Below are 144,179 nucleotides of genomic sequence, written 5' to 3'. Positions count from 1 at the left end.
ACATAAAGCGAATATCACGTTTTCCCAGCGTTGTGGTTATGTCGTGACAATACAGAGATACAGCTTCAGTTTCATCCACATCCATGACACGTATCTATGCCATTTAACCCCCAAAGTTCCGGGGCTTATGGGAAATGGAGTTTGTTAAAGGCCACTTAAAAAAACTCATGTATTTGATAAACAACGATATTAGATCTACCCTCCTTATCTAAACATAAGAAGCGTGCCACACGACATACTGTTGAGAATAATTGATAATGCTGATATTATTCCTATTAACTTAAATCATTTTTAAAAAGGCGCTGGTCACACAATTTTTACGCCAATGATCCTTGCCTTTTACAAAAACACTTCTCCAGTTTGTCAGTGCTGTCTATAGCGATGAGTTCGGATCCCATTAATGGATTTAAGTTTAGTTTGAATTTAATTTAATTTCTCTTCACTTTTCAGGGAAGAATAGAGTTTAAATTCACTAGTTATTTAGCCATTTTAATTAGTTAGTCATTAGCTATATTATATCTACTGAAGGAAGAAAATACATTTATAAATGGGTCTGGGTAGAATTTTCATATGTAAAGATACATATGTTATATGGGGGAATGTAACTAGGCATCATTAGCTCAAGTACTGTTCTTCAGTACATTTCTGAGAGTATTTCAAGTTTATGCTACTTTATACTTCTACCCCACTACTTTTATTCATACAACTTTCAGATTATTATTACAAAATATAACAAATATATTATGATACACATAGATGGATCCCTGATTCAAATCCAGTAATATATACTGTATGCATCTGAAATCGGCCATTCTGCATTACAGGTACTTTTACTTGAAGTACATTCTGATGCAAATACTTTTGTACTTTAAGTAAGTAAGATTTTAAATGCAGGACTTGTACTTGTAACAGGGTATCTAAAGACATCCTGAAGGTGTACTTATTCAAATAAATCTTTACCGATGATCATGCCGATCTCGCAGCTCTGGTCTTTGTAGCCGCAGCTCATCATCGTGCCCACTGTGTCATTCACCATGGCAACTGAGCCTATATCATAGTCCTGCAGAGAGAGAGAGAGACAGAGAGAGAGAGAGACAGAGAGAGACAGGTATGTTTATGTTCTTTCTTATAATCTGTATACCAAATAACCTGCCTACACACACATTGTGCTCCATCTGTCTCTCACAGAGTGTCACAATGCTTTTAATCAGAAACAAGATGGTGTGGATGGTCTGGCAAGGCGAGTCTACTCTGGGTTAAACCACCTCAGTAGCTAACAGTAACTATACTGAGAAGTAAAAAGTAGAATATTTCCCTCTGAAGTGTAGTGGAAGTACAGTACTTGAGTAAATGTACTTTCTTACATTCCACCACTGGTTTACAATGATAGAAAACATTTGAGAAGCTGGAACCAGACGACGTTTAGTGTGAAAAATGACGATTAATCGATTATCAAAATAGCTGCCAATTCATTTTCTAATTTACTGACTTATCATTGCAGCTCTTAACATGACTTCACATTTCACTCTTGTGTCCATCATATTGCTTTAGGTCTTATTTCTTTTTTCTATCACCATATGAGCCTCAGTATTTCAGACTGACCCCTCTCCTGTGAATGGCCTCTCTCAGTAACGTCACCACATCTTTGCCCTCCACTCCGGAGCAGTTGAAGCCTTTGGTCCAACGGATCAGGATGCTCTGTGTAGAGAGAACATTTAATATACAATACAAAACAACATTTTCTTATTCTTAACCTAAATCGTACTTTTTTTTCTGTAAAGTTTGGTTGACCCTAACCAAGATTAAAATGTGTAGTCTGTGTGTGTGTGTGTGTGTGTGTGTGTGTGTGTGTGTGTGCGAGAGACACCTTGTCTATTTCTATTTGTTCGCAGGGGAAGGAGAAGGTGAAGCCCAGAGGAAGAGTTTGTCCCTTCAGATTCTGAGAGACGAGGAAATCACTGAGACAGGCGGCGATGTGGTCGAACAACTGGACAGACAGACAGACACATTTTCATAAACTTGAACACTCAAGCAATGCAAGATAACTAAGTTATACTGAAGAATGGGAATCACTTAAATTCACCTTACTCTATCAGGTAATCTAAACAAAACACCCCGATTGTACAGCGGCGTTAGAAAACGGAGTTTCTTCCATCACAAATGATCTTTGTTCAGACACACAAACTCAGCAACAGCCAAGTTAACATTTCGGAATAGTGACAGCTGATTTGACTTTTTTGTCTGTATGACTCGCCTGTTCTCCAGTTCCCAGCATAATTTCCTTCGGGATGGCACAGATCTGGCTGTCCATCTTCAGCACTTTCTGCTCCTCCTCCACCACACGGACGTGAAGCACTCGGAAGTTTGTTCCACCGAGATCCAACGCCAGGAAGTCGCCTTTCTCTGCCGGGAGGAAGGAAGTGGATTGGCTGATCAAGGGGTGTAGGTGCACATTAGTCTCGCATTGCCCTCCTCCACAGCGCTGCGAAGGAAGGTCAGGCTATATCCGGGAAGGGAGGAAAACGTGCTCTGGTTTGTTGGCATTTCTTTAAACCAATCACAATTGTCTTGGGTGGTGCTAAGCGCCGGGCGGAGCCACGGTGCCTCTGCAAAGGAAAGCCTTTGCTAAGGAACTTGTTTTGGTGGAACATGTGTACGTTCAAAAGTTGTTTTAGTCGTGCGACAGAAAACTCAGATTGGACAGATAGTCTAGCTAGCTGTCTGGATTTACCCTGCAGAGATCTGCGGAGCAGTTAACCATAGTCCTCACAAATCCACCACAGTTTAAAGTTACAACACAAAGGAGGCGGAAGGTAACGGATATCCGGCCGAAAAGAGGGACATCCGGCGGAATTTCGGTCATCACCGGAAGAATCCTGCAAGTGGAAGATCGTGGATATAGACTAGATGCACATGTGCTTTTTTTCTGCATTAATGCATTTAAATTAATCTAGCAAAGAGCAAATAATGATACTGGTACTGGTTATTTTGGTGGTTAAAACAAATTGATATTGTTATTTGTGTGTCTTTCCTACAAAGAGCTTTTGTGCGCTATTGTCTTATCTTTGACTGATGTCTTTTTTGGAGAATATTACTGTAAATAAAAATAAGAGTATTCCTTTAAGGAGGAGGGGAAACCCAGGGCAGAATAAGTTACTCTATTTTATTCAAACCTTGCTAATGTTAAAATGAAAAATTACAAATGTCTTTATTAAAGACTGAAGATAAAGTTGTATTTCCCCAGTAACACCTGAACACTACGTTATGCTCTTTTTGTGGCTTTCTTGGATTTTTTATTCCACTTCCAGCTGATTTTGTTTTTTGTCAGCCTCTTATTGTGGAAGAAAAGGAGTTAACCCTAAAATTAGGAGCCAGTTTGATTTTAGACTTTGGTGGCCCCAGATGTGAGTTCTGCAGTTGGACCCTCTGGAATAAACAATCATGTCTTAGCTTGATTTATATTAAAGATGTTTGCATCGTGTATGTATGTTTTAACCCCCCAAAAATATAGTAATAGTAAATAGTAAACAAAAACTAGACATTTGAAGTTGTTGTATTATAAATATATATATTTAAAGCAGAATCTGAAATCACTTAAACAAACAAGGAACGTGCCTTGATATTTTGGTGCATAGCGGTCACAATAAACATACTAAGAGGAAAGAAAAATAAAGAAGTACGGCAAAAATCAAGAATCACGGAACATACATTTTAGATTTTACATTACAAATTTGTAAAACCTATCTGTTTTTTTTAAATAAAAAGAGCTGCACAGTGTTTTAAAACAAAGAAGATGGAATGTGCAAAATATTAACTAAAGATTGTACAAATGTTCGCAGTATGAAGAATATGTGCAACTGATTAACTTATATGAAGTTAATAATCAAATATTAATATGAACCTACCCGTCCCGTCTGGTGTGGCCCTGACGAAGGTGGGCAGCATCTTGACGGCTGCCTTGTGGTGAGTGGTTTTCCCCAAACCTAGAACCATATCCTGGTTCAGCCGGGCAGAAACCTCCAGCAGCTTCGCCTGAGATAGCTGGAATGGCTTCAGGTACTGCTGCACCTGCAGACACACAAAAAATATCATGGACAAAATGGACTTTTCTGACATAAATGCAAGGGGAGTAGGTTTGGTTTCAACATTTTGGGGGGGGAGGGGGAAGGAGACATTATAACAGAGGGGTCTGGGGGTCCTCCCTCATCAATCTTGAGCGTCAAACACTTCATTTCATGGTACATTTTCATGCATACATTCATGGTTCAAATGTCTTTATTTATGTATTTATTATTCTCCTCTATTGTTCAAAACTTTCTCCATATTCAAAACATCACGTGTTTCAGGATGTATTTTTTTATTTTTAAGAACCATGTACATCTCAACAACAAATCTGTTTGGAAAATCATAGATTTCTGTTGAATAACAGAGACCGGTTACTCATTATCTGTACTTGGACCAATCATGCTTACTGCCGTGCGTCATCCCCTCCCCCCAAAGACCCATTCTGAGCCAGGAAAAATCCTAAATTAAAAATAATACAAAAAGAAGTAGTGACCGAGACAAAACAGATTTGACATCATTCATCCACAAGATGGCAGCGTTTCTGCAAAAACCTCCAGCATCAAACCAACACCTGCAGACAGCCGCTGGGGTTTATTGAAGTGTGCTTCTTTCCTGTGTGTAACCTTTACCTTTCATTGTTAGCGTCAGGTCTAGGGTTGGATTAAGGTATCATTATTAACATTATCAATATTATTAAGTTATGCTGCACCAGTGCATGTATCTTTGAGACAAAGCACACATGCATAAAACATCACCATGGTGTGTGTACAGACATAAAAGTGGCAGCAACCAGCCTCTTTCGAGATTCGAACGAAAGGCAGGATTTGATTCTGAAATTAAAACCTAAGTTTTAATCTTTTCGCTAGATGCTAAATATAATGTGTAAAATATTACCTGGTCGACAGATTGTTCGTCGGTCTGGAAAACAGACAAAATGTAAGGAGTTTGATTCACAAATCCTACAAATGATGTGTCCCTCTTTTGAGAGTTTAGATATTTTATACCCTGTACTTCAGTTTTAAGCTCCCCTGGTGGTCTGTTGAAGGTGGCAACCGCTCAAAACATTTATGACCTGGAGTTACATTCAACGTATGCATAAGCCAGTATAAGGTTTAGGTGTGGCACTCGAGCCATGTTGGGCAGCACCTAAACCGAATTAATGTCACTAAAAGACTTTTCTCAGATCTAATGACTGTGGATGGACTTCTTTAGCAAGTTTTGTCTTTAAGCATTTTGAGTGTTATTTATTTATTATCAGCTCTGGCTTTTCCAATGTTCCAACACACAGAACACACACAGGGTGATAAGAACACACACAGGGTGATAAGAACACACACAGGGTGATAAGAACACACACAGGGTGATAAGAACACACACAGGGTGATAAGAACACACACAGGGTGATAAGAACGGTCACAAATGATGTGAAAAAGAGACGCAAAACTACCACAAAGAGACGCAAAACTACCACAAAGAGACGCAAAACTACCACAAAGAGACGCAAAACAACCCCACACAAAACAAAAATGACCAAAAAGAGACACACTGGACAAAATATGCCAAATCCCACAAACAGACTCAAAATGTATGGGGGAAATTGCAAATAAGCACACCTAACTCTTGCACAAAGCCAGGGAAAACACTGATGTACGCTATATGCACAATAGAAATATATAAAAAAGAAATAAAAAGACATGTTTGTGTTTGGTCGCTCCTACATTTCCGTTAAATGAAGTGTTACAGAGGAATGTTCTGCAGGAAGAGGCCTGGCTGATACGGCATGTTACGATACTCTGGAGTGCCAGCAACAATTCACATTCATCTTCCTGTTTTTTTCCACTTCCTTCAAAGTCAGAGCAACACCGTTTTTACACACAGTAACATACCAAACTGCATTCATATTTCTACATAAAAACATAGTGCTCTGCAGCATGGCGTACAGGTGTGATCGCACCTACATAGTACCTTACTTTAATATAAAATATATCTGTAAAGTTTTATTGTTATAATTTTTTTCACTGTTAATACCAATAGTGAGTTAAACCTGTTTCCAAGACCAGGATCAGTTTTGGAGCCTGTCTCTGCCGACACTAACAAAACGCGTGGATACAAACATACACCTTTCCTCTCTTATTCTCTCTCATGAGTTACAGCCAGGGGCGAGTTTTCTTAGGCTTTTTTTGTTTTTTAGTTTTTTTTTTAAAACACTTTATCTCTGCAGCATTAAACTCTTTCTTCACCTCCTTTTCTCATATACTTATCTCTCCTCCCTGTTTCATGTCCTTACATGCTTGCTTTTACGCCATCGAAGGCGTGACTGACTTCATTCCTCCATCATGACTCTGAGAGGATCCCAACCTGTTTGGTCTCAAACCTGTTTTTTTTTTTTATTTCTACCATTTATTCATTACTTTTAGATTTTTTTTTTATTTCTAACATTTATTCATTACTTTTAACCATACCTGTTTAAACTTCTAGTCTACTCTTGCTAAATTACAACAAAATAACAACAATGTAGTGTTCAGGTGTTACAGTTGACTCAATGTTAATATGTGGATAAATTATGGGCTACTCTACAAGCTTATGTTTCCCATGGCAACTACAGAAGTACCCCCTAGGGTTAGCGATATGGAGAAAATCAGATATCACGATATTCTTGACCAAATACCTTGATATCGCAGCGATATTCTAGGGTTGATAATTGGTGCTTTAACAAAACATCTTCACACTTAGATTTTAGATAAATAATCATCAGTAATGTGGACATAATGTCTAAGTGGGGAAAAGGAAAATAATAGAAGAGCTAGAACAGTCTTAGTTCAGAAAAGTACATCACTTTACTGTAATGCAGCCTTTAAAACCAGGAAAAGACACCACTTATGTCATATCACGATATTACGATATCTAAAATCTAAGACGATATCTAGTCTCATATCACGATATCGATATAATATCGATATATTGTCCAGCCCTACCTGGGGTACAACTACCCCTGGTTGGGGATCACTGCTGTATATTCACCTTGCACGGCAGATGGATTCTCGCGATATTGCTGTAACAATAAACCAGCGGTGAAAGCAGCACACAAATATTTGACTTGAAGCTAGCGTCCGGACTTTTTACAGATATTTGAATGTCCGTTACATTCAAGCCTTTGACAAGCAAGTTCACACATTGCTGATTGAGCCGCTTAGCGCAGGTGCTAATGAATCCAAGAGTGTATCTTACATTACCCCACTAATAATGCCCGAAATCAGCTGGTTTTATGAGTACATAACCTATTTGTACTAGTGTAGAAGTTTGGTATCATTTCGGGCATTATAAGTGGGGCAATGTAAGATACACTCTTGGATCCATTAGCCCCTGCGCTAAGCTATTCAACTGATAACGCTAACTCGCCCAATGTTCGACCCGGGTGAAAAAAGCTTCTGGGGGGGTGTTTGGCTCGAGGTCATGTTGCAAAGGACCCTAGGGTGAAATTACTCCAAACCATCACTTTAACATATAAAGACAAAAAAACAGAAAGGACAGTAAGAAATGTAAAAAAAATACTGTTAACTATGCAGTATAACACTACAATAGAATTTACAAAAAATATACAATAACAATTGAAGAGGGAAGGAATAGTGCAATATGAGTGTAGTCTGAGATTTAAGATTTAAATATAACTATAGTAAAAGGCAGTTCAGTGCAGTGGTAATATATTAATAACAATATTGTAATTGTAAGATTGAAATATACATGAGGTAGATGAGCAGAACAGTGTTGATTTACTTTGTTCAGTGTAAGGGTGGGGGCTATTTTTGAGCGTTCATCTGAGTTCACTCACTTACAGTTGTTATTCTGACATATACTGTATATCATAATTTAGTAGTTGTTATAGTTACATTTTGTATTAGTAGCCTGAATCTGAAAAGTAACAAACTGGCAGATTAATGTAACAAAGTAAGAAGTCCAATATATCCATGTAAAATGTGGTGGCTTGTTAAGTATCTTAAAATAAAATTACTCCAGTGAAGTACATAGTACTTGAGCAAATGCAGTAACACGGCTGACTAAGACTAAAATATGCAGGAGGCTTTCAAGTAATAAAGAGGAGTGTTGGGTGGGACTTCTGATGCACTTGTGATCATAAAGCAGGACTGGATTATGCTATTGTAATATTGTCATGTTATTAGTGTTCATCTGTCACTGAATGATCCTGTGACTGACCCTCCTTATTGATGAGTCAGACTAATATAAACTCTGCCCCTTCCTAATCTGGGAATCCTCGCAGCAACAGCACTGACTTCCCAAAACAGTTTTTTCTCACTTTGAGTAACAAGACTTCAATCACAGGGACGGAAAGTGATGAATGACGCTAAAATAAAGGTTTTACACAATCAAACTGACAGCCAGCTTTTAATGTGAATTAAGAAACACTGCTGAAAGTTGTACTTTTTGTTTTAACCCAGTTGGCGTGAAATAATGTCTCCATGTGTGGTTGTGTATAAGGGGATATACTGCCTGTCAATAGCTGTTGTGTCTGTATTAGTGCTGTCAAACAATTAAAATATTTAATTGCGATTAATTGCATTAATGTCATAGTTAACTCGCAATTAATTGCACATTTTTATCTATTCTAAATGTCCCTTGATTTCTTTTTGTCCCATTATTTTTTCTCATTTTAATGCTCTTATCAACATGGAAAAGTGGATCGGCTTGCTTTGTGCTTTTGTCGCCTGGCTTTGACGAGGGGGCGGAGAATTCGCATCAGCTGTGTGCTCGGCCATCAGCTGTGTGCTCGGCCATCAGCTGTGTGCTCAGCCATCAGCTGTGTGCTCGGCCATCAAGTGGTATTTCAGACTGGATGTGCTGCGATGATAGCTCAGTTTACAACCACAAAACACACAGATCAGTTTGGTCTTGTCAATGGAACCATTTGGCAACTTTTTAAAAGTAAACGTTTACCATTCAGAATCTTATTGGCATCCATTTTGGCATCTCGCGCTCACGCTCGCCATCCACTCAAAGCATAACGTTAGCCTGCTACTCTTTGGCCGGCTCACAAGCCCAAACAAGTGTGTGCGGCGTGTCTGTTGTTTAGTTTCCGGTCTAGCTAGATCCGGTGTGGTGTTGTAGTTTTTCTAATGTTACTAGTTGTTGCAACAGCATGTGAAAAAAACTACAAAGTTTGCTGGGCCAAAAAGGACGTTAATCTCGCGATTAAAAAATTGACACCGTTAAAATGGGTTTGCGTTAACGCAGTTAATAATGCATTTAACTGACAGCACTAGTCTGAATTCTAACTATAGTTGTTTGTATCCATTGGTCAGTGATAGAAGTATTCAAATTTTTCACTTGAGTAAAACTAGCAATATCTCAGGATAAAAGTACTCCACTTCAAGCTCAAAATCTACAAAAAGTACAAAAGTATTTGCAACAAAAAGTTTAAAAAAAAGTATCAAAATTAAAAGTACTCATTAGGCAGCAGAATAACTCCTGTCAGTGGGACATTATGTTGTTGAATTATTATTACATATGCAGCATGTTGAAGCTGGTAAAAATGAAGCTTATTTTAACTACTTTTTTATACTGTTGGGTAGTTCAATCTTCATACACATACACATTTTTTGTATGTAAAACCTTGATCTCCAAAGTAACTGAAGCTGTCAGATGAAGGACTAAAAAGTACAATATTTGTCTCGGAATTGTAGCAAAGTGAAATATTAATACACTTTGTATAATAAATACAATAAAGTAGCATACAATGGAAAAACTTAAGTAAAGTACAAGTACCTCATAATTATACTTAAGTACAGAACTTGAGTAAATGTACTTAGTTAATTTGGTTGTAATATAAGTCTCTTAAGTTTTCACTTAAAAAAAAAAAAAAAAAAAAAAAAAAAAAAAAAAAGCCTGAATATGTTTTTTGTAAAAGTACTTTGTCTTTTTTGGAGCATTTTGCCCAATTTAAAAACTCACACATCATATCAGACATCTTTTTAAACTGCTGTTCAATTATAGTTGCAAAATTTGTGAGTTTCATGCTGTGGGGTCTGATTTAATACGGACTGTGGCTCGTCTACACTTGGGGTTGGCAGAATTTAAACAAACAACAACAACAACAACAGCAGCAGCTCCTCAGGTGACACGTACCTTACGTAGCGTGTCTGGAGGGATGGCATCCAGGTGCTGGGCTGGGTTATCTCCGCTCATTTTGGTCTTTTGGAAATCTGTGTGCTGTTCCTGGTGTTTGCCTCTGTGCTGCTTATCTGGACAGAAGATATTAAAGGGTCAGTTCACCCAAACCACCAAAAATCTAGTCTAATTCCATAAAGCCATGCAGATAGTCTCAGATTTCCACTACTGAGGCTTCTGCCACCAACCTAACATGCTCCTAATGAGGATACCATGCTGATGTTAAGTATAATGTTTTCCGTGTTCAACACGTTAGGATAGCGTGTTAGCATGCTAACATTTACTAATTTGTACTTAACACAAAGTACATTCCAGGCTGATGGGAATTAGTTTTTGCATGCATTTGGTCATAAACTGAAGGACAAATAAAGACTTTGACCTGATGGTGGCGCTAGAGGAAAAGTCAGAGGATCACCAAAGTCAATAAGATTCTTCATCTGGCGACCATGGATGCCTGTACGAAATATCATGGCGATCCAACCAATCGTTGAGATATTTCAGTCTGGATCAAAGTGGTTTACCTACAGACCAACTGGTGTTGCATACTGCTAGCTTAGCTTAAAAACTCAACACGATGTATCTGTAAAGACACAGAGTCCCTGTTAAGTAAAATTCTTAAAACTGTCCACAGAAATGTATCAAACACTCCTTCTGTCCTTCTTTATGCGCAAACAGCCATAGCTTGGAAAAAACATGGCAAAGTTGAGTCGAATATACAGTACTGCTTAGCTTGTAGCTTGTGTGGTTAGCTGCTAACGTTGAGCACATAATAAATAGCTATATGGAACATGGTGTTGTTTTCAGTTTATGTTTAAGATAAACTGTTACCCACTTCTGTGCGTAACTGCTGGCAAAAGTTGTCATTTTAATAAATATACTTTGTTAGCGTTCAACAGTTAGCTAACAGTCAACAGTCAAACCTCATGGGAGGTGTAACCTAGCTGCTAAATGCTAGCCAACTGACCTGAGAGAAAGCAGGAACTGGGATTCAATGAAAGAAATAGCTAAATAGCCTGCTAATTAAGAGGCATTCAGTAGGTTAATAGTAGCTAACTAGTGCAGATAGGTGTAAGCTAGCATGGCTAATTTGAACTTTGAAGCTAGCTAGGCTCATTTTCTACCTTTGATTTTAATTTAACCTTAAATTTCAAACGAAAGGTCTATCTTTTGGGAGCACACACATATCATAGAAAGATACAAAAATAACCACCGGAATAAATAAATAAATATTAATAACAATATATAAATATTCTTCATCTAAAGATGGATTATATTACAACATGCTGTTGTTTGATCCTGATAAACTTACAGGTTCCTCTGACTTTCTTCCTGATAATGTCCTTCTGGCAATCTAACACACACACTACAACAACTAACAATAGGCTACTTTCAATAAACCTATAAAACTGTATAATGATGTTTCACAGTAATAAAGAGGTCAAGTCCTGAGAAAGTCCAGTCTGTTGGCATGTTTTATAGATGCTTTCATTCAGTAATTGTGGTCTAAAATGATGCTCAAATATTTGTTATGCCTCGCCAGCTGTGTGTGGTATCACCTTTAATCAATATTGGCTTTGGAGCCAGAAGCCGTCCGATTTCGATTTCTTTTTCGGGTGTTGTAAATAAAGCCTCTATTCTTTGTCATTGTCCTTAACAAGCATCATGTCAACTGTATTTCTATTAGCCTAGCAGATAGCCATGTTGATTGGTTTGGTCCAGACTGAAATACCTCAAGACATATTAGATGGATTGCCATGAAATTTGGTCCAGTCGTTCATGGTTCCTAGAGGATGAATCATAGTAACTTTGGTGATATTCTCACTTTTCCTCTAGCGCCACCAGCAGGTCAAACTTTAAACTATCGAGTGAAACATCTCAGCGTACAGTAGCCTAAATAGATTGCCATGTAATTTGGTACAAAAATTTATGGTTTCAAGACAATGTATCCTACTTACTTTGGTGATCAGTTTACTTTACATAGCGCACAGGCTACATTTTGTTTGGTTCGAAATAGAATGATCTCGACAACTACTAGATTTTTGCCATTAAAATTTGGTTCAGGCATTCATGGTCTACCCAATTTCTGATCGCATTCCTGCTGGAACATGTCTGATTGTGTAGGCTTAGCAGGTTTTATTGGTGATTTTTCACGGTAGACAGCGCTGCTATACACTGTTATAGTCAGGCCCTGGCTGCAATGATGGAGAGTAGGCTACAGAGACGGTCAGAGCATGCAGAGATACGGAAACTCTGACCAATCAGTGCAGATTGGATTTTTTTTCGAGTGGGGGGGGGCTTAAAGAGAGTGGAGCGTTGCATGCAGAGGGTGAATACAACTGCAGAGCAATCAAGTGTTTTTTTTAAACATTAAAGTATGTAAACATAATCTAGTAAAAATACAATTATGAACCTAAAACTGAGCAGGAAAGGTGCCTTTTAAAAGATGTGAGTGCATGGTTATAACGGAAGGTGACTCAGATGACCATTTTAAAGGCCGTTTTACACTTCTGCGTCGAATCGACGGCGTACCCCCGCAGACCCCGTAGCCTGACGTGCACCTCTCGAAAAATGTAACTACACCTTGCAGCGTCACACACTGCCCACTGGTATAAACATCAGGCTATTTATGTAGGCTACGGCGAAAGCTCTGCGTGGAGCCTCCGCAGAACCATAAAACGGCCTTAACTCTGAGCTTTACTCATCTGGATTTTGGCAATTCAACAGTAAGAGGCCACTCCGTCTTTTCAAGAATGAGTCAAAGTGACACTAAAAGTTACACCCTTGAGAGTCGAAACCACCTGAATATATGTCTTTGTATTTGTAAATGTTAGTCTTGTTTTTAGATGCATGGGAATTCAGTTTGAAATGTAGATTGTTTCACGAGTCAGCTGAGATGGTGTAATCATGTGCAATCACATTTCTTAATCAATTCCTAATCAGAGGTTGCACCAGTATTATTGAGGTAATTGCCAATGGGAGATTTAAGAGTTTAAACCAATGCAAACTAATTATTATCCTGGAGTGCAATAACAGTAACTATTGCACTATTCTTTTGTCAAGATCACGTGGCTTTACTCTTGGCTACTAAGTCATCAAACAGGAAGGTCAAGTGACAGACAAAAGGGGAATTAGTCCTTTTTCACTGTCACCTGCTCTTCATTGTCAGACCTGTCCAAACACACTGTCATAAATCTAACAAATGCAAACCAAAGTAAACTTTACACATAAGTAAATCTAACCAGTGTGCCGACACAGTAGGGCATGAAAAGAGAAAACATCAGTATACTTTAGCTGCTGTCTAATCTTTTCTTTCACATTTAAATCAGTTGAAATGTCATCTTTAAATAAATTGAATTGACAGGATTATCAAATGTAAAGTGTATCCCAAATCTAATCTGTAACCTGAAAACTTTTCACTGTGCACCTACAGGATCAAAAATGTGACCCACTTAAAAAAAAAAAAAAAACATTTCCAGTTTCAACAGGAAATACATCAGACCAGTATAAAAACTAAGACCAGGATAAAAAAACTAAGTTTTCTTTAATACTAAAACAAGTTTTGTGGTTTTATGAGCTTTGGCTTTTATTTTCATAAAAATTGTTGGGAACCGACCTGATCAACAACTTATTCTTATCTAAACAGCGCATCCAACCTGTAACGCACAAAGTAGATGAAGTCAAGTAACTCACCGGTCTTCTGCTCTACTCAGACTGACAGGAGTAACCGCCTTTATGAATGAGAAAAGAGTGAGACGTCAGTTTGCGTTTACACACACACACACACTTCATCTGCAGCAATTATGTGGCAACATGAAGAGGCGAGCTGTGCGTTTGTTTTCGGAGCCGACAGGCTCGGAGGATGTTGGGTGCGGCGGTACGGATCCGAAACGGACCAATTCCATGCCGTGGTCATGGTTAAGTCCAGAGGAAGCCGAAGGAGAGCTCGTTTAGTGTGCAGCGGCAGTAGTCTGTCTGCGCGTAAAGGCGCACGATGAGCGCAGTCTGTCGGCTTCTGTTCCGGGATCAGACCCCAAATTACATCCATCTGAAATTAGGAGTCATTGTCGCGGCTTCGAAATTCAGTTAGAGCTGCGAGTTACCGAATTTTCTTTTAAAACCTAGTAGCTTAAGAGAGAGTAAGAGTAAATGGCAGTGGTGGAAGTACATTTACTCAAATAGTGTACTTAACTACAAGGGTATTTTCTTTTTATAACACTTTATACTTTTCCACACATTTCTGATGGAAATATTTATTCTAAAGTGGGCCATTCTTCAAAATGAATTCTTTTACTTCTGGTACTTTAAGTATATTTTGATGTTTATTATTTATTTTTTATTTATTCATTCATTCACAATACCACTTCAAGCATTACAATACAGCTGGAGTACAAGATCAATTGGGTAGAGTGAATGGGTCCCCCAAAGCAGCTAGAAAATCTTATAGATGGGGGCCCATGATTCAAGAAAGGGTAGTTTAAGTGCAGAACTTTTATAGGCTACATGTAATAGAGTAGTTCTACTTTCACTTGAGTAAAAGGTCTGAGTACTTCTGCTGATTGGAACAATAAACTACAAACACGTTTGTAATTTTAAAAGTGGTGCAAACTAAAAGGTTTCAAGCACACTGCACTAAACATACCCTTTTTATTGGTTTGTCTGTTTCAACAGCCTGGAACAAACCGGTTGTGGTAGTTTTTCCAGTCGAGGAAGGATTTCCTGTCAGGAGTGATGTCATATCGGTTTACTTCTGATATGGATACTGTTAAAGTATCTTTCATAGTAAAACGTGGAAAAGTTTTTCCTTCTAAACTTCGGCCCGGTTGGTGCAACCGAACATTGTGACAAAGTCTTACAAAATAAGAGTTTCGGCAACGTTGTTGCATTGCGTCAAGGTCTCCCAAGAAAATGCAAGTAAAATGTAACAGCCGCAGCAGACAAACCCTGGGTCTGTGTGAAAGGGGAAGGACACAATTAGAAACAAACGCATAGTTCACCTGAACCAACGTGTGTTTAGTGAGTCACAGTGACTTTACTTCGTCAAGTCGGACAACTAGGAAATGTAACTCTAAAGTGCTAATACAGTAATCATGGCCGATACTCTGAGCATTGAGCAGTCAAATACAAAAAAGAAAAACAAGCAAATGATATTTCTATCAACTTTGCAGAAAATATTTTGATTGATAAAAATGGTCCACAGTTAAGAAAAAAAAACACTCAACTGAACTATTCTAAATGAAAAAAATATATTTTACAGTACAGTGACAACATTTTGGGGTTGCTTGGGTGCAAATGTGATCATTACACAAACCGGTTATGTCCTCTTTCAAAGCTCTGACCCTCACCAGGCGGTTTATGATCTTAAAGGGAAATTCTGAGGCTTCAGTATTGCTTCATTGCACTTGCTTCAGCATCCTGCATGCTGGAGTCGTAGTGAGAACAGGTGACGTGAGATCTCACAGCAGGTGGGTTTGATTCCCATTTAATATGCTAACAAATGCTAACAGTCGAATGCATCAAATCTGGAGATTTTTTATTTTCTCTGATCCAATTGGAGACGTGCATTGAACAAAAGACATTTCTCCTCATTTATAAGTGTCTCCTAGCAGACCAGAACTTGTCACTGTTGGATAAATGGAAAGTGGAGAGACAACTTTATTCTTAGCTCTAAAAAAAAAAAAGTCATGTTTGTCCTGAGGGTGGTGCCAGAAGAAAGGCCATATTGTAATGTAAATAAAAAAAGGATTTATCCTCTGTACGGTGGCCAATTAAGGACAGGACATCTCAGCTGTGCTTTGACCTGAACACTAATGCTGGTTTGTTAAGGTGCCTTAAGATCTGATGTGTGCATGTTAGAAAGCCACATTTGAGCTAAATTAGGAATCAGATTGTATTGCCATTCTGTGTTCACTTAATTATTCCGTCCGAAGTTGACTGAAGGAATCATTTCAAGCTGCACAGCTGCATCCATCTCAAACATAAAGAGCAGAAACAATACGTCAACTAATACATCAGTTGGAAAATGATTTGGCAACTACTTAGATAATCAATTAATCCCAAAAATGTGACACTTTCCCAGGTCCCAGCTTCTGAAATGTGAGATTCTTCTGCTCTTCTTTGTCATGATATGATTGTTAAATTAATATCTTTGGACTCTTGGCAGGAAATTACAATGTTTACTATTTCTTTTTGACATTTTAAACACAAAAACTGATTAATCGAGAAGATAATCTGTAGATGAATTGATAATGAAAATACTCGTTAGTTGAAGCTTGAAATTATTGCCATTTTTGTTTCCATTTTTCTGGCTCTGACACAAGATGACATACAGCGCTCTGATTGGCTGGTTGTTTGTCCACCAATCAATCAGATGTGATTCAGAGGTCCCGAATCAGGGTAGAATCACATAGCTTGTAATATTTGCATTAGCTAAACATTAGCTAAAATGCTAAAATCAGTGCAGACAAGCTAGCATGTGAACATGTGTACAGTTAGCATCGCACACTTCCAATATTATGAGGTTTGTAACACATTTTAGTGTAGCATGCTGATGTTTAACATTAGCATGATGACAATTTGATTTAATTTAAATGCTAATATTAGCATGGTTCATACAGAGCCTGGCTAACACTTCAGGTCAGCAAGCTAATATTTGGCATGTTGTGTTGGCATTTAAGTACACACAAGGCTGGATTCAGTCATTAGCTTTAGGTCATAAACTGTAAAATGTTTTGACCTGCAGGTGGGGCTAGAGAAGAGATCAGAGGATCACCAAAGTCAGTTGGATTTATCTGATGGAAAACATGAAAACATGAATGTTATTGAAAGTTTAATGGCAGTCCATCCAGTAGTTGTTGAGATATTTCAGACCCCAGTTGTGGACCAGCGGATCGGTTCTGTAGCCTCTCAGGTAGCACGGCTACAAACAACTTCACTTTTCACACTTCAAGTGAGCCCGTGAAATGTTTGTATGGATTTGATTTACACTTGAGACAGGGTTGAGACATTAGACGGACATTAAACTAAAGTTACAAAAAAGAAAATGTTCAATACATAAAGAGGTAGTCTGAAACACCTTCAACAGAAACAAACGTAATATTTAGTGGCACAAAAGAGTCAGAATGTGGTTTCCTTTGAACATTCAAGTGCTCAGTTGGTCATTGTTTACCTGCATAAATATGTGACATCAGGAAGGTGTTTCAGAACAAGTCTTTTCTAACGGTAATGTCACATCCAACCTGACGGGGTCTTTAGTTAAGGCTCTGGTTCCAGGATTTCAGTCTGCAGGACGTTGTCCTCATCTTCGTCTTTGGCGCAGGGTCTTGGCTCGATGCTGTTTCTTGAAGTCGATAAGGCAGCCGCTGGCCTCTGAGATCGGAGTGAAGGACCTGATGGGAGAGTTACTGATCCTTAGTGTTGAAGCGCCGCCTTCCTCTTCATCTTCATCATCATCATCATCCCGCAGAACAATGACCTCTCTAAAAGTGAACAAACACACAAGAAGACAAATACATAAAAGGCTCGTTAAATTAGAAAACATTTGTCCAAACTGGACCTAAATCATTTTCATTTGTCAATAAAAATATCCTCTGCCTGGTGTTTTCATCTAATAATGTACTAAACGTGTTTGACTCCCTCCTGTTTGTGTTGAATTAGTCTATATCCACGACGTTTCATTTCTGGGTTCCTCCGGATGTCTCATATCGGCCGGACGTCCGTTACCTTCCGCTTTCTTTGTGTTGGCGTTCTAACCTCTGGTGGAGGACTATGGTTAACTGCTCCTCAGATCTCTGCAGGGTAAATCCAGACAGCTAGCTAGACTATCTGTCCAATTGGAGTTTTCTGTTGCACGACTAAAACTACTTTTGAACGTACACGTGTTCCACCAAAACAAGTTTCTTCCAGAGGCTATTTAGCAGAGGCACCGTTGCTAAAAAGCGACCCTAAAACTACTTTTGTTGTTCCATCAAAACTAGTTCCTTCCAGGCTATTTATACCGCTTAGAGCCCAAGACGATTGTGATTGGTTTAAAGAAATGCCAATAAACTAGAGCTCGTTTTTCTACCATCCCAGAATGCTGTGTGGACTAGCCAGACCCTCCTCTGCAGCACTGTGGAGGAGGGTCTGACAATGCGAGACTAGTGTTGAATCAGATCAGTCAGACGTCACTAATGCACATTAAATAAGTTTTTCTTCCGCTCTGTGTTCATTTGCAGTGATAAGCTAATTGTGCATAAAGCTACAGCTGATACTTCTCAAATTCCAGCATGTATTTTACTAGACTTAAACATTCAGTAGTTGACAGGAAGTCACATTTAAACTTTGCATTGACAAAGTGCATTTTATTACATGTTTAATAAAAGAACACATCAGAAAACGAGAGTCAAATTAACCAAGCTGCATCTTATTAGCAGCAAATGGATTTAAAACACCAGCTGAATGGTTTAAGATCCCAAAATCTTTTGATCGTTAAGCACAAAAATGTCAAAAATAAATAAAATGCTCATCCAAGCTCCAAGAGCCCAAACTGATGTCTTCAAACTTTGATCTGGTCAAAAACCAAAATTATTGAATTTAAAATGACATAAAACTTCTTTACACCAGTTTAAAATGTTAACAATGTGTGTTGCTTTTGTGTTTTTTCCCTACATACATTATAAACTACATTTATAAGTTAAAGTCTACGTAACTTGATTCCCACGACAGCTTAAAGGAACACGCTGACTTATTGAGAATTTAGCTTATTCACTGTAACCCCCAGAGTAAGACAAGTCGATACATACCCTTCTCATCTCCATGCGTGCTGTAACGTTGTCTGACGGCTCCAGCATTAGCTTAGCCTAGCACAGATCCTGCAGGTAACTGGTTCCAACTAGCCTACTGCTCCCAACTGTGACAAAAGTGAAAAATAACGCCAATATGTTCCTATTTACATGTTGTGATTTGTAGAGTCACAGCGTGTACAAAAAAACAACGTAACATGAGACACAGCCGTCTTCTGACAGTAAACAAACCGGGAACTATATTTTCAGACAGGCTTGCTGCGAGCATATCACTCCGCCCAAGTACTATATTCTTCCGCCTGAGAATATAGTACATAGTTAGAAGACGGCTGTGTCTCATGTTACATTGTTTTTTGTACACGCTGTGACTCTATAAATCACAACATGTAAATAGGAACATGTTGGTGTTATTTGGTCACTTATTCGGAGCAGTAGGATTGCTGGAACCATTCAGCTGCAGGTTCTGTGCTGGCCTGATGCCGCTGGAGCCGTCAGACAGCCTTACAGCACGCATGGAGATGAGAAGGATATGTATCAACTTGTCTAACTCTGGGGGTTACAGTGAAGAAGCTAAATTCCCAATAAGTCGGCGTGTTCCTTTAAATGTGACGGTTGAGTTACGAGACCGACCAACGTCACTGTGAGAGATTCTGGATCAAAATGTCCACAGAGACAAACAAGTATTGTAGCATCAAATCCTAATGCCACAGTGTTTCTAAGATGTCTTTACCCTGGCTGGAGTTTGGATCCAGACGGCCCGGCCTCTGTGAACACACAACAACAAGTCAGGAAAAATATGAACCAATGAAAGTGACTGAACTAAGTCTACTACTACTACTACTACTATATTTTTGTTCTGAGGCAGCATAAACAAGTCTGGGTGTTGATCTGGTGATCTCATGGTGTCTGAGGAACTTTTACCTGAAAACCAGAATCAGAACTTTTATTAACTACTTGAGAAAAGTATTTAATAAAAACAGAATCTCTAGTGTTTTTGCTTAACAAGTAACTGAAATGATTAATCAATGATCAAGACTCAAGTTGCAGATTCATTTTCTATTGATCGATTGGTTGACTAACAGTTCAGCTGTAGCATAAACACCGTTCCATACAATTAATCGAACATGATGGTTCAAAAGTCTGCTCAGCGTTACGTCTGAGCTCTGTCTAAGATTTGGGCTTTAGGCGAGTTCAGTTGTCCACATCTGCTTCTTTCATGTAACACATAACCCTTTTAGTATTGAACCAGAGGAACTAAAGTAAAAATCCCTTTTGCTAGCACGCTAACACGCTAAACTAATATACATGCTAAACATCAGCATGTTAATATTTTGCTCAAAGCGCCACCGTGTCCAAGTACAGATTCACAGAGCAGCTAGGATCACTGCAGACTTTGTTACACCAAAAAAAAAAAAACTTTTAGACTCACCTGGACCTCTGCTCTCGGTTTGCTCCAGAGCGGACAGCAGATTTCCCTTCTGGTACATCAGAAATATAAATCAATTATTCTATATCAACAAAACAGATCACAGCCAAAAAGTGAGAACATAAACGTGAAAAGGGTTGAGTCGCATGTTTTTGTATCACCAAGAGTCAATTCAATTTACTTGTTTTTAACCTTGCGTCTGTAGATTTAAATCCGACTCACAGCGGACTCGTGCACTTTTATTGGTGTATATTATTGAGTGTGTGACGAGGCTTACTGCTGCAGTCTTTGACTTCTGCCGTTGGAGGCCGAACTCGGTGTGTTGGCTGTAGTCTTTCATTGGAACAGCTTTTTGACAGATGAAACATTTCTCGTAACTGTTGTGGAAAATAAAACCATATTAAAAAAAAAAAACTGTCCAAAAACACTGAGCTGTTCCTGTTGAATACGACCGGTTGTACCTACTTAATGCAAGTGTTGGAGGGTCCGTTGGTCTCTTCAGCAGTCGCCTCTGCTCTCCTTGTTCTCTTCCTGAGAGACTTCAATGACACTACACAGTGGAAAAGAAGGAGTCATTTTAAACCAGCAACACAAAAACACTGACATTATTTAAACTAATTTTCCCTTTTCGTCCAAAATAGAATTTATTGGCTTTAGAAATGTTTCTCAACATCACAGAGACAGGTCACCCTACGCACTGGAAAAAGCTTAATACATCAAGACAGACTAGGTTGAAAAAGAGGAGCAAGTTGTTGTCATGATATTGTTATGAATGTTTGTTCTGGATATCTTGCAAAACTTTATGATAAAGATTGGGCAAACGAAAAACCTTCCTGCGTTACGTTTTTTACACAAACCAGTGCACCAGAGATTCGTTGACCTCCAGAATAACTTGTTTTCCTACAGCTTCTGACATAAATATGAATGAAAAACTGCTGTAATTAACACAAGTTGAAGTTCTACTTCATGCACGGACATACTTTCCCAATGTTGGGAAAAAAAGAAAACATCTAAGATTTAGTGCTTTACCACCGCAAATTTCACAAGGGATGTGAGAGATATTTTTATTACTGAAAGTGACTACATGTAACTTTTTAATGTTTCTGAAACTGTGTCAATTTTCATACAATGATCTTCAATGACCTGTAACAGCAAACAAGACTAACAGTAAAAAGAACACTATTTTTATATAGTTTTTAGTAAGGCCTCTGCCCGGGTCTGATTTTTCCCGCCTGGTCACAGAATGATTTGCGGCAGGTAGACGGAGCTACAGTAACACATTCTGCCTGGTCACAGATTTCTTTCTAACACTGGAAAGCCTGCGTTAGCGTATCCAGCCAGCGGTGCCAGGTAAAAAGAAGCAGGAGATTTCTTTTATTTATGTATTACTTATGTTTTTCTATTTCTTTTGGACTAATTGTATTTTAATGTTATTTTATCTGCTGTAGTTATGGCTAATACTGGGGCAGGGCCATCACAGAAAGAAGGACATTAAACGAAGAACTAAAAGCTAAAAGGGAAAGTGAAAGACAAAAGCCGAGAGCGCAAGTCACACTTGATCGAGCTATCAACAGAGACAACTACGGGATTGTAAATGATTGATGAACAAACATTCATAACAATATCACAACAACAGCTTGCTAGTCTTTTACATGGTGGTGATGGCCCAGTGGATATGACACGTGCCTTTGGTGTGGGAGATCTGGGTTCAATTCCCACGGCGATACATCAACCAATGTGTCCCTGAGCAAGACACTTATCCCCTAGTTGCTCCAGAGGAGTGCGACCTCTGATAAATAGCAATTGTAAGTCGCTTTGGATAAAAGCGTCAGCTAAATGACATGTAATGTAATAACAAACCATCCCTGAATTGGCCCTCAGGTATGTAGTATGTCTATTTCAGTCATTGCGTGATGTGGTTGTACATCAGTAGCCAACATTAAATTACGTCCCCCTTCCATTTAGTGCGGCTGTTTTATTCCTTTTAATCCGTGTTTGTGTTAGCTTACTATTTTCTTTTCCCTTGTCTCCCTGTAACATTACTTGTGTAAGTTTCATGAAGCACTATATTAATCTAAGTTATTATTATGTTGGTTGCTACAACAATCTAATGCTGTGGGCTTGTGACACAGTGACAGTGATACGCGGCTTTTACTTATAAGACCAGCTCATAGAACTCATTTCCTTTGTGATCTACTGTATTGGAGCACTGACTGCAGATATAAACATGTATTTAGTATTACAGTCTTTAAACTCACCTCTGCTCCAGCGTCAGACACCATCATCAGATCTTGCGTCCTGTCGCCATCACTCAGTTGGGTTTCTGTTGTAACAACAACAACAACAACAACAACTCAGTGTGAGCAGTTTTGTTTTTCATGAAAAAGGCTTATTGTGAAGGGAAAACTGGATCCTAAAAGAAGGCAGTTTCTTTGCCTAGTGAGAATTTAATACAGCAATCATCTGCTGATCTGCTCTTGGTTGCTTAGGAAATACCAAACTCTCTTTGCTTTCTAATATTTTAAGCTAAATAACCAGATTCAGAAAACTCAAGTTGATGTGGACAAGGCGCGTTGAGAAAAAATAAATACATTTCACAACAATGACCTCAATAACTATAATAATAGTAAGTCCAAAAAAACGTGCAGCTTCAGTACCTGGACAAACCTCACAGTCATCGGTATCCTGTCCTTCTTCTTCCCTCTCCTCATTCTTCTCTTCTTTTTTGCTCTCTCGTTCCTCCTCTTCCTCCTCTGTGTCTTCTTCATCATCATCCTTTGCCTCAGCTGGAGGAGAATCAGCTGCTTCAGACAGCCGTTTGCCTCTCAGTCTGAGGCCGCGCCTGAAAATGTATTTAAATAAATAAACAGCACGTACCAAGAAAGAACATATGTCTGAATGGAACAAAAATAAAAATCTGAGAAATCTCATTTGTGTGCAGACTTCAGGATGCAGAACATAAGCTAAATTGGCAACTATTTTGATAATTGATTAATCTTTTTATTCCTTTTTTTAGGCAAATGTGCCAAATATCCAGCTTCTTAATTGTGGGAATTTTAAGCTTTTCTTTGTCTTATATATTTTTTTATTTTTGAAAAATAAACCGCTGCTTCAAATCTATCAATAACTCCATAGTCAAGCGTGTAGTATAGTCCTATCTACTGATTGTAATTAACTACTGACATCTAGTGGCAAAAAGACCTTATTACTGTTAATATAACTGTTACTGCAGACAAGCCTGTGCTGTACAAAAAATAGTTTTGGACCCTGAAGTGTGTTAAAACTGGAAAATGGCGGGATTAAGAGGGCTTAAAATGCTAGCATGCAAAATAAAACCATTCGATTTGTGGTTTCTGTTGGTCAGTATTTACCCAGAATGCAACAGAAGAAATACTGCTGTAGCTAGGCCTGTCACGATAACAAATTTTGCTGGACGATAAATTGTCCCAGAAATTATTGCAATAAGCAATAATATTGTCATTTTGAGACCATTTGCATCTAATATAATGATAATGGCATAATAATGCAGGTACACCTTTTCAAAGATCAATACACTTTTATTTCTAAACAATATTTAACACTGGAACTGGAAGACATTTTAAATATCCACAATATGTCTTTGAACCCTTAATATATTATGACGTATCACAAAACTGTAAGCAAGGAGATAACGGAGAAGCATGTCATAGTATAAAGAACACAACACAATGTGCATAAAAAAAAAAAAAAAAAAAAGAGTTAAAGTTTTATTTTTTAAACAATAATAACAACAGCTAGATCTACAATCTTTTGGATTCCTAAGTTATGGAGGAGAGAGAGTCAAAGCTCGCTGACACTGCTAAGTAGTGGCTCACTGTGACTGACCTGATGTCATGTTCAGCTTACTGGTTACAGCGAAGGCAGAGGGAGATGCTTCCAGGAGACCCGGCTGCTGCACACAAAGAGCTGCATCTAAACAAAACAAGGCACCAGATTCAGAAAACAAGTGTGGGAAAATAAGCTGAAGAGGGGACATTAGTAGGGGAAGGGATAGGGATGAATATTGATGGCTGTGGTAAGAGTTAGAGAAAAAGATCTATATAGATGAGCACAATATACTTTAACAGTTTTGAGTGTAAAAAATGAAGCACGCTGGACTTTGTGGTTTGCTATACTCACAGAGCTGCTGAGGTGAAGATAGTGTCCTTAGTGTCCCGGCTAAAGCCCAACCACAGGAGCAAACTGCTGCCTGGAATCACATGCTACTTGGAACTATAGACAGGAACAAGAACATCAGGAGGAAATTAGATTAATAAAGTGTTACATGTGAGCATGGCAACATGCAACATTTGATGGCACAGCTAGGAAGGGACTCCATGTGACTAACCATTTTTCCCAATATCTTAAACACTGAAATATATTGACTTTTTTAATGATAATATGCTTTAACTTAAAACATCCTACCTCACTCTAAACATAACCGACTACAGGTACATTTGAAACTTGACACTGGCATACAAAAGCATACAGTTGATGCAAGATAAAAGTTACTGTAACAGTAGGATAACATTAATCCAGACATATCGTCATAAACTACTGAAAGGTAGTTGTTGACATGTCATAGTAGGAAAAGCTCAGGTGTATTCAAACCCATTAATGATGGCTGTATTCCACTTAGGAGAGACCCTGGTATTAAACCATTACTGATGGCTGCATTCCACTTAGGAGAGACCCTGGTATTAAACCATTACTGATGGCTGCATTCCACTTAGGAGAGGTCCTGGTATTAAACCATTACTGATGGCTGCATTCCACTTAGGAGAGACCCTGGTATTAAACCATTACTGATGGCTGCATTCCACTTAGGAGAGACCCTGGTATTAAACCATTACTGATGGCATGCGTTCCACTTAGGAGAGACCCTGGTATTAAACCATTACTGATGGCTGCATTCCACTTAGGAGAGGTCCTGGTATTAAACCATTACTGATGGCTGCATTCCACTTAGGAGAGACCCTGGTATTAAACCATTACATGTGGCTGCATTCCACTTAGGAGAGACCCTGGTATTGTGCATGCTGACTCACTGAGGCCTAGTCCACACGGACACGGGTATTTTTATAACCGTGACTTTTTTTTACGCGGTTCGGCCTTCCGTCCACACGAAAACGCAGTTTCAGGGCACTGTAACCGAACATTTTTGAAAACTCCGGCCAGGGTGAGCATTTTCAGAAACGCCGGTTACAGTGTTGACGTGTGGACAGTATAACCGGGTTTTTTGCCTTGCGACGTCAGAGTGTGCGCCGTTATCCGCTGTGTTTGATGTCATATTGTGCGCCGCTAACTGCTTTGTTGATGTTTGTTGACGATTCTTTGCAATGGCTTGACAGCGTGTTTTTGCGTTTTCATGTGGACGGAGATTTATTTTAAACCAAGCATGTGTGGACGGGTTTTTTTTTTTTTAAAACGGAGGAGAAAAAACTCTGGTTATAAAAATACCCGTGTCCGTGTGGACTAGGCCTGAAATATCTTACTGGGACACTTGATGGATCTGAGCCATCGTTAAGGTTATCAATTTCAGCTGTGCTTTTCCTACTATGACCAGTCAAAATGTCTGCTGTGAAAAAGGTCCCTTGTGGCCGCTGCAGCTCGTGCAGTTAACGCGAAAATGTCACTACTTCCTAGTTAGCTGCCGTTGCCGCAACTTTAGCTTGCCTGCTGGCTGTTTTCATCCTGGACGAGACTCGTTAACTAGTGGCTCCGGGCTAGAGGCTACTATAACAAACCAAATGTGCATGGATGCATGCATTCTCATTCACTTCAAAAGCCCACTAACCGGGCACTTCAACTTCCAACCTTCTCTCGCTCGTTGCTGCCCGCCAACCGCCGCCGACGGGTGTTGGTACACGATATGGACAGTATATAAACTGGACCAACAGATCCCGTTGCTCTGGACGGAGAGACGGAGACCAGTGAAGGATATTAGAAGTGTAACCGAGCGTTTCTTATATTGTCTAGACTCACCGTTTGACTCTAAAATGAAGAAACGGGCTTACAATGCTGGAACCAAGACGGCACTGCACGTCTCACTTTATTTTTCAACCCCACACACAGTCAAAAACGTCACAAAGTTCAACGCTTTCTCCACTTCCGTTTTCCCCTTCAAAATAAAAGCTCGTTTACTACAACTTCCTCCTAAGCTTCAACTGAGAAGTTACACAATAAAATACCCATAGACAGTATATAAACTGGACCAACATGTTGCTTTGGACGGAGACCTACATCCATGACGGAGACCAGTGAAGGATATTAGAAGCACTTTTCTGGTGAGCGCTGAGCATTACTGCGCAGCCTCCAACTGAGAGAGACAACTTAGATGTGAAGTGAGCAATCTGAAAGTTGTAAGTCTTCTGGTAGCTGTGCCAAGAGAAATCTCAATCATTCCCAATCTTACAGAGAGAGCGTAGGTATACAGTATGTAAGGAGATAACATGGGCACAGGCCATTATTACAGGCCATTGTAGGCCACTACAATTATTTCTAACTAAAATGCTAGTTAACATTAGTAATTAAACCTAAACGGCTAATGTAAGTCGAAACTGTCTGGGAGCTTCTCCTGTACTATACGGTAATCGTTTTTTACAAAAACATCTGCTATGGAGCCAAAACGTGAGGTTCAAGGTAATGGAGCCTTTTATACATTGTCATGTTTCTTTAGAAATAAAAAATGGACAAATAGAGTCTTAAAACGCTTCAGATGTAAAGTTATTCGCTGTCAAAGTGACGTCAAAATGAATGGCAGTCAGTGGAATGCTAACAGGAGGTGATCGTTTTGTAGCATCAAAATGGCGCCATAGGAGGTTTGAGCTATGAAGCGAAGCTTACCCCCCTTGAAAATACCTTACAGAAGCCTGAAGACGTAGATGTGACGTGAGCAACCTGTCTGAAAGTTGTAAGTCATCTGGTAGTGATGAGCGATGTGACAGTTATCGAGGCTTCGCATCCCTTTTTCTTTAAAGCCAACTCCCTTTATGCCTTCCCCCTTGATATCCCTCGCGTCTACCGTATTATGCCCTCTTCTGCCGTACAGCAACACCAGTTACTATCAGCGGAGTGGATAGTTAGGCCTACATTAAAAGTTATTTCAGATGCTTCCCTGATTTTTGGTTCATTAGAGAGACACACGCCCGTATTAAAGGGCCCTCGCCCGGGTCAGGAACCCCGGAGGCGAGGCAAGAGGCTTTGATTAACATCCTAGATGTCCCCAACTCACAGGCTTTTAACCCCCTGTGTATGTAAAAATACTGCCCTGAGGGGATCTTTACAACCAAATAATCTTAATTAATTACTTCCAGTTGAAGGCTGCTTCTCTGTTGGTCACAGAAGGTTCCACTCCGCTGGAAATGCACCCCTCTGAGAGTTTACAGGAGGTCTGCTTGTCAAGGTTGATCCCTGCCGGGTTGCAACTCACCACGGGCGGTTAAAGAGGAGTCCAAGATGCCCCCGTAGGTGGAGGAAAGAGAGAAAAAGGAAAAAGTCTTCCAGGCACCAAAGATTTACGGGGTTTTTTGGTTCCCTAGTTCAACACGAACTCAGGTATTTTTATTTTATTTGAAGCAAAAAGTAAAAAAAAAAAAGAAGCAAATAAGCTAAATAGAAAGAAAATGAAAAATGTCCCTGACAGAATAGGCTCAATGTAAAAAATTCCTTAAAATGCTCCTCAGCACAAAATGCTAATACAATCTTAATGCAGATACAAGTGGAAAGACACGTAAAGGAAATTTAACATGTGACCATCAATCTATGCATTACTCAATCTAACAGCTCAGTTCAGGACCAGGTCAATGTGAACACGGCCCTATGCATTGCGCAAGCGATGATACATTTAGACTGTGACTGCCCAACTCCCCTCTCCAGACAAATGCAGGTACAAGACAGGATGATCTACGAGTGCATATGCTTCACATACATGAACTCTCCTCTTTGCAGCAATAGCCTCATACTCTAGCAGACAGTCATAAAACAATTCACACTAACATTTCTCTAAAGCATGTTTATAGCAATATCAGTAACATAACTTTTAGCATGATTACATTTTTAAGCAAAAATATAGTTTCAGCTGTTTTTGGGTAAATACATTTCTAAAGCAGTGATATAGTTTTAGCTGTTTTTGGGTTAATACATTTCTAAAGCAGTGATATAGTTTTAGCTGTTTTTGGGTTAATACACTTCTAAAGCAGTGATATAGTTTTAGCTGTTTTTGGGTTAATACATTTCTAAAGCAGTGATATAGTTTTAGCTGTTTTTGGGTTAATACACTTCTAAAGCAGTGATATAGTTTTAGCTGTTTTTGGGTTAATACACTTCTAAAGCAGTGATATAGTTTTAGCTGTTTTTGGGTTAATACACTTCTAAAGCAGTGATATAGTTTTAGCTGTTTTTGGGTTAATACATTTCTAAAGCAGTGATATAGTTTTAGCTGTTTTTGGGTTTTCAACTGAACCTCCGTTCAACAGTAGCTGTGCCAAGAGAAATCTCAATCATTCCCAATCTTACAGAGACGGAGAGTGTAAGGAGATAACATGGGCACAGGCTAATTATTGCTAACTAAAATGCTAGTTAACATTGGTAATTAAACTTAAACTGCTAATGTAAGTCGAAACGGCCTGAGAGCTTCTCCTGTACTATACGGTAATTCCTCTACTATGTGACAGTAAGTCTCGTGGTTATGACACAATCGTTAGCCTATTTTTAAAGAAACGTCTGCTACGGAGCCATAACGTGAGAAACAAGGTAATGGAGCCTTACATTCATTCATTTTTACCTTTATACATTGTTGTGTTTCTTTAGAAATAAACAATGGATAAATATAGTATTTAAACACTTCAGATGTAAAGTTATTCGCTATCAAAGTGACATCAAAATGAATTGCAGTCAATGGAATGCTAACCGTTGAGTGCTTGTTAGCATCAAAATGGCGCCATAGGTTGTTCGAGTAAGGGTTAGAAGAGGGAGAGAATACCATGGCAGTATTGAATAATTGGAGCCCAGATGCAATTTTGTAATTTTCTAAATTTCTCATCCTCTGAATAAAAACAGAAAATTGGAAAAACAGGTTAAAGATCCAATTTTTTAATTTGTCAAGGCGGGAAAAAAATGAAAAATTTGATATGTGAACCCATTTTTCTGTTTTTCTAAATGTCCGTTTGTGCTTAGAAAATTGAACTGATAAGCGTTACACGGACCATACTGCGCCACCTTTCGCGTTTTCTCTGTCACATGATAAACTCACAGGTGCTGCTAACACTGCTAATGGGTACCGTAGCTTCCCTGCCTCGGCAAGTTTGAAGAAGGAAACGTGGAGGACCACACGTATTCAAAATCCAAATTTCAGGAACAGGAGTCTTCTTCTTCTTCGCCCAGAAAAAGAAAAAGGAGATTGAAAAAGAGCAAGAGACCGACTTTTTGAAGCGTGAAGGCTAAGAAATCAAAGTACTTCATTACATTTATGCAAAAATAATTGTAAATGTAAAAATCCAAGTATAGTTTAGATTTGTTCAGTATAGTTTAGGTATGAAGGCTATGTGAAAATGACCAATGACACTTTCAACCAATGAGCGTTGCCCAAATGTTGACTTTTTGAAAAACCGCACCGTAGAGGTCTAAAACTCCACAGGGAACCTTTAATGTTTAAATGCCAATCAAGTTGAGTTTGTAACAGTACATTTTTTTTATTTTATTTATGAGTAGGAGGTAGTCTTGGTGGTATATCTTTTAGCTCTAGCTTATTATTTATTCATGTTTTAAACGTAACTTTTATTCTATGACTTAACTTATTATGCTATTAGTTATGTTGGAGTGGAGTCAGGAATTCACTGGCGAGCCAGCCGCTGAACCACGGCCGCCGCCATGGCAGCGCCCTTCCCGCTGGCGTCGTCCGTGTCGAAGAAGGTGATGTCACACATCGGGGCGAGCTCGACCACCTTCTCCTGGAGCCTACTGCTGAGCCTACGGGAGGAGGGAGGAGAAGAGAAGAGGGAGTCAACGGGAAGACGAGAGAAAAATATTGAGTGCAGAAAGAGAAATAAAGTATATTGCGCAGGTCAATATCATGAGAACATGTTTTAAATACAACATCTACTGCAGAAATGTGTCCTCAAACTCATGAAAGGAAATAAAACTGAAGGAAAGAAGTTTAAACAATGCTTCATGGTTTGGACATTTTTTGTAACTGAGTGGAGAGTGAAGGTTGTATGCAGACACATTTGGCTGAAAGCCTTTTTTTTGATCTATATTTTTTAATTGAAAGGTAGGCCTAATTTCCTAAAAAGATGCAAACTAAAAAATGTAATGAAAATGTAAATGTAGGGTTACATCACGTCGCCTGGAATTTCTCGCTGAACCTCCGGGAGGAGGGAGGAGAAGAGGGAGGGCAGGTGAGAGAGTGAACGGGAAAGACGAAAATATTCAGCACAGAAAGAGAAGGAAACGAAATGTAGTGACAGACCATAATCAACATAACCAGACGTCATTTCTCGCTAAATATCAGATCATTTTCTCTACTTCAAGATTGCACACCACTCGGATTTGCCACTTTGCGCTGCGCTCAAAGTTCAAATTATTTCAACTTTGACATAATTGCTGCTGATCTTTCGAAAGCGCAACCAATGAGATAACAGCATGTCGTTACCTAGCAACGGGTAATAGCTTCCTCGCCACCCTTGATGACGTTTACCTCATGCTGCGCTCTGCTCTGTGCCCTACCTAGCGGTGCGCAGAGAGCAAATTGCTAATCGTGTGTAGGCGGCTTAAAGCACTTTATAACTTTCTTTTGAAAAGTGCTGTATCAATAAAGATTATTATTATTATTACCAATTTTAATGAATGATAAATAGGGGGGTTTAAGTAAAGTGTTACCCATAAAGTGCAACCAAATAAATTTCAACTCTTAACTTTTTAAAGATGCACTTTTACATACAGACTTTAAAGAAAAATCTTGACAAAATGTCGTTCTCACTGCATCTGTATTTTCCTCAGTGCTTACTTGGGGTGTCTTCTGTAGACTGTCCCGTCCACCCCCACGGTGGTGTTCAGATGGCTCAGCCCGCGGTTGGTACGGATACGGTTAACGATGGTTGCCAGGGCAGCGGCACAGAGATCGGCGGCGCGAGAGGAGATGGTTTCGCAGACCAGACGTACGACGGCGCAGTCGACCAGTTCCCTTTCCAATCCCAACTCGGTCAGAATCCTCCGGGTGTTTACCAGACCGTCGTCCTGCCTGAACCAGACACACAGACAGGAAGTAAAGACATACAGGGGGTTGGTGTTCAGGCTTGATCTCTGTTGTAGATATAATCATCTGAAATAAAGGCCTCCAGGGCAGATAAAGGGATCTCAAGAATCTGTGCCTAAAAATCTTATTAGAATCAATATCGGACAGTGTCTCTTCTTTGATTAAGGGCAGATAAAGGGATCTATAGCCAGCCATGCTAGAGAGGCTCTACATTGTGTTAAAACATGTTGGATTCTGTTTTTGCCTACACATGAAAAATCTTATTAGAATGGGGAGGGCGATAAAGGGATCTCAAGAATGCCTAAAAACTAGTAAACTAGTACAGTGTCTGTGCAAAATGTGCCTGTTTGGAAAGGGCCGACTGCTTGGCCTGTGGTAATGCTGCTTCAAGCTTTCTCCAGTGCCCTTGTACCCCAAAATTACTTAGAGAAGGACCCCAAAGCTCTTAATATGCAACCCCACTGTAAAGCCTACTCCTGACTTACTGTATAATATATACTATCCAATGCTGTCCAAACTGCAGCAAATTACACACACACACACACACACACACACACACACACACACACACACACACACACACACACACCCCTATTTATTACAGACAAAAGTTGAAAACAAATGAGTTTCCCTTTAACGATCATTTCTCAGTGCCAGATCAGAAAGTTTACAACTCAAGACCACCGTTTGGAACCAAAAGACAAGGTGAACGATTGATTTCTAAAGCGTCATCGGACACTCACTCCTCAATCTCAGAGATGAACTTGGTCTCAAATGTAAACGGGGTCCGCAGCGCCTGCCATGTCCGTCCCCTAAACAGCAGGTTGTCCTCCGCCAGCCTCACCAGCAGCAGCCGAACGATTTCTCCCAAATACATGCCGCTGATCATCTTCTCAAAGCTACAGGAGAAAATAAAATAAATACATTTAATAAAATAAAAGTAAGAACTGTGTTTCTGTGTTGTTTATTTGTCATCCGTAACCCTTGCATTGTCTTCCATTCAACCATGCACTTGTCGTCGTGGAAATCAACACTTTTTCTCACGTTTGTCTCTTTTGGCGCTTTTTTTTTTTTTTTTTTTTCGCTTTTTTTGACATTTAGCTTAATCTTTTCACCACCATGTATAAACACCACTAACACTAACTTATAACTAGTTTTCTACTTATTTTTGGAAGTCATATTCAATTATACCTATTTTTTTGTTAAAAAAAAACAGAAATTATGAATTATTTAGACAAATATTAAAGGAAGGAAGGGAATATGTTACCGTTCAGTCGGGAATACTGTTTCGAAACAAATTTTTGTTTCAAATGCTAAGAAATTGAATAAAACACCCACAATTCAATGAAAGTAGAGATCCAATCATTTTTTGTCCTTGCAAAGCGCATTGTATGGAATCAGCTGTGTTATTTTTGGGTAATTAAAATTAGGTAGTTAACAGGAAACTCTGATTTCTGATATAGAAATTTTGATAACGGGTCAAATTTTACCCGAAGACAACACAAGGGTTAAAAAAAGAAGAACCTTGGGTTAGGGTCCCAAATACATGCCGCTGATCATCTTCTCAAAGCTACAGGAGAAAATAAATACATTTTATTTATTTATTGTGGGTGTGCAAAGGCCGTCTGTTAAAAAAAGAAGAACCTTATCTTTTCCAAGAAATCTGTAAAAATTGAAATTGATAAGCATTAGTGACACTATTTTTAAAGTCAGTGTGTGAAGAATAACCACTATGGGTATTCAGGTGTTGGTGTACCAGGGCTGTAGTACTCGAGATGCTTTTCTGTTGTCTTGGACTCGTTGGTATTTGGACTCGGACTTGCCAAATATTCTAGTTGTTCGACCATTGGACTTGCCAAATATTTTAGTTGTCTTGTCGAGTCTAGCACTATATGCTTTTTTTGGAAAGTAACTTCCTCCTTCAAAACAAAACCATTAATGACGCAAGCTTGTTCAGAAAACAGGTATTAGTTGAATTTAAAACTCCATCTAGAACGGGCATTGTTGTTCTCCTGGTATACGCCTGGCTGCGTCATGTACCTTAATCATCAGGCTTCAATCATTTTCATTTTGGCCACAGACACAATGTCAACAAGCACTTTGTACTATGGATTCTTCAGGACAAGTAAAAACTTCAAGAATGAGAACATGCCAGTTTTTTAGTGACACCTGTGTTGCTTTGTTATTTGTTATTTTTTTTATCGGTAGTCCAGAAGGTTCTTGCTACACCAGAATAAAAAGAAAAGAACATCTAAAATGTGAAGTTGCACTTCAGCTATATGTGACTTGAGGTAAATGGTTATACTTTAAGTAAATAATATGGCCTAATTTAATACTTTCTTTCTCCTTCTTGACTGTCTCTCATTTGGACTCGGTATTGACTTGGACTCAACTAGTCCTGGTCGTGGACTCGACAAAGGTGGACTTGACTACAGCCCTGTTGCCTACACATGACATGTCTGAAACCAACAAGTCAGCTCTGAACTGACGTGTTGCTCCGAAAATATTTGTTGTTTTTAATTGATTATTTAGTCAACAAGATGTTTTCCAAAAGTCAAAAATGTGGAGAAAAGCAGCCAATCCTCACACGTGAGAAGCTGGAAGCAGACAATATTTGTCATCTACTGTATGTAATTATTAAAGTTGTTTGTAATTTTGCACTGAAGACATTTTCCTAATGATCCGTCCTACGTACATATGGACGCTGGGGTTGATAGACGTCTCGTCCACCTTCACGTCAAACTCCGTCTGGATGTCTTTCAGGGAGCCGTCGTCTCCGAAGCCCCCCCACTCCGTGTTGATGCACATCCGCCCTTCCTCACCCTCCACACGCCTCACGTTCCTCATCTCCTCCATGTAGCAGGCGTTGGTTCCCGTCCCTAAAGGAGAAGAGAAGCGTGAAGGGGAGATTGTAGTAGTGTGAAATAATAATAACAGTGGAATTCTGCAACATGTTGGTTATTCTTAGTCTCGTTCATTTTTTAGGAATGTATCCGTTTGAAAAGGGGTGAGAAGTAGTGATGTCAGTTAAACGCGTTATTAACGGCGTTAACACAAACCCATTTTAACGGCGTCAATTTTATTATCGTGAGATTAACGTTCTTTTTGGCCCATCAAACTTTGTAGTTTTTTTTACATGCTGTTGCAACAACTAGTAACGGTAGGAAAACTACAACACCACACCGGATCTAGCTAGACCAGAAACAAGACAACAGGCACGCCACACACACTTGTTTGGGCTCGCGAGCCGGCCAAAGAGTAGCAGGCTAACGTTACGCTTTGAGTGGATGGCGAGCGCGAGCGCGAGACGCCAAAATGGACGCCAATAAGATTCTGAATGGAAAGTTTACTTTTAAAAAGTTACCAAATGGTTCCACTGACAAGACCAAAGTGATGTGTGTGTTTTGTTGTTGTGAACTGAGCACGTCCAGTCTGACTTCAGACAGAAGAACATGGATACCACAACTAAGAACAAACTTAATGCAGCCATAGTAAAATGGGTCCAAGTGAGAATGTTAGTGTGAAATTGAACACTACAGTACAGCTGATCCACTTTTCCATGTTGATAAGAACACGAAAATGAGAAAAAAATAAAAGAAATAATGGGACAAAAAGAAATCAAGGGACATTTAAAATAGAAAAAAATGTGCGATTAATTGCGAGTTAACTATGACATTAATGCGATTCAATATTTTAATTGTTTGACAGCACTAGTGACAACTAGTGAGAATTTTCGGACTGAAAATCTAGCCCCACAGCGCTCCTCTTCCTCTCTGCCATTCTTCTGCTCCGTCTCTGTCCTGCTTGTGTGTGTGCACTGCTGGCCGCCACCGACGGGCCGGGCTGTTTGCCTGCCTGCCTGGCGCCGCTGAGTCACGTGACGGTACAACATCAAATCACAAGAGGGGGAAGGAGGAGCAAAGGGTGCCTGCTCCGCGCTGGGACAGGAGCGGCACTGACACAGACAGCCAGGTCGCCTCTCTGATGGAACGTACTGGAGAGAAACTAAAACTAAAGTATCGATCAGATTACCCTGGTATTGATCAATATCAGTACCAACGTTGGTATGGATTTTATCGATATTTGGATCGATCCGCCCACCACTAGTGGCAAACCGAGTGTTTCGCTCTTTAGTTTTAAATCCACAGGCAGCCAAACTGTGGAAGCCCCTAAACATAAAGCGAATATCACGTTTTCCCAGCGTTGTGGTTATGTCGTGACAATACAGAGATACAGCTTCAGTTTCATCCACATCCATGACACGTATCTATGCCATTTAACCCCCGAAGGTCCGGGGCTTATGGGAAATGGAGTTTGTTAAAGGCCACTTAAAAAAGTATTTGATAAACAACGATATTAGATCTACCCTCCTTATCTAAACATAAGAAGCGTGCCACACGACATACTGTTGAGAATAATTGATAATGCTGATATTATTCCTATTAACTTAAGTCATTTTTAAAAAGGCGCTGGTCACACAATTTTTACGCCAATGATCCTTGCCTTTTACCAGTGATGGGAATAACAGCGTTATAAATAACGGCGATACTAACGGAGTTACTTTTTTCAGTAACGAAACAGTACTCTTCCCATCTTAATAAGGCAGTTGCGGCCAAAAAATGCCGCAAGTTAATATATTTGAAGCTGTTTTTTTCATCAGACTAGATCTCTGAGTCTGAGCAGAGAGGCAAAGACTGAGTAAAAAAAACACACACCGGCTTGACGGACACATACCGCACAAGTATAAAGATCAGACCACTTACCTTATTTTTACTACAAAGAGTGTATGTATTTGTTATTTATTTTTGGTATAGTGCTTAACAAGCATACTTTAATTTTGCCCAGTTGTGGCTGTTGAGGTGTTGTGTTATTTGTATCAATCCACTATATAAACATAACATTGGAGGCTATTCTCACTTTGTCCCACAGCAACATTAAAATAGTTTAAATGTGTGTACATTGTTTCTGTTAATAATGTATTGTATAAAGTGTCCATTTCATTATAATATTCAGATTTATCATAAATAATTGAACATGCACGTGTATTTTAAGTTCCGTTAAAGAGGGGTAGGTGAAAGTGGGGTCACATTCTAGCATTTAAAAATGTACTTGAAAGTAACGCAATAGTTACTTTCTGAAGTAAGTAGTTACTTTCAGAATTTGTAACTGAGTAACTAATTCATGCGCGGAGTTTGCACTGCCCCCCCTGGTATAGCTGAAACGGGTGATTGCATTGTTTCAAAAATGAGTGGAATAATTACTTCTGACATAACCAGATATTTTATAAATACTTTAAAAACACAAAACAACTAAATGGGGATAGGTAATACATCTGATTTCATATACTGCTTTAGTAAAAATAATATTTTTTTCAGGGCTCTGCCTCTCACCTGAGACCATTGTCGACGCATATGCAGGACGCAAAAAACAATAATTTGTTGCACTAGTCGGGACATCTTACCGTGCCAACGTTGGTTGCCTAAATGCCATGTATATAAATTTGCTGTCAGCTTACTAATTGAATGCGCGTTTTGTGTAGATTTGGACTTTGATACGTTTTATTCTACTTTGTTTAAACGGCGAAGTTCACCTCGTTCACCTGTTTGGAGCGGACTGGTGAATGTGACGCGCGTATAGGCCTTGCTGGATACACCGGGACTCTGATTGTGAATCTACTGATCGCTGTGGATTACTTGTTTTCATGTCATTGGATTACGGCAAAATACTGATCTTTTTTCTTAACGTGTCTTAACGTTTTATGGTGCGATTGCGCTTGGTTTCTGCGTTTGGAGAGGCATCTCAACAGACTGGAGGTCCAACACTGATTGTTCACTGTTAACCTAGCTACATGTTAGTTGAATTTAAGTGTCGGGGCATTCTGCCACCGTCTGTCTATTGTGCTCCAACACAGCCGTGCCCACGGGCGTCAGTTTGGTTTGAAATGTGCTGGGGACAGAGACGCATTCGGAGGTACATTTCCAGAAGTGCTGGGTACAATGACGCATACGTTTTTTTCTCTTTTGCGCAGGTCAGGTTTAATGTACGTAAACAATGACAAATGATTACCAAATTTCTCTCTAATATTGCTCCTCATAACCATGGAAAACTGTCAAAAAATAGAACCCAAAGTCCAATTATTATGGACGTTATCTGACATTTAGCGTTTCTGCTTCACATTTTCAGCAGGGCAGCGGAGCAGCTGTTGGTTGACTCCCAACGGTTCTCATGGGCTTTATAAGTCCTAACATGAAAAAGCTTAACGTGGTTTAATATACCTAAACAACGATCAATCATTACGACATTTCTGGTTAGATTTTATGACAGTTTTCAGTGGTTATGAGGAGCAATATGAGAGACATTTGGTAATCATTGTTTAGGTACAAGCTTTTTCCTCGCCATAGCCTGTCAAGTTCTTTTGACAGGCATAAGTGTTCATTTCAAGATATGGCCATGATACATTTGGTGATCGTTGTTGAGGTACATTAAACCACGTTAAGCTTTTTCACGTTAAGCAGAACAGGCAGCGTTGTGACAGAGAAGCGTGCAGCCTGCGCAGCAGCAGAGCGCCTGTGTCTGTGCCTGCCCTGTGGGGACGGAGATTGTTGTGGATGCTTTGCATCTGTCGCTCAAGAATTATATGCGTTATGGACTTCTTTTTTTAACTAAATTGAGCTCGAGGTTTTAAATTGTTACAATGTAAATTCAAATCTGCTTAAAAAAATAAACATATGTTTATTTAGCATGTTTGTTTTGTCCATATGTGATCGTGCTGTGTTCCCCAGGTCTCAGTTGCTACAATGAGTTTTTTGTTGCCCCCCCTGGCTCGAATGTGAAACTCCGCCTATGTTACTTTTTGGAAGAAGTAACTAATATCTATAACTAATTACTTTTTAAAAGTAACTTGCCCAACACTGCCTTTTACAAAAACACTTTTCCAGTTTGTTAGTGCTGTCTATAACGATGAGTTCGGAGCCCATTAATGGGTTTCAGTTTAGTTTTAATTGAACTTTTCAGGTCTGGGTAGAATTTCCATATGTGAAGATACATATGTTCGGCCATTCTGCATTACAGGTACTTTTACTTAAAGTATATTTTGATGCAAATACTTTTGTACTTTAAGTAAGTACGATTTTAAATGCAGGACTTGTACTTGCAACGGAGTATCTAAAGACATCTTGAAGGTGTACTTATTCAAATAAATCTTTACCTATGATCATGCCGATCTCGCAGCTCGGGTTGTTGTAGCCGCAGCTCATCATCGCGCCCACTGTGTCGTTCACTATGACAACTGGGCCTATATTATAGTTCTGCAGAGAGAGAGAGAGAGAGAGAGAGAGAGAGAGAGAGAGAGAGAGAGAGAGACAGAGAGAGATAGAGAGACAGGTATGTTTATGTTCTTTCTTATAATCTGTATACCAAATAACCTGCCTACACACACATTGTGCTCCATCTGTCTCTCACAGAGTGTCACAATGCTTTTAATCAGAAACAAGACAACAAACAACAACAATCAGCTTCAATACATCCAGAGATATCACGGAAAAAAACATGCAAAAAGATAAATAACCACTTTACAGCATAAAGCAATGACTTATAATTGCATTCTGGGAAACAAACCGGTACCGCCGATGTTTCCTTCCTCTTTCTTTGTGTTGGCGTTCTAACCTCCGGTGGATTTGTGAGGACTATGGTTAACTGCTCCTCAGATCTCTGCAGGGTGAATCCAGACAGCTAGCTAGACTATCTGTCCAATCTGAGTTTTCTCTCGCACAACTATTTTACAGCAGCTCCGTGAGGAGTTTAGCACCGCCCATGGCGATTCTGATTGGTTTAAAGAAATGCCAATAAACCAGAGCACATTTTTCTTCCATCCCAGAATGCTGTGTGGAGTAGCCAGACCCTCCACCGCTCTGCAGCGTGGGGATGGTCTGGCAAGGCGAGTCTACTCTGGGTTAAACCACCTCAGTAGCTAACAGTAACTATACTGAGAAGTAAAAAGTAGAATATTTCCCTCTGAAGTGTAGTGGAAGTACAGTACTTGAGTAAATGTACTTTCTTACATTCCACCACTGGTTTACAATGATAGAAAACATTTGAGAAGCTGGAACCAGACGACGTTTAGTGTGAAAAATGACGATTAATCGATTATCAAAATAGCTGCCAATTCATTTTCTGATTTACTGATTTATCATTGCAGCTCTTAACATGACTTCACATTTCACTCTTGTGTCCATCATATTGCTTTAGGTCTTATTTCTTTTTTCTATCACCATATTTCTTGTCCTTTGAATGGCCTCTCTCAGTAACGTCACCACATCTTTGCCCTCCACTCTGGAGCAGTTGAAGCCTTTGGTCCAGCGGATCAGGATGCTCTGTGTAGAGAGAACATTTAATATACAATACACAACATTTTTTAAAGAATAAGCTGATTTTATTTGATCATGCGAAAACATTTTCCTAATCTTATCCTAAATCGTACTTTTTTCTGGAAGGTTTGGTTGACCCTAACCAAGATTAAAATGTGTAGTCTGTGTGTGTGTGTGTGTGTGTGCGAGAGACACCTGGTCTATTTGGTTTTGTTCGCAGGGGAAGGAGAAGGCGAAGCCCAGAGGAAGAGTTTCTCCCTGCAGATCCTGAGGGACGGGGAAATCACCGAGACGGGCGGCGATGTGGTCGAACAACTGGACAGACAGACAGACAGACAAACATTTTCATGCTTCAACTTGCACACTCAAGCTGCAAGTTATACTAAAGAATGGGACTCACTTAAATTCCCCTTACTCTATCAGGTAATCTAAACAAAAATACTACAAAAACACCCCGATTGTACAGCGGCGTTAGAAAACGGAGTTTCTTCCATCACAAATGATCTTTGTTCAGACACACAAACTCGGCAACAGCCAAGTTAACATTTTGGAATAGTGACAGCTGATTTGACTTTTTGGTCTGTATGACTCGCCCGTTCTCCAGTTCCTTGCTTAATTTCCGTCGTGATGGGAGTGCTCTCAGCGTTCAGCACTTCCAGATTCCCGTCCACCACACGGACGCGAAGGATTCGCAAGTTTGTTCCACCGAGATCCATCGCCAGGAAGTCGCCTTGCTCTGCCGGGAGGAAGGAAGCGGATTGGCTGATCAAGGGGTGTAGGTGCACATTAGTCTCGCATTGCCCTCCTCCACACTGCTGCGGAGGAAGGTCTGGCTATTTCCGGGATGGGAGAAAAACATGCTCTTTGTGTTTATTCCTCAGGATTATTATTTTGTTTTTGTTTTTTTTACACAGGGTTAATATTTTTCTTCATTTGTAAAACTACTTTGAAAACAGAGTGCACAATTTAAAGGTTTAAAAACTTCGGGTTTTTCAACGTGGACCCTATTTTCCTATGTCCTTATTACTGATGGGAACAACAATCTTTCGACATTGGTCCAGTATAAAGCGAGATGGCTACAGTGGGCAGCTGCCAAACAAGCTTGAATGTAAATTATAGGACAATTGCGCCCCTTCAATTTATGTCCAAGTGCTGTTGTTGCCGCTGACAGTCTAATTTCCGTACAACATTTCAGAGAGAGACCTTTTTGAAACAGCCCAGAAATGACCATCACCAAACCCACCACACTAAAAGTACTGTTTAGGATCTTACTCTTTAACAGAAAGGTCTCTCTCTGTAGGAAAATAGGGTCCAGGTTGAAAAGAAAGTGTAAGTGTAAACTTAGCAACAAAGCTTACGATTTTTTATCACTCTGTGAAATCAGGTTTATGGCTACTGCACAAAGTCATTTGTGTTAGGTAAAAAAATGCACGTAAGTTTTAATACTCAAAATAGACAATTTTGAGAACAGAACTCAAAGAACTGCCTTTTTGTCAATGCAAATCATTTCAACATACAACTGTATTTTCCTACACACACAAAAAGGAACCGCTGGCTGCAATACATTTGGATTGAGTTAACTTCAACAAATCATGTTAGATTTAGATACTCGGGTACCAGGGACATGATGAAATTGCCTTAAAGTTGAAGAATACCTTTACATAATACTAGCTTTAAGCAATCAAGTTAAGTTACAGTCCAAAATCAGGTATCCTGACCATGATGAAATTACTTAACATTACACAATAAATTCGTATAGCAGTTAGTCTAACATCTGGTATCCTGAACATGATGAAATTACTTAACATTACACAATAAATTCATGCTACTGTAACGGAAAAATTATATGTTAAATTAACACAATTTTAATAGACAGTTTAATGTGAATAAAATATGTCAGTTAGCCACATTCTGATCATGTGGGACCGATGTACACATTACAATCAAGTAAATTATTTTTTATTATTATTATAAAAAAATGTCAGTGTTTGAGTTCCACTGGGGCGTGATTGCGGTCCAATTCTAAATGAATGGGACTCTATGGAGCTAGACGGCTAAATTTGTTAAAAGAATAGCAAACCAAACCTCTTTCTAGCAAGTGTATTGACAGGGAGAGTCTAACCTGTCAGCTCTGTTGTCGATGCCTCGAGGGAACAACAAAGGAAGCGACTCAGAGCTCGCCGTAAAGCAGTATCTCCGGCCGTATGTGTGTATGATGTCATTGACATTTTAAAAGGCTTTTTAGAAATAAAAAAGAAACTTTAAAAAAAATCTAACACCCAGCTGTGTGTATTTTCTTAGCCTCCCCTTTCAGATGCAACATTCAAATTACTAGACAAAAACTTATATCCTGAGAAAAGTGGGTTTTGAGGGGTATAGCTCCAGAGTTCCATTCATTCTGCACCTGCCTGTGAGCGCCCCCTATATGGAGAGTGGAAGTTCTCCCCTTATTAGACATTCTCTGATGATAATCAAATAATAATATGAACCTACCCGTCCTGTCTGGTGTGGCCCTGATGAACGTGGGCAGCATCTTGACGGTCGCATCGTAGGGAGGGTCTCTCTCCAAACCTAGAAGCATATCCTTGTAAAGCCGGGCAGAAACCTTCTTCAGCTTCTCTATAGACAGCTGGAATGGCTTCAGGTACTGCTGCACCTGCAGACACACAAAAAATATCATGGACAAAATGGACTTTTCTGACATAAATGCAAGGGGTAGGTTTATAGTAGGTTTAGTTTAAAAAAAAATGTTGGGGGGGGGGGGGGCACATTATAACAGAGGGGTCTGGGGGTCCTCCCTCATGAAATCTTGAGCATCAAACACTTCTTTTCATGCGTCATGGCACTTTTTCATGCATACATTTATGGTGCAAATGTCTTTATTTATGTAAAGGAAATTATTATTGTCCTCCGCTGTTCAAAACTTTCTGCATATTCAAAACATCACACGTGTTTCCGGATGTTTTTTTTTTTTTTTTAAAGAATTATGTACATCTCAGAGAATTTAGACTAATGTTAATGTCCCCGAGAGGCTATTTGTTGTACAATACAGGCATATTGACACATAATCCACACAACATTGAACCAGACTTCTACAGCACTATTTATCTAACATGTAACACATACATCAATAAATAGAATACAGTTATAAAAAAAAAAAAATGAAAAAAAAGATTGTTTCACTTCCCCAAAAGGCCTAATGTCATAAATAAATGAAACTACTGCACAGTACTTCACATATATTCCTCCTCCAGTCATACCCCTTCCCCACATGTTATTTGATTGGGTTATTGCCATGGGAATGAATGAGTTTGTTGCTCGGTCGGTTCTGACGTTATAGGATATCTATGTCAACGACCAGAATGGAGCAGCTTGAACTCCACTGAAACACCTTCCTGATGTCACATATTTATGCAGGTAAACAATGACCAACTGAGCACTTGAATGTTCAAAGGAAACCACATTCTGACTCTTTTGTGCCACTAAATGTCACGTTTGTTTCTGTTGAAGGTGTTTCAGACTACCTCTTTATGTATTGAACATTTTCTTTTTTGTAACTTTAGTTTAATGTCCGTCTAATGTCTCAACCCTGTCTCAAGTGTAAATCAAATCCATACAAACATTTCACGGGCTCACTTGAAGTGTGAAAAGTGAAGTTGTTTGTAGCCGTGCTACCTGAGAGGCTACAGAACCGATCCGCTGGTCCACAACTGGGGTCTGAAATATCTCAACAACTACTGGATGGACTGCCATTAAACTTTCAATAACATTCATGTTTTCATGTTTTCCATCAGATAAATCCAACTGACTTTGGTGATCCTCTGATCTCTTCTCTAGCCCCACCTGCAGGTCAAAACATTTTACAGTTTATGACCTAAAGCTAATGACTGAATCCAGCCTTGTGTGTACTTAAATGCCAACACAACATGCCAAATATTAGCTTGCTGACCTGAAGTGTTAGCCAGGCTTACATGAACCATGCTAATGTTAGCATTTAAATTAAATTAAATTGTCATCATGCTAATGTTAAATGTTAAACATCAGCATGCTACACTAAAATGTGTTACAAACCTCATAATATTGGAAGTGTGCGATGCTAACTGTACACATGTTCATATGCTAGCTTGTCCGTGCTGATTTTAGCATTTTAGCTAACGTTTAGCTGATGCAAATATTACAAGCTATGTGATTCTACCCTGATTCAGGACCTCTGAATCCCAACTGATTGATTGGTGGACAAACAACCAGCCAATCAGAGCGCTGTATGTCACCTTCTTGTGTCAGAGCCAGAAAAATGGATACAAAAATTACAATAATTTTGAGCATTTTCATTATCAATTCATCTACAGATTATCTTCTCGATTAATCAGTTTTTGTCTTTAAAATGTCAAAAAGAAATAGTAAACATTGTAATTTCCTACCAAGAGTCCAAAGATATTAATTTAACAATCATATCATGACAAAGAAGAGCAGAAGAATCTCACATTTCAGAAGCTGGGACCTGGGAAAGTGTCACATTTTTGGGATTAATTGATTATCTAAGTAGTTGCCAAATCATTTTCCAACTGATGTATTAGTTGACGTATTGTTTCAGCTCTTTATGTTTGAGATGGATGCAGCTGTGCAGCTTGAAATTATTCCTTCAGTCAACATCGGACGGAATAATTAAGTGAACACAAAATGGCAATACAATTTGATTCATAATTTAGCTCAAATGTGGCTTTCTAACATGCACACATCAGATCTTAAGGCACCTTAACATTTAGCATGTTAACAAACCAGCATTAATGTTCAGGTCAAAGCACAGCTGAGACTCTGAGATGTCCTTAATTGGCCACCGTACAGAGGATAAACCCTTTTTATTTACATTACAGTATGACCACCCTCAGGACAAACATGACTCTTTTTTTTTTAGAGCTAAGAATAAAGTTGTCTCTCCACTTTTCAGTTATAGGTTCTGGTCTGCTAGGAGAAATGTCTTTTGTTCAATGCACTTCTCAATTGGATCAGAGAAAATAAAAAATCTCCAGATTTGATGCATTCGACTGTTAGCATTTGTTAGCATATTAAATGGGAATCAAACCCACCTGCTGTGAGATCTCACGTCACCTGTTCTCACTACGACTCCAGCATGCAGGATGCTGAAGCAAGTGCAATGAAGCAATACTGAAGCCTCAGAATTTCCCTTTAAGATCATAAACCGCCTGGTGAGGGTCAGAGTTTGAAAGTGAATGTAAGCGGTTTGTGTAATGATCACATTTGCACCCAAGCAACTCAAAAATGTTGTCACTGTACTGTAAAATAATTCTTTTTTCATTTAGAATAGTTCAGTTGAGTGTTTTTTTCTTAACTGTGGACCATTTTTATCAATCAAAATATTTCCTGTAAAGTTGACAGAAATATCATTTGCTTTGTTCTTTTTTTGTATTTGACTGCTCAATGCTCAGAGTATCGGCCATGATTACTGTATTAGCACTTTAGAGTTACATTTCCTAGTTGTCAAACACTTCATTTCATGCGTGAAGGTACATTTTCATGCATACATTTATGGTGTGAATGTCTTTATTTATGTAAAGGAAATTATTATTCTCCTTTTATTATTATGTAAATCTATTGTTTATGTTTTCATTGTTCTATTTTTACCTCTTTTGAGGAGTTAGTTGTCTAACATTTTTATTGAGGCTACCTCTTCTAAGTATTCTTATTTTGTATTTGTTTACATTCTTATATTTAATATTTTTCTTAAATAACACAATGTACATACAATATATACTATGCTATATATCTTAATTGTGCAAACAAAGTAAACATGGCCCAATCCTGGAGAGAAAGACAAAGTAAGAACTAATAAACTCTGTATAAATAGCATTTTGAAACCAAAGATGTAAAGTGCTACAGCTAGTCGAACCAGGATTAAAACATTTCAGGACTGAAATGGCAAATAAAAGGGTAAATTACATGTTTTTCCTGCATAGAGGGATTTTTGGTGCAACCTAAAGAGGTTTTAGCCAGCAACAAATGAAAATCCCCAGCACCAAAATGATAAGAACTGAGAATAGAAATAGTGATTCAAATCCTCTCTGAATGTGTTTAAGAGCAATTGACCAAACAAGCGTTGAACAAGCAGAACATAAACTTGAATATGAGCGCTGATGAGTCAGGCTGTGTCAGCCTCTCCTGGAGATTTATTTAAATATTGTTCTTTTTTTAAGCAGTTTTTGTTAATTGGGGTTTTATTTACTCAAGCACAATATACACGTTGTTTATCAATTTGTCAGAAATAACAGGAAAATGCATTGATTTCTGTCAGATAAGGTAACAAAGACTTGTTTCCCATACGCGGACGGATCATGCTTACTGCCGTGCGTCATCCCCTCCCCCAAAGACCCATTCTGAGCCAGGAAAAACCCTAAATTAAAAATAATACAAAAAGAAGTAGTGAATGAGACAAAACTGATTTGACATCATTCATCCACAAGATGGCAGCGTTTCCGCAAAAACCTCCAATTGAAATAAACGCAGCAACAGCACTGATTTCCCAAAACTTGTTTTTTTCTCACTTTGAGTAACAAGACTTCAATCACAGGGACGGAAAGTGATGAATGACGATAAAATAAAGCTTTTACACAATCAAACTGACAGCCAGCTTTTAACGTGAATTAAGATACACTGCTGAAAGTTGTACTTTTTGTTTTTACTCAGTTCACGTGAAATAATGTCTCCATGTGTGGTTGTGTATAAAGATGATATACTGCCTGTCAATAGCTGTTGTGTCTGTATTCTAACTATAGTTTTTATTTGTAACCTTTGTAAGTCACTCTCTTCTCACGTTCACATGGGGCGACAGCTGGTAAGATGAATTTTACTTTGCACTATATTTCTTGAGAACATGTTTGATATTTGAAGACAGCTTTATTGATTTAGTTACTTTATGATAGACATAGTAGAATACTGACATTGTTAAGTTCTAATTTCTATTTGTTTCTTCCCAGATTCTCCAACCCATGTGTGTCTGTTCTGTTATGTTATCCATTATCATTTGCTTGAAAAAATCTTCATTGAATTGACTGCACTTCTCTGTGGCTCACTTATGCATTCTGACTGATGCCCCAGGACAATGGCAATCAACATCTAAAACTGAACCCTCCTTGACAAAAAGTACTTTGTGTCTTTTTTGAATTTAGCACATGTTGCCCAATTTAAAAACGCACACATCATATCAGACATCTTCTCAAACTGCTCTTCAATTACAGTTTTTACAGAATTTGTGATTTGGATTTTTCTTTCAGAGTTAACTGTCAGTCTTCAGCATTTGTGGATAAAATGGGGCCTTTTTTACAGTGATTTTCATACTGTGTGGGGAATACAGACTGGCTCATCTACACTGGTGGTTGGCAGAATTTAAACAAACAACAACAACAACAGCAGCTCCTCAGGTGACACGTACCATACGGAGTATGTCTGGAGGGATGCCATGCAGCTGCTACGATTTCCATTTTGGTCTTTTGGAAATCTGTGTGCTGTTCCTGGTGTTTGCCTCTGTGCTGTTTATCTGGACAGAAGATATTAAAGGGTCAGTTCACCCAAACCACCAAAAATCTAGTCTAATTCCATAAAGCCATGCAGATAGTCTCAGATCTCCACTACTGAGGCTTCTGCCACCAACCTAACATGCTCCTAATGAGGATACCATGCTGATGTTAAGTATAATGTTTTCCGTGTTCAACACGTTAGGATAGCGTGTTAGCATACTAACATTTAGTAATTAGCACTAAACACAAAGTATATTCGAGGCTGATGGGAATTAGTTTTTGCATGCATTTGGTCATAAACTGAAGGACAAATAAATATTTTCAGCTGATGGTGGCGCTAGAGACAAAGTGAAGAGGATCACCAAAGTCAAATAGATTCTTCATCTGGCGACCATGGATGCCTGTACGAAATATCATGGCAATCCAACCAATCGTTGAGATATTTCAGTCTGGTGTTGCATACTGCTAGCTTAGCTAAAAAACTCAACACGATGTATCTGTAAAGACACAGAGTCCCTGTTACGCCTGCTAATACAATGCAATTGTACCAAAAGTAAAATTCTTAAAACTGTCCACGGAAATGTCTCAAACACTCCTTCTGTCTCAAACACTCCTTCTGTCTTTCTTAATGTATCTTAATTAATCTTAAAGTTGAGTAGAGTATATAGTACTGCTTAGCTTGTAGCTTGTGTGGTTAGCTGCTAACGTTGAGCCAAAGAATTTCTAATGTAGGAAGTTCCCACTTATTTCCAGCTTCTGAACTGGTTGCAGTTCCACCAGAGATCCATATAGGGGGCGCTCACAGGCCAGTGCAGAATGAATGGGACTCTATGGAGCTATACCCCTCAACACCCACTTTTCTCAGGATATAATTTTTTGTCTAGTAATTTGAATATTGCATTCGAAACGGGAGGCAAAGAAAATACACACTGCTGGGTGATAGTTTTTTTTAAAGTCGCTTTTTTATTCTAAAAAGCCTTTTAAAATGTCAATGACGTCATACACATATACGGCCGGAGATACTGCTTTACGGCAAGCTCTGAGTCGCTTCCTTTTTTCTCTCGAGGCATCGACAACACAGCTTATAGGTTAGACTCTCTTTGTCATTACACATGCTAGAAAGAGGTTTGCTAATGTTTTAAAGACCACGCCGAAATATTCACTCTGACATTCTGGCTCTGCTTTGGATGCCGTCAAGCGGGGATCTCCGATCGTAATCACTTCACTGACCAATCAGCATTCATTAGCAGAATGCTAGCGTGTTATGGGCAACAACGACTCAACCTGTAAGAAATCAAAAAGACATAAGTACTCGTTCATTCAACTTTCGACCTATAACCCATGTTGAACTTGCAAAAACTACAATCAAATCTGAGGTTTCTCAACGACAATCAGGCGAAAGAGACACATTTAGCCGTCTAGCTCCATAGAGTCCCGTTCATTTTGCACTGTCCGCGATCACCCCCAGTGGAACTCTGGTGGAACTGCAACCAAATTTGGTACAATGGAGCTGGATAGGGAGTGGAACAGCTTTCCGTAGACCGACTTTGGTTGAGAACATAATAAATAGCTATCTGGAACGGTGTTGTTTTCTGTTTATGTTTAAGATAAACTGTTACCCACTTCTTTGAGTAACTGCTGGCAAAAGTTGTCTTTTTAAAAAATATATTTTGTTAGCATTCATTTAGCTAACAGTCAAACCTCATGGGAGTTGTAACTTAGCTGCCAAATGCTAGCCAACTGACCTGAGAGAAAGCAGGAACTGGGATTCAATGAATGAATAGCTTACTAATTAAGAGGCATTCAGAAGGTTAATAGTAGCTATCTACCTTTGATTTCACCTAAACGTTCAACTAAACACTCGTCACTTGGCTACTAAAACACTCAACTGTTTTGTGAGAGAGCGGAGCGTTGCATGCAGAGAGTGAATACAACTGCAGAGCAATCAAGTGTTTTTTTTTAAACATTTAAGTATGTAAACATGTTCTAGTAAAAATACAATTATGAACCTAAAACTTGGGATGCACCAAATCCAGATTTTTGGGGTTCTGCCGAATACCGAATCCACTGGTTAAGATTGACATAAAGAGCTGCAGTTCCATTAAGAGCTTTAAATCTCAAATTATTTTTTTCTAACGTGATGCTGACAAAATGTGTTTGTCATTTGTACATGGTCCCTAATAAATAAAACAAACTAACCGTTATTGGACCATTATTATGCAGGTAATTGTTAATGGAATATTTCAGGGTTTAAACCAATGCAAGCTAATTAATATCCTGGAAACTAAATAACAGTAACTATTATGCACAAAAGTAAAGAAATCTTTGAGAATTTTTTTGTCAAGATCACGTGGCTTTACTCTACAAAGTCATCAAACAGGAAGGTCAAGTGACAGACAAAAGGGGAATTAGTCCTTTTTCACTGTCACCTGCTCTTCATTGTCAGACCTGTCCAAACACACTGTCATAAATCTAACAAATGCAAACCAAAGTAAACTTTACACATAAGTAAATCTAACCAGTGTGCCGACACAGTAGGGCATGAAAAGAGAAAACATCAGATATACTTCAGCTGCTGTCTAATCTTTTCTTTCACATTTAAATCAGTTGAAATGTCATCTTTAAAATAACTTGTATCCCAAATCTAATTTGTAACCTGAAAAAAAGGGTAACTTTTTAATGTGACCCACTTTAAAAAAACAAATAACCATTTCCGGTTTAGCCAGGTAACACATCAGACCAGTTGGTTCATAAGCTGATAAAAATAAGCCAATAGCCTATTACTGTTAAAGTCACAACAATACAAGAGAAAATACATCTTACGGTTTCAAATCTGGGGTTCAGTGGCACTCTCGGGGTCCTTTTCAACGAAAGCAGAGGGTCTCAGAGAGAAATGGAGTAGATATGCTGTTCCAAATTTCAAGAAAAAAGGAAAAGGATAAAAATGTGATAAAAATTAGTGAAATTATATATATATATATATATATATATATATATATATATATATATATATATATATATACACACTACCGGTCTAAAGTTTTAGAACACCCCAATTTTTTTGTTTTTTATTTAAATTTTAGCAGTTCAAGTCCAATGAATAGCTTAAAATGGTACAAAAGATAAGTGGTGAACTGCCGGAGGTTAAAAACAAAGTAAGGTTACCCAAAACTGAAAAAAAATGTACATTTCAGTATTTTACAAAAAGGCCTTTTTCAAGGAACAAGAAATGGGTTAACAACGTAAAGCTGTTCTGCAGCAATGGAGGTTGATCAAGCTTTGAAAGTTGGTGCTACCAATTCCCACAGGTGTTCCAACTGGTCTGGATTACTTACAACCCCCTCTGTTTGTATAAAAGTATTGTTGGAACACACTGTGGTACCATACCCTCGTGAGCATTATATGAACAGTATTGTACTGCAGAAAGTAGTGGGTTGCCATAAAAATGGCGGGAAAAAGGCAATTAACAATGGAAGAGAGACAGACCATCATAACACTTAAGAATGTTGGTCTTTCCTACAGAGAAATTGCGAAGAAAGTCAAGGTGTCAGTGAGTAGAGTGTTCTTCACCATCAAAAGGCACTTAGAAACTGGGGGAAACTCTGACAGGAAGAGGTCTGGCAGACCCAAAGCCACAACAGAAGTTTCTGAGAGTCAACTCTCAGAAACTTGTCTTCTGATTCAGTTTTGGGGAACCTACTTTTTTTTTAACCTCAGGCAATTCACCACTTACCTTTGTACCATTTCAAGCTATTCATTGCACGTGAACTACTAAAATTTCAATAAAAAACTAGAAAAATTGGGGTGTTCTAAAACTTCAAGCAGGCATTCACAAGTGGTTTGTGGTTTTATGAGCTTTGGCTTTTATTTTCATTAGATATGTTGGGAACCGACCTGATCAACAACTTATTCTTATCTTATATTTAAACAGCACATCTAACATGTAATGCAAAAAAAGAAGATGAAGTCAAGTAACTCACCGTTGTTCTGCGCTGCTCAGACTGACAGGAGTCAACTGCCTTTATGAATGAGAAAAGAGTGAGATGTCAGTTTGTGTTTGTACCCTCTTTATCAGCTCTACCTCCTTCATCATAACTCCACCTCCTCAGAGAGGAAGCAATAGAAGAAGGTGGGGCACACAGCATCCAAAATTATAGGACATGCCATCCCATCTGTAGCCTCTATCCACGCCACGCGGACCAGCCATAAAGCGCAGAAAGTACTAGATTACCCTTCCCACCCTGCCAGGTCCCTCTTCCAACTACTGCCCTCTGGAAAGAGAGTTCAAAGTCTCAGAGGCAAAACATCCCGCCTCTGTAACAGTACTTAGTCGGCTTCTGTTCCAGGGTGAGTTCACCCCAAATTACATCCATCTGAAATTAGGAGTCATTGTCGCGGCTTCCAAATTCAGTTAGAGCAGCGAGTAACCGAATTTCCTTTTAAAACCTAGTAAGAGAGAGTAAGAGTAAATATTTATTCTAAAATGGGCCATTCTTCAGAATGAATAATTTTACTTCTGGTACATTAAGTATATACATGATCTAATAAGAAATACATAAAATAATTAGGCAAAACACATATAGGCTGTTCATCTACTTTATCACATGACATCTGACCACCTCATGTTTCATGTTGTAAGAACCAATTCTCCCCCTGTAAACATGACTGAGCCTCTGACATGGAAGATCAGTGTGAGAGAAGGGGACTTTCACGAGCATGTTTAAGGCTTAAAAGCATGGAATGACTACAAAATAAAAACCTCAGTAGACTAAACATTTCATTAAAACTTTTATATGTCAAAATCTAAACTTTGTCTAGCTGCTTTGTCTAGGAAGTGATTAGCAAACTCTAATGTATATGTATATTTAAAAAAATCACGCATGGAAATGTACATAAATAGAATTGTTGATAATCGGTTTAGAATCGAATCGTTGGCCGGACATCCGGCCGAAGTGAGACATCCGGAGGAATTTCCGGCGGCACCGGAGCAATCCCGGAAATGAAACGTCGTGGATATAGACTAATTCAACACAAACATGAGGGAGTCAAACACTTTTAGTACATTATTAGATGAAAACAGCAGGAAAAGGATATTTTTATTTACCAATTAAATCATTTAGGTCCAGTTTGGACAAATGTTTTCTAATTTAACGAGCCTTTTATGTATTTGTCTTCTTGTGTGTTTGTTCACTTTTAGAGAGGTCATTGATCTGTGGGATGAAGATGATGATGATGAAGAGGAAGGCAGCGTTTCAACATTAAGGATCAGTAACTCTCCCATCAGGTCCTTCACTCCGATTCGACTTCAAGAAACAGCATCGAGCCAAGACACTGCGCCAAAGACGAAGATGAGGACAACGTCCTGCAGACTGAAATCCTGGAACCAGAGCCTTAACTAAAGACCCCGTCAGGTTGGATGTGACATTACCGTTAGAAAAGACTCGTTCTGAAACACCTTCCTGATGTCACATATTTATGCAGGTAAACAGTGACCAACTGAGCACTTGAATGTTCAAAGGAAACCACATTCTGACTCTTTTGTGCCACTAAATGTTACGTTTGTTTCTGTTGAAGGTGTTTCAGACTACCTCTTTATGTATTGAACATTTTCTTTTTTGTAACTTTAGTTTAATGTCCGTCTAATGTCTCAACCTCCGTCTCCAATTGGATCAGAGAAAATAAAAAATCTCCAGATTTGATGCATTCGACTGTTAGCATTTGTTAGCATATTAAATGGGAATCAAACCCACCTGCTGTGAGATCTCACGTCACCTGTTCTCACTACGACTCCAGCATGCAGGATGCTGAAGCAAGTGCAATGAAGCAATACTGAAGCCTCAGAATTTCCCTTTAAGATCATAAACCGCCTGGTGAGGGTCAGAGCTTTGAAAGAGGACATAATGATCACATTTGCACCCAAGCAACTAAAAAATGTTGTCACTGTACTGTAAAAAAATTAAATAAAAAATAAAATTTAGAACAGTTGATTTTAGTGTTTTTTTCTTAACTGTGGACCATTTTTATCAATCAAAATAGTTCCTGCAAAGTTGATAGAAATATCATTTGCTTTTTGTTCTTTTTTTGTATTTGACTGCTCAATGCTCAGAGTATCGGCCATGCAGGGCCGGCGATTGCTATAGGCGACCTAGGCGACTGCCTAGGGTGTCGCCCTTAGGTCTACTTCCCATTAATAATAGAAGGAGAACGACAAGCGAAATAAAACGTGTTTATTAAACATGATCATAGGGCGCCCCTTCAGCCACACGTTTACTTGTCAACCTTTCATTATGCGACTTTTCCAGTCTACGGGTCAAACTGAAACACACGGAGCTCTGAAGCAGACCTGTGCGTCGCTTAGTGTCCTCTCTCTCTGGAGAAATAGAGACGAGCAGCGGCACAGACACGGAGCTGCTGCAAGCGCACCTTCCGTGGTCTGTGCAGCTTCCGTGTTTATAATGGACGCGCTCTGCTGTGGGCATGCTGCGGCAGATGTGTCCCTATTTCTGCATAGTATGGTGTTTCCACCTCCGATGTAGAGCAGCGTAGCCTACAGCCACTTCCCTAAACTGTCTCATTCAGAGACCAGCGTCTCAAACGGGGCTCTGAGTCTGTCAGGAGGTCTGACATCTACCGTCTCAGCAATCACGTAATGCACAGCAGACTATGGTGCAGGTGGATTATTTTCTGAAATATAGTGACTTTATTCTTGTAATGTCTATTGTATTATCACTTTATTTTTCTCACAATATCACAACTCCTCCAAACCTCAGAGAACACAGATGAGATATACTGTATTTTGAGTGTGCACAAAGTTTTGAACATGAGCAGAAATCTTGCTTTAACACATCTGAAATATTACAGTCCAGGGGTTTATTAATTCATTAAAATGAATTCATGTATCATTCAGGTGAATCATTTTAATATGCACATTTGAGGTGGTTACTTCCTCAACAAAAGAAGCAAAAGTGGGAAGAGTAAATGATGCCTAAGCTACATGTGTGCTGACTCAGATATATTTAGAAACATCGATCCAAAGGAGAATAAATAGATGAAAGAAATACAGAATGCCTGAGAGCATTACTGCAAAATATTCCATTATGTTTTAATATTTTCGGATTGTAATCTCTGTTTCCCTTTAGATAAACATATTTCAAGCATAAATTGATTCATTTTTTCAAAAATAAAAAGTGCATAAAAATTCACCAGAATGCAGGAAATGAAGTATTTAATGCTCAAAATTATGAAAAAAAAAAAAAAACACTGGCCTTTGGGTTGCCCGACCAGTTATGATTAGACCAAATGTTGGTGCCATCTAACCTCCATGGAAGCTAGAAACAAAAATGAACATACATTGCTACTCTATCGCTGACACAGCGCTGTGGAGATCTGGCAATGTGAGACTGGGGGAGGCACAAAACTCAAACTCGCCTAGGGCAACCAAAGGGCTAGAACCGGCCCTGCGGCCATGAATACTGTATTGGCACTTTAGAGTTACATTTCCTAGTTGTCCGACTTGATGAAGTAAAGTCACTGTAACGCACTAAACACACGTTGGTTCATTGATAGAAGGGATATGCAGGTGAACTATGTGTTTTTTTCTAATGTTGTCCTTCCCCTTTCACACAGATATATTGTTTTCCAATCCTTTGCGTTAGCGTGCGACTGACTGCGGTCTTTACTTTTTGGTTTCATTTCCTGTGAGACCTAGAAAAAGTGCAGCGTTGGTAAGATCTTCTCACGATGTTGGGTAGCACCAACCAAGCCGAAGTTTAGGAGGGAAAAACGGTTAGCTAGTTTAAGTTAAAATGAAGTAAAGTACTATCTTTATACTTTATGGCCAAAAGTACACAGAAACTTCAACGTGATTCTGACCCCATGGGCATTAATGTGCTGCCATAACAGCAGTGGTGGAGGAAGTATTCAGACCCTTTACTTAAAGAAGACGTCTAATACCACACTGTAAAAATACTCCATTACAAGTAGAAGTTCTGCATTGAAAATGTTACCTAAGTAAAAAATGTGTTATTATCATCAGTCCTGTGACTGTTATACCATATGTTACATTATATAGATTATTATGACTCATGCATTAATGTAAAAGCAGGATCAATCTGCTGATTATTTTCTCCATTAATTGATTGATTGACAGATTGGTTTTTAGAAATTCTGAAAAACAGTGACGCTTGGTTTCACATGTTTTTCAAGTGGATGAAAACGAGCATCCATTCACATTTTTTAATGTTCGCTTTGTGTTAAATTTGGATGAAAACTTGACTGTAGCTTTAAGATTGATCTACACTTGGACTAAAAAGCTATGGAGCCTTTTAAAAAGAAAATAACTAAAAGAAGTATAAAGTAAAACAAATAAAGATATAAAATCCATCATCGTCAGCTGATGAGTTGATGTTTCAATTTGTGCGCTTAAAGGGCTTCATGTTGGCTTAAAAACTGACCAAAAATTTTTGGATGAATCATATGATTTATTCCATGAAAAATGTCCTTCCTGGGACACAAGAATAGATTTAAAAATGATTTTTATGTCTACCTTTTTAGCATATAAATGTTTAGTCAAATTTTTAACACCATTAATATGATATATCTGGGTATTTATAATTAAATGGGCTCATCGTTTGATTTTGGTCACGCAATATTCCATGCCAAAAACAGAAAAATGATTAAAGATGTTTTAAAATGCTTTACAGTAAAGGTGATCAGGTTTGTATTGTATACTCAACTTAGGAAACCATGATTGTGTAATATACCATGAAAATCTGAGCTAGATTACTTGACTGTGTCATTGTTACTCAGGATGACATCCCGTTAGCCAGCAATGTCATAATGCAAAAATGCCGTAACAGATTTAGAAAAATGCGCTTTGTCACCAATCCTGTTTGTAATATTTATGGACAGGATATCGAGGCGTAGTCGGGGTGGAGAGGGGTTGCAGTTCGGTGGGCTGGGGATCTCATCGCTGCTCTTTGCAGATGATGTGGTCCTGATGGCATCATCGGCCTGCGACCTTCAGCGCTCACTGGATCGGTTCGCAACCGAGTGTGAAGCGGTTGGGATGAGGATCAGCACCTCTAAATCTGAGGCCATGGTTCTCAGCAGGAAACCAATGGAGTGCCTTCTCCAGGTAGGGAATGAGTCCTTACCCCAAGTGAAGGAGTTCAAGTACCTTGGGGTTTTGTTCGCGAGTGAGGGGACAATGGAGCGGGAGATTGGTCGGAGAATCGGCGCAGCAGGTGCGGTATTACATTCAATCTATCGCACCGTTGTGACGAAAAGAGAGCTGAGCCAGAAGGCAAAGCTCTCGATCTACCGGTCAGTTTTCGTTCCTACCATCACCTATGGTCATGAAGGCTGGGTCATGACCGAAAGAACGAGATCCAGGGTACAAGCGGCTGAAATGGGTTTCCTCAGGAGGGAATCTGGCGTCTCCCTTAGAGATAGGGTGAGAAGCTCAGTCATCCGTGAGGAGCTCGGAGTAGAGCCGCTGCTCCTTCACGTCGAAAGGAGCCAGTTGAGGTGGTTTGGGCATCTGGTAAGGATGCCCCCTGGGCGCCTCCCTAGGGAGGTGTTCCAGGCACGTCCAGCTGGGAGGAGGCCTCGGGGAAGACCCAGGACTAGGTGGAGGGATTATATCTCCAACCTGGCCTGGGAACGCCTCGGGATCCCCCAGTCGGAGCTGGTTAATGTTGCTCGGGAAAGGGAAGTTTGGGTCCCCTGCTGGAGCTGCTCCCCCCGCGACCCGACACCGGATAAGCGGACGAAGATGGATGGATGGATGGAACATCAAGGCAATGCTTGAAAAGTGACAAATGCTAATAAAAAATCTATTTTCATTAACATGTCCAATCTGGATAACAGAGGACATGGGTAACAGAAGATCTTCCTCATCTCTCTCTCTCTCTCTTTAAAGGTCTGTGCTAAGTGGCTCTCCATATTTGTATATACAGATTAATTTCTTAATTTTATTAATATGGAAAAACTAATATGGAAAATCTATTACATAATCTTTGTTTGACAATATGTCTTAGTGGAGAAGAACACAGGCAAGGAGTGAATGAGACAGACATGAGGTCGGTAATGACATCAAGTAGAGATGAGACCAGTGATGACATCAGGTAGGAGTTCTGTTAGTTAGGCCACACAAAATGAAATGTCCACTATGGTTTGAAGTTCTGTTGAACAACATATTCACTGTGTCCTTTTTGGGGAAAAAATAGTGCAGACAGAGAAGGAAAATATAACAATTAGCCAAAATTGTTGCTGCATATCCCTCTGACACTGGGTAGTTGTGCCCCTGCATGTAGCAGGGCAACATTAACTTGTTATAAACATAACAGTTGTTATAAGTATTGCCCTATTCTGGATCACTTGATGAATTATGGATTGAGTTTGGTCAGTTTTTAAGCCAACATGAAGCCCTTTAAGTGCACAAATTGAAACATCAACTCATCTGCTGAGTATGATGGATTTTATCTTTTACTTTGTACTTCTTTTAGTTATTTTCTTTTTAAAAGGCTCCATAGCTTTTTAGTCCAAGTGTAGATCAATCTTGAAGCTACAGTCAAGTTTTCATCCAAATTTAACACAAAGCGAACATTCAAAAATGTGAATGGATGCTTGTTTTCATCCACTTGCAAAAACATTGTGAAACTAAGCGTCACTGTTTTTCAGAATTTCTAAAAAACAATCTGTCAATAAATCGATTAATGGAGAAAATAATCACTTCTACTTGTAATGGAGTATTTTTACAGTGTGGTATTAGACGTCTTCTTTAAGTAAAGGGTCTGAATACTTCCTCCACCACTGCTGTTATGGCAGCACATTAATGCCCATGGTGTCAGAATCACGTTGAAGTTTCTGTGTACTTTTGGCCATAGAGTATAAAGATACTACTTTACTTCATTTGAACTTAAATTAGCTAACAGTTTTCCCTCCTAAACCTCGGCCCAGTTGGTGCTACCCAACATCGTGATAAGATCTTAAACCCTGCACTCCTTCTAGGTCTCACAGGAAATGAAAGTAACATGTAAAGACCGCAGTCAGTCGCACGCTAACGCAAAGGATCGGAAAACAATATATCTGTGTGAAAGGGGAAGGACAACATTAGAAAAAAACACATAGTTCACCTGCATATCCCTTCTATCAATGAACCAACGTGTGTTTAGTGCGTTACAGTGACTTTACTTCATCAAGTCGGACAACTAGGAAATGTAACTCTAAAGTGCTAATACAGTATTCATGGCCGATACTCTGAGCATTGAGCAGTCAAATACATAAAAAGAACAACAAGCAAATGATATTTCTATCAACTTTGCAGAAAATATTTTGATTGATAAAAATAGTCCACAGTTAAGAAAAAAAACACTCAACTGAACTATTCTAAATGGAAAAAAATATATTTTACAGTACAGTGACAACATTTTTGAGTTGCTTGGGTGCAAATGTGATCATTACACAAACTGGTTATGTCCTCTTTCAAAGCTCTGACCCTCACCAGGCGGTTTATGATCTTAAAGGGAAATTCTGAGGCTTCAGTATTGCTTCATTGCACTTGCTTCAGCATCCTGCATGCTGGAGTCGTAGTGAGAACAGGTGACGTGAGATCTCACAGCAGGTGGGTTTGATTCCCATTTAATATGCTAACAAATGCTAACAGTCGAATGCATCAAATCTGGAGATTTTTTATTTTCTCTGATCCAATTGGAGACGTGCATTGAACAAAAGACATTTCTCCTCATTTGTAAGTGTCTCCTAGCAGACCAGAACCTGTAACTGTTGGATAAATGGAAAGTGGAGAGACAACTTTATTCTTAGCTCTAAAAAAAAAAGTAATGTTTGTCCTGAGGGTGGTCATACTGTAATGTAAATAAAAAGGGTTTATCCTCTGTACGGTGGCCAATTAAGGACATCTCAGAGTCTCAGCTGTGCTTTGACCTGAACACTAATGCTGGTTTGTTAACATGCTAAATGTTAAGTGCCTTAACATCTGATGTGTGCATGTTAGAAAGCCACATTTGAGCTAAATTATGAATCAGATTGTATTGCCATACTGTGTTCACTTAATTATTCCGTCCGATGTTGACTGAAGGAATCATTTCAAGCTGCACAGCTGCATCCATCTCAAACATAAAGAGCTGAAACAATACGTCAACTAATACATCAGTTGGAAAATGATTTGGCAACTACTTAGATAATCAATTAATCGCAAAAATGTGACACTTTCCCAGGTCCCAGCTTCTGAAATGTGAGATTCTTCTGCTCTTCTTTGTCATGATATGATTGTTAAATTAATATCTTTGGACTCTTGGCAGGAAATTACAATGTTTACTATTTCTTTTTGACATTTTAAAGACAAAAACTGATTAATCAAGAAGATAATCTGTAGATGAATTGATAATGAAAATACTCAAAATTATTGCGATTTTTGTTTCCATTTTTCTGGCTCTGACACAAGAAGATGACATACAGCGCTCTGATTGGCTGGTTGTTTGTCCAACAATCAATCAGATGTGATTAAGAGGTCCCGAATCAGGGTAGAATCACATAGCTTGTAATATTTGCATTAGCTAAACGTTAGCTAAAATGCTAAAATCAGCACAGACAAGCTAGCATGTGAACATGTGTACAGTTAGCATCGCACACTTTAAATATTATGAAGTTTGTAACATATTTTAGTGTAGCATGCTGATGTTTAACATTTAACATTAGCATGATGACAATTTAATTTAATTTAAATGCTAACATTAGCATGGTTCATGTAAGCCTGGCTAACACTTCAGGTCAGCAAGCTAATATTTGGCATGTTGTGTTGGCATTTAAGTACACACAAGGCTGGATTCAGTCATTAGCTTTAGGTCATAAACTGTAAAATGTTTTGACCTGCAGGTGGGGCTAGAGAAGAGATCAGAGGATCACCAAAGTCAGTTGGATTTATCTGATGGAAAACATGAAAACATGAATGTTATTGAAAGTTTAATGGCAGTCCATCCAGTAGTTGTTGAGATATTTCAGACCCCAGTTGTGGACCAGCGGATCGGTTCTGTAGCCTCTCAGGTAGCACGGCTACAAACAACTTCACTTTTCACACTTCAAGTGAGCCTGTGTTTGTATGGATTTGATTTACACTTGAGACAGGGTTGGGACATTAGACGGACATTAAACTAAAGTTACAAAAAAGAAAATGTTCAATACATAAAGAGGTAGTCTGAAACACCTTCAACAGAAACAAACACAACATTTAGTGGCACAAAAGAGTCAGAATGTGGTTTCCTTTGAACATTCAAGTGCTCAGTTGGTCACTGTTTACCTGCATAAATATGTGACATCAGGAAGGTGTTTCAGAACAAGTCTTTTCTAACGGTAATGTCACATCCAACCTGACGGGGTCTTTAGTTAAGGCTCTGGTTCCAGGATTTCAGTCTGCAGGATGTTGTCCTCATCTTCGTCTTTGGCGCAGTGTCTTGGCTCGATGCTGTTTCTTGAAGTCGATAAGGCAGCCGCTGGCCTCTGAGATCGGAGTGAAGGACCTGATGGGAGAGTTACTGATCCGTAGTGTTGAAGCGCCGCCTTCCTCATCCTCTTCATCTTCATCATCCCGCAGATCAATGACCTCTCTAAAAGTGAACAAACAAGAACAAATACATAAAAGGCTCGTTAAATTAGAAAACATTTGTCCAAACTGGACCTAAATGATTTTCATTGGTAAATAAAAATATCCTTTGCCTCTTGTAAGGGGAAGGACATTAGAAAAAAACACATAGTTCACCTGCATATCTCTTCTATCAATGAACCAAGGTGTGTTTAGTGCGTTACAGTAACTTTACTTTATCAAATCGGACAAAGTTTAGATTTTGACATATATTTATCATACACAAGTTTTAATGAAATGTTTAGTCTACTGAGGTTTTTATTTTGTAGTCATTCCATGCTTTTAAGCCTTAAACATGCTCGTGAAAGTCCCGTCCTCTCCCACTGATCTTCCATGTCAGAGGCTCAGTCATGTTTACAGGGGGAGAATTGGTTCTTACAACATGAAACATGAGGTGGTCAGATGTCATGTGATAAAGTAGATGAACAGCCTATATGTGTTTTGCCTAATTATTTTATGTATGTCTTATTAGAGTATAATAGGTTAAAGACGTGGCATGTCAATTCTGGTGTCCAAAGCATATTCATAATGTTAAAAATAAAAATACATTTTAAAACAGTGCATTATATTGCTTTACTCTCCCCTCTTTACTCACTTGTATGAGTATTTATTGCAAGACATGAAAATGTTAAGAGCCATTGAGCTCCAAAGTACCAAACTGTCCCTTCTAGGTAACGTCCCGACTCAAAATCTAAGTATAGAAATGTGATAAAAAATGTCAAAAGAATTAATAAAAGCATTATTTTTCTACTTAGGCATAATTGTGTGGATGTTTGCAATTATACCTACAAATATAATCCAATACTGAGCTTATTTACTATTTTACACAACAAATACATCTGTCCAAACTTTTGGATTTCCCCAATGTCCCTCCTGGGTAACAGACATTCAAATGCATACATTACCCACAATGCATTTGCCTAGTCATGTAAAAGGATATTACATCATGAAGAAGATTTTGGAGGACCCCAAAACATCTGGAGAGTTTAGTAATTCTCTCTTTAAAAAGTTGATATTTTGCTTTTTCAGTTACTGGTGCACTATGTCCAAAAAGCATGTGTCTTTCTGGATAAGGCTAATAAAACATATTTAATAATTTGATATTTAAAAATGCCTATTTCATGTGAAATCTGGCATTAATGTCTTAAAGGCTAAGATCTATTTTAGCTGAGTTTGCCATGTTTGACAGAGTTTTGGTGGGAAAATCATGTTTTTGTCTTTCCTGGATAAGGAAGATCTTCTGTTACCCAGGACATGTCCTCTGTTATCCAGATTGGACATGTTAATGAAAATAATTTTTTTTTATTAGCATTTGTCGCTTTTAAAGCATTGCCTTAATGTTGTTTGATTATATTAATAACAAAATATGTATTATTATTATAAACCTGATTAACTTTACTGTAAAGCATTTTAAGACATCTTTAATAATGTGTCTGTTTTTGGCATGGAATATTGCGTGACCAAAATCAAACGATGAGCCCATTTAATTATAAATACCCAAATATATCATATTAATGGTGTTAAAAATGTAGTTTTTTTGAGCAGTGCGTGTTTGGTTAGCTGTAACTATGGATATGCCTAAACATTTATATGCTAAAAAGGTAGACATTAAAATAATTTTTAAATCCATTCTCGTGTCCCAGGAAGGACATTTTTCATGGAATAAATCATATGATTCATCAAAATGAATGAATTTGCATTTCTAAATTAAATTTCTGTTGTTGGGATGTAAATAGAACACTCTAATAAAAATAGAAAGTTTTTAAATTGGCATTTTTTTGACACTTTCATTTATTTACAAATTTTAATCCATATTCATCTTTGACCCATTATACAAAATTACATTTTTTTTTCCTTTTGGCCATGTTTGTGTTTTTTTTTTTCTGCACTCTTGCCTAAACTCTAAGCTGTTGTCCATTATCCCATCCTCTTTCAGTCACTCTGTTTTCTGATTTGTACTTGTCTGGTGACAGTAACTTTGAAATAAAAATCAACACATTTAAAAAATATTCGTTGAACATTAATAAGAACTGGCACAAATCGAGCTGAGTCTTCCTTCAGGCTTTCTATACCACGCTAGAATGGCTTGAAACAAGATAACCAAGGTATTTTTTCCACAAAAGATGTTACACAGTCCATGGTAGAAATTCAGACATTACCACGAAGTAGTTAAATACATGAAGCAGGGCACCTTTAACTTGTTATAAACATAACAGTTGTATTACCCTATTCTGGATAACTTGATGAATAAAAGATTGAGTTTGGCCTGTTTTTAAGCCGACATGAAGCCCTTTAAGTGCACAAATCATGAAACATCAACTCATCTGCTGACGATGAGGATGATTTTTCTTTTACTTTATATTTCTTTTAGTTATTTTCTTTTTAAAAGGCTCCATAGCTTTTTAGTCCAAGTGTAGATCAATCTTAAAGCTACAGTCAAGTTTTCACCCAACTTTAACACAAAGCGAACATTCAAAAATGTGAATGGATGCTTGTTTTCATCCACTTGAAAAAACATTGTTAAACTAAGCGTCACTGTTTTTCAGAATTTCTAAAAACCAATCTGTCAATCAATCGATTAATGGAGAAAATAATCAGCAAATAAATCCTGCTTTTACATTAATGCATGAGTCATAATAATCTATATAATGTAACATATGGTATAACAGTCACAGGACAGATGATAATAACACATTTTTTACTTAGGTAACATTTTCAATGCAGAACTTCTACTTGTAATGGAGTATTTTTACAGTGTGGTATTAGACGTCTTCTTTAAGTAAAGGGTCTGAATACTTCCTCCACCACTGCTGTTATGGCAGCACATTAATGCCCATGGTGTCAGAATCACGTTGAAGTTTCTGTGTACTTTTGGCCATAGAGTATAAAGATACTACTTTACTTCATTTTAACTTAAATTAGCTAACAGTTTTCCCTCCTAAACTTCGGCCCGGTTGGTGCTACCCAACATCGTGATAAGATCTTAAACCCTGCACGCCTTCTAGGTCTCACAGGAAATGAAAGTAACATGTAAAGACCGCAGTCAGTCGCACGCTAACGCAAAGGATCGGAAAACAATATATCTGTGTGAAAGGGGAAGGACAACATTAGAAAAAAACACATAGTTCACCTGCATATCTCTTCTATCAATGAACCAACGTGTGTTTAGTGCGTTACAGTGACTTTACTTCATCAAGTCGGACAACTAGGAAATGTAACTCTAAAGTGCTAATACAGTATTCATGGCCGATACTCTGAGCATTGAGCAGTCAAATACAAAACAACAAGCAAATGATATTTCTATCAACTTTGCAGGAAATATTTTCATTGATAAAAAAGATCCACAGTTAAGAAGAAAAACACTCAAATTAACTATTCTAAATGAAACAAAATTATTTTACAGTATTAACAACATTTTTGAGTTGCTTGGGTGCAAATGTCATCATTACACAAACTGGTTATGTCCTCTTTCAAGCTCTGACCCTCACCAGGCGGTTTATGATCTTAAAGGGAAATTCTGAGGCTTCAGTATTGTGACGGCTCCTAGTCCTACTAAGTTCCTTTGGAGGCTGTTTGGTGGCTGGGAGTTGGGCATTGGTTAATGAGGACTGATGAGTGACACCTGGAGCAATTGATTGCTCACCTGTCTATAAATAAGAGTGCCTGAGTGGTCCTGCTCTCTCCCTCCTCCAGGCTATTTGGTTTGTTTGGATTTTGGGTTTAGTTATTTTGCGTTATAGCTTTGATACAGTTACAGACACCCATACATTACACACATTACTGATTTACTGAATTCACGTTTATCTTGGTTATTTAAATAAATTTGATTTGATTGGAAATACATGTGTGTCTCCCCCTTTTTTGTCATACCTTGGAGCCAGGTCGTGACAGTATTGCTTCATTGCACTTGCTTCAGCATCCTGCATGCTGGAGTCGTAGTGAGAACGGGTGACGTGAGATCTCACAGCAGGTGGGTTTGATTCCCATTTAATATGCTAACAAATGCTAACAGTCGAATGCATCAAATCTGGAGATTTTTAATTTTCTCTGATCCAATTGGAGACGTGCATTGAACAAAAGACATTTCTCCTCATTTGTAAGTGTCTCCTAGCAGACCAGAACCTGTAACTGTTGGATAAATGGAAAGTGGAGAGACAACTTTATTCTTAGCTCTAAAAGTTTATCCTCTGTACGGTGGCCAATTAAGGACATCTCAGAGTCTCAGTTGTGCTTTGACCTGAACACTAATGCTGGTTTGTTAACATGCTAAATGTTAAGGTGCCTTAAGATCTGATATTTGCATTAGCAAAATGTTAGCTAAAATGCTAACATCAGCACGGACAAGCTAGCATGTGAACATGTTTACAGTTAACGTCGCACATCTACAATATTATGAGGTTTGTAACACATTTTAGCGTAGCATGCTGATGTTTAACATTTAACATTAGCATGATGACAATTTAATTTAATTTAAATGCTAACAGCATGGTTCATGTAAGCCTGGCTAACACTTCAGGTCAGCAAGCCAATATTTGGCATGATGTGTTGGCATTTAAGTACACACGAGGCTTTTAATTGTGCATAAAACTACTGTTGATACTTCTCAAGTTCCAGCATGTTTTTTTTACAACAAATGTATTTTTATTTTAAGGCCTTTACTATGAACCAGAAGTTTTGACGATGGCATTTGCTTACTCACTCACTCCATTTAGCTTTTCTAAATGGTTTAGGGTCCCTAAATCTTTCAATCGTTAAGCACAAAAATGGCAAAAATAAATAAATGCTCATCCCAAGTTCCAAGAGCCCAAACTGATGTCTTCAAACTTTGATCTGATCAACAGACAAGAAACCAAATTTCTTGAATTTAAAATGACATAAAACTTCTTTACACCAGTTTAAAATGTTAATGTGTTGCTTTTGTGTTTTTTCCCTACATACATTATAAACTACATTTATAAGTTAAAGTCTATAACCTGATTCCCACGACAGCTTAAATGTGACGGTTGAGTTACGAGACCGACCGACTGACGTCACTGTGAGAGATTCTGGATCAAAATGTCCACAGAGATAAATAAACGAGTATTGTAACTCAAATCCTAATGTCAGTGTTTCTAAGATGTCTTTACCCTGGCTGGAGTTTGGATCCAGACGGCCCGGCCTCTGTGAATGACATAATGCAAAAATGCCATAACAGATTAAAGAAATACATAGGTTATTAATATAATCAAACAACATCAAGGCAATGCTTGAAAAGTGACAAATGCTAATAAAAAAATCTATTTTCATTAACATGTCCAATGTGGATAACAGAGGACATGTCCTGGGTAACAGAAGATCTTCCTTATCCAGGAAGGACAAAAAGATTATTTTCCCACCAAAACTCTGTCAAACATACTCAGCTAAAATAGATGTTAGCCTTTAAAACCTTAAAGCCAGATTTCACATGAAATAGGCATTTTTAAATATCAAAACATTAAATATGTTTTATTAGCGTTATCCAGAAAGACACATGTTTGCACCAGTAACCAAAAAAGCAAAATATCAACTTTTTAAAGAGAATTACTAAACTCTCCAGATGTTTTGGGGTCCTCCAAAATCTTCTTTATGATGTAATATCATTTTACATGACTAGGCAAATGCATTGTGGGTAATGTATGCATTTGAATGTCTGTTACCCAGGAGGGACATTGGGGAAATCCAAAAGTTTGGACAAAAGTATTTGTAGTGTAAAATAGTAAATAAGCTCAGTATTGGATTATATTTGTAGGTATAATTGCAAACATCCACACAATTATGCCCAAGTAGAAAAATAATGTTTTTATTAATTCTTTTGACATTTTTTATCACATTTCTATACTTAGATTTTAAGTCGGGACGTTACCTAGAAGGGACAGTTTGGTATTTTGGAGCTCAATGGCTCTTAAAATGTTCATGTCTTGCAATAAATACTCATACAAGTGAGTAAAGAGGGGAGAGTAAAGCAATACAATGCACTCTTTTAAAATGTATTTTAACCAGAATTGACATACCATGTCTTTGACCTATTATACACATGATCTAATAAGACATACTTACAATAATTAGGCAAAACACATATAGGCTGTTCATCTACTTTATCACATGACATCTGACCACCTCATGTTTCATGTTGTAAGAACCAATTCTCCCCCTTTAAACATGACTGAGCCTCTGACATGGAAGATCAGTGGGAGAGGAGGGGACTTTCACGAGCATGTTTAAGGCTTAAAAGCATGGAAAGACTAAAAAATTAAACCTCAGTAGACTAAACATTTCATTAAAACTTGTGTGTGACAAATATGTCAAAATCTAAACTTTGTCTAGCTGCTTTGTCTAGGAAGTGATTAGGAAACTCTAATTCATATGTTTATTTTTAGAAATCACGCATGGAAATGTACATAAAAAAATGTTTTTGCATCGATAATCAGTTTAGAATCGAATCGTTGGCCTTTGAATCGAATTGTGAGGTGTATTAAAAAAAAAAAAGAAATTTCACTGGAGTTTAATATTCCAACACAAAGAAAGGGTAAGGTGCCGAAATGAAGCATCCGGAGGAATTTCCGCCGGCACCGGAGCAATGAAATGTCGTGGATATAGACTAATTCAACACAAACAGGAGGGAGTCAAACACGTTTAGTACATTATTAGATGAAAACACCAGGAAAAGGATATTTTTATTGACCAATGAAAATCATTTAGGTCCAGTTTGGACAAATGTTTTCTAATTTAACGAGCCTTTTATGTATTTGTGTTCTTGTGTGTTTGTTCACTTTTGGAGAGGTCATTGATCTGTGGGATGATGAAGATGAAGAGGAAGGCAGTGTTTCAACACTACGGATCAGTAACTTTCCCATCAGGTCCTTCACTCCGATCTCAGAGGCCAGCGGCTGCCTTATCGACTTCAAGAAACAGCATCGAGCCAAGACCCTGCGCCAAAGACGAAGATGAGGACAACGTCCTGCAGACTGAAATCCTGGAACCAGAGCCTTAACTAAAGACCCCGTCAGGTTGGATGTGACATTACCGTTAGAAAAGACTCGTTCTGAAACACCTTCCTGATGTCATTCTGACTCTTTTGTGCCACTAAATGTTACGTTTGTTTCTGTTGAAGGTGTTTCAGACTACCTCTTTATGTATTGAACATTTTCTTTTTTGTAACTTTAGTTTAATGTCCGTCTAATGTCTCAACCTCCGTCTCCAATTGGATCAGAGAAAATAAAAAATCTCCAGATTTGATGCATTTGACTGTTAGCATTTGTTAGCATATTAAATGGGAATCAAACCCACCTGCTGTGAGATCTCACGTCACCTGTTCTCACTACGACTCCAGCATGCAGGATACTGAAGCAAGTGCAATGAAGCAATACTGAAGCCTCAGAATTTCCCTTTAAGATCATAAACCGCCTGGTGAGGGTCAGAGCTTTGAAAGAGGACATAACCAGTTTGTGTAATGATCACATTTGCACCCAAGCAACTCAAAAATGTTGTTAATACTGTAAAAGAATTGTTTCATTTAGAATAGTTAATTTGAGTATTTTTCTTAACTGTGGACCATTTTTATCAATCAAAATATTTCCTGTAAAGTTGATAGAAATATCATTTGCTTGTTGTTCTTTTTATGTATTTGACTGCTCAATGCTCAGAGTATCGGCCATGAATACTGTATTAGCACTTTAGAGTTACATTTCCTAGTTGTCCGACTTGATGAAGTAAAGTCACTGTAACGCACTAAACACACGTTGGTTCATTGATAGAAGGGATATGCAGGTGAACTATGTGTTTTTTTCTAATGTTGTCCTTCTCCTTTCACACAGATATATTGTTTTCCGATCCTTTGCGTTAGCGTGCGACTGACTGCGGTCTTTACATGTTACTTTCATTTCCTGTGAGACCTAGAAGGAGTGCAGGGTTTAAGATCTTATCACGATGTTGGGTAGCACCAACTGGGCCGAAGTTTAGGAGGGAAAACTGTTAGCTAATTTAAGTTCAAATGAAGTAAAGTAGTATCTTTATACTCTATGGCCAAAAGTACACAGAAACTTCAACGTGATTCTGACACCATGGGCATTAATGTGCTGCCATAACAGCAGTGGTGGAGGAAGTATTCAGACCCTTTACTTAAAGAAGACGTCTAATACCACACTGTAAAAATACTCCATTACAAGTAGAAGTGATTATTTTCTCCATTAATCGATTGATAGACAGATTGTTTTTTAAAAATTCTGAAAAACAGTGACGCTTAGTATCACAATGTTTTTCAAGTGGATGAAAACAAGCATCCATTCACATTTTTGAATGTTTGCTTTGTGTTAAATTTGGATGAAAACTTGACTGTAGATTCAAGATTGATCTACACTTGGACTAAAAAGCTATGGAGCCTTTTAAAAAGAAAATAACTAAAAGAAGTATAAAGTAAAAGAAATAGATATAAAATCCATCATCGTCAGCAGATGAGTTGATGTTTCAATTTGTGCACTTAAAGGGCTTCATGTTGGCTTAAAAACTTGGCAAACTCAATCTTTTATTCATCAAGTGATCCAGAATAGGGTAATACAATTGTTATGTTTATAACAAGTTAAAGGTGCCCTGCTACACGTATTTCATGACTTTGTGGTAATGTCTGAAGTTCTACCATGGACTCTCTAACATTTTTTGTGGAAAAAATGCCTTGGTTACCTTGTTTCAAGCCATTCTAGCGTGGTATAGAAAGCCTACAGGAAGACTCAGCTCGATTTGTGCCAGTTCTTATTAATGTTCAACGAGCTAAGCTGCTTGACTCTGATTGGCTAACAGCTAGCCAATGAGAGCCTGGCTATCAGCATCCTTTAGACAAGGCAAGGCAAGGCAGCTTTATTTGTATAGCACATTTCAGCAACATGGCAATTCAAAGTGCTTTACATAAAACATTAAAGAGCAGTTAAAAACAATAAAAAAAAATGTAAAACAGATAAAAGACGAGAATAAAATTTACAATTTAAAGTGCAGCTTCACCCAGCCCAACTGGGCGAGCTCATGAACAGTATTGAGCTCAGGCAACACCACGTCAGACTGACCAGCTTTTGTAATTGGCCTGATTTCTCTGCTTATTTCTTTTCAGTGACCAGAGCTGAGAGGAGGTAGCAGTTCATTTTCACATTCACCACATTACACAACACATATGGACCTAACATATTTAAAAAAAATGCAAGTATAAACTGTATTGGGTGGCAGGGCACCTTTTAAGCTTGTTTCTGTTTTGTTAAAAAAAAAAACGTGTGTGATGTGGAAAGAAAAAACACATTTATTTTTTACACGTTTTACTATGAAAGATACTTGAACAGTAAAGTATCAGAAGTAAACTGATATGACATCACTCCTGACAGGAAATCCTTCGACTGGAAAAACGAAAAACCTTTTAGTTTTCACCACTTTTAAAATGACAACGAGTTTGTAGCTATAGTTTATGGTTCCAATCAGCAGAAGTACTCAGACCTTTTACTCACCTAAAAGTAGAACCACTCTAACATGTAGCCTATAAAAGTTCTGCACTTAAACATCAAAATATGGGCCAAAGACGTGGCATGTCAATTCTGGTGTCCAAAGCATATTCATAATGTTAAAAATAAAAATACATTTTAAAAGAGTGCATTATATTGCTTTACTCTCCCCTCTTTACTCACTTGTATGAGTATTTATTGCAAGACATGAAAATGTTAAGAGCCATTGAGCTCCAAAATACCAAACTGTCCCTTCTAGGTAACGTCCCGACTCAAAATCTAAGTATAGAAATGTGATTAAAAAATGTCAAAAGAATTAATAAAAACATTATTTTTCTACTTGGGCATAATTGTGTGGATGTTTGCCATTATACCTATATAATACCAATACTGCGCTTATTTACTATTCTACACCATAAATACTTTTGTCCAAACTTTTGGATTTCCCCAATGTCCCTCAAATGCATACATTACCCACAATGCATTTGCCTAGTCATGTAAAATATTACATCATAAAGAAGATTTTGGAGGACCCCAAAACATCTCGAGAGTTTAGTAATTCTCTTTAAAAAGTTGATATTTTGCTTTTTCAGATACTGGTGCACTATGTCCAAAAATCATGTGTCTTTCTGGATAACGCCAATAAAACATATTTAATGTTTTGATATTTAAAAAATGCCTATTTCATGTGAAATCTGGCTTTAAGGTTTTAAAGGCTAAGATCTATTTTAGCTGAGTATGTTTGACAGTTTTGATGGGAAAATAATCTTTTTGTCCTTCCTGGATAAGGAAGATCTTCGGTTACCCAGGACATGTCCTCTGTTATCCACATTGGACATGTTAATGAAAATAGATTTTTTTATCAGCATTTGTCACTTTTCAAGCATTGCCTTGATGTTGTTTGATTATATCAGTAACATATGTATTTCTTTAATCTGTTATGGCATTTTCCTAAGTTGAGTATACAATACAACCCTGATAACCTTTACTGTGAAGCATTTTAAGACATCTTTAAACATTTTTCTGTTTTTGGTATGGAATATTGCGTGACCAAAATCAAACGATGAGCCCATTTAATTATAAATACCCAAATATATATTAATGGTGTAGTGGCACCTAGTTGTTTCTCATTCTTCCGTACCACCTTTTGAAGTCAGTCTAACTGCAACCAGTATTTGAAAAACGAGCAACCATACGGTCTTTTTAAAATGTTTACTTGTAAAAACAAAAACAAAATTAAACATGGTACACACAGTCAAAAAACTGTGTTGCTTCCAACATCTCTAACTTCAAAACTAAACTATGCTATGACGTAGCGCCATCCGATTGGAAGCCCAAAACACTAAAACATCACTAGAACCAAACACTACCAAATCATGCATTAAAACCAATACATGACCTATTAATTTTCATTAAACAGTTTTATACCATTTTAACGGTTTCTAAACAAACCTACCATTTAAGATGAACCAATACCTATTTGATCGTTGACCCATATATACAAAATGTATTTTTTTTGTTTTGGAAATTTTTGTGTGGTTTTTTTCTGCACTCTTGCCTAAACTCTAAGCTGTTGTCCATTATCCCATCCTCTTTCAGTCACTCGGTTTTCTGATTTGTACTTGTCTGGAGACAGTAACTTTGAAATAAAAATCAACACATTTCAAAACTATTTTTTGAATATTAATGAGAATTGGCAGAAATCGAGCTGGTCTTCCATTACCACAAAGTAATGAGATACATGTAGCAGGGCACCTTTAACTTGTTATAAACATAACAGTTGTATTAACCTATTCTGGATCACTTGATGAATAAAAGATTGAGTTTGGCCAGTTTTTAAGCCGACATGAAGCCATTTAGGTGCACAAATTGAAACATCAATCATCTGCTGACGATGATGGATGTTATATCTTTATTTCTTTTACTTCATACTTCTTTTAGTTATTTTCTTTTTAAAAGGCTCCATAGCTTTTTAGTCCATCAATCTTGAAGCTACAGTCAAGTTTTCATCCAAATTTAACACAAAGCGAACATTCAAAAATGTGAATGGATGCTCGTTTTCATCCACTTGCAAAAACGTGAAACTAAGCGTCACTGTTTTTCAGAATTTCTAAAAACCAATCTGTCAATCAATCAATTAATGGAGAAAATTATCAGCAGATTAATCCTGCTTTTACATTAATGCACGAGTCATAATAATCTATATAATGTAACATATGGTATGACAGTCACAGGACTGATGATAATAACACATTTTTTACTTAAGTAACATTTTCAATGCAGGACTTCTACTTGTAATGGAGTATTTTTACAGTGTGGTATTAGACGTCTTCTTTAAGTAAAGGGTCTGAATACTTCCTCCACCACTGCTGTTATGGCAGCACATTAATGCCCATGGTGTCAGAATCACGTTGAAGTTTCTGTGTACTTTTGGCCATAAATAAAGTATAAAGATACTACTTTACTTCATTTGAACTTAAATTAGCTAACTGTTTTTCCCTCCTAGACTTCGGCTTTCTTGGTGCTACCCAACATCGTGAGAAGATCTTACCAACGCTGCACTTTTTCTAGGTCTCACAGGAAATGAAACCAAAAAGTAAAGACCGCAGTCAGTGGCACGCTAACGCAAAGGATCGGAAAACAATATATCTGTGTGAAAGGAGAAGGACATTAGAAAAAAAACACATAGTTCACCTGCATATCTCTTCTATCAATGAACCAACGTGTGTTTAGTGCGTTACAGTGACTTTACTTCATCAAATCAGACAACTAGGAAATGTAACTCTAAAGTGCTAATACAGTAATCATGGCCGATACTCTGAGCATTGAGCAGTCAAATACAAAAAAGAACAAAGCAAATTATATTTCTATCAACTTTGCAGAAAATATTTTGATTGATAAAAATGGTCCACAGTTAAGAAAAAAAAACACTCAACTGAACTATTCTAAATGGAAAAAAATATATTTTACAGTACAGTGACAACATTTTTGAGTTGCTTGGGTGCAAATGTGATCATTATGTTCACTTTCAAAGCTCTGACCCTCACCAGGCGGTTTATGATCTTAAAGTGAAATTCTGAGGCTTCAGTATTGCTTCATTGCACTTGCTTCAGCATCCTGCATGCTGGAGTCGTAGTGAGAACAGGTGACGTGAGATCTCACAGCAGGTGGGTTTAATTCCCATTTAATATGCTAACAAATGCTAACATTAGACGGCATAAAATCTGGAGATTTTTTATTTTCTCTGATCCAATTGGAGACGTGCATTGAACAAAAGACATTTCTCCTCATTTGTAAGTGTCTCCTAGCAGACCAGAACTTGTCACACTTGGATAAATGGAAAGTGGAGAGACAACTTTATTCTTAGCTCTAAAAACAAAAAAAAGTCATGTTTGTCCTGAGGGTGGTGCCAGAAGAAAGGCCATACTGTAATGTAAATAAAAAAGGTTTTTTTTTTTTTTCCAGAGTCTCAGCTGTGCTTTGACCTGAACACTAATGCTGGTTTGTTAACATGCTAAATGTTAAGGTGCCTTAAGATCTGATGTGTGCATTTTAGAAAGCCACATTTGAGGTAAATTATGAATCAGATTGTATTGCCATTATGTGTTCACTTAATTATTTCGTCCGATGTTGACTGAAGGAATAATTTCAAGCTGCACAGCTGCATCCATCTCAAACATAAAGAGCAGAAACAATACGTCAACTAATACATCAGTTGGAAAATGATTTGGCAACTACTTAGATAATCAATTAATCGCAAAAATGTGACACTTTCCCAGGTCCCAGCTTCTGAAATGTGAGATTCTTCTGCTCTTCTTTGTCATGATATGATTGTTAAATTAATATCTTTGGACTCTTGGTAGGAAATTACAATGTTTACTATTTCTTTTTGACATTTTAAAGACAAAAACTGATTAATCAAGAAGATAATCTGTAGATGAATTGATAATGAAAATACTCGTTAGTTGAAGCTTGAAATTATTGCCATTTTTGTTTCCATTTTTCTGGCTCTGACACAAGAAGGTGACATACAGCGCTCTGATTGGCTGGTTGTTTGTCCACCAATCAATCAGATGTGATTCAGAGGTCCCGAATCAGGGTAGAATCACATAGCTTGTAATATTTGCATTAGCTAAACGTTAGCTAAAATGCTAAAATCAGCACGGACAAGCTAGCATATGAACATGTGTACAGTTAGCATCGCACACTTCCAATATTATGAGGTTTGTAACACATTTTAGTGTAGCATGCTGATGTTTAACATTTAACATTAGCATGATGACAATTTAGAACATTTACATTTAAAATTAGCATGAACACAATTTAATTTAATTTAAATGCTAACATTAACATGGTTCATGTAAGCATTTCCACATGCTAATACTTAGCAGGTCAGCAAGCTAATATTTGGCATGTTGTGTTGGCATTTAAGTACACACAAGGCTGGATTCAGTCATTAGCTTTAGGTCATAAACTGTAAAATGTTTTGACCTGCAGGTGGGGCTAGAGAAGAGATCAGAGGATCACCAAAGTCAGTTGGATTTATCTGATGGAAAACATGAAAACATGAATGTTATTGAAAGTTTAATGGCAGTCCATCCAGTAGTTGTTGAGATATTTCAGACCCCAGTTGTGGACCAGCGGATCGGTTCTGTAGCCTCTCAGGTAGCACGGCTACAAACAACTTCACTTTTCACACTTCAAGTGAGCCCGTGAAATGTTTGTATGGATTTGATTTACACTTGAGACAGGGTTGAGACATTAGACGGACATTAAACTAAAGTTACAAAAAAGAAAATGTTCAATACATAAAGAGGTAGTCTGAAACACCTTCAACAGAAACAAACGTAACATTTAGTGGCACAAAAGAGTCAGAATGTGGTTTCCTTTGAACATTCAAGTGCTCAGTTGGTCACTGTTTACCTGCATAAATATGTGACATCAGGAAGGTGTTTCAGAACGAGTCTTTTCTAACGGTAATGTCACATCCAACCTGACGGGGTCTTTAGTTAAGGCTCTGGTTCCAGGATTTCAGTCTGCAGGACGTTGTCCTCATCTTCGTCTTTGGCGCAGGGTCTTGGCTCGATGCTGTTTCTTGAAGTCGATAAGGCAGCCGCTGGCCTCTGAGATCGGAGTGAAGGACCTGATGGGAGAGTTACTGATCCGTAGTGTTGAAACGCCGCCTTCCTCGTCCTCTTCATCTTCATCATCCCGCAGATCAATGACCTCTCTAAAAGTGAACAAACACACAAGAAGACAAATACATAAAAGGCTCGTTAAATTAGAAAACATTTGTCCAAACTGGACCTAAATCATTTTCATTGGTAAATAAAAATATCCTCTGCCAGGTGTTTTCATCTAATAATGTACTAAACGTGTTTGACTCCCTCCTGTTTGTGTTGAATTAGTCTATATCCACGACGTTTCATTGCTCCGGTGCCGGCGGAAATTCCTCCGGATGCTTCATTTTGGCACCTTACCCTTTCTTTTTGTTGGAATATTAAACTCCAGTGGAATTTTGTTTTTTTTTAAAGATTTTTTTAGGGGCTTTTCTGACTTTAATTTGACAGGACAGCTAGGTGAGAGAGGGCAGAGAGAGGGGGAAGACACGCAGGAATTGGTCACAGGTCGGATTCGAACCCTGGACCTCTGCGTTGAGGCATAGACTTCTCAGTATATGTGTGCCTGCTCTGCCCACTGAACCAACCCGGCCACAACTCCGGTGGATTTGTGAGGACTATGGTTAACTGCTCCTCAGATCTCTCTGCAGGGTAAATCCAGACAGCTAGCTAGACTATCTGTCCAATCTGAGTTTTCTGTTGCACGACTAAGGCCACACGAACCAAAACAATCTTTTTTTTTTTTACCCGTCTTCCCTGGATTCGTTTCAAGAATAGTTGCGTCCAAACGAATCCATTTGTAAATGACTCAACGCGCTACTTCATATTCCAGGCCTATAAGAGGCGCTGTTTCTGCTACAGAAATTCACCAAAAACGGAGAAAAAGAGCATTGTCACTTCCACTTCCCATCATAACACGACTAGCTAGACCGTTCTCTTAATACATCCGTGGACTATAATAACTTTCACCACTGCTCATTTTATAAAGGCCTCCGCAAGAAAACGTGTCTTTGTTTACATTGTATAATGTGCTGTTGGATTGCTTTTTATTTTGCAATTCTGTCTGCCATCGGACATGATTGCAGCGCGCTAGCAGCGGGGTAACGCTAGCGTAGGACTGGGCGATAAAACGATAACGATATGTATCGCGATAGGCACATAATCAATATCAATAGAAAATGCGGTCGATAAAACGTTCGATAACTTGTTTTTCTTCATCAGAAGAAACCAGAGGTTGTAAATCAAGTTTGGTTGCATGAACAAAGGCCCTCACTCTCTGGTAACCTAGCAACGTGGGGAGTGACACTAACAGCCAATCATGTAACAGTATCATGTTTGGTTGCGCCACATTGCTGTCTCGTGTTCTTCAATAACAGAACCGGCGTGGAGTGGAAAGTGTTGATAAAACAGGAAAAGTCAGTATGGCAGTTTTGGGGATTTTATAAGTCTGACCGTAGTCAGACCAATGTCGTCACACCGTCGTCCAGAAAATAGTTCCTTCTCAGGTTTCTTATATTTAGCTAACACTTCGCACTATTTTATGACACTTTATGAAGCATTTCTTACTTATTCTTTAATTTTGCACCTTAATGTTAAGAGATAATTGTTAAGTGTTCATTGTGATTTTAGACCTATGTTTACATTTTAATTATTTGAGTGTTTTCCATGGTTGTGTTGACATTTCTGCTTTTATAACTGAGGGGATTATAACCAGAGCAGGGTTAAGTTTAAAATAAAAATGTTTAAATTTAATGTATTTTTCTCCTGGTCCTTATTTTAAATAGGTCATAAAAAATATCAATAATTATCGATATCGACCGATATGAAAAACTTATATCGTGATACAATTTTCAACCATATCGCCCAGCCCTACGTTAGCGCGCTAAAGTTAGCTCTGCTAGCTGACATCGGCAGTCAAACAAACAACAATGATCCAATGTCTTTTGGATAATCTATAAATTTTTCTTGCAGTAGCCTTTCTACAATAAGCCGTGGTAAAAGTTACTATAATCTGTTCAAGGAGTTGATAAGCAGACAGATTAGCTAGCTAGTTGATAAGTTGTCTACTTCCACTTTATAAACAGATAGCCATAGCAGCTAACGTTACGCCGCTGCTGTAGCGGTCAGCTACTTTAGCGGTCAGCTACTTTAGCGGTCAGCTAGTTTAGCGGTGTTTAACGTTTAGCAGAGACAAAGTATTTAGATGAAGTGAGCTGGTTTGACCATGGAGATGGGATATGCTCGCTTAGCTTCACCGCAGTTGTGTGCGTCAGCGGCCGCGGGTTAGAGAGGGCGTAAAAGACGTCGAGGGGTGTGGCGATGACCTCATTGATACGAACGTATGCGGCTTCGCCGTTCAAACGAAGCCAAAAAGGGAGCTGTTTTCGAATTTTTTCACCCGGAGACCAGGTTTGAAAAAAGTGCGTTTTCAGGCAGTACGTTTACAGGATCCGTTTGGACGATCGGCCCAAACGATGCAAAACGTGCGTTTGAGTCAAAAAGCGACCCTAAAACTACTTTTGTTGTTCCATCAAAACTAGTTCCTTCCAGGCTATTTATACCGCTTAGCACTGCCCAAGACGATTGTGATTGTTTTAAAGAAATGCCAATAAACCAGAGCAGGTTTTTCTACCATCCCAGAATGCTGTGTGGACTAGCCAGACCCTCATCCGCAGCGCTGTGGAGGAAGGTCTGGCAATGCGAGACTAGTGTTGAATCAGATCAGTCAGACGTCACTAATGCACATTAAATAAGTTTTTCTTCCGCTCTGTTCATTTGCAGCGATGAGCTAATTGTGCATAAATCTACTGCTGATACTTCTCAAATTCCAGCATGTATTTTAACAACAAATGTATTTTTATTTTAAGGCCTTTACTGTGAAATCAGAAGTTTTGACGATGACATTTGCTAACGTCAACAAAAAGCACTCCATTTAGTTTTTCTGCAGCTAGACTCAGTAGTTTTTGACAGGAAGTCACATTTAAACTTCGCGTTGACAAAGTGCATTTTATTACATGTTTAATAAAAGAACACAGAGATAAATAAACAAGTATTGTAGCATCAAATCCTAATGTCACAGTGTTTCTAAGATGTCTTTACCCTGGCTGGATTTTGGATCCAGACGGCCCGGCCTCTGTGAACACACAACAACAAGTCAGTAAAAATATGAACCAATGAAAGTGACTGACGAGAGGTTTTGAAAACTGAGTCTACTACTACTATATTTTTGTTCTGAGGCAGCATAAACAAGTCTGGGTGTTGATCTGGTGATCTCATTGTGTCTGAGGAACTTTTACCTGAAAATCAGAACTCTGTAGTTATCTAAGGGGAAAATCAAGGGTTAATCAACATTACTAGTCTACATTTTGTCTTCGACTATAACAACACAATTCCAACTGGCACAAAGAAGGACTGCAACTAATGACCATGTTCCATATTAATTAATCAAATGATTGTAAAGAGTGAAATAAGCCTGTTAGACCTCCATAAAGATAGTTCAACCTTTAATGACATTAAATAGAGAAAGGTAGTTAATAAAAACAGAATCTCTAGTGTTTTTGCTTAACGAGTAACTGAAATGATTAATCAATGATCAAGACTCAAGTTGCAGATTCATATTCTGTCGATCGATCGATTGGTTGACTAACAGTTCAGCTGTAGCACAAACACCGTTCCATACAATTAATCGAACATGATGGTTCAAAAGTCTGCTCAGCGTTACGTCTGAGCTCTGTCTAAGATTTGGGCTTCAGGCGAGTTCAGTTGTCCACATCTGCTTCTTTCATGTAACACGTAACCCTTTTAGTATTGAACCAGAGGAACTAAAGTAAAAATCCCTTTTGCTAGCACGCTAACACGCTAAACTAAGACAGTGAAAATGGTAAACGTTATGCATGCTAAACATCAGCATGTTAGCATGTTAACATTTCGCTCAAAGCACCATCGTGTCTAAGTACAGATTCACAGAGCAGCTAGGATCACTGCAGACTTTTAAAAACTTTTAGACTCACCTGGACCTCTGCTCTCGGTTTGCTCCAGAGCGGACAGCAGATTTCCCTTCTGGTACATCAGAAATATAAATCAATTATTCTATATCAACAAAACAGATCACATCCAAAAAGTGAGAACATAAACGTGAAAAGGGTTTAGTCGCATGTTTTTGTATCACCAAGAGTCAATTCAATTGACTTGTTTTTAACCTTGTGTCTGTAGATTTAAAGGGGTGATAGAATGATTATATAGGGTATTTAACACTGTTCCTTAAGGTCTCTTAATGGGGTATGTAACATTGGTTGGGCTGAAAATTGCCCAAATGCTATTTTATTAGGCCCTTAACTACCCTGTGAATATGGCTCTATTTGGAACAAGAGCTTTTCTTCCAAATATGGTATGCTCATGAATATTCAGAATGAGCTACGCGCTGATTGGTTTGGGCAACAAACTACATAGAAACACATGGGAGACTCGACAGCAGGTCTCATATTTCAGACACTGCAAAGTTATACATTGTTTGTAGGGCTATTTCGTTATTAAATTCACTTCTGAGACTTTTTTAAGCGAGAAATCAACTATATAAAGCTCAAATATGGGCCGTTTCACGAAAATGGATGGCCAATTGCAAATTTGGTAAGACTGTGTGTCGGAGTTCAGCAGCCGGTGCTGCCTGTGTTGCTGCCTCGCCGCCCGGCCTGCCTTCCTTTACACACCCCGGCCTGCTCTGAGGTACTTTGAGCTCCGTCACAGCTGGCAGCCCACAGCACTCCATACCCGCGCAAAGTCACCGTTCTTTGGGCTAATGGACTACCAAACGCCGTTGCCCTGACAGAGCTCCAGGGCCTGCAGCTCCCCTCTTCCTGCTAGCTAAATGGCCCGTGTGTGAGAGTGAGAGCGCGGTCAGCGAGCTTGTTACACCAGCAATCTCTTACCACAGTTCCAGTTAATCTTGGCTGGCTGCCAGCTGCCGGCATAACTAGAGTAGCTATATTTACAGTTTGAATTTCGTCACGCCACTTATACTGTACAAGGAAGGAAGGCAGGCCGGGCGGCGAGCCAGCCACACAGGCAGCACCGGCTGCTGAACTCCTTGAGATCTGCGCGACCTATTCAGAAGACTAAGCTGACCTCAGATCAGTTGTGTAGCTTATGCAAATGTTGGGGCGTGACAAATTTAGAGACTAGAGCTAAATGAGGAGGAGCCGCCGAGTTGACGTCAACTAGGCGGCTTGTTGAGATCCGCCCGTTTTCAGAGGCAGTTTCAAATTGTGAGATTTGCAGAGGAAAGAGGTGTCATTGGGATTTTGAGGTTCTATGTATGTCCTAGTTACCCACTAAACTGTCATTATTCAGCTATGACAAGGTAAAATCGGTTTTGCATTCTATCACCCCTTTAAATCCGATTCATAGCGGACTCGTGCACTTTTATTGGTGTATATTATTGTGTGTGACGAGGCTTACTGCTGCAGTCTTTGACTTCTGCCGTTGGAGGCAGAACTCGGTGTGTTGGCTGTAGTCTTTCAGCGGAACAGCTTTTTGACAGATGAAACATTTCTCATAACTGTTGTGAAAAATAAATCCATATTAAAACAACAACCTGTCCAAAAACACTGAGCTGTTCCTGTTGAATACGACCGGTTGTACCTACTTAATGCAAGTGTTGGAGGGTCCGTTGGTCTCTTCAGCAGTCGCCTCTGCTCTCCTTGTTCTCTTCCTGAGAGACTTCAATGACACTACACAGTGGAAAAGAAGGAGTCATTTTAAACCAGCAACACAAAAACACTGACATTATTTAAACTAATTTTCCTTTTCGTCCAACACAGCAATTTATTGGCTTTAGAAATGTTTCTCAACATCACAGAGACAGGTCACCCTACGCACTGGAAAAAGCTTAATACATCAAGACAGACTAGGTTGAAAAAGAGGAGCAAGTTGTTGTCATGATATTGTTATGAATGTTTGTTCTGGATATCTTGCAAAACTTTATGATAAAGATTGGGCAAACGAGAAACCTTCCTGCGTTACGTTTTTTTCACAAACCAGTGCACCAGAGATTCGTTGACCTCCAGAATAACTTGTTTTCCTACAGCTTCTGACATAAATATGAATGAAAAACTGCTGTAATTAACACAAGTTGAAGTTCTACTTCATGCACGGACATACTTTCCCAATGTTGGGAAGAAAGAAAACCTCTAAGATTTAGTGCTTTACCACCGCAAATTTCACACGGATGTGAGAGATATTTTTATTATTGAAAGTGACTACATGTAACTTTTTAATGTTTCTGAAACTGTGTCAATTTTCATACAATGATCTTCAATGACCTGTAACAGCAAACAAGACTAACAGTAAAAAGAACACTATTTTTATATAGTTTTTAGTAAGGCCTCTGCCCGGGTCTGATTTTTCCCGCCTGGTCACAGAATGATTTGCGGCAGGTAGACGGAGCTACAGTAACACATTCTGCCTGGTCACAGATTTCTTTCTAACACTGGAAAGCCTGCGTTAGCGTATCCAGCCAGCGGTGCCAGGTAAAAAGAAGCAGGAGATTTCTTTATATAGGACTAATTGTATTTTAATGTTATTTTACAAGTTATCTGCTGTAGTTATGGCTGAGTGATACTGGGGCAGGGCCATCACAGAAAGAAGGAAATTAAATGAAGAACTAAAAGCTAAAAGGGAAAGTGAAAGACAAAAGGCGAGAGCGTGAGTCACACTCGATCGGGCTATCCACAGAGACAACTACGGGATTGTAAATGATTCAAAACAGACCCCGAATTGGCCCTCAGGTATGTAATATGTCTATTTCATTTATAAAATAACTTTAGATCGCGCAATGTGGTTGTACATCAGTAGCCAACATTAAATTACATCCCCCTTCCATTTAGTGCAGATGTTTAATTCCTTTTAATCCGTGTTTGTCTTGGCTTACTATTTTCTTTTCCCTTGTCCCTGTTACGTAACTTTTGTAAAGCGTCCGTGGGTTTCATGAAGTTATGGCTCGTGACACAGTGACACCCGGTTTAACTCACCATACATCCAAAGTAGGCTAAGATACTGTAGTAACACTTGAAATGCAACGATGCAACTGTAACGTATTCTTTTATTGTAAATTAATGATTTTCTGTCTGAGCAAAACATTCATCACAACTATATGACATCCCTGTATCGCTTACTCATTAACACAGTGGCTTAGCCTGACAAGCCAGACCCACATCACTGCCGCTAGGGTGCGTCTAGATTTCTAGGCTAACAGTGGCTAATACAGCACCGTAAACAGCAGGTGTGGTAAAAACACCAATTTTTCCAAAGCGGTATCAACACAAACTGAAAGTTATATATAGCCACTTTAAATACATTTTTTTTCATAATTTTGGTCGTTTGAGAAAAACTCTCCCCACCAATGCTAAAATCAAACCTTGCAGTTTACAGCCATAAAACTAGAAGCCAAAGTGTTAAACAAAAGAGAGTTTCTGTCACCTTGGAAGCAGTTTTTCTCCTGCCTCCTCTGGTCCACGACGGCCACCTCCCCATCGCAGTACGCAGCGTGCATCTCGATCTCCATCACCGGGTAAGAGCCCTGACAGATGGGACAGTCCACTTTGGTTTTGGGACTCTGAGGAACACCGGCTGGTTCCAGTTCAGGAGACGTCGACCTTTTCAGCCCTCGATCCTCTATCTCCTCCACATCTGGATGCTCGCCGTCCTCCTCTACCTCTTTTCTCACGTGTTGTCCTCTAACATTGCTGCTGTTAACAGGGATGTTTCCCTTCGCCTTTCTGAACACTGGGGCTGAAAACATTCACATAAACTTGTTTTTTAGATTATTTCCTGATGATCATTTCTACAACTCCAGCTAGCACACAACCAGAACAGTTGAAATTTGTGTCAGAACAGATTAGGGCTGGGCGATAAAACGATAACGATATGTATCGCGATAGACACATAATCAATATCAATAGAAAATGCGGTGGATAAAACGTTTGATAACTTGTTTTTCTTCATCAGAAGAAACCAGAGGTTGTGAATCAAGTTTGGTTGCATGAACAAAGGCCCTCACTCTCTGGCAACCTAGCAACGTGGGGAGTGACATTAACAGCCAATCATGTAACAGTATCATGTTTGGTTGCGCCACATCGCTGTCTCGTGTTCTTTAATAACAGAACCGGCGTGGAGTGCAGACCGCCATGGAGAGGTACTCTGCATCAGCGCCTTACTAAACGCTACAAAGAAATAACGGAGGCAGACGTGCTGAGCACTGTCCAGAAGCCAGGTTACCAACCTAGCACTAAACCTGCAGAAAATAGTTCCTTCTCAGGTTTGTTATATTTAGCTAACACTTTGCACTATTTTATGACACTTTATTAAGCATTTCTTACTTATTCTTTAATTTTGCACCTTAATGTTAAAAGATAATTGTTAAGTGTTCATTGTGATTTTAGACCTGTTTACATTTTAATTATTTGAGTGTTTTCCATGGTTGTGTTGACATTTCTGCTTTTATAATTATAAAAGCAGGGATTATAATCAGAGCAGGGTTAAGTTTAAAATAAAAATGTTTAAATTGAATATATTTTTCTCCTGGTCCTTATTTTAAATAGGTCATAAAAAATATCAATAATTATCGATATCGGCCGATTTGAAAAACTTATATCGTGATCCAGTTTTCAACCATATCGCCCAGCCCTAGAACAGATACAAAACAAAACAAAAATTAGGGATGTCTTGATCCTGATCACAGTATCGGATCAGAGACGATTTTGGCATTTTTTAACTGATCGGGGATCTTTTTAAGTCACCCGTTTTTTTACAGAAGCAGATTACTTCAATTCTCCACACTTCTTCTGTGATTCCACCAGGAAACCGACTTTCAGGCCGTTATTCCCTAGAGCCGACATCAGAAAACACGAGAAGAAAATCAAAGATTGACTATTAAGCGCAAGCTTAGTCTTCGTTGTCCAGCTGGAACTTGAAACAGTTTATTTTTTGGTTGGGGGTTTGCTGGGATGCTTTAGAGAACTGTTTTGGTGTTGAGAGAAAAGACTCATTTGCTGCACTAAGTTAAATGTATTAAGCTTAAAGGTACGTTAGGTAGGATAGAGAAGATCCAGGACTTATCCAAATAATTTGAACATCGACAATTTCTCAGTCCCTCGCCCCTTTCTGCTAAAGCCCAAAACGGTCTCCTAAGCCCCTCCCCCCACAAGGGAGAATGAACGTGTGTGCATGAGCAGTGATTGACACGCAGTTAGCTCTATTATCTGAGCAAGTACAAGTGTCAGATCGGGACTTGGTATCGGCAGATATTCATTATTTTAAAAAATCAGATTGGGGGTCAAAAAAGCTGATCAGGACATCAGTACTACCAACACAGCTTTCTGTTTTATTCGTTAAGCGGGCAGTCTTACCGTCCACCTCCACCTCCATCTCCTCCTCCGGCTGCAGCTCCTGTTCAGCTGGAGAATCATCTTGGAGAATCATCTCGACCTCTGGCAGCTCTGGACTCATTTTACAGTCCGACTGAAATCCAAACAGGAGAAAATGTTGTCAACATAAAAGAAGAAGAAGTGATAAAAAATAGTTGACGTTTATGGTTGATTTATTCTATACGATTCTACCCACTGTGGTGACACATGTTCCTGTCCCGCATCAATGAAGTTAATCTTATCTTGAAACGCGTGTGAAAGCACATCAAAGACACCTGCCAGGTAAACTCGGCCGTGTCACATCAACGAACAAACTTTGCATTTTTGGGCTTCTGAATGAACCAAATCTGAACATCTCAGTTATGTTTCTGTGTTTGCCATTTTATCTCCAGTGTCACTGTAGATTTGAAAACCACTGATCTAATGGAACAACATTCAGAAATAAAGTCATGGGTAAAACTATTAAATACTACTTAAAACAGAATTTAACATCCTCTGATTTCTGTCCACTTGTAAGACCAGCTCATAGAACTCATTTCCTTTGTGATCTACTGTATTGGAGCACTGACTGCAGATATAAACATGGAGTATTTAAACTCACCTCTGCTCCAGCGTCAGTCACCATCATCAGATCTTGCGTCCTGTCGTCATCACTCAGTTGGGTTTCTGTTGTGACAAACCAAAAAAAAAAAAACACACTCACTGTGAACAGTTTTATTTTTCATAAAAAAAAAAAAAGGCTTATTGTGAAGGGAAAACTGGATCATAAAAGAAGGCAGTTTCTTCACCTAGAACCTAGACTGAGAATTTAATACAGCAATCATCTGCTGATCTGCTCTTGGTTGCAAGAAAATACAAATATTTAAAAGCTAAATAACCAGATTCAGAAAACTCAAGTTGATGTGGACAAGGCACGTTGAGAAAAAAATAAATACATTTCACAACAATGACCTCAATAACTATAATAATAGTAAGTCCAAAAAAACGTGCAGCTTCAGTACCTGGACAAACCTCACAGTCATCGGTATCCTGTCCTTCTTCCCTCTCCTCATTCTTCTCTTCTTTTTTGCTCGCTCTTTCCTCCTCTTCCTTTTTGTCTTCTTCATCATCCTTTGCCTCAGCTGGAGGAGAATCAGCTGCTTCAGACAGCCGTTTGCCTCTCAGTCTGAGGCCACGCCTGAAAATGTATTTAAATAAATAAACAGCACGTACCAAGAAAGAACATATGTCCGAATGGAAAAAAAATAAAAAATCTCATTTGTGTGCAGACTTCAGGATGCAGAACATATGCTAAATTGGCAACTATTTTGATAACTGATTTATCGTTTTATTCCTTTTTAGGCAAATATGCCTAATATTCAGCTTCTTAATTGTGGGAATTTTAAGCTTTTCTTTGTCATATTATTTTAAGTTTTGAAAAATAAACTGCTGCTTCAAATCTAACCAATAACTCCATAGTCAAGCTTGTAGTCCTACCTACTGATTTTAATTAATTACTGACATCTAGTGGCAAAAAAGACATTATTACTGTTGATGCAGACAAAGCCTGTGCTGTACAGAAAGTAGTTTTGGACCCTGAAGTGTGTTAAAACTGGAAAATGGCGTGATTAAGAGGGCTTAAAATGCTAGCATGCAAAATAAAACTATTCGATTTGTGATCCTTTGTGACCATGAAGGCTAACAGGAGGCTAACAAGACATGTATCCATTGGAGAAGAAGAGCTGGAAAAGTTCTTGCAGGTTTTACCTTCGAAGAACAAACTGTTGAGGTGATCCAGCAGGCGACTCAGGTGAAGGAGATTTCTAGCAAGTAAATGGATAATGCTTGGTAAATGATTTACAATGAATTTACTGCTATAACAGATTGGTTTATGCTAATATTATGCCCATGCTCACAGCAGGGAGGAACTATATACAGTAAATACGTATATTTCACCTTCTATGATGAGGAAAATGGGATTTCAACATTGTACAATCTTGTTGTGATTGTGAGGATGTTTAGGATTAAAGATTTCAAAAAGAATCAAGTTAGTACTACTACGAGTTCCTACTTTGTCTGTTATGATAATCCGACTTCTCTTCATTGGCTGCTGGTGAAGCAGTAACAGAGTAACTAAGTACATTTGCTCCACTACTTAAGTACCATTTTAATGTACTTGCACTTTATACTTCTACTCCATTCATTCATTTTATTGTACATTTTACTTCCCTATGTTGATTTCACTGATATAGTTATAAATAAAAAAACATATCAGTTTATAAAATACAATTGTTAAAATGTTCCACTCTGAACTTCTGATATGGTTAAAGTTAGCTAACTAACTAATACTAACTGTATATACACAGTAGTTTAATCTAGCTTAACCTACACCAGCTACAACAGTCAAGTTATAAAGTATGCAATGTCAGACCTATGTTTGGATCAAGCAAATCAATAAACAACAAACAAACAAAGAATAAAGGCCGTAGATCCACCAGTTACAGACTCGTGTTAAAGTCATTTTGGTACCTCCGGCTGCGGCAGCACGGCCTCCCCCCACTCAGCCTTCCTCAGGAGACACCTCTGAGCCTGCTTCAGACTCTTCTCATACACCTCCATCTGAGCCAAGATCACCTGAAAGCAGGGACAAAGACAGACAGATGGATGGATGGATGGACAGATAGATGAAAAAGTGATCAATTAAGTACATTTCTTGCATTTTTATTGTTTGTATTATCGAGTTATCAATATCCAAATGTAGCACACATTTTAATGCTAATTAATGTGCATTTCCATGCACTATTGTTATGTGAATGAGGGGTGTATGATATATCGACTCAATATCATTATCCCGATATCACGTTGCAGTATTATATCGAAAGTGTCGCAATAAGTATGCAATATTTTGTTTATTTTATAACCCTTGAAATGCTGAAATACCGTGCCACTTGCACGTTAGTACATGCGGGGTCCACTACGTGACAAACCCTATGGAGCATACCACGTGTGTGCGGATTTCGACAGAGTGACAGTGTAAGTGAAGAAATAGACAACTAAACACTGTCCAACCAGTAGAACATGTCCTGTCCTGTAGACGTGGTCCTTATTTATTTATTCAGGTTGGACCAGTCCAATATGTCAGTTGAAATAAACTAAATAAAAGTTTAATTTGTTATGAATTAGTTTTTTCCAGTAACTTTTGTAATTTTACATAGGTTTAAAATATCGAAATTAATATCATATCGCTATATTCATAATCGATATCGCAATATCACATTTTGTCAATATCATGCAACCCTAATGTGAATATTAGGAGTTGGTTCTTGGTGACAAACGAGATGATTCCTTCATTAAAAGAGCTCCGGTCAAAGCTCAAATAATGGAAAACCATTGCTCTCCTAGCTTGTTTTGGCTGACCAACAGTCCAAAACATGTTCAGGTTACTGTTATATCAAAACAGACAAAAGCAATAAATCCTCACGTTTTAGAAGCTGCAACCAGAGATGATTAACGAGGCATTTTTACTTGATAAATGACTTAATTCATCAGCAAAACCGTTCAATCAATGTTCTAAACAATAAGTGGAACTAGCCTGCAGAATACTTTGTAACTGAATAAGTATTCGTTAAATATAAGAAGATGAAAAATAATCTTCACCTGTGTGTATTTGTCTGGGTCCAGGCCTCGTGGACAGAAGGGAACCCCCCAGTAGTAGTGCACCGTCGGCCCGCCTCCAGGCTCCCCAGGCGGGGCAGACGCTCCCTGACTGCTGATTGGCCGTGGTTCTCGCTCTGTGGTGGAAAGCTGCTGTCGGCCGGTGGATGTGGAAGAGTTAGAAGGTCTGAGTGTGGAAACATACAGAGAGTTACACTCAGCAAAGAGACATCCTTCAACTCCTTAAATAGACAAGTATGCGGCGGTCAAATGTAACAAAAGTTAAAAGTACATTTACTCAAGTAATGTACTTAAGTAAAATTTGAGGTACTTGTACTTTAGTTAAGTCTTTTCATGCCTCTTTATACTTGTACTCCGCTACATTTCAAAAGGGAAATATTGTTTGTTTTACATTTATCCAACAGCTTTACTTAATATACTTAAGATTTTTGCATTAAAACATATGAAGAGTTTATAAAATATGTTTTGTTAGAAGTACACAAACTCAAGCTCAAAAGGTTAGTCAATTAATCGATTGACAGAAAATGAATTGGTACCCATTTCCACAATTGTTGATGTTATTTTCCATGTTCAAACATTTCATGGTTCCAGCTTCACAAATATGACGATTTGCTTTCCTCTAAATAATTTGAATAATTTTAATGTATTTTAACAACGTTGAGGTTTGGACTATTGGTTGGAAAAAACAAACATTGTGAAGGTGTCACGCTGGGCTGGTGAGTAATACTAATCCAATGATATAATATATTATGGTAAAACAGTCACAGGGGACACTTCTTTACTTACAATACTTTAAATAATTTGTTTCTGATGACACATATACTTTTACTCAGCCAGTTATCTGATACAGAAACTCTGATCGTGTGATGTTGCTGGTGTTTTCTCTACCTGCAGTTCATCTCTGGAGAAGCTGCAGTCCCGTGGTTCAGGGGGGCAGCCTGGCTGCCTGCCTGATGAACAGGCCCCTCCTCTGGGAAGACCGGGCTGGGAGAGCCCACTGGCTGCAACAGATGGAGGGAGGAACGGTGAAGATAAACAGAAAAAACAATTCCCCTGATAAAAACATATGTACACGATGACACACCATAGGAAGCGCCAATGCTACAAAGAAAACTACAGTTTGAACTGTAAATAAAACAAGAACTACAGTTGGATTATGAGGACAAAATATAAATTCATATTTTTAACGTCCTTATACAAAAGATTAAGTCAAATAGGAGGAAATAGTGAGTTAAAAACTACAGTTCCCAGCTATGTCTTTAATTCTTTACAAAGATTCTTCAATATGTCCCTATATAATTTTGTAATTTTGTGTAATTGTGAACAAGTCTCATAAACTCAAACAAACCAACAATGTGTAAGTCTGTCTCTCAATGCTTTTCAACTTCCTGTCTTTAGCTCTCAGCTGCAAGCCCATTGGTTCCTACTGAACACTTTACAAGTGCACCTCACAAATATATAGTTTCATTTTTATTTTTTAAAAGGTTCATGATTTCCTAAAACAACTGGTCACTGTAGTTTTTATCAAACAAGGATTTGTGAATAACAATTATAACAGAATGTCATCAGTGTTATTCCTTAAATTAAATAAAACTTAGGGCCCTATTTTAACGATCTAAGCACACGGCGTGAAAAGGCCCGGCACAGGTGCGTTTAGGTCGTGTACAAATCCACTTTTGCTAGTTTGACGGCGGAAAAAAGGGTCCTTAGTGTCTTCGTTAATCAGAGGTGTGTTTTGGGCGTAACATGCAATCAACCAATCAGAGATCATCTCCCATTCCCTTTAAAAGCCAGGCGCGTTTGGACCTTGGCTCATTGCTATCATAACGGCAGATTTGCACCGTAATATTTGTATTGGTCATCTTTTGAATGTGTGTGTGCTGCTGCGCGTCCCGGTGTGTGTCTAACAAGCATAGTGTGTGCGCGCTGTGTATAAGCCTAGGAGCATTTTACTACTGCTCTGTTAAAATAACAATGAAATGCTGCGCTATTGACTTCAGACCAGGTTTTTGTTGGTCAATGGCGCGATCACTTTCCGCTGCCTCAAGATAACAATACGCCAAGAATGCACCTGAGCACACCTCGCTGTAAGACCAGCACGCCCAGAATGCACATGAACACACCACGCTGTAAGACCAGCACGCCAAGAATGCACCTGAACACACCTCCCTGTAAGACCAGCACGCCCATGGGCCACAGATGGGCGCAAGTGCATTTGCTATTTAAACGACGTGGGCGCCGGACGGGAAATTGACAACTGCGTCGGTCTTAAACTAGCAAAGACACTTGCGTCGGGCTTTGCTTTGCGCTGCGCCGGGTGCTAGATAGGACCCTAAATATTTTGCAGGATTGAAATTCTTGCGTTGAACATATTCTGGTCTCGCAACAGTGAGAAAGTATTCGTACCGTGACGTCCTCGTCCTCGTCCGACCAGTGGAGCACCATATCGCTGGTCAGCTCTGTCGCGGCTGAGTTCCAGTCTTTGGATATTTCCTTCAGCTCCTCCTCTGCATCATCTAAAACCAGAAAACACCCAGAGACCCACTGATCAACAAGCTCTGATCACACTTCTCCTGAGCCCTGACAACAAACTGTTAATGTTATCACTGTACCCGACTCAGATGGCTTCTTAAAGCTGGCGTCTTGATCCTGATCAGTCTTGCTGCCCTGTATTTAAAAGCAGGAAGAACAGAGAAAATAAACAAGTAATTATAAAAAAGATATCGGAGTGTTACAACTGGATTACTGCAGGAGAAAAATTCCCTTTAAATGTGCAAAAATCACATAAAAAAATTTGAGAAAGATCAACCACTAACAAATTCTTTACCTTACCTCAAACTGAGCCACAGCATTTGAAAATGAATGATTCAAAATATGCTTTACATACAATCATATATAAGTAAAACAATTTTTTTTAAACATAAAATTAAAAAAGCCTTGTAATTAAATTTCATAACAGCATCAGACTGCTTGCTGTTGACATCATGCTTAAATTGGGATAAAAATCCTTTGGGGGTGGTTGTAAATCAGCCTACTTTATATAATAAATATGTCGCAGAACAGCGTGAAGATTAGAGCTACACTAATAAATCAAGTAGGCCATAATATCAGCTTTTTGGAGTTATATTAGTATTGCCAAACATGTCAGCTGATAACTGTAACTGACGCGTTTATTTTTACACTGTAAAATGTCCCGTTCGATACATGGTCACAATCTTTTAAAAAAAAAAAAAAATGTAAGAGATCCTTTTCAATAATGTTTGTTTTTGTGTTGCGTTCATGTAAAATAATACAACAAAAATGTAGCCGAGGGATCATTATTGGACTCTCAAATATCAATGTAAGACGCTTAAATCCAGACGCTGGATAAGGACTTTGTTTGACACCTGAACTCACCTGCGCCAGACTCTGAGATGAATCCCTGGTTACGGTCGAATCCCCGTCACTGTCTGAACCTATGAGCTCTACAGCGGAAGGACTCCCAGAGAGTTTCAGCTCATTGATGCGACTCTTTTGTCCTCGTCCGGTCATGCCGAACACTGGGCTTGTACAATACCCACGACTCTGCTCCGTCTGTCCTCCGTCAGCCTCTGAGAATACAGGACTTTCACAGGTTGCTGATCTTTCAGGGGGAGGGGGGTCCCGGGGAAGGCCGGGGCTTCTTGGGAATACTGGACTTTTAGGCCGACAGGACGCTGACCTCACAGAGGACTTTAAACTCTCCTGAGACGAGCACGTGAACCCTGAGTTACAGACACTGACCTGGGGTTGGCAGGCACTTGGAGATGTCTCGTGCTGAGTATTCCTGCCAAACACCGGGCTTATAAAATACTCGGGAGCCTGCTCCGTCTCTTCATCCTCTCCCTGATCAGTCTCGGAGAAGACAGGGCTCTTGGACAGAGTGAGGTTATCGGAGCGTTTGGGGCTTTTGGGAAACGTCGGGCTCTTGGGTTGAGCAGGCGGAGACTTTCGAGTCGAGGTACAGCTGTCCTGAGAGCACAACACAAACCCTGAGGTTCTGTAGGTTTCCAGCAGGTTCTGGCTCAGCCGGGGGACGTGAACCTCGGCTCTGTAGCCAGCCGAGGGGAAGACGGGGGATTTCTGGAGCTGACAGTCTTCGATCTGGGTCGAGTCAGAGCTCTGATTTATTGTTGAGAGAAGACAAATTGCGTACATTATCAATCATTTGGAGTGGTGTTTGTGTGATGAATGCCTGTCCAATATTCTCTCTCTTTCATCTGTTTTTTTACACACATTTGAAGAAATTATGGTGATGCCATTTGTCACTATTTTTTATCATCCATAGATTAATAGACAATGAAAATACTCATTAGTTGCTAAATTGGAATATCTTTGGGTTTGGGATTTGAAGGCATCAGCTTGGGCTCTTGGAAACTGTGACCAGCAGTGTTTTCTGACATTTTATAGACTAAATAATTATTTAAGTAACCAAAAAATAATAATCAACACATCAAAAGGAAAGACAAGAAAGAAATGTTTTGGACGAACCAGAGGTGAGTCCAGAGGCACGGAGATACACTCTGAGCTGCAGGGTGAAGCCTGAGAGTCTGGCATCTCCAGCAGAGGACTTCCTTCTTTCCTTTTCCGCTTTTTATTCCTGTTATTACTTTCATCTCGAGTTCCTTTTGCTCCTGGGAAGACAGCAGAGCATGTCTTACGTTGGATTTTATCGCGGCAGGGCTGCAGTCAGCCAAAGAAAGTCTTGGTCGACTGAAATATTAACCAACTCGTAAACAAATCGATTTTTTTATTACCAAACAAATACTTATATAGGGGTGTGTATGTGCATATGTGTAGGCATTTGTATGTGCATATGTTATGTTCATGTATATATGTTTATGGTTATGAATGGTGCTTTATGTGCATGTAAACTTATTACCTATATTACAATTTTTTGATGTAACAATAATACTTACAACCCTACAATGGGAAGTGTCTTCTTTCTTTCAAACTTTCTATCATTGTTTTTTCCCCTACTTCTTTCAAATTCAATTTTCTTTTAATTTATCTAGTGGTATTGTTCTTATCTCCCCTTATGTGTGTGCGTCCCTTGACATATAATACAATAAAATAAATCATAAAAAATGAAAAGAATCGATTGGTAAGTGGGGGAAAGAACACCTCTGTAGATTAACTCAATCGGCCACAGTGCACTCTAGTGTTGTGTGTTCACCAAAGTATTTTTCCCTGAGGTCAGTGTATATTTTGAATTCTTACTGAGCGTTGCACATTTGGTGTTTTTTTCTGGTTGCCGAAAATGTAAATATGTTTAACTTTGGGTAAAATGCCGCACTCATCAGTGTCACTTTTTGCACAGCTGTCCAATCACAGTGGAGGAGGAGCGGGACGAGTTCGTTCGACCCGCCGCCTTGTAAAAGTAACAGCGATTGTCCAACCAATGACAATTTGGCAGCATATCGGCCAACGACTAGAAGGTGTCAGCCCTACTGACGCCAAATGATATATTTTCCCTTTGATATATTTTTACTTTCTTACTTGTCAGTGTTGGTGCAGAGGGAAACTAAACATTGTAGGATATTTCAATTCAGTTTATTTATGAAAGGGGACAGTGCTAATTAATAACATGCATGATTTTACATAGGTTAAAAATGCCAGAATTAGCCAAAAGGCTATTTTTCATCTCTAGTCTCCTGCCCTCGATGTTAAAATAAAAAGGATTTTTAAAATACAAAGAAAAAAAAAAAAGGAAGACAAGCAAAACGAAATGTAGCACAAAACATCACAGAAGCAGAAAGATTAACAACGAAACAAAGCACAACGCAGAGCTTAGCACAAGAACTTAACAAGTCAACTGACTCACTGGTCTCGTGGTTACTCACTTCGGTTCAGGCCCTTCTCTGGTGTGCAGACATCCTCCGATGTTCCCTGATCGACGGCAGACGCCGTCTTCCCGTTTGAGTACGAGAGTTTCCGTCGAGAGCAGAGCCTGAGTGAAGCTTCGGCAGCGGTGAGCAGGCTCTGACTTTGGGCCGGCCGGCACGGTTGTGTCGGGCTGACCATCTGCAAGAGAAAAACACACAAATGGATTCTGGGTTCATTCGTTAGATACTGTATTAACTCTTTCAACCAGATTGATGCATTTAGTGTCAAAGATCGCACCCTCTTTTCTCAGAGTCATAACTCAAAATAAAATAACACAGTAACGTAGTTGTTTTTATAGCCACAGTTACAAACAGGGACAGCAAATAGTCATAGTAATAAATAGTAGTTACAATTGTTATTATACATCCCACAAAGCATTATGGGAACTGAAATTCAAAATCTTAACACATTTATCCCAACTAGAAGTAAGAAAATAGAGTGCCCCGCGAAGATTACAGCAAATGAAACTCAGAGACAATCCATATTGTGATTTCTGCTCAGACAATACCATTGCTACTTTTTACCATATGGTGTGGCAGTGTCCAGAGGTCAATAGATTTTGGCATAGTGTTTCAACCATCATGTCTAGTATCATTAAACGACCCATCCCTTTCTTACCATATTTGCTTCTGCTCAATGACACATTGTCTCTAAAGCTAACTGTTAACAATAGGTGTCTTCTTTTGGCTGGTTTGACAGCTGCCAAAAGAATGATAGCTTGTCGCTGGAAACCACCACATACATTGTTAGTAAAGAAATGGCTCTCTTCTTACTGGGATATTGCTCAGCTAGAGCTCTCTACAGCACGTTTACATTATGCCAAAACCTCGAATATTGATTGCTGGACAGAGCTATTGGAGAAAATAAATGAAATAATGTAGATATGGTCAGACTCTTTCTACTGTTTACATTCTGAGTTACTTCATATATTTGCTTTATTTATATATATATATTTTTTTTTTTTGGAAATGTGCATCTAATGTATACAATGTTTAAATGTTGTGCATATACCTCACTCAGTTTTTTTTTTTTATTATCTAGAATGTTGTATGGACCTCTGTGGATTTTATAATATGAAGGAGGAAATCAGGATGTGTTTGATATTCTCAAGTATGAGATATTTATCCAATATATACAATGCTCAATATCCTGCTTTGGGTTCTATGATGGAGGAAGGATGGACGGGTGGCAATGGGAAAAGGTTGAGAGGTTGTGTGTGTGGGTGTTTTTTTTTTTTTTTAACTGCTCAATACCTTGAGCAAATCTTGTTGGGGGTGGGGTGGGGTTTGGAGGGGGATAAGGGGAGAGGAAAAACAAGCATCAGAATTAAGCAACACTTTATTGTGCTTTTGCTGTATTTTCAATGATGATGTAATCAGCCTACGGTTTCTTGTTTTTTTTTTTCTGTGAAGATGTTTCCTCTCCAGTGTATGAATGATTGTAAGAAAATAAATAAATAAATAATTGATCACACAAAAAAAAAAGAAAATAGAGTGCGGATCGGGCCGCATTTTTCTGTCCGAGCCCGTCCCGAGCCGACACGCATTAAGAAATTTGTGTCCCAGCCCGACACAGTTAAAATCTCTTTTTTTTCCCTCATACTAATGACACATGTAGGCTACGTTTTTGTGTGGAAAGCCTGCTTTTATTAAGCAACTGTATGTAATGAACTTGGCTTTCAGTCTGGGGTTTATCTCGGACACACTGGGTACAAAACTTAAACTTATTCCACCAACTCTGCTCCGGTTGCATACAACACGTCTGCTTCCTCTTTCTCTCTTCTGCACACACACACACACACACACACACACACACACACACACACACACACACACACACACACACACACACACACACACATCAATATAATATCAATTTATGTTTTTTGACATTACTGTGGTTCAGATTGTCCCATTGACCCAATTCTGCATCCTCCAAAATGACAATACAGTTAAACAGTTTCAAAAGCATCATGAAGGGTGTACTCACACTCTCTTGAATGGCTTTCTTCATGGCCTCTTCCTCCTGCTGCTGTCTTAACGCAGAGGCGCTGGCTTCCTGTTCACTCAGACGCAGAGCCCAGTCCATCATCTCCTCCTCGGTCATCTCTGAGAACAACAGTGACACTTTTACTAAAAGCCAAAAATCGAGGGTTGTATATACAGTGGCTTGCATAAGTATATACACCCATGCTCAAGTTGACTAAAAAAAAAAAAAAAAAACATCTTTTGGAAACTGACTAGTGCAGTGCCCGCTGAAAATGTGCCTGTTTTGAACTACTACGGTGGTATTGCTGCTTGTAGAATTCTTCAAAACCAAATTGTACCTCAAAATTGTTGTACTACAGTATTTACCTGACAGAGAACGCTGCAGATTTAGAATGTAATCACAAAATATCACAATGAATGGAGTAATCAGACATTAGCCTTATGGACTCATGGCAGTGTGCTACCAATATGGCTATTTTTATTCTGTTATGAGAGCTAATCAGCACCTATCTGCGTTCATCAACCACCAGAACCGGACTGTGTGTGTGTCAGAGAGAGAGAAAGAAAGAAAGAAAGAAAGAAAGAAAGAAAGAAAGAAAGAAAGAAAGAAAGAAAGAAAGAAAGAGAGAGAGAGAGAGAGAGATCTCATGTCATATGCTTGTTAACGAATTAAACACGGTGAATTATGGATTTGATTCACGGGAGTATTTTGGCGACGGTAATGTTATTAGTGTTGTAAGTTAGCAGTAGCCTTAATTAACTCGACTCAGGGTGAGTCTGATGAAAAGTGATGTATCTGCCCGGTTCAACACTGAGATTTTCTCGCATTGCACAGCGCTGTGAAGAAATAATCTCAGAGATTAAGCAGTTACGTTATGTTCTGCCAGCTCACAGCAAGTTAATACAATAGCAGGAAAATGCCCCCCCGCTGTTGCATGTGGCGTCTTACCTTCCCCCCAAACACAGACACACACATATACAGATACATCTCGCTGTCACTTGTCTGTAGCTGGTTGTGCGGGATTCTGAAAGGTCCTTCAATTCGGGAATTGTCATTTGTTTATTCAAAGTCAAAGACAGATCTAACGGTTCGAGAGATATGCGCATAACAGACAGACAATCCTGCAATTTATAGATAGATGCCTTAATTAAAACAAATTAGGCAAAATCCGACCTTTAAGGACACCAGGTTTCTTTGTGAATGAATAATGTATCGTAAATAAATAAATGTTCTTCCTTAATATACAGGGTGGATAAGTACACACACTCCTATGTTAAATTCCCATAGAGGAAGGCAGATTTTTATTTTTAAAGGCCAGTTATTTCATGAATCACGAATGACATAGGGTACTTTCCATAAGATCATCTCTCAATGCAAATCAAACCAGTTATTAGGCTAACTGAAATAAAACCTTGCCGATCTCTAGGTATAGTGAAGGGTATGTGATGATGGGGGTTATTTTAATTCCAAAAGGCCAAGGGAACTTTATCAGGATGCATAGTATCCTGGATCCATGAAATAACTGGCCTTTAAAAATAAACATCTGCCTGTCTCTATGGGAATTTAACATAGGGGTGTACTTACGTATGCCCCCTGTATTTTAAGGAAGAACATTTATTTATTTACGATACATTATTCATTCACAAAGAAAATTGGTGTCCTTAAAGGTTAGAGTTTTCCAAATTTTTTAAATTAAGGCATTAAGATCAATTTCCAAAAGATGATTTTTTTTATATTCCTCTTTTTAGTCAACTTTAGCGTAGGTGTGTAAACTTATGCAAGCCACTGTATTAGACATTGTCTTAACTGGTGTAGATTAAAGCTTTAGATAGCTTTTATTTGTAACATCTATTAGACTGTACGTTGTCAAAAATCTTGACAGTTTTGATGGCATCAATAACTTCTCTCAAACGTAGTTACAGTAGCTCCAATAAATAATGCTATTACACATTAATGTGAAAAAAATCGGATTGCGTTTTTATTAAACATAGTTCTGGATCTGACCTCCGCTACTTATTATACGGTTGGGATTGGTTAAAAGAAATACAAACAAACTAGAGCGTTTTTTCCTCTATCCCAGAATAGATAAGCGCTGTAGCCAGACCTTACTCCAGCACGGTTTGCTTTTTTCTGTATTTATTGTTCATTATGTTTATTATATTTATGATTCTGCTAAGGGATGCACCAAATATTCGGCCACCGAAAATGTTGTGATGACGCAAACAGAAACCGCGACCTGCACGTGTCAGTACGCGATCCGTTCCTCCTGCAAAGCGTCTCCTAAGCTTGGTTGAGGTTGAGACGGACCACGGAGTGAAAACAATGAGAAGTACGCTCTTAGAGTCTGTCAGCACACGTTTCAGTGAGATCTATTCAGATCCTCTGCACTTCATCGCGACTGTATTTGATCCGCGTTATAAAGACCATTATTTGGATGCGGAAATAAAGCAGGGCGCACGAGAAATGATCCAGGCCGCGATGGATGCGGAGAACCCGCGTGGAGACGGAGACGGAGCAGCGCACGGAGCAGGAGGAGATCAGAGCGCAGAAAAAAAGACTTGTCTCTCTGCACCAGATGAGGGGCATGCACCCTCGTTGTCTGATATGTTCAGTGAAATCCTGCAAGAATGTGCCTCAAATAATAATAATAAAAACAACAACAACAGGTAAGCTATTCTATTCTTAGGCTACTATATACTGTATGTGACGATCAGATTTCATATTTCTGCTAGATATTTTTTTAATTAAACTTTAATATTAATGTATACAATTGCAATGCCTTGATTTTAGTAAAGTGAGTACACAGTCATAGCCATAAATGCCATGGTACTAATAATTGGCATAATTTCTTTCTGTGTTTCGGTCTTGGTTTCCTCTTTTTCGGTTTTCGGTTTCAGCCAAGAATTTTCCTTTCGGTGCATCCCTAATTCTGATATTGTATTACTCCATCTTAAACCGTGTTTACACTACACAAACCAAAACATTAAAAGTCAATTTGGTACCCTAAATGTAATGTTAGTTATGTACCTTTGGGTTTGGATTTGTTTTCCCTCTCCCTCTTGCGTTTTTGTCTTGATGACGACGACTGAAATGATGATGAGAAGTCCTGAAAGAAAAAAAAACAACATTTTCTAGGAAAAACTGCTGTTTGGATAGTAAATGAAAAATGAAAACGCTGACTAAAGCCCGAGCTACACATTGTTTAGAACACAGCTTCAGTGACGCTGGATTCATACGTACGAACGTGTATACATCTCGGCTCATTCTAGCTAACGTTCACATTTCTTTACATTGTCGTCTCCGTCGTCGAGAGCCTCGTCCTCCTGTTGGCTTCCAGAGGGAACGTCGCCGGCATCCTTGAGTATTTGCTTCCTTAGAGCCATCCTGGTCCTCTCCTGAGAAACTATGTCCAACAGAAACATAAAGCATCAGCTTAAAAGGTGGAAATCTCAAGTAGCTCACCTTCCTATTTTATTTTTTTTTACTTTTTGTGTGCAAATGCTGGATTTGTGGCATATCAGCCAATTCATGGCTGTTGTTAAATAGTCTCTAAACTATCCACTAGTTTGGAAAAGAAGGAAAAAAAATCTCTTTTTAAGTGGCATTTCAGCTCATTCACACATACCAAGATTAAACCAGTGTCTTGTCTATTACAGGATTGAACCAATCCATTGTGTCTTTAGTCCACTGCTCTATCAAAAACAAGTCCCGACATCTCTGTATTTATAAGACTAAACCTAACGTTCCCTCTGCAGTGGGAACAAGAAAGAAAACAAACGCCAGAATTGGAAGTAGAGTGAGACCTCTTCCTACAGCTCTCCCTCTCTCCTCATTGTCCATGGTCAAAAAGCCTTTCTCTTTCTTTCTAAAATGACCAGTGACTGACCAAAGTCTCCCGTCACTGTAAGATTATCTAAAGCCTGATAACTGAGCCAAGAGGAGGTGCAGAAGTCTAGTTTTTTCTCAGTACACTATGCTGAAAGATTATGGAATTTATGCCCAACGACCCCGAAAATAAAGTTTTTACCACAGCTTTAATATGCAACAAGGTAAACTTGTACCCCAAACTGCAGCACAGCTAATAACCGAGCGCCCTCTCGCCCACTCTCAGCAGTATCGTTGGTTACCTGATGATAAAGATTGCCCTCTTCTATCTAACCTTGGACTTTAAAACAAATGGGCTGAGTGAGAAAGTCATATTCAAAGTGTATTCGAAGCAAAATATCAAAAGTAAGTTATCTTACACGGCGCGAGAACATCGGTTGACATGCAAACATTCTGACCACACGAGACCCTAAAAACAGCAAATAAAGTTCGTAATTTCGACTTTCTGAATAATTTACCGTGTACTTAAAAATACATGAGCTATTCGTGTGTTTATCTGTTCCACAGCTACATAAAACAACAATGAACCTAACGATAATCACGGTAGAAACACTCACATCACTTTATCTCACTTTCGCGGCGCCATGTTTGTTTCTGTTGACGCAATCACGTGATTATTACGTAAGGCGCGTCCGACACGCTGCCTTCAGGGACTATCGGTCAATGCTGCCTTCACGGACTGTGAAAATTAGCTAGCGACAGCACATATGGCGAAAGCAGACAGACAGACAGATACAGTAAATAGACAGACAGAAAGATAGATGGGAAATTAAATAATATTAGGAAACAATATCGTTATTGTCATTGTACAAATTCAACGAGATTAGGATTGCGACCCTCTGCTATAAAATAAATGAATAAGGTAAATATAAAAAACAACGTAAAAAATAGGAGGGGAAATAGCAATAAAGCAACAGTAATGTCATAACATAATACATAAAGTCACATAAACAGTAAACTACCCAGAAAAATTGTATAAACATAGTCAAATAGTAAAAAAGTGCGTAAATGGCAATAAAGTGGCAGTAAAGATGTAACAAACAGTTTCAAAGCAGTATTAAAGTGCAAATAGCTTAGAAGTGCAATGCAGCATTAAAACCAAATACAGTACTAACAGAACACATAACATGAAAACACAGTATGGATGAATGTGTTTGTCCATGTACACTGAAGTTAGTCAAAGCAGCTGTCTCTGTGTTGTAGTTGTAGTTGGGTGGAGACAGATTATGGGGGGCACTCAACAGTGCAGTTATCGTTACAGCTCTAGGGAGAAAGCTATTTCATAGAAGGCATTATAACGTCTGCTACATGAAATGCATTTAAATAGACGGTGGCATGGGTGTGTGTGGATTCCTTACAGATGCTGGTGGCTTTTCTGAGGCAGTGCGTGCTATCGTCCTCCAGGGCTGGGAGCTGTATGATCTGTGGTCTGGAGACGATAACTGAAGTCTTAAGTAGAAAGTGTACTGCAAAAAAAAGAAAATAAGACGATTTTTAACAGTTGGTGAGTAAGTTGCAGCGGTGGGCAACTATTTTGCAGTACTTTGTACTTATATTATACTACCATAAAACGAAAAGGAACTCCCCGTCGGGGAATCGAACCCCGGTCTTCCGCGTGACAGGCGGAGATACTGTCCACTATACTAACGAGGAGGGACATGAAGATCACATGATCAAATGTCATATTTGTAGTTGTGTTCAACGTCACACACTACTACAGACATGCAAATAAAGAGATAAGATATTTGTTCACGATTCATTCTCTACATTAGCTGTTATCACTACAGGTGCTATATATTTTTGGCCACAAGCGGGATTTTGGTGGCGTCGTTTCCCATTGAAGGAGAGCCCATTTTCACTATTGAGAGCAGCATAAAGATGACGGTGCACAGTGTTTTATCTCATATTAGTCTGTGAAAACATGTTTATGTTAGCTAGCAGAAACTTTATACACCTTGTTGGTCATTTACCTCTTATGCTTGACCACAAGGCAAAGGGAGCTTTATTTGTATATCACATTTGCGCAACAAGGCAATTCAAAGTGCTTTACATAAAACATTAAAGAGCAGTTAAAAACAATTAAAAACATGTATTAACAAGAAAATAAAAATAGCTAAAATCGGCCTAGCCATTTAAGTTTCGGGTTTTTTGTTTTCATGTCTTAATCAAATTTAAAAGTCACCTCATTTTAACATTGGCTCAACTCACCCCCAAAACCCAGCACATCTTAAAGTGCTCGGTTAAAAAAAGAAGAAAATCAAGACCTTGAAAGATTCACTGATCAAAGAATCAAGTCCACTGACATATGTTGTAAATGTACATGTAAGAGGAGGTTGGGGAGAATCCACATTGAATAATAAAATATGACACTGTTTAGTTATGTGAAATCATTGTGGAGTCGTCTGCCATGAAAGAAAGCAAGTAGAAACTGGCATGGCATTATAACTATGTGGTCTTAAATAACGTCACCTGTCCACTGTCTCGTCTGGTTCTTGCTCTGTCTCTCTGTTCCACCGCCATCTTGCTTTCTCTCCCTCTCTATCCTCCTCTCTTCCCTGTCTGTGTGCTGTCAACCAAAAGAAAAATATAACAAACAAAAAAACAATGAGTCTTTATAATCGAGGTATATATTGATCCATATCCATTTATGACATTATTCTAGTTAAGTATTAGGGATACTGTTGGCAACGAAGTCACCTCATTTTGACCTTACTGTCTCAACTAAAACTGGCAGTTTTTTTCTGAAAAGAAAATTGTATATCCATCTATGGAAAAGCAGACATTTCCAATATGCAGTATCAATAACTTTTGAAAAATAGAGATTTATGCGATTTTGACAAATGACCGACAAGCACTAATTTCTGAAAACGGCTCAGATTTGTTTTCCTGTAAAATCTAGGCGTCTAAGATTCTGGGTTTTGTTTTACTATGCTGTGATTTTCCTAAAGCAGAAATCCTTGGCTCACAAGATTACTCTTAGGGCTGCTCCCTCTTAGTCGATTAGTCGACTAATCGGTCGTTTTGGTCTTAGTCAACTTAGATTTCTTTAGTCCATTAGTCATGTTTGATGCTTTTTTCATGCTGAATGACTTATTTCCAAGAAATGTACGAGCACATCTCTGGTAAACACAAGAATTAAAGTGGTGCTTTTGCGTGACTCTTTGCGGAGAAACTCAGATTTACAGATCTGTCGATTAAATCAACTAATCGATTAGTTGATACAATTGAATGAGTGTTAGTCGACTAAGAATGTCTTCAATCTGGCACAGGCCTAATTACTTGATATAGTATTATTAAGTCAAATAATCAAAATAATGCTGTGGAGACACTGTGAAATGGTTACTATCAGGCAATATAATCACACATGAATTGGGCTCTTAGGATCAGTATTTAGTCCATCCACATTTCTACAATGCCAAGACTTATAGGTAGTCTACGACAGTATGCAGAAACAGGGAAGGGGGGAAATATGATAATAATAATAAACATATTTTCACTATTTCAATCATTATTTTCACTTCATGCAGAACTCTAAACCTTTTTTACCCTTAAAAAAACGCATTTGCTTTAGTAAGAATACAATAACATAAGTAATACTGTGAATACAGAGAGAGAAATATAAACAAATGGTAACTTCGTCACTAAGGCTGTCATATGTTCTTGTCCACAAGAATGATTTTGGTGAATCGAGATCCTTGTGAAATTTGAAGTACAATTCAATTTGTAGGTACTTGTAGCCTACTTGCAATATTAGAATATGTTTCAGAAATTTTTTTAAACGTTCTTACCTTGATGTTAAAATTAGATGGCCATGGGTGATTTTAAAAGACTAGCTCGTGATACACAGACATCACAAACTACCGTATACTAATAATTACAACCGTAATGGAGTACTACCAGCCTGAGATCCCTCCTACCTCGTTAACTTACAGACACAGAAATGAAAAATAAAATGAGTGTAGAAATATATTAAACATGTTTATATGTTTCCGTATTTGTTTATTCTTTTTTATTCATTTATTGCATTTGTTTCCGTATTTATAAATGCCTTAATTTATTTATTTATTGAAGCTATTTTTTTTCTACTTTCTCCAAGGGTCGTTAATCGTTCATAATTTAGAATATAATTTTAAATAACCACCATTTTGCACAACCAATGCACATCTAATCAACATGTTTATATGGCATGTTTTTGCCTCGTTGGTCCATCTCACTCTTGAACAGTGTTGCCACAGTTACTTTGAAAAAGTAACTTAGTTACTTTACAGATTACTTGATTTTAAAAGTAGTTTAGTTACTTTACAGATTACTTGATTTTAAAAGTAACAAAGTTAGATTACAAGTTACTTTATTAGTTACATGCAGCAGCTGCCGACAACACCCCTACAGCCTCAACATAAAAATGACAACCGTTTTACCATGAGGCAGCTCGGCGTTGCCAGTAGTAGGATCTGGTTTATTATGGCACGAAAGAGAGCGAGTCAACCGTGTTTAAGGGCAGCATTTCCTCTACAACATAGGCCTACTGCCCGACCAACTTCTTCAACTCTCCCCCACTTACTGGTTTTGCACAGAAGTCCAGCTTTTGTTGTTTGGGTGGTGGGGGGCCTCCTCTCTGCTTCGCTCCACCTGCTGGGACTTGCTCTGTAAGTTTGACCGCAGTGCTGCGACTCCAAATGGTTCTTCAGATTTGACGTAGTGTTTTTGTAGCTAGATAGCACTTTGTCGCCACCAGCACAGAGTGTACGGACCTTAAAATTGCCGTCTTTAGCTGACACAAACTCTAAATAGTGACTGTATTTCCAGCTAGAAAGTGCGCATCTCTCTCCTCCCTCCATTGTTGTTTACGTTTGTGTCGCTGCGTGGTACACGTGAACTGTCCACATGCTGAAAACGTGACTTGTCGCATACGTGACTTCACTCCCCGAGATGCAAGAAGAAAGCAAAAATATATATTTTTACTAAGGAAAATGACAAATAGTAGCACAGTGACTTGGATAAGTAACTTTAATCTGATTACTGGTTTGGAAATAGTAACGCGTTAGATTACTCGTTACTGAAAAAAGTGCTGAGATTAGAGTAACGCGCGTTACGTGGCATCACTGCTCTTGACCACAAGTTTAGCGGATTTTAGTTCCTGATTTTTTCGCTCTTTTTACGTCTTTACTCTATCAAATGTGTAAACAGCATTAAACTATATTACAGTCGTAGTGAAAATTATTAATTGCTAGTTAAAAACGAAAAGTGACTCCCCGTCGGGGAATCGAACCCCGTCCACGGGCTTAATTCTCTTAACTTTTACCATTCATTCTCCATAGTAAGTCTTAAACTACGGCTGTCATATATTTGTGGCCACAAGCTGGATTTCGGGGGCGCTGTTTCCCCCTGTGGATAAAGTTGAGGAGAGACTCTTTTCTTCTTCGTTTCCTGTTTACAGTGACCGCCTTTACATCATCATCAGCAGCAGCAGCAGTAGAGAATATAATCCACGGAGGTTTTATATCGATATGTACGGCGTTTTAATCACTGTTCTGTTGTCTAAGAAGCTGGTGAACTTATCAAAAGTAAGTAGTAAATGTACGTGTCTCCGTTGTTTATATGGGAAAGTGTTACGTTACGTTTAGTGTTTTATGATTGACAGGTTCTAACTGTGTTTAGTTAATGGTATGATGTGAGCTAACATTAAGGTTACTACATTAACGTTATGCATCACGTTATATTTTAGCGTTTGCAGTAATGTTTACCAATTGTAATAAGGTTACTTTGTGGAAGACCTGTCTGATTTTCATTTTTTTTCCTCTTGCTGCATGCTTCTACATGTTTTGTATTTAAATCATATCATATCATATCATATCATCCTATCACTGAGACATAAATACTTCCTATTTCAGGCAACTATTGTGTATATTTTGAATGGGTAACGTTAAATACTACAGCATGTCTGGAATGGGGTTAAGTTGCTATGCCAAACAGAATATTAAATTGTTAAGATTAATAGGTGAAACATTTTGTTCTGCTATCTATCTATCTATCTATCTATCTATCTATCTATCTATCTATCTATCTATATGTCTGTCTATCTATCTATCTATCTATCTATCTATCTATCTATCTATCTATCTATCTATCTATGATAATAGTATAATTATATTCATGAATAAAATCATACAAATTATTATGTGCATTGTGTTTTTCTGTGCACAGGATCCAACTTCTTTCCAGGAAAGATTACGGTGTCTTTAGGGAAGGCTCCATCAGGTAAATACCTGACATACAATAAATGTTACCATTACAGTCATCTCGTGGCGACGGAGAGGAGGATGCTTAATCTCTCTCCATCTAAATTTGACACTGAACTAAGTAGGTGGATATAGTTTAATAACCAGAGTATTTTTTAAACTTTTACTCCTACTGTTCATGATAATAGTCTAATGTCAGCTGTGCTTTCAGGGCCAGCAGCAGCAGTCTAAAGAGCCCCGGCTGTGTCTCCACCAACAGGTTTTTTTTTCTCAGGCTGTCATTCAAGGATTTGGCATTTTAAATTTCTATATTCAATAGGCACAATAAACCACATCTTTGATTGTGTGCTTACTATATATTCATATTGTTTTTGTGCTTTACCTGTTTTCTTAAAAGCATTGTTTTTTTCATGACAAATAAATAGTGATTCATAATTTAAGGAAATATGGTGTTTTCAGTCTGTATTCACAGTTTGTTAGAGAGAAAACGTATAAAGACACATTGTGAAGAATAAACTAACTTGACTGTGTGAGGAAAATTACTCTGAATTGTTTTTACAGCACACAGGACGGAGCCAACAGCGACGGTTTCCAGACCTGCCGAGCCTGATGACTCCTCTGGGATTGTTGCTTCTGTGAAAGGTTATTATTTGTTTTGTCTTACTTTAAACCATCATGAATGCCCTGAATGTTTTTGTGACCAAAATCTTCTTACAGCCAGGCTGAAGGCCCCGCTGCCAGCCCCTTCTACCTCCTCAGCTCAGATGATATGTGGACTTCAGCATGTGGAGCCAGGCTGTCGTCATGTTGTGTTAAATTGTGACAAGCACAGGGTACAGCCCAACATCCCAGCTGTTGTAGCTATGGAGACCGAGGATCACTGCCCTGCTGCTTTGGTGGCCACAGACTCTCAGGTAATCCAGATTACACTTTTTCTCAATCTCTTTGGCACATTTACTGAACCAAATTTACAATTGTCAAAACTCTAAGTACAACTCTCACACCACATGGCACATTCAGCATTCCAATAATCTATGTGACCTATAAAAGGTGATTACTCAATCAAAATAATGAAATCCTGTTTCAAATGTAAATAAATCCATCAATGAATAACTAAGTGGCATCAAAACAATCATTATTAATTATTGCTTGGACCAACGCAGTCAAAATGCAAAGACATCCTGTCTAATGACAGTGTAATCTGAAAGTGTGATAGTTGCCCACTATGGAATATTGTCCGAAGTCTAACATTTTATGTTGAGGCAGCTGAATTCTATTGATGTCAACAAAAACATTTTCAACAAAACATGTATCTTGTCATTGTGTGTACATACCAGCCATAGGAAATATACATAAAGAAAGCTTGTACAGAAAAAAAGATATACAAAAGCAAAACTATTAGGAACTGCTGTACAGTGCAGGTAAAAAGAAAAGAGGCTGCACTCTCCACCCAGCCTGTCATGCTCAGGCCATGGTTGATTAAAGTGTTATTGTTGCCCTTATCTCATTTGATATTTCACCGGGCCGTCGCCTTTCCCCACACTCTAATGCCCTTTCCTCGCCCCCTCAGCACCCCACACTCTAATGCCCTTTCTTCTTACACGGGGAGGCTGTTGCCCCAGTCTGTCTCCTGCATGCTCCATATTCTGCTCAGTCTGACACTTGCAGTGTAAATGTGTTTAAAATTTTGAGGACATTGAATTGTTCCTCATTTAGCTTACAACTTTTTAAAAAATGTCACACATCTATTATGTATCTTATGTGTGACAGGTTATTGTGATTGTTGGTTGCTCTATTTAGCATGTAGGGATTTACACAGTGAACATGTGTATAATTGCATTTGAGAGTAATATAACTCAATAGCAAAATGAATGCAAACTATTTTGATCTGTAGGCTTAGACTGACTAAATCACTATATGTGATGCTGTATTGCAGGAGACCAGTGAAGATCCGGTTGGAGTGGTGCTGATCACACAGCTGGAGTGGTCTTTCAGCAGGGCTCCGGTCCCAGCGGTCCCAGCACACAGCTGCTACGAGGGGCAGTCTTTCATGAATACAGGTCATTCAAATGACCTACCTACCATCCTCCTACAGACCAGGTAATGGTCAGGCTTAATAAGGTTGAATTAGGTTGAATTAGTAATCAGTTACCCTATGCAAAATGTCAAGACTATGGGGGAATATAATATATAATAAATGTAACAAATTGAACTGTTCTTTTAACTGAATTTATTTCAAACAACTCTTCACACAATCCACAAACAATTTTTGATGCACGTTTTGTCCGAGTTTGGTAAGAAACTATATAATAAATATATGCTCCTGCCATTCTCAACCCCTCCACCTGTTGCTCCGCACTAGGAGGAGTCTCTGAGCTGGTCTACAGTGGAGCGGATTGGGTCAGACATCCTGGTTAAACAACAATAACCTCATCATCATCATCATCATCATTATCATTATCAAGCAGCAGCAGCAGAAAAAGATGACCAGGAACTGTTTAGCCTACAGTCAGCTGAAGTCGTAGATGGAGTCAGAGGAGAGGGCGAACAGGAAGTCAGCAGTGCAGCTTCCAACAGGTCGCCTGTGCAGGTTCTGTCATCAACCCCTAAAGCAGGGCCCTGGCAGCCCTCAAGTACATGACAGCTTCCCCGGGGTACCAGGGAAATACATCTACTGCCCCTCCAGAGTGTTCTCCCCCTACAAGGCACAGGGCATGGGGAAGGAGATGACCTGGGGGGAGTTCAAACTGTCGGACTTCTATGAGGCTGAGAGACACAAAGATTCAAAGAGAAGACAGACAAATGGACTGCTAACCCACCAGACGACAAATATATCCTCTCACACGTACACACACGCACACACTCACGCACACAAGACACACCACTGTGCATTGTCAGGACTGTTTCTTCTGTTTTCATAGCCAAGCAATTGTGATCTTTAGTTTAATTTAACTGTATTCACCTTCACTGGACGTCTGGTCTGATTCTTCATCATCATCATCATCATCATCCTCACATAGTCTCTCAGCACCTTTACATGCACTCTAGTGTTCCCTCTACGTATGTAAATGTGTAATATTTTAATAATAAATTATTCCGTAAATGTATACCCATATTTAGTTGTTAATTTGTTTTATATATAACATTTGAATTATATAAATAAGCAATGTGTCAATTTTTATTTTGTGTTTAAGAATGATGTTGTTCTTTATGAAATATCTTGGGAGCATTACTATGACTGTCATTTGATTGAGGAAGTAAAAGTGATAGAAAATGAAATAAAATTATACGTATAAATATATACATTGCTTTGGAATTTTGTATCATTATATGGTAGTATACTATTAAGTTCAATTCAACTTTTACCACTAGCAGCATGTAAAAGTATTATTGGCATGACCTTAAAATCACAAGGTCTTATCATATTGTTTCCACATCATTTTTCAGAAACATTGAATTAAATTTAACATTAAACGGTTAAAAACTTTATATATAATTGTTTTGTGTAATACAGACATGCTGTAGCATAATATTCTGAACTAAATACAGGACAATTTTTTTGGGTAAGGGGGGATTCGAACCCTGTTCTTTTGGAGAGGCTTCCAGTCAGGAAAACATCTTTTTTTTTTCTTTCCCTTTTTTACGAGAAAGTCTTCTACACCTATACGCGACTGGCCGGCTGACTCAGACCGTGAGTGTAGGTAGGGGACATGGATGTATTATAGGCCTATTTACATCTCAGTGTAGATGGATAGGGTCAGTTTTTTGTTTTCATCTCCTTTTAAAAAAGAAGCATTTAATATAAGTACTTTCATATAGTTTCATTATAACTGGTTGATATGTATGGAATGCATGTGTGATACTAGATTTGCTTATTAATTATTCTTTAGAACTTTTGTATTTTGTTACGTTGTTTTTATTCAGAGGATATACATAATCTGTAAGGGTATTTCATATATAAAGATTAAATACTGTATCATGTATTTGTTTTTATTGTTAATTAAAAAGTATTGATACATTTCAATAATAATAGGCTAACACTTTGAAAAGAGCCATTCTGCATAATAAGCCTATACTATTGTTACTCTACATGCCACTGTACTTACTCTGCTGTACTGCTCTTATTATTTTTATTTTGAATACATACTGTGTATATATATTTATACTTATATTGTTTATATTGTAATACTTCTTATATTAAGAGAATGTGTGACATGCACCTTCAACACCAAAACAAATTCCTTGTATGTGTGAAAAACGTACTTGGCAATAAAGCTTTGTCGGATTCTGATTAATTGCATTTTGCTGATAAGACTTCTGTCTGTTTTTACAAAATTATTTGGGCCAATAGATAATTACCGTAGATAGATAGATAGATAGATAGATAGATTCTTTATTGATCCCCAAGGGGACATTCAAGATTCCAGTAGCTTAAAGACATCACACAAAACATACACATACATCATAAACAGGATGATAAAATACCAAATCAACATGAATAATATGTACAATACAAGAAAAGATACAAAATAACTATTTCAATAGTCTATAAACAATACAACATATGTGCTGGTGTATCTATGGCTGGTACATGAAATTGATGCAGAGCTCGTTATTTGAACTCCCCCCTTCTTTGCCTGTCAGTTGCGCATGCGCATTAGAGCGTCTCTGTTTTTGAGTCAAAAAACCATGGCCGTGGCGATGCAGACGGAGGATTTTCCTTACTTGCCTTCGGGGCCGGCGGAGGGTATGACCTCTTTTTGTTAATAATTTCACGTTTATTTCTAAACGAGACTGCGTCAGTGCACTCAGTCACAGTCGCGGTTAATCAAGCTTTATTTGCCAACGTTGCCGTTAGCTTCTTGCGAGCCAGCTAGCTAGCTAGCTAGCTAACGTTAGCCCGGCATTGCAGGGTGAGCGGAGCAGGTTTGCTAAACAATGCTAAACTAGCCAAGCTAGCTGTAGCCGTTTCAGCTCCAAGGTCGAGTAGAGCATGTCTGCATCCGATGTTGCTGCAGCCGGATCGTGATCAATGCCTCCACCTGTGCTCCAGTTGAGACTGGGAGGCACCTTTTTAGATTTCGGTCAGCAGACATGCGTGTTTTTAGGTCATCAGGTTGCACTTAACCTATAACCCTGGTCTTGCGTCTCTGTACTTTTAGCTAGCGTCAGTAACACAACGCGGTTGTAAACACAAACATTCTAAATGTAATCTAAAATCTAATTCCTGTTGCAGTGTAGCAGGGTTATGTGAATGACATCAACTGACATGGAGTTAACGAGGGGGCCAGGCTGTTGCCTAGCAATGGAATTCCATTAATAAGGTCTATAATCCTGGTCTTGCCTTTGTAACGTTAGCTACCTAGCGTCAGTAACACAAGACACATGCTACGTTTGAACTTTTGAATGGACAGCTTTGTTGCTAAACTTCGTATGAAGTGTCTATAATCTTCAAAAGCGAGTCGTCTCTAAGTCGTGTCTTATATCGTTGTTATTTATGTGTTTGTGGTGCCGTCTGCTTTGTTAGGCAGGAACGCCGTTGTTAAATGGGTAAATGCGAATCCCCCTGTTTGTGTTTAGTATACTAAAGTCATACTAGCACAGTGTTGGATGAAGTATCATTTACTGCAGTAAAAGCACTAATACCACACTGTAAAGTAGGGCTGCCACCTCTTAGTCGATTAGTTGACTAATCGTAAAGTAGGGCTGCCACCTCTTAGTCGATTAGTTGACTAATCGGTCGTTTTGGTCTTAGTCGACTAGTCATTTTTTATGCCTATTCATGCTTAATTACTCATTTCCAAGAAACTTATGAGCACATTTATGGTAAACACAAGATTTAAAGTGGTGCTTTTGCAAGATTAATTGTGGAGAAACTCAGTTTTACAGATGGTTATTTAACTACATTTATATTGTGCTTTTCTAGTCTTAACCACCTCTCAAAACGCACAGCTCTGTCAATTAAATCAACTAATCGCTTAGTCAACAAAATTGTATAAGTGTTAGTCGACTAAGAAGTTCTTTAGTCGAGGACAGCCCTACTGTAAAGATACTCCGCTACAAATAAAAGTCCTGCTTTTGAAAATGTTCCTTCAGTAAAAGTCTGTAGGTGTAATCAGGCAAAATTTAAACCGAAAGAGTGTGTGGAAACATACACGGTCCATACAGAAGTTTATCACGTGATGTGTGTTTTTTTTTTTTTTTCTGACATGAAACCCAACAACTGGTGTGGACCAAAGTGCTTCACAAATACGCCGCCATAATCCAGAATAATGTGTTTGTCTTTATCGCTACAGCAGTGTCTCTGTGTGTGCTGTTGATGCGTCCTAATGTGTGTCTATGCACCCTTACCTGTGTATGGTGTGTGTGATACTTGTGTTATGTTTTTCTCATACCATCAACCTGCCAGTAGTCATGATCTGGGATAGTGGTTGTGTCATTTTACTCGTCTATGTCTTTCTTGGTTTATGTGTATTTGTTGTTTTGTTGTAGCGTATCTATTATTTTAAGCCTTCAACCGGCTAGGGACTGCAGATGAAAAAAGAGACATTTAAAATGCCATTAATACAAAAACAAAATGAGATGTGTCAGAAGTGCATCGCTGCTGCAGCCTGTGGGAGAGCAGAGAACACTTATTAATATCAACTTTGTTACCACTAGCCTCTCTAACATAAAAAGAGCATTGTAGGTGCTGTCATTTTTATGTACTTCTATTCACTTTCAATTAAATTCTATTTTATTTATAGTGTCAAATCTTAAAGGAACAAGTCGACTTATTGGGACTTCAGCTTATTCACCGTATCCCCCAGAGTTAAATTAGTCCATACATACCCTTCTCATCTCTGTGCGTGTTGTAACTCTGTCTGACGGCTCCACCGGTAGCTTAGCCTAGCACAGATCCTGGAGGTAACTGGTTCCAACTAGCCTACTGCTCCCAATAAGTGAAAAAATAACGTCAACATGTTCCTATTTACATGTTGTGATTTGTATAGTCACAGCATGTACGAATAACAAGGTCACTATGCTTTTACTATCTAGTAATTGTTGACTCTATTACTCCAACTCTGAGCGAACTCTCTGCTCCTCACCACAGGGCTTCAGGTGCTGCTAGCAAATCACTCCGCCCAAGTAGCAGAAGTAGCAGTGCTTCGCCTTTCTGAGAATATAGTTCCCAGTATGTATACGGTTAGAAGATGGCTGTGTCTCATGTGACCTTGTTATTCGTACACGCTGTGACTATACAAATCACAACATGTAAATAGGAACATGTTGGTGTTATTTTGTCACTTATTGGGAGCAGTAGGCTAGCTGGAACCGGTTACCTCCAGGATCTGTGCGAGGCTAGCGGTGGGTTACAACACACACAGAGATGAGAAGGGTATGTATGGACTTATCTAACTCTGGGGGATACGCTGAATATGCTAAAGTCCCAATGTCCTGGCATGTTCCTTTTAACAGGAGTGTTCTACCCAACCATGTTCATACAGTATATATATCTAATGTATTCATACTCTTACTGGTTGTTCTACATTTTTATTCTGTACATTACTCTGCACTTTACTGCTTTTTTTTTTTTTTTTACTTCTGGTTAGATGCTAAACTGCATTTTGTTGTCTTGTTGTGGACTCTTTGTTAATCTTATTTAATACACTCCTTAAGGACACTTTGTCTGAATGACAAAAGCTTTAAAACTTTGACAGACAACCAAATGTAATCCCCTGACTTAATACTTAGCTTAATAAATCCGTCTGATATATCACCAGTTATTTTTTTGTCACGTCTTTGAGTTGACGCATCACAATAAATACATTGTTTGAGCCAAGATCAATGACTCAAACTCCGAATTAGGCCCAAAATATTGTGTCTGTGTCTGGGGTTTACAGATTTGTGCGCAGGCCTTTGTCAGCGTACTTGCATGTGTTGTTAAAATGTGCACAAGGGGAGCGTCTTCCATTCACCGAGCAGGAATTACTACGAGAAAGAAAGCTGTTTAAAAAGGGCTTTTTTTTTTTTTTTTTAAAGTTCTGTTATAATTACATGTTCCCAGAAGATGCAACCTGATTTTTAAATGTGCTGTTTCTCTCTGCAGTAAATAAGCTGATAAAGGAGCACGGTGACCTGTTTTCTGACTCCCAGTGTAAAGTCTGCAGCGCTGTCCTCATTTCGGAGTCTCAGAAGTTAACTCATTATCAGGTCAGTGAGCCCTCTGTCTGCTGCTGCTTTTTCAATGCCAGGGGACTTATTTTTAACGGTGATACTACGCTCTGAGATATGGGGGAATGCTGCATAATTGTAAGTGGTTTTATCGAAATCGCAATATGGACTAGTGCAATATCCAAATCAAATATTTGTTAAAGGCAAAATATGTGTCAAACCATTCTGAATGAAGTATTGTGGTGCTGCAGAGACGTCCCGGCCTACAAATCCTATCCTTTTGTTTGCTACAGATCCTCGCCAAAATCACACAATAATCGTTTGAAGTTTTAAAAAAAAAAATTAGACTAATGATACAAAAATGATAATTCCCTCCAATATTGTGAATCGTATCGCAATATCAGTCAAAAATAATCGCAATTGGATATTTTCTTCATATCACGCAGCCCTAATGCATATTACATCACATTAATGCTTTTATATTTGACTGTAAGAGCACATCCACATTAAGCTGCCTAGGTGTAGGTAATATTTATGAGATTCAATCAAATCACGACTTTATTCTCAAGACAAAAGAAACAGGAAAAACATGTAAATGAAAATAACTCAAGTGCGATTTTGGCTGTTAGATCACAGACAGCACAAGAGGACAGAGCGGAGGTTTAATCAGCCGAGAGGAAGACGAAGAAGACATTAAACTGTTTTCCTGTTCAGACAGTTCAGTGTGGACAGAGATCTTAACGAATACACTAGACAAAAAGTTAAAAAAATAAGTACTAGGGCTGGAAATCTTTTTTTGTATCAGGGCTGAGATGATACCGGTGTTTCGGTGCCGGTACAAAATTGTACCCTGTTTTCATACTTCATCTTTTCGGTCTATAAAATGTTAGCCCCAATCACAAGTTAGACTAATTAAATATAGTTTGTTTAACTAATCCATCATTTGATCAGAGGTGCAGCCATAATGAAGCTGTGTTTTCTTGTTCAGGACACAATTCCTCACGTATTGTCCACTTTCCGTCCAAAAGCAGCACAGTCATCTTTCCTGTGTGACTGACCAGTCATCACACAAATAATCTTTGAAGAAAAAAAAATGTTCATGCAGTGGATCGGGGTCGTTGATGTTTGTTTGTTTGTTTGTTGTGCTTGTGTCTTTTCAGAGCAAGAAACATGCCAACAAAGTGCGGCGTTACCTTTCCATGCGAACTGAGAAGGAGCCAGCGGTGAAAAAGTTCAGGTCGTCGTCCGATAGTGTGAGTAAAACAGTGAGCAGTTGGATCTCCAGGGGTATTTTTTATTTTTATTTTTTATTTTTTATTTTTTTGGGCATTTTAGGTCTTTATTTCTATAGGATAGCTTAGACATGAAAGGAGAGAGAGGGAATGACATGTAGCAAAGGTGCTCATATTATGCTTTTTGGATTTTTCCCTTTCCTTTATTGTGTTATTTATCTTTTTTGTGCATGTTATAGGTTTACAAAGTGAAAAAGCCCAAAGTCCCCCCCCAAAGGGACTTACTATCTCCAACAGAAAACACTGTTCACCAACTGCTCCAAACAGCTCTATTGTAGTCCAGCCTTTACTTCAGAGACAAACGTGGTCACTTTGTAACACACGTTATAATGCTAGCCTAGCTGCTAGCGTAGCACGCCCTCATACTCTGCTTCTGACTGGCTAGTAGTCCTTACCTAGCTACTGCACATGTGCGACTTCCAACAAAGATGGAACAGAAGTGAGATGTCTCACTCTTTAGCTAAAACGGAGAGCTCAACACACAGGGTGAAAAGAGGAGCTGTAGCAATGCACAGTACAACAACATTTTTTATTTAATTAAACCATGTAAACCTATTCTGATATAGCCTATAAATACAATTATAAACCTGAAAATGAGCATAATGTGAGCACTTTATGTCCAACCCTGAATGCTCCCGCTGCTTTTTGTACCACATTTTCCCTGCACACACTGGGCCTCCTGCCTCACCAGCCTGCCGTTGACTCTTGTGTGCCAGTGAGTTCACTAACGCGTCATTAATTCAAACACAACCCACATAGCCTATCCTGGAATACACCCATTCATTTATGTGAGCAACGGGCCGACGCGCATTCACCGCCTCGTTCGCTTCACACGCACTCCGATCACATTGAGCTTATACACGCAGCAGAGGAGGAGGGATGCCGCTTGGCTGTTGTAAGCGTTAAATAAAACTCTGTCTACATTTCTCAAATCCAAGATTAACTTGGTCTCAGAGTCCAAATCTAAGTGTTTGTTGTCATTATTTTATTGGGCATTTAACTATAATATCTCGGTGTGACGCATCAATAAAAATGGATTGATGTAATATCGATGATGATGAAAGCTAACGGAGTCTGTGTGGCTGTGGTGTATATTAAATGTAGTTTAATGTTAAATTACTGTGAAGATAAGCAGGTGCATCTGTTAGCCGCATCTCACAGTCGATGCGATTGAAAGCTCCGAAAAAGCCTTTTCCCCACACAAAGCCCGTTAGTCATTTTTTTTTTTTTTTTTTTTTTAAACCAGGCTCTTGTAGCCATTAATGATTTAATGTGGCTGTGTGTGTCTTTGTAAGCAGGACTGTAACAACGGAGACACCGACCGGTCGAAGGTGTGTCATGTCTGTAACATGACCTTCTCCTCTGCTGTGATGGCCGAGTCTCACTACCAGGGCAAAGTTCACGCCAAGAACCTAAGGCTGAAAGCCGTCGGCCCCCAGGCCCCAGGTGTGTACGTCTATTTGTACAATTTTGTGTATTTTTTCCCTATGAGAGCGTGTAAGCGGAGTGCGAGGATTTTGCATGGAGCGCAAGAGCGAATTTTTTAAAAGTCGGAGCATCGCCCTTATCGCCCCCGCTCCAATTTTCGCCCGAGCCCGCCTCGGTGTTACTGCAGCGTACAGTACATGCAGACGAACGGTTCCCGCCCTCCTGCTCCATGCCGCCAGTGCCCGTCGTCCAGCGGACTTTATGCTGGCGGAGCTCCAGGCATGAATGGATGGATGGATGGAGGGTGGGTGACGTTCATCGGATCAATACAACAAAGCTTTATTTCTTCTTTTGGAGCGAGAGGTGAGCAATATACTGTAAGTGGAGCGGGGTGAAATTAGAGATGAGCGCGGGGCGATACTGAGCGGAGTGGCTGGGAGCGGCTTTCAGTGGGGGAGCAGGGAACGAGGGGGGAGCAGGGAACGAGGGGGGAGCAGACATTCTCATCGCTCCACTCTGCTCCACGTGCTCCGTTTCCTGTGTGAATGTATGATTTACATTGGAACTTGTTGCTTCTGAAGGTGCTAATTAGAGTTACACGATATTGCGATATCAATATTAATTTAAATATTTTTAAACGTATCAAAAGTTACGGGAAAATGCATCAAAATAGATTCATAACAAATACAACACAAGGTTTATTTCAACTGACGGTCATTTTGGACTGGTCCAACATGAATAAATAAATCAATAAGGACCATGTCTACAGAACAGGACATGTTCTACTGGTTGGACAGTATAAACTAAATCAATAAAGAAAACCGGACACAACTTTTCTTCCTCTTCTCTGATTCGTTCCGTTTTGTTGTCTCTATCTATTTCTTCACTTACACTGTCACTCAAAATATGCCCACACGTGGTACGCTCCATAGGGTTTATCACGTAGTGGACCCGTGCTCTCACGTGCACTAACATGTGCATGTGGCACGGTAACTGGCCAATGAAACATGACCATTACAGCGTTACAAGCTCTAAATCGAACACGACTAAGCCACACCGCCAACGGACGGGACGCAGCGCTCCACAAAGTAAACCAAATATTGCATACTTATCGCGTCACTTTCGATGTATTGCGATCATGATATTGAGTCCATATATCTTGCACTCCTCGATATAATATTGCGCAACGTGATATTGCGATAACGACATTGAGTCGATGTATCTTGCACCCCTAGTGCTAATTGTGTTTGTTGTATCTCCTCTCCAGCCGTAGCCTCCCAAACGCCGCCAACAGTCCAGCCGAAGAAGAAACCAGCAGACGACTCGAGCGGCGCGCCGGCGACGGGCGGCGGCAACAACAACAACAACCCGGACCGTTTCTGCTCCATCTGCCAGGCCTCCTTCAACAACCCGCTCATGGCCCAGCAGCACTACGTGGGCAAGAAGCATAGAAAGCAGATGACCAAGCTGAAACTGATGGAGACGTACGGCCCCTCCACTGCACCAGGTCAGACCACAGCTGGTCATGTAGTTGTGTGTGCAGAGCCACTCCTTCTGAGGATAAGTCATTCATTTTTTTTTTTTTTTTCTGTGTGGACAAGAAAACGAACCTCTCTCCTTTTCTGCGTGTCCACAGCTTCCACACTAAAGGGCTACCAATGCACCGTCTGCGGCATTGAGCTGAACTCGGTGGAGCAGTACCAGTCTCATATCAGTGGTGCCAAACATAAGAACCAGTAAGTTCACACATCCCTTCTAACTGGTATATCCTCCTAATCCGATTAAGCCTGACACAGGAGAGGGGGTCTTATTTGGTTTGCTTTAGACCTATACTTCATTTTTAAAGGAACACGCCGACTTATTGGGACTTTGGCTTATTCACCGTATCCCCCAGAGTTAGATAAGTCCATACAGACCCTTCTCATCTCCGTGTGTGTCTGTCTGACGCCCCCAGCTCTAGCTTAAGCCCGGGACACACGGGGCCGATTATCGGCCGTTGGACAGTCTGGCGAGGTCAGTGACTCGAGTCTGTTCGGTGTGTCCTGTGTCGTCGTCCGTCTGGGGGGCTGTCGGCGTTCATTTTGGCCGACTTGACATGTTCAGTCAGCGGCAGGGCAGTCGGGACTCACCCGGAAATGGGGAGCGGAATGAGGTGACTACAGTCTCTCAAAATCTGCCGAAAATCTTTTAAACTGACCTTTGTTGAGCTGATATGAAGACAGATTCAGCAGCTGCACGGCCTATTTCTCGCTTAAAATGTTTCCAGAAACACGTTTCGGTGAACTATTTTAGTACAATATGAGATCGTATTCTGAACGAGCCGCCATGACAGTCTGGCTTTGAACTTCCGGAGAAAACAAACCCATGTGACGCGATCGTCCAATCAGCTGCCGGTTGTCATTTCTTGGGCAACAATACAGAATAGCGCCACCTGCTGCTATGGAGACGTATTACGTTTCTCAAGTCGTTGTCGCCTCTGTGTCCCGAGGCAGTTTTTTGGACCTCGGGGACGCGACTGATCATTCCGACTGGCTTTTCTGCCGAGGGTCGGCCGTCTGGTTGGTGTGTAACCACTTTTAGCCTAGCACAGATCCTGGAGGTAACCAGTTCCAACTAGCCTACTGCTCCCAATAAGTGCCAAAAATAACACCACCATGTTCCTATTTACGTGTTGTGATTTGTACAAATAACACAGCCGTCTTCTAACAGGATATAAACTGTTATGTTTATAAAATGTTCTCAGAAAGGCGAAGCACTGCTACTTCTGCTACTTGGGCGGAGTGATATGCTTGCAGCACCTGAGAAGCCCCGAGCAGAGATATGTGTCCGTTCCAAAGGTCTCCGTTTGTGCCCGTCCAGACTACAAAGCAACCCCGGAGTTTTTCAAACCAAACGGGGGGCAGCAGTGTTTCCAAATGTCTCCGTTTCAGGGGCTCTGAAACACCAGATTAGTGTAGAGGCGTAAACGTGTTTTTTAAACCAAAATGTAGTAGTGTAGATGTAGCCTCAGACTTAATACCCACACTGTACATCTGGTAAGCTGGACTAGTCTGAACTAACGAATCAGAAGAGTGGAAAACCAACCAAACAGCCCTTAGAAAAACAGATAGTCCAGGGTTTCTGCCAGTGTTTTGCAAGCCTGGTGGCCCACCGGGCCTAAGTTGCCCCCCCAACAGGCCTAAGGCCAGCCACACACTGGCTGCGTGGTGTGAGCGTGTCAGCTGCGTGGCGTGTCCATTTTTATTTCGGCTCCGGTGTTGCCGCGCCGAAAACGCGTGCATGCTAGAAATAGGACAGACGCCTATTTTTCACGCGACACGCAAGTGTGTTGGAAGAGTTTTCAGGCAAAATAGAATAGGAAAAGATGTTTATATGTCATTTTGACACAAATACACATTAATAAATGACATGTTGATGTTTGAAAGTCCCGAGGTTTTGACATAAATGCAGATATAAATGTAATTTAAAAAAAATTTAAATAAATAATTATCAATTTTCAAATATCCTGTCAATACAGAACAAAATATTCTGCAGCCGCCACGCAACAGAAACGCCATGCTCACGCCACGCAGCCAGTGTGTGGCCGGCTTAAACCGCTCGAAAAACATTTTAAAATGTATTTTTAAGAACTTTTTAAAACTACAGGTGCAGTAAGACTCCAGTAAGCTTTTAGCACCGACTTAATGTAGGGCCCTATGGAATCTGTCTTATAGCTTTTTTTAATTCTATATTTTGCGATTCCGTCCATGATTCTGTTATCACAGAAACTATTGGGCTCTACATTAACGCACTGCCATCAGTCTGTGACTGGCCCCAGCCGGGCCCTCATCGAAAAAAGACACTTAACCCGCGCTAGACTACTTTCCTGGGGGGAAACCCCCGAAGTCTCAAAATAATCTTAATGTGTCTTTTAATAGAGTGAAGAAATCCGGCCTGAACGCTGCGGAGAACCAAGACGCAGCGGAGCAACCGTACGAGGGCGACAACCAGTACGCCGGCGGACACGAGCAGTTCACCGCAGCCGACGAGCAGTTCACCGCAGCCGACGAGCAGTTCACCGCAGCCGACGAGCAGTACGCCCCCGCCGACGAGCAGTACGCCCCCGCCGACGAGCAGTACGCCCCCGCCGACGAGCAGTACGCCCCCGCCGATGACACGCCGTACGCAGCCAGAGATAACCAGTACGCTCCCGAGGACACGGAGTACTCAGAGGAGTACCAGTTTACTTGAGGGCTGGGCTGGTACGGACTGCAGAGGTTTCAGTCAGGACTTGGAATGACACGCAACAACCAGCCCCCCCCCCACCCTACCCTACCCTCCACCCTACCCCCCACCCTCCTTTTTAACACATTAAGATCAACCTCCACTTCTCAGTAGCCCTCCTCCTCCCCCCGGAGCAGAGTCACCTGGACTACCCCCAATGTGGTATTTTAGCATTTTTGGGTTCCCAACGAAACAGTATTTGGTTACACGTCACTTGAAGGTATCTACACAGGAGTGACATGACACAGGAGTGACATGACACTGTCATAAACGTGTCATAAACATTAGAAACAAGTCAAACGTTTATGACATAGCGCTTCTGTCAGTGTCATTTGGTTTTTGTCGTGACGAGTTATGGTTAGGGTTAGAGTTAGGATTCATGTGTTCATAGTCACTCTTATGTAGATACCTTCAAGTAAAGCGTTACCAAGTTTTCTCCTCCAATCAAACGAGCCGTTTGTGATGTGTGGATAGGTGAAAGGATGGAAAGCAGTTATCACCTTCATTAGGGACCATGGGCTCAGTCATTCGTACCCACAACAACGGCAAAGAACATCCCCTTCTTCTGTTATGGACGCGCGTACTGACCGGAAACCATTCTCTCGTGGCGGTGTACATTAGGAATGGCTATCGGGTGAAAGCTGTCGATACTCAGAAGTATCTCACTTCTAGGTGAGATGTAGGATAGGTATAGCGATATGAATATGAACGTGGTTTTCTACAACACACAAACATGCAAAAGATTTACAAATAAAAATATTAGGGTGCAAATCCTCCATCATAACAGCAATGCTCCAAGGTCCAAATGCGCCTGGCTTTTAGAGGGAACGGGAGATGATCTCTGATTGGTTTATTGCATGTTACGCCCAAAACACACCTATGAATTAATGAAGAGACTTCCTTCTGAACCATGCGCCCGGCGCTCGGACCCTTTTTTCCCGCTGTCAAACTAGTAAAAGTGGATTGGGACACGCCCTAAACACACCTGCACCAGGCGCTTCATGCTGTGTGCTTAGATCGTTAAAATAGGGCCCACAGAGCCTTTAAAGGAAATGTATGCCGTCTCTTTTTTCCTTATTATAGCTAAAAAAAAAACTTAGTATTATTTTACCTTCTTTTTTCTTTGATTTTTTTGTTTGTTTTTTAACCAGGCAATATCGTTTGAGTTTATCTTAAAGGATATAGTTTTTATTTACGACAACATTTTTAACTCCTTTTTTATTTCTTTTTTTAGTTTACGATAACGTCGGTGCAGGCTGAGGTGGACAGAACAGCAGACTAGCGTCAAGAAAGGACTGGATTGTTGTGCATATTGATCTATTAAAATAGAGATACCAATTCTTAGGATCAGCTCGGGATATCTGTGCTATATACATCAAATACGTACCGGGAGAGAAATCCAGAAACGTCAGTCAGATACAGTCGGGTATTGGAATCATTGAGCCCCTTACCACCATCTAACCAGTACTAACATCCAGTAGACCAGAGCCACGTCTTCACTTCACCTGCATATGCTTGGTTTGCATCTCCAGTGAATGTATTTATTGAAACGTCTCCTCTGCTTTCTGCAAGTTTGATTATTCCTAAATCTGGTGTCGAAGGCTTTGGGGAAAAAAAAGAAGTCAAATCAAACGTTTGCATGACCAGGAGATCTCACTGTAGCCGTTGATGCCGTCATCGCTGTCAAGACAGATGGAAGAAGAACTTTCCATCGAGAATCTGGATCCAGTCGGATTTTACGAGAACTTTTGTTTCAGTTTTGTTTCTTTTATCCTATTTTTTTTTTTTTTTTTTTTTTTTTTTAAGTCAAAATATCTCCAGAAGGTTCTCATTGAAATGCTGTTCTGTGTAAATCACTGAGTATCGGATTGTGATTTTTTTCTTTTTTAATGTTCTTCACAAAGCTGACATTTCTTTTCAAGTGGCCCAGAATTCTTTCTATTGTTTTTCTTCTTGTTCGCTCCGTTGTTGTTTTGTTACTGTGAACAGACAACAAATCAATTTGATTAAGATATTATTGCCCAATTGTGACGTTGTATTCCTGGAAGACATTTTATTTCCATAATGTCTGTAGGTTGCATAACAAAAGGAGTAAATAGTTTTCCTACGGGACACTATAAATGATATTGTGCGAATGTAAATCTGTATCGGAGGCTCATCGTTAATGCTGCTAAAAGGGTTATTGTGATCTCAGAGCCTAAATTAGATCCTCTACTCCTTGGAAAAGTACCAGAATTTGTGTGCATTTTGTAGAGGTTGATGTCATTTTATAAAGTTTCCGTTTTTTCAGAAGTCTGATCAATGTTCGTAACAGAAATGGAGAGATGAAAGGGAACGTGATGAAAAATATGAATATGCGGTGGGTCTGTAACAGCTGTGAGTTAAAGTAAAAGCTTTTTTTTGTACCGTCGAGTTTTGGTTTACTGAAGGGTGAAAGATTTTTAAATATTTTCCTTCTGGGCTTTATAAACTCTAGAAGAGACCGAGCTCGGTAATTACTGTCAATAGCAGAGATTACAATATTTACCGCAGAGTGATGTCAAATTAGAAAGTGATGTCAATATTACAATAAAATTTTTTTTAGCCCGTTTGTCCTCAGAAAAGACGATTGGTTGAATATTTTAGTATTGAGTGTCTTCAACAAAAGAAAAAAAAAAAAAGATTTTTTTGGATGTCATTTCTACAAAGAGGGCTCATACATACTGTTTAGTTCATGGTGTATTAAAGACATTAAAAGATATGGGCTTTTTTGTTTTCCCCCTCATCGTTTGTGCGTTAGGTGTTTTGTGATTTTAAGATTTAGTTTCAGTATAAGTTGTGTATAACTGAGGGTAAAAATGCAGCAAAGATGTGCATAAAGTAAAGAAGTGTTTGAAGAGAGTTGGTTTGTTTTCTTCAACACCAAGCATTGGGTGGAGCCTGACTCAGTGCTGCTTCATCAGTGGGAACACTGTTTCCAGTGTAGACTCTCCTGAGTGGAGGACAGGTATTGGTTTATAGCAGAATGTTGCAGATGTATATCATATCAATGTACATACCTGCCCAAAAAGTTAGGAATCTCCTGCCACAACTGCTGGATGAGGTCCAGTCAGAAGTCTGAGAGGACTACTCTGTCTGAATGGTCTTTTTTTTAAATTAAAGGTGTCCTGCCACACATATTTCATGACTTTGTGGTAATGTCTGAAGTTCTACTATGGACTCTAACATCTTTTGTGAAAAAATGTCTTGGTTACCTTGTTTCAAGCCATTCTAGTGTGGTATAGAAAGCCTACAGGAAGCCTCAGCTCAATTTCTGCCTGTTCTCATTAATATTCAACAAGCTAAGCTGTTTGAATCTGATTGATTTTGAAACAGCTAGCCAATCAGAGCCTGGCTATCAGAATCCTTTACCCAGCCCAACTGGGCGAGCTCATGAATAGTAATGAGCTCAGGCAACACCACGTCAGACTGACCAGCTTTTAATTGGTCTGATTTCTCCGCTTATTTCTGTTCAGTGGCTAGAGCGGACCGAGGAGGTAACCGTTCATTTTCACATTCACAGCATAACACATATGGAACTAACATATTTCAAAAAATGCAAGTAAAAAAGGTTTTGTATGGCATAACACCTTTAATTTTATTGCAAAACAAACGACAAAACAAAAACAGATCTGTGTCTACACAGTCAGTCTGGGACAAAGTCTATAGAGTGGATAGGGTGGGAGAGGGGGTGATGGGCGATGATATACGGGCGAGCATAGAAGAAAACAAACTATAGCTTATATATATATATATATATATATTGCTTTCTTTATTTTGTTAACAGGAGTTACTCGTATGTTAAAATAAATAAAGCTATGATGAAAGTCTGAATATATGGAATGAAACTTAAATATATTGAATGATATATCTGAACATATTGAATGAAACTTGAATATATGGAATGAAAGTCCCAAAAGAAAGAGACAAAAATCCCTTCTGAGCAACAATTGAAAAGAAGAAATCAGTAGTCATTGGTAAAAGAAACTAGAAGTTTAGCATCAAAATGTAGATTGCAGATTTAAATAGGAACCACTTCCTTTTTCAGTGTCAAGTACACAATACTGTAGCCTATAACAAGCTGGAGTTAACAGGCAACATGTTGCTTTAGCAAAGCTCTTCTTCAAACTTCACAACAGGAACAGAAGGTTATTCTAGGGTTAGCACTGTGGGAATATATCAGCTGAACATACTATAGACTGACCCATCACAGTTTAAACATCTCCGATCTAACCACGGAGTAGACTGCAGAGGGCCCAAAGAAAAACACAACAACTCAATATTTAGAGCCACATTGCACCGTTGGGCTTAAATATTTAATCAAGGGTCACTTACATTTTTCTGGACTGGAAAACTAATTCAACATACCAGTTCCAACATTATTCTCCCATCATGCAACACTGTGGATACACTGACTAAATGTTGTTGAAGTGTCTCAACATTCTTTGCTTGTGAAGACAAAAACAAGGGGAAGAAACTGATAATGGACCTTTTTCACAGCAGACATTTTGACTTGTCATGGTAGGAAATGCAAAGCCGAAGTTGATAACCTTAACGATGGCTCAGTTCCATCAAGTGTCCCAGTAAGATATTTCAGTGAGTCAGCATGAACAATACCAGGGCCTCTCCTAAGTGGAACCCCATAAAATACAGCCATCATTAATGGTTTAATACCAGGACCTCTCCTAAGTGGAATGCAGCCATCATTAATGGCTTTGAATACACCTGTGCTTTTCCTACTGTGACATGTCAACATGTCTGCTGTGAAAAAGATCTATTATCCATCCACAGATCAAGCCACATGGTGGTGCTCTTACTCTTTGCTGAGTAAGAGCACCAGCTCAGGGTTCAACCCATAGACTGTATCAAAAAGATCATTTCTACAGTCATTGGTTCAGCCTCAAGTTAGATTTTCCTCTTGTCACCAATGAGCTCATACATGCACACATGCAAACCAAACCAACTGCCTTTTTCGTTTCACATTATTATTGGTATTGGTGTTGTTAATAGTTAATTAAACTAGCCTAGCAGTGTTTGAAAAAGTACTAATAAATTACTTAAGTAAAAGTAGAAATCCCACAGTCTAAAAATACTCCATTACAGCATATCAACTTTAAATGTTAATGTTGTGTTTACAGTTTGTTTCTCCTGAAAACAAGTGGAGAAACAATCACTTATTGTAAGTCTAAAATGTTACATGTGTATGACTAGATGAGCAACAAATCAAAGCTAAAAAAAAAAAAAAAAGTCTTAACAAGTGTTCTAACTTTAACAGGAGAGTCTGTGTTCATGTAAGAGCCCACTGCTCATAGTCAGAAGCTGATTGAGAAAATAGGCGTTTATGGCCTCAGTGTGCGGAGGTGGAGACATGAGGACAAGCTCGTCTTTTGAAACACACTGAGGCCTTTAAAGAGTGCATTTCCCTTCACTCTGCAGTTGTCAGCGTGTGTGTTTATCCACAGCTAATACAAAGATGAATGCATTTTCAAAAACACACGCAGGCTGTTCTGAACTCAACACAGCGTCGAGTCAGTCAACGTGAATTCCCCCGGCTGAGGTTTCACTGCCGTTGACCCCCCCCCGACAGCCTCAAAGGCCCCGGACACCCACACAGCTGTTTTCAGTTAACCTGGCTGATTGGTCCTCTGCTCAGGACTGTGTGGGGTGTGTCTAGACTGATTGATGGACATCTTCCTGAGTCTCTTGTTAGCTGTGTTGCTCCTGTTAAGGGCAGGACAAATGCCACCTTTATCATCCAGGTGTGTGATTTCAGTTATTCTGGCTGATTAGACTCTGCCCAGCTTGAAAGTGAAGGTTGAAAATTAGGTCACACTTTCTTTCTACCAATAAGAATGGTAAAGCTGTCATTTGTACCATCCTAACAGGTGCAACAGCACTAACAGGGGACTCTGTAGGATACTGTGTGTGTGTGTGTGTGTGTGTGTGTGTGTGTGTGTGTGTGTGTGTGTGTGTGTGTAAATAAATCATATATATTTATATATATTATATATATATATATATATATATATATATATATATATATATATATATATATATATATATATTCAGCATTTGCAGGGCATTGTAGGAACAAAGTCTGTGTGCTCAGAATAAGATCAGGCGTTGTTGGCAATGATGAAGTTTGTGTATATTTTACCGTGTGCAACGTGTAGTTTGTCACACGCAAAGACAGCTTGTTCCCTCTTTATCTTCACAGTGGAGGTCAGTGAGCCCAGTCTGTCATAAATAAAAGTGTTTGTGCTGGCAAATTGCGGAGGTGTGTTCCTATGCAGGTAAATATGGTGCAACGTGCAAAGAGCTTGTTGACTTGACGTGAGCACTTGCAGAACAAAAATCCGAATCACAATTGACTTTTTATTGTCATTCCAAGTACATACAGCGGAATTAAAAGTGCTAATGGTGCAAACATAAAAACACACACTTAATCTAAGAACACAGAGCAGAGAATGTAAAGATTCCCCCCCCGGGGGTATTCAGAAACCCCTTTACTTTGTTCACAGGTTGTCTTCACTCAATACCCCATAATGACAAAGCTGAAACAGGATTTCTTTTTTGTTTGCAAATGTTTTAAAAAAGGAAAAAACAACAACTGCACAATAATCATTCACATAAAAGTCTTCGTTACGACGAGCTTTGCACACCTGGATTTTCTGCCATTCTTCTCTGCAGATCCTCTGAAGAGTTCTTTAGGTGCTTTTTTTTGTGTGCAAACTTCAAGTGGGCTTTCATGTGTTGCCACTCTGCCATGAAGCTCAGATCGTCGGAATGTCGCAGTAATGGTTGTCCTTCAGGAAGTTTCTCCACACAGGATGTTTGTGTGTGTGTGTGTGTGTGTGTGTGTGTGTGTATGTATGTATATATATATGTATATATACTGAACAAAATTATAAACATAACACTTGTTTTTGCCCCCATTTTTCATGAGCTGAACTCAAAGATCTAAGACTTTTTCTATGTACACAAAAGGCTTATTCATCTCAAATACTGTCCACAAATCAGTCTAAATCTGTGTTAGTGAGCACTTCTCCTTTGCCGAGATAATCCATCCACCTCACAGGTGTGGCATATCAAGATGCCGATTAGACAGCAGGATTATTGCACAGGTGTGTCTTAGGCTGGACACAATAAAAGGCCACTCTAAAATGTGCAGTTTACTGTATTGGGGGGGGGGGTCTGAAAACCAGTCAGTATCTGGTGTTAGTGGTTAGGGTTCATCCATGAAGAGAACACCTCTCCAAAGTGCCAGACGCCATCGAATGTGAGCATTTGCCCACTCAAGTCGGTTACAACGACGAACTGCAGTCAGGTCGAGAGAGAGAGGGAGAGAGAGAGAAAGAGAGGGATAAACCCTAACCTTAACACCAGAAACTGACTGGTTTTCGGATCCCTCCCCCCCCGGACCTCCCACCACAGTACAGTAAATTTGCACATTTTAGAGTGACCTTTTATTATGTCCAGCCTAAGGCCCACCTGTGCAATAATCCTGCTGTCTAATCAGCATCTTGATATGCCACACCTGTGAGGTGGAGGGATTATCTCGAGGAGAAGTGCTCACTAACACAGATTTAGACCGATTTGTGAACAATATCTGAGAGAAATAAGCCTTTTGTGTACGTAGAAAAAGTCTTCGATCTTTGAGTTCAGCTCATGAAAAATGGGGGCAAAAACAATAGTGTTGCGTTTATAATTTTGTTCAGTGTATATACTGTATATGTGTGTGTGACCAGTAACAGAGTATTCAAAGCATGCTGGGTGACATCAGGATACTCTGTGAGAGCAGCCAGACAAGACAATTTGTCTTGGTCCCCTGCAGGCTGAATGGGCTGCACCGTTATTGTAATTACATTAAAAAAGGACCAGCCTGAAAACATTGTCTTTTATTGTCAGTTTAAAATGCTTTGGTTGCCACAGTGTGTTTGTGAGACCCTTAGAAAACTGTCATGGACCTCTATATTTGTCATTGTCTGTATGCTGATTTGTAATGATATGCATTATAAATGCAGATGTTGTATCCAGGTGTTCTTTTCTGCCTATCTCGTGCTCAGAGGAAAAGGGCCGCGTTGGATCAACAGCTGTCAAACGCTTGTTGGGTTATTGAACCGTCTTCTATTCAGTCATCGAGTTGGCGGCACAGAGCGTCGCCTACTTGCTGCTTGAATCAGAAATGAAAATTGATGAGACTGTAACGTAGTAATTATGACGGTAGCAAAGCAGAAAATAAGTCGAGGAAAAATAAGAATGCCAAATTTAGGTTGAGGTGGTGGATGGTTCAAACTAACACAGGACTTTGAAAATAAAAGTGTACTGCGAGTTTTTTCTTAAAGGTCCAGTGTGTAACGTGTTTTAGTTGTTCGTTATCAAAATCTGTTTTGCCGGTTCACAAACTTGTCCTTTTTTAAGAATATTTACCACCACCATCAATTCCAAGTATTCCTTTTGGCTTAAAATATTACATTTGCATTCACATGAACTGGGGTAGACGCTCCATATTCATGCGTCATCTTGAAATACGTTAGCCGGTAAGGGACATACAGGACATACTGCTCCGCCTTTCGCTAATCACATGATAAACTCACAGGTGCTGCTAATGATGCTAACGGGTATCGTAGCTTCCCGGCCCCGGCAAGTTTGAAGAAGGAAACATGGAGGACCATACATATTCAAAATCCAAATTTCAGGAACAGGAGTCTTCTTCTTCTTCGCCCAGAAAAAGAAAAAGGAGACTGAAAAGAGCAAGAGACCGGCATTTTGAACCGTGAAGGCTACCGTAGCTGTAATACGTACTATGAACTGCGTGGCGCGAGAGAGTTGATTGCGATATATGATCTCAACGCTAGATTGGAGAAATTCACACACACTGGACCTTTAACGTAACGGACGTCACGTTCAGCATCAAGTGCGTAACCTTCAGGAAGTGAAATAACATCTGATTTGAACCCAAACCACAATCTTTTTCTAAACTCACCTAATTCGTTTTTTTTGTGCCTAAACATAACCAAATTGCGACTGTTCCACAACGTTAAAGACGTGTTTAAAATCGTGACCTTTACATTTCAAATCGCGACCGACGTTCTCTGGTTTAGATAAGAGTTTGAATTTCCGCCACCACTAGGGGCGCTATTTAATGAAAGGCTCCTGTGGATCGTATTAGAGGGTAGGGAACAAATGACCCATAACGCTGTATGTTTTGGAGGACTTGAAATTGAGAGACATGTACTTTGAGTCTTTTCATGCCTTTCTATACTTCTAACTCACTACAGTCATCTGGCAGCCTTAGTTATCTTTTTTTAAATACATTTTATTTATGATGTTTTTTCATTTTTTACAACCCAAAAAATAGAAACAAACAAGTCAACGTGACAGAATAAAACAAAAACTGCCAGTTCACAGAAAGAGTGCACATATGCATGTCAATCTGTAAGAAGACTGAAATGTCCACAAGTGGAGTGAGAGTCGGAGAGTAATAGAGTCCATAAAGCCAAGAAAGAGTGAGATTAAGAAAGGTCCAAGACAAAGGCTGTAAAACTGAAAATCCTGCCGGATCAAAACATAATGCAATACAATACAGTACAAAAAAGATAAATAGATCAAATACAGTACAGCACAAAACTAATACACTAATACTGACTAATACAGTTAGATCCCAGGTTGACACCTGTCTCTCCTAATATGTTCAATAAAGTCCCCCCCAGATCTGAGCCTTAGTTACTTTTAAATATTTTTGTTAATAAAATATGAAGCTCTGTTATAAATTAAACTACCCACCAGTTTATAACAGTGCACTTGTAACCATTTAATTATTATTCAATAGATACAAAGTTAATGTGAAACTTTTAAATGTAAGAACATTTCATGGTTCCAGCAATGATCAGATTATCTGCTTTTCCTTTTATATAATGTGAATAATGTTAATGTATTAGTAATAATGTTGAGGTCTGGACTGTTGGTCGGACAAAACAAACATTGTGAAGGTGTCACTTTGAACTCTGGGTAATTGTGATGTAACTTCTCGCTATATTTTCACTAATTATACAAACCAAACAATCGATCGATTAATGGAGAAAATAATCAGCAGATGAATCCATAATGAAAATAATCATTAGTTAATAGTTTTATAATGAGCTCCAGCTCAACCAACTCCAACAGTAAAATCCTGCTTTTACATTAATGCTGAGTAATAATAACAAGCTACACTTTACTTGAAGGTATCTACATAAGAGTGACATGACAATGTCATGAACGTGTTATAAACATTATAAACAAGTCATAAACGTTTATGATATAACGCTTCTTTTAGGAAGTATCATACGGTTTTTGTCATGACAAATTATGGTTAGGGTTAGGGTTAGAGTTATGTTTAGGGTTAGGGTTCATGTGTTCATGTCACTCTTATGTAGATACCTTCAAGTAAAGTGTTACCTAATAATCTAATGATAGAATATATAATAGTATAACACTCACAGGGAACATTTTTATACTTTTTATACTTTTATCTACATTTTCATGATTATATACTTTTACTCAAGTACAATTTTAATGCATTGCATATACTGTAACAGTAGTACTATAAAAAGAGTAGTTTTTACAGTGTAGTATTAGTACTTTTACTGCAGTAAAGCATCTGATTACTTAGATCTTCATCTACATCATGCCGATCACTTCATCTACATCATCCGGTGTTTGGTGGCTGTGGGTCACGGGGGGAGGGAACACTGTACAGTACATGGCTTTTCTTTCCCCTGGTGTCTCGTTCCATTTCCTGTTCCATGTAGCTCATGTGTTTAATGGATCAAAAGAAAAATCAATCCCATGAAATTGCTGACGGTTTTTATGGCGTCTGGTCTTTGCCCCGTATGCCTGCACATCTCATTCACATGTCAAACCTAAAAGAAAAGCTCATCAAGACACAACATGTCCAACTCTGCTTCATTTAATCACACAGAACAAAACACTCAGGAAGGAAAGTTATTAACCTTCAAATGTAGCGTGTGAAGATACTTGAAACCAACAGTAAAGTTGGGATTTAATCATGTGAGGCCCTAGAGAGCCTCACTGTGGAGTATTTTAGGAAGAAACTGCTCTTCTGTAGCCTAGAAATCTAGACGCACCCTAGCGGCAGCAAATGTAATTTAAAAAAAATTACAGTACTGTGCAAAAGTCTTAAACAGGTGTGGGAAAAATGCTATAAACTAAGAATGCTTTCAAAAATATGATTGTTTATTTCTATCAATTTACAAAAAGCAAAGTGAGTGACCAAAAAAACATCTAAATCACATCAATATTTGGTGTTACTACCCTTTGCCTTCAAACCAGCATCAATTCTTATAGGTACATTTGCAAAAAGTCAGGGAACGTTGAGGATCGTAGACGCATTGGTGGTCGGCCAAGGGAACTTAGTGCAGCAGATGAAAAACACATCAAGCTTATTTCCCTTCGAAATCGGAAGACGTCCAGCAGTGCCATCAGCTCAGAACTGGCAGAAACCAGTGGGACCCAGGTACACCCATCTACTGTCTGGAGAAGTATGGCCAAAAGTGGTCTTCATGGAAGAGTTGTAGTCTTAAAGCCATACCTCCGACATTCAAAACAAGGCCAAGCCACTCAACTGTACATGAAAACATAGGCACTGGGTTACAGAAAAATGGCAGCAGGTGCTCTGGACTGATGAGTCAAAATTTTAAATATTTGGCTGTAGCAGAAGGCAGGTTGGTACAATAATGAGTGTCTGCTGGTCCAGCACTGGCAGCCCACTCACTCTGACATCTCTCCATTTGTGCATGAATAGGTCCTGAGCATGTCTGTGTGTATTTCAGGCCTGTGTGTAGTGATTTCTAACAGTGTATATTGTAATTTCCCCACTGGGGATCAATAAACAGTATTATTATTATTATTATTATTAAGAACTGTCTTCAGCGTAAAGAAGAACAAGAAGTCCTGGAAGTGATGGCACGGCCCCCATAGAGCCCTGATCTCAGCATCATCGAGTCTGTCTGGGATTACATGAAGAGACAGAAGGATTTGAGGAAGCCTACATCCACAGAAGATCTGTGGTTAGTTCTCCAAGATGTTTGGAACAACCTACCAGCCGAGTTCCTTCAAAAACTGTGTGCAGGTGTACCTAGAAGAACTGATGTTGCCTTGAAGGCAAACGGTGGTCACACCAAATATTGATTTGATTTAGATTTCTCTTCTGTTCATTCACTGCATTTTGTTAACTGATGAAAAACTGTTAACACTTCCATTTTTGAAAGCATTCTTAGTTTACAGCATTTTTTCATACCTGCCTAAAACTTTTGCACAGTACTGTATATATATATATATATATATATATATATATATATATATATATATATATATATATATATATATATATTGTAAGCTGCACTAGTAACAGAATGAACTTCTTAACCAATGTAATTTCAATTCAAATAACTTTATTTGTCCTCGAGAGGCAATTAAGAGGCAAGAAGAGTAGCACATAAAAGGACAGTTCACAGACAAGGTACAAATATGAATAAATATATGAATAAATGCATGGCAATGCATTGCATAATGATGTGCGTTGTAAAGTGCTAATCTAGTAAAAGTCAATAAAAAAAACACGATTAAAAAAAGATGCTGTGGTCATGAAATACATGTGAAAATTGTGTGCTGGTTTGGTTTGATTTATTTGCCTCCTGCCTTTCGTGGTCAGTGATTATTCAGATTTGTCGGTAAAATTGTGACAGAAAGAAGGAGAGAGGATCAAAATGGAGAGAGACAGAGAGTGATGTTTTTTACAGGTCTTCAGTCTGTGACAGCTTTCGGGGAGATCATTGTCTTGAAATGGACACGTCCGGAGGCCAAGGCATCAACCTCCCTCCTCTTCCTCCTCCTCCTCCTCCTCCTCCTCCTCCTCTCCCCCGCCACTGTCCAGACTTCTCCTCCCCTCCTCACATGGAGGCACAGGTGGCTGAGCTGCACACTGCAAAAAAAACACACATATTAACCAAGCACATTTGGTTTTACCTAGTCTCGCATTGCCAGACCCTCCTATACAGTGCTGTGGAGGAGGGTCTGGCTAGTCCACACAGCATTTTGGGATGGGAGGAAAACATGGCTTATTGTCATTTTTTTTTTTAAACCAATTACAATTGTCTTGGGCGGCGCTAAGTGCCGGACGGAGCAACTGTGCCTCTGCAAAATAGCCTCAGGAAGGAAGTTGTTTTGGTGGAACATGTGTACGATCAAAAGTTGTTTTAGTCGTGCAACAGAAAACTCAGATTGGACAGATAGTCTAGCTAGATGATTAATCTCTTTTATTACATGGCTTGGTTGAATTCTAATGAAGAATGCGGTCTGTTATTTCTTGATAACAGACCGCTGCTAAGGATAACACACCGTTGCCATGCAAAAGCAGAGCGTTGCCATGGACGCAGTTCTGTTCACTCTGGAGGACAGCTATCAATCAATCCGCTGAAAGAAGTCCGGATAGATCAGCTGTGGCAAAAAGTGGGGAAACGTGGAGCAACTTCTGTCCTCCAATTCAAGCAATGACAGCAGATCTGATGAGCGTCTATCGCTAGTATCTTTCTATACCGTCTATGATCGCTAGCTACGCAGTAACAGCCGTAGGGACAACAACGCTAATTAGTTAGCTTACATTGCAACTTGTTTAACGTTAACTTACAGGTGTGTCAACATGCAGCGGCTCTGCAAAAAGGAAACAAGATGAATGAGGACATAAACGTCCACGTAAATATTCCCAAAGAAGCCATTCACCGTGTCTCACTTCACCGTCAACAGAAATGTTCAGTTTAATGTAAATTAGAGCAGCCGATAGCCCGCTAGCTCACTACAACGCGTCAGCTAATGTTGTGTCACTTCCTGCAGTGATTAAAACAGCAGCTGGGTCATTTGTCCACCACGGCAGCACCCCATAAAATATAGGGCTACTACCACAGCCCGTAAGGTGGTGTTGAGTAGCTAATAGACGAAGGATTGCATTACAGAGTTTTTACGTTACTATGGACGCAGGATTCCAACCGTAGAGATGGAACGGACTATTTTCTCTAGTGGAAGCAATACAATCGTATTTAAATCAATAAACTTCCATTTAAATAAATATTTTGTCAAGTTATTAGTCAAATTATTGATTTATTTGGTAAGTAGCCATGTAATAAGCGGGGTTGTATTCGCTATAACAACCGCCTCGCTCTACATTATCCCTTACTTAATGATGAGCTATTTAGCAAATTAGCACAATGTTGGAAGATGCTAATACTACAACCACTGTAGGAGCCACATATTGTATGTTGTTTATGGTCTCATTTATATTATTTATTGATTATTATATTGTGCAGTTGTATTGTGGGTGGTGGATGTTTTCATCGCGGTTTGAGCGGAAGTGATAACATGTTTGTTTGCTCCACCTTTTCACTGTCAGGCTGTCATCAGCTTGTTCCCCAGCATGCAACAGGCTCATTTCCCATCAGCCATCAGTCAGCAAGCCACTCTGTTACTGACAGGCGGCCAGGTGGGGAACACCAACATCTGTCTCCTGTGCTACCTGATGGCTGTATAGGTGTGTGTTGGCTTAGTGTGTGTGTGTGTGTGTGTTCTGTCTGTTCATTGATAGTTTCCTCCCTTTGTCTCATCAGTCATGTCTCTACGTGTGTGTCCGTCTCTGTGTGCATTTTCCTAAATCTTCTACGAGCCCACCGCGGTTTTAATGTGGAAACTGTTATTTGTAAAAAGATTTAAATAATGACGAGGCAACCAATAATAGCTTAAAATACTTCGAACCAGTCACGTCCTGACGTAATAATTACAGCATATATTATGTAATATTTCACAACGGCTCAGCGAATCACAATCAAGGACTGGAACTATCTATTTTATAAGAGTTCTTTCTTGCGTTATTCTTGCAGCTGATTCCAAACTTTTGAACAGTAGTAGTGTATGTATCTCAAATAAAGTTATGTCAGTGTAAGTCTTTCCCATGAGGTGTTTACATTATTTTGTCTATCGCCTGTACATTCTGTACATTGCTTTGGTAGACATGTCAATAACATAGAGAGAGAGAGAGAGAGAGAGAGAGAGAAAGTCTCAGCCGTCTGCTGCAGGTGGCCGGGCGGTCAAGTTACAACCCCAATGAAAATGCAGACACACACACACACACACACACACACACACACACACACACACACACACACACACCTCCTTCCTACCATGACATCTGAAAATTCTTATGGATTACTTCAAATTCTTGTGACAGATGGACAAATGGTGTGTGTGTGTGTGTGTGTGTGTGTGTGTGTGTGTGTGTGTGTGTGCGTGTGTGCATGCATGAGAGAGCAGCTGGGAGCACGAGGTAAAACCTGTAGCAGACCAACCAACATGCTGCTGGGACAGTCAGACACCTGTTTGAATCCCCCCCCCCCCCCCCCCCTCCTCCCTCCCTCCCTCTACCCCCCCAGACACTCGATATGTGGGAGAGGGAGAGGGAGAGGGGAGACAGAGGGGAGAGAGAGGGGGAACATGGCTGAGACAGAAACAGATAGAGGCGTTAGGGGAGAAAGTCTGGATGAACCGAATGGTTCCCTTTTCTGTTTCCTGTCTCAGATTTGCTTCGAGCATGGACTCTAAAGGGCAAATCTGTAACACTGAACACTAAATTGTCGGTGATTATCTCTGACATGCTGTGATTGGTTGATTTTACCCGATGCAGAAAGCTTTCGATTCTGACTAAGAAGTCACAAAATGTAAGTGTATCCACTGAATATGTACGAGAAAGTAAATGATTATAGATGTCACTTTGGAAACTTAAGTAGGAGTTATGAATGTAAGCTGTAAATCAGTCATGGAAGTTGTTTTTGGACCTATAAATCATTAAACTCATTTTTATAAGCAAAGTCCTTATGATAATTTTTTAGTTATTCGCAAGTACAGTAGAAACACATCTTGGCTTTAACCGAACTACGTTTGCTTCTAAAGTGAGTGAGTGAGTTCTGCCTAATTTGAAATAGTCAACAGCAGAGCCCAATAGATACATTTTAATATTTCAGTATCAGCATCTTGTGGATGACAAAAAATAACTTAGTATAAATGATACAAAATAAATGCATAAATAAACACAGATATAAACAGAATACTAAATAAATATAGAAGTAAATAATTACTTAAAAAAAAAGGTTAGGACTGAGGTTAGGACCTTCTACATCATTAACATACAGAAACACAAATATAAAAATACATGTATTTCAACAAAAATGTAAAAATAAATGTACGAGATTTATTTATTTTATGTCCTGTTTAATTATCAACTTTAATTAATTATATTTATTTCTGTAGTTATTTCAGCATTTATTTACTCTTTTATTTACTTTTTTCCGTATTTATTTTTCTGTATTTATTTATACATGTATTCATTAATTTCTGTGTTTATTTATTCCTGTATTTATTTTAAAAAAAATGTAATATTTGAATTTTATTTTTATTCCTGTATTTATTTATTTATTATTGCATTTTATATATTTATTTCCATATTTATTTAAACATTTAAATTTTATAATTTACATATTTTTCAATACATTTTTATTCCTGTTTATTTTTCGTTCTCCATAGCGTGTATATTGGCAGACCTGCAAAAATAAATCTCAGAGCAGTAAATTGCAGAAATGAACGTAGACCTGCAACTTTATAATAAAAAAAGGATCTAAATTCTTCTTCCACCACTGCCTAAATGTAAAAAAGTGATGAACATGTCAGAGCTTTCTTATAGCCTTCCTGCCTGCAGACTTACTGTACTTTAATGTTTTCATGATTTATTCAGTGTCAAAACGTTTTGCTGGGAAACCGAGTTGAGAGGAAGCCGAGGCGGCCTCCTGACCGCACGGACACAGTGCCAAAGCCGCAGTCAGACAACAGGTGAGCGGTTACGCTCTCAGGCACGTCTCATTGATATTCTAACCTATTGCACTTTCCCAGGGAGAGGACTCCCCTGTGGAAACACATTACTGCCTCACAGCTCCCCCCCCTCCAGGCTTTGATCCTCTCAATGTGAAGCAGATCGCAGGCTGAACTGCAGTTAATGTGGCCAGCCTGGCTCAGAGGAGACAGCAGGAGAGAGGGAGAGTATGTGAAAGTGTCTGTGGATGGGGGGGGGGGGGGACAGAGATGCTAACTTCATCAACCATGTGCTTTATTTAAAGGATTAGTTCATTTACTCAACATTTAAATTGACGTGCTACTTTATACTTCTACTCCACCGCGCTTTAGATTATTGTAGTTTTTACTCCAATACCGATCACAATTTTACATTCAAATCATTGTATGGAATAGTCATTGTTTTAGCTTAAACCACAGCATATACATTAGTTAAAGTGAGCTTCACCTCCATCAGCCTAAACCTGTTTGAATCGGGATTCGCTTGGATCTTTCACCCGAGTCTTTAAATTAACTATCATTAACTGGGATCAGCTGAGTCCTACTACAATTCAATCTAAAATGATAACAGCGCCACACACAAACCTCTTGCAACATTAGTGGGGGACAGAATGTCTGGGTTTTTTTTTGGCATGTGTTTTGTTGCTCACTGCCCATTTGGACGCCCGGGTTGCCAGACATGAAACGCATACACGCAAAATCAAACAAAAAAAAACATAAAAACAAACTCTGCATCTTCCTGAACAGTTACATAACCAAAGACGTGGTGAAAGACGGGTAAATATTGGAGATGCATTTAAAAGATGGAGACAGAGTCCAAAAGGACGCAAAGTTGGCTAATTTCCTAATCATTGAGTTTATACGCTAATTTATCACAGCTAACGTTACTAGTAGGGATGGGCATTTTCAGTCATTTCAACATTTGTGTACTCACATTAAATTACGTAAAGTACTCGAGTTAGTTACTAAATCCGGCTCCTCTGGTTCCACCTACAGCCTGTAGTGCGATTTGCAAAAATCCGCCGCTCCCTGTTCAGATGCACCAATCAGGGCCGGGGGAGGGGGGGGTGTCTAACTGCGTGTCAATCACTGCTCATGCACACATATTCATTCTCCCTTGTGGGGGGAGGGACTGAGAAGTTGTTCAATGTTCAAATTTTTTTCTTCACAATCCTACCTACAGCACCTTTAACTTTGGCAAAACAACCAAGTATTACATATTGCTCCTTTAAAATGTTGCTCACAAAGTAATGTATTAGTAAAATTAACCCAATAGTCTGATATAATAAGAAAACACTCTGAGAGTATACACTCTGCATAATGAGTATTTTACCTTTGGAACTTAAAAGCAGCTTTAATTGATATTTTTGTGACAATGTGACAATGTGTTGTGTGTCTGTGGTAGTGATGAACCTGCAGAGAATGATCAGCTGAATTTGCAGCTCCCCTCGGCTTTATGGCGCTTTATAGTGAGTTTCAGCCATAGACTGTGAAAATACTGAACGTAGCATCAGTAACGTCACCCATTGGTTTTTCCACCTACATTCTGGCCATCGCCATCTTAGTATTTTGGTGCTGGAAGTGGGGACTGGGGAGGATAACGCAGCTAAGCCAGTGTTGTGTATGGTTTCATGATGCTGCGCTAAGCTAAACGCTAAAGAGGGAATGTTGCCGATTTTCAACCCTTCTGACGCAAGTCATCCACCGGAGTTTTGCCGGCGGTTAACGCGGGCCTCTGCGATAATTAACTTTGATGAAGTGAAAATACACAGTGAGAGAATCAAAGTTTAGGATGAAAACATGGACAACAACCAATCCAGACAGCTAGCTAGACTATCTGTCCAATCTGAGTTTTCTGTTGCACGACTAAAACAACATTTGAACGTAAACACGTTCCACCAAAACAAGTTCCTTCCCGAGGCTATTTTGCAGAGGCACCGTGCGGAGCTTAGCGCCGCCCAAGACGATTGGGATTGGTTTAAAGAAATGCCAATAAACCAGAGCACGTTTTTCTCCCATCCCTGAATGCTGCCACATGGTCTGGCAAAGCGAGACTAGCATTGCCAAGCCTCTGTCCTGATTGAAAAGTCTGAATTTTTTAAAACTTTTTACTCCACTACATTCATCTGACAGCTTTAGTTATTTTACAAATTAAGATTTTTGCACACAAAACACATGTAGTTTATAAAATGCATTATGCATTATAAATTTAACTACACAACAATACAGTATAACGGCCTACAAGTAGAGCTGAAATGATTAGACCATTAAACACACAACTGTTTAGATCGTTTCCAGTTTCAGCAATTGAGCATTGAGTACTTTTACTTTTAAAACTTTAAGTACATCTTCCTGATGATACTTACATACTTTTACTTAAGTAACATTTTTAATGCAGGACTTCTACTTGTAACAGAGTATTTCTACATTGTGGTATTAGTACTTTTACTTAAGTAAAGGATCTGAATACTTTTTCCACCACCACTGGTGTGTAGCCACGTCCCTAAAGCATCTCCTGATTTGTTGTCTATTTTAAAATAGATGAGAAAATCATTTACAAAATGAACATCATGCTGTATTGAAGAAGACTTGAAACTAGTGATTGAGAACATAAACTCATTATGAAAATGTTTACCGAGGTACTAAATCAAGTGAGAAGTAGGGTCATTTTCCCATAGACTTTTTGTACAAGCCAGGGGCGTAGCACAAAATTCTGGGCCCTGTAGAAAGGCCTTTTTCTATGGGCCCCTCCCCGCATCCACAGCTATTCATTCTATCATCTTTTTGGGTACTCAGTCCCCTTTCCCCCCCCAGTCCGACGCCCCTGATGCAAGCAGACTTGTTTTTGGAGCCAGTGAAGTCGCCCCCTGATTAGATATAAAGAAAATTAGATATAATGCAGGGTTAAGTTTAGCATTGGCTTCACTTTTCAGACCTGGAAGTTGCCGCTTGGTTTTAGCTCATTGTTTTTCAGGCCGGCTGCAACTTTACTGTTCTGGTTCACTGTCAGCGCTCTCATAGCGTCAGTAAAAGCATTTACTGAAATAAAATCATCAGAATCAAGAACAAAAAATAGTGCAGCACATTCAACATAGTTTCAGACTTTGTTCAATATGCAGTAGAATCGTCTGCATTGTTGAATTTCTTTCCTCAAAACAATTAGCTTGGAGTGAAAGTGAACACAGCGAGGCCGAGAGGGACGGAGATTTCCAGAGTCACACAGTACAATGACTTCCTTTGAGCAGGCAGCAGGTCGGAGCCCAGCGAATTTAACACCTCTGTTTTGGCTGACCTCTGGACGTTTAAGGAGGCACGGGTCACTGCCACCCCCACCCCCCCACTCTGGATGATGTTCTGCGGATGTCCACTTGCTGTGCTGGGCATCTCGCACTCACCTGGGGGTGGAGGGTACGAGGTTCCTGGAAGTAGGATTACACAGTTTGATAAATACCTGAAGACAACACTCAGGAAGCAAAGCCTGCAGGTTTATTATTCAGGACAAAGACATTTTATTCACAACCTGGGTTGTAAATATAGTCCATTCAAATTCATAAAAAAATACAACGTGAAGGTAGGATAAATGGATACAGGATGAATACCATCTTTAAGCTAATTTGGGAAACAAATTGTGATGGAGACACAGTGTAGGATCATAAAATAGTTTCAACACCATTTTGAGGACATGAATGCCAAAAATAGTGAATAGAGTCAGTGAAGTCGAGACACCAGCTGCATTAAAACGTAAAAAGAGAGAAATGGGTTTGACCCGGAAGCAATCATTTGCAATTTCTTTGTTTGGGACCCCTGTTGGTCTCTAACAGCCACACACTTTTCACGTTCCACTTGATGACCGTATTTGGAGCTCCCCGACAAAAGCTCCAGTACGGAGGCAAATCGGCGCTCGAATGCTATGTGTGAACTGTTCAAAGACGCCGACACATCGCAGATGCGTGCCAGATATCTAGCAGGCTAAATATCTGGACCTGTTGGGGAGTCTGTCGAGGGGGGGTACAGCCAATGAGAGATCAAGACACGGGCTAAATGGAAACCTGTATGTGTAAAGCTTGATTTATGGTCCTGTGGAGGCTCCACGCAGAACTTTCGCCGTAGCCTGCAAAAATGCCCTGAAGTTTATACTTCTGCATTGCTGTGTGTCGAGCCAGCATGTGTGTGTGTGTGTGTGGGTATGTGTGGTAGAGCGAGGGAGAGAGTGAAGGCGATTAGGTTTGGAGCGAGTAGCCCCAGAAAGAGAAATAAAACGTCTCCCCTGTGCTTTCTGACAATGGCGGGAGCTCTGGAGCAGGAAAAGTTAACCCTCTCCTTGATTTCATGTTGTTCATGGAGAAGGAGAACCAGGAAATGAGTTGGGGGAAATGCAAAGCTACCGCTACAGCCGAGCAATGTGCGTCGTCGCGGTGTGTAGTTACATTTTTTGAGACGAGCACGCTATGCTACGGTGTAGGGTCCGCCGTGGGTTTGTATCTCCACGTACCTATGTACTTAGCCACGGTGTAGATTTTACGCAGGAAGCATAAATCAAGCTTTACTTTTGCAAAGTTGTGGTTGCACCGAGAGGAAACAGGCTATTTTGTGAACACGTGTGCCAACGCCAACAGCGGATTGTTCCATGTCACTATGTGTTTTCGTGACAAAACGTAGTGTGGAGACGAGACATACTCATCGGAGATTCCTCATGGTGAAAGATCTTGATGCGTGACCCCCGTCGCCCGTCAGTCATGCAGTGCGAAAACCACCACGACGTCAAGAATCCCGATAACGAGGCGGCAAGTTGTGTAGCGTGAACAGCACAGCATCTGACGACTTCGAAAAGTTATATAGTGTGAACAAGCTCTTGTTCTTCCTCACGTTTTCATTGTATTTTACAGAGCAGGATGTTTCCGTTCAGACCATTATAAAGGTCGTGGTCTCAGTCGTTCAGCAGCAGAAAACGTGTTTCACCGATAATTTTGTCTTGAAATTGTTGGCAGTGCTTACGTGAAAATACTTGACACCACTGTAATGAATCGGAAGATTTTCATTTTTTGTACCGAGCAATTAGGAGAGAGATTTAAGATGATCTCCACCTCCCCGT

The 144,179-nt window shown here is 39.2% G+C and overlaps 6 protein-coding genes, 1 long non-coding RNA gene and 1 other non-coding gene across 15 annotated transcripts in view; 2 read left to right on the top strand and 6 right to left on the bottom strand.

Moving 5' to 3' along the window:
• Positions 1 to 14,254, bottom strand: part of LOC114567138 (hexokinase-2) — a 22,022-nt gene extending 7,768 nt beyond the window's left edge. The window contains exons 1-7 of one of the 3 annotated variants that reach the window (XM_028596086.1): positions 13,936 to 14,254; positions 10,204 to 10,319; positions 3,906 to 4,068; positions 2,255 to 2,403; positions 1,868 to 1,987; positions 1,603 to 1,698; positions 961 to 1,060 (exon numbers count right to left, since the gene is read on the bottom strand). In XM_028596086.1, coding sequence (XP_028451887.1) covers positions 961 to 1,060; positions 1,603 to 1,698; positions 1,868 to 1,987; positions 2,255 to 2,403; positions 3,906 to 4,068; positions 10,204 to 10,263 — 688 coding nt within the window. In that variant the 5' untranslated portion in view covers positions 10,264 to 10,319; positions 13,936 to 14,254. Of the gene's footprint in view, positions 1 to 960; positions 1,061 to 1,602; positions 1,699 to 1,867; positions 1,988 to 2,254; positions 2,404 to 3,905; positions 4,069 to 10,203; positions 10,320 to 10,660; positions 10,741 to 11,554; positions 11,610 to 13,935 lie in introns of those variants that run through there. The other 2 variants (XM_028596087.1, XM_028596085.1) reach the window with 2 other exon arrangements.
• Positions 14,255 to 17,058: 2,804 nt separating this feature from the next.
• Positions 17,059 to 26,546, bottom strand: LOC114567141 (BRCA1-A complex subunit RAP80-like). 3 transcript variants are annotated; one of them, XM_028596089.1, is made up of 10 exons: positions 26,455 to 26,546; positions 24,610 to 24,702; positions 24,316 to 24,402; positions 23,109 to 23,293; positions 22,710 to 22,774; positions 20,917 to 21,001; positions 20,729 to 20,828; positions 20,455 to 20,503; positions 19,756 to 19,789; positions 17,059 to 17,720 (listed from the first exon to the last, which is right to left on the bottom strand). In XM_028596089.1, the coding sequence occupies exons 7-10, from the start codon at positions 20,789 to 20,791 to the stop codon at positions 17,540 to 17,542; spliced, it is 327 nt and encodes a 108-aa protein (XP_028451890.1). In that variant the 5' UTR covers positions 20,792 to 20,828; positions 20,917 to 21,001; positions 22,710 to 22,774; positions 23,109 to 23,293; positions 24,316 to 24,402; positions 24,610 to 24,702; positions 26,455 to 26,546; the 3' UTR covers positions 17,059 to 17,539. The 3 variants fall into 3 exon arrangements, with proteins under 3 accessions (XP_028451890.1, XP_028451891.1, XP_028451892.1); XM_028596090.1 differs by lacking the exon at positions 26,455 to 26,546 and adding an exon at positions 26,267 to 26,447; XM_028596091.1 differs by lacking the exon at positions 26,455 to 26,546 and adding an exon at positions 26,287 to 26,447.
• A 3,291-nt stretch (positions 26,547 to 29,837) lies between these two features.
• LOC114567139 (hexokinase-2-like) lies at positions 29,838 to 42,223 on the bottom strand. Its single transcript, XM_028596088.1, has 9 exons — positions 42,212 to 42,223; positions 40,683 to 40,825; positions 40,285 to 40,404; positions 39,994 to 40,095; positions 38,931 to 39,030; positions 34,419 to 34,602; positions 32,467 to 32,622; positions 31,475 to 31,708; positions 29,838 to 30,438 (listed from the first exon to the last, which is right to left on the bottom strand). Exons 2-9 carry the CDS (start codon positions 40,803 to 40,805, stop codon positions 30,303 to 30,305), a joined length of 1,155 nt encoding a protein of 384 aa, XP_028451889.1. The 5' UTR covers positions 40,806 to 40,825; positions 42,212 to 42,223; the 3' UTR covers positions 29,838 to 30,302.
• Positions 42,224 to 60,856: 18,633 nt separating this feature from the next.
• Positions 60,857 to 65,420, bottom strand: LOC114566478 (BRCA1-A complex subunit RAP80). The gene is made up of 2 exons (XM_028594973.1): positions 65,152 to 65,420; positions 60,857 to 61,246 (listed from the first exon to the last, which is right to left on the bottom strand). Exons 1-2 carry the CDS (start codon positions 65,205 to 65,207, stop codon positions 61,069 to 61,071), a joined length of 234 nt encoding a protein of 77 aa, XP_028450774.1. The 5' UTR covers positions 65,208 to 65,420; the 3' UTR covers positions 60,857 to 61,068.
• An 8,083-nt stretch (positions 65,421 to 73,503) lies between these two features.
• On the bottom strand, positions 73,504 to 103,306 carry uimc1 (ubiquitin interaction motif containing 1). The gene is made up of 23 exons (XM_028594972.1): positions 103,216 to 103,306; positions 102,105 to 102,212; positions 100,152 to 100,264; positions 99,889 to 99,967; positions 96,862 to 96,980; positions 94,830 to 95,010; positions 93,478 to 93,620; positions 92,365 to 93,108; positions 91,581 to 91,635; positions 91,375 to 91,484; positions 89,857 to 89,969; positions 88,951 to 89,134; positions 87,823 to 87,927; positions 87,061 to 87,116; positions 86,316 to 86,491; positions 85,916 to 85,980; positions 85,297 to 85,408; positions 83,369 to 83,680; positions 81,537 to 81,621; positions 81,350 to 81,449; positions 79,906 to 79,954; positions 78,995 to 79,028; positions 73,504 to 76,005 (listed from the first exon to the last, which is right to left on the bottom strand). Exons 3-23 carry the CDS (start codon positions 100,242 to 100,244, stop codon positions 75,828 to 75,830), a joined length of 3,093 nt encoding a protein of 1,030 aa, XP_028450773.1. The 5' UTR covers positions 100,245 to 100,264; positions 102,105 to 102,212; positions 103,216 to 103,306; the 3' UTR covers positions 73,504 to 75,827.
• Positions 102,328 to 102,399, bottom strand: trnad-guc (transfer RNA aspartic acid (anticodon GUC)). Its single transcript has one exon. It is a non-coding gene; the product is annotated as a tRNA-Asp (tRNA).
• Positions 103,307 to 106,193: 2,887 nt separating the features above from the next.
• LOC114567095 (uncharacterized) lies at positions 106,194 to 110,286 on the top strand. Of its 4 annotated transcripts, XR_003694122.1 has the most exons (7): positions 106,194 to 106,310; positions 106,951 to 107,106; positions 107,197 to 107,244; positions 107,547 to 107,627; positions 107,703 to 107,899; positions 108,922 to 109,085; positions 109,348 to 110,286. It is a non-coding gene; the product is annotated as an uncharacterized LOC114567095 (long non-coding RNA). The 4 variants fall into 4 exon arrangements; XR_003694120.1 differs by having other exon boundaries at positions 107,197 to 107,627; XR_003694121.1 differs by having other exon boundaries at positions 106,951 to 107,244.
• Positions 110,287 to 111,649: 1,363 nt separating this feature from the next.
• On the top strand, positions 111,650 to 122,165 carry znf346 (zinc finger protein 346). Its single transcript, XM_028596119.1, has 7 exons — positions 111,650 to 111,732; positions 115,075 to 115,178; positions 116,300 to 116,392; positions 117,730 to 117,877; positions 119,127 to 119,366; positions 119,496 to 119,595; positions 121,777 to 122,165. The coding sequence occupies exons 1-7, from the start codon at positions 111,675 to 111,677 to the stop codon at positions 122,087 to 122,089; spliced, it is 1,056 nt and encodes a 351-aa protein (XP_028451920.1). The 5' UTR covers positions 111,650 to 111,674; the 3' UTR covers positions 122,090 to 122,165.
• The last annotated feature ends 22,014 nt before the right edge of the window (positions 122,166 to 144,179 follow it).

Source organism: Perca flavescens, chromosome 13 (assembly GCF_004354835.1).
Source record: "Perca flavescens isolate YP-PL-M2 chromosome 13, PFLA_1.0, whole genome shotgun sequence".
NCBI lineage: Eukaryota > Metazoa > Chordata > Actinopteri > Perciformes > Percidae > Perca > Perca flavescens.
This window is presented reverse-complemented; position numbering and strand designations above follow the sequence as displayed.

Coding starts and splice junctions, on each gene's coding strand:
- LOC114567141 (XM_028596089.1), bottom strand. CDS start 20,791: ATGAAAGACTACAGCCAACACACCGAGTTCGGCCTCCAACGGCAGAAG. Junction 19,790..20,454: donor AACCGAGAGCAGAGGTCCAG/GTGAGTCTAAAA, acceptor GTGTGTTCACAG/AGGCCGGGCCGTCTGGATCC. Junction 17,721..19,755: donor GGATCCAAACTCCAGCCAGG/GTAAAGACATCT, acceptor GTTCACTTTTAG/AGAGGTCATTGTTCTGCGGG.
- LOC114567139 (XM_028596088.1), bottom strand. CDS start 40,805: ATGGATCTCGGTGGAACAAACTTGCGAATCCTTCGCGTCCGTGTGGTG. Junction 34,603..38,930: donor CGAGATCGGCATGATCATAG/GTAAAGATTTAT, acceptor CTTCTCCTTTAG/GGACGGGAACCAACGCCTGC. Junction 31,709..32,466: donor TTCATCTCTGAGATTGAGGA/GTGAGTGTCCGA, acceptor TGTCTGGTTCAG/GCAGGACGACGGTCTGGTAA.
- LOC114566478 (XM_028594973.1), bottom strand. CDS start 65,207: ATGCAGGATGCTGAAGCAAGTGCAATGAAGCAATACTGTCACGACCTG. Junction 61,247..65,151: donor TGTCACGACCTGGCTCCAAG/GTATGACAAAAA, acceptor GTTCACTTTTAG/AGAGGTCATTGATCTGCGGG.
- uimc1 (XM_028594972.1), bottom strand. CDS start 100,244: ATGGCTCTAAGGAAGCAAATACTCAAGGATGCCGGCGACGTTCCCTCT. Junction 96,981..99,888: donor AAACAAATCCAAACCCAAAG/GTACATAACTAA, acceptor TGTTGTTCTCAG/AGATGACCGAGGAGGAGATG. Junction 86,492..87,060: donor CAACAGTTTGTTCTTCGAAG/GTAAAACCTGCA, acceptor ATACATTTTCAG/GCGTGGCCTCAGACTGAGAG.
- znf346 (XM_028596119.1), top strand. CDS start 111,675: ATGGCCGTGGCGATGCAGACGGAGGATTTTCCTTACTTGCCTTCGGGG. Junction 119,367..119,495: donor CGGCCCCTCCACTGCACCAG/GTCAGACCACAG, acceptor GCGTGTCCACAG/CTTCCACACTAAAGGGCTAC. Junction 119,596..121,776: donor GGTGCCAAACATAAGAACCA/GTAAGTTCACAC, acceptor GTCTTTTAATAG/AGTGAAGAAATCCGGCCTGA.